Below are 121,896 nucleotides of genomic sequence, written 5' to 3' on the forward strand. Positions count from 1 at the left end.
TTATACTAAGGTATCCTAAGAGTCGTCCGTTTACGGATACGGAGTCCGGAGTTCTCATAATAAAAATATTTACTTACGTAATAGTTGTTTAACGTCCGCGTGGTTATGGAGTTATCAAAAGGCGTCCCTTGTGATGTCCAACGGTTGGTCCGCGTCGAGAAAGTAAACACACACAAAGTAATATGCAAATACTTTTATTGAAACACTTTAAAGTAATACACACGGTATGACTCCAAGTGAAGAACTGATTTTGGTGTCTGAAAGACACCTCTATTTATACTAAAGTGTACGTGAGAAATAATTAGGCCGTATTGAGTCAGCTTTAATCCCTATTCTAAACTGGGCGTAAACCATTCACTTTTCTGTATAATATTTCAATACATTATTTTAACAGTGAAATACTAAGTAAAAATAACATAAAACTTTGCTAAAAAGTAGGTGCTTACTATTCACTTTTCTGTATAACATTTCAATGTATTTTAAGATTGAATATTATCTGAGAAAAGTTAAAAACAAACAAAATAATTTTTGTTAATAAAATTATAAATTAAATCAAAGTTAGTAGTAATACATGTTAGTATTAAACAAACCTTGGTTTGAAAATATAATTATTTAAATAAAAATAAAACAGCCTTGTGTTAAATTCTCTTTGAATCAAAAATCTTAGCTTTGAAATGGCACTGAGTACTTATAACACTTCCGCCCCTTCAAGTCTGCATCTGTCCTCAGATGCGTAATTAAGATATTACGTATGGTTCATAACTATCACTCATGTACACAATAGTTTACAACTAATTTTTATAAACTAATTATAAATTTCAAAATTTCATGCATTATATATCATAAATCTATAGACTACAAATTAACCATGCATTATATTAAATTTTAATTGCTGTCTGTATCATTAGTATAGTTATTAAATTCTATTCAATCCATTTGATTACCTTCTTCACCTATTTGACTATGAGTTGTAATAAAGTGTAGTCAATCCTTATTTCCTTTACATTGTCTAGCAATGTGTCCGTATTGACCGCATTTAAAGCATTTTATAGCATCCCATTCTACTCCAGTACCGCTTTCTTCGCCATTGAATCTATTAAAACCTTTTAAAATTAATCTTCTTATATCTTTCAAATTGTCGAAAATTCTTTGAATGTCTTTTGATTGCTTTATTACATATGTTTCCACGTTGTTGTCTACTTGTTTTATGTCAATTTTAGTGTAATTATCTTGATCTTTCTTCTTATTCATTTGTTGATATCGTTTAACGTCACAAATACGTTTTAAAAGATTTTTGAATTCATCAATAGTTGAACAGGGATTTGTAATTAATTTATCCATTACTTCATTTTTTAAATCACCCTCCATTCCTTCTAACATGTATGCAATCATGTCATTATCACTGGTATTGGGTTTAGTCAATTTTATCAATCCGAATTTTTCTTCAAAGTATTCATTAAAATCTTTTGATTGAGTTAAATCAAACATTGTTTTAGTAAAAAATAATTCGTTCAGTTTGTTAGAGAAATTCTCTTTCAAAAGTAATTTGAAATTTTCCCAATCAGTAACTGTTTTCATAAGAATTTGGTTTTGATACCAAATTCTGGCGGCGCCGTCGAGACAACCAATGACTCTTCTCAATTTTAAATCAGAATCCCATAGATTTGCATCCGCAATTATTTCGTAGTGATTCAACCAAATAACAGGATTAGTTTTACCATCATAAGGCTTTGGCTGTAACATGGGCATGTTAGGCTTAACGTTTATTCTTGCATTTTGAGTTTCATTCTTTTCATTGTCTCCGATGTTTTGTAATGCCGAAACCTCACGATTGTCATAGCTAATAGTTTCCAAATCGTCGTAAAGATGAGATGGCTCAGTTTGATGAAATTTTTCAGCAAATGATTTTTCAGCCATGTTTATTTGGGCAAAATGATATTCTAGTTTTTACAGATAGATTGTAATTATGCACAATTATACATTTTAATTGGCCAATTAACGATAATGTACAAATTAAACAATACTGTAATTTACGTTAAATTATTATTATACTTATATAATAATAGTTAATACATATATTCATGATTATATTTAAGCTTAATTTTATCTAGTCGACCCTATAGTTCTTTCTTTTGTGCAATTCGATGTCGCACAATAGATCATGATTTTAACTTAATTTACACATTAACTTTCGATATATATATCTCTCGATGCAACATTTAATCACATCACTGTATTGCCACCATCGGCGATCTATACTATTCAATGTACCGGAAAGGTAACATCACTATTGCCACCATCGGCGATCTATACTATTCAATGTACCGGAAAGGTAACATCACTATTGCCACCATCGGCGATCTATACTATTCAATGTACCGGAAAGGTAACATCACTATTGCCACCATCGGCGATCTATACTATTCAATGTACCGGAAAGGTAACATCACTATTGCCACCATCGGCGATCTATACTATTCAATGTACCGGAAAGGTAACATCACTATTGCCACCATCGGCGATCTATACTATTCAATGTACCGGAAAGGTAACATCACTATTGCCACCATCGGCGATCTATACTATTCAATGTACCGGAAAGGTAACATCACTATTGCCACCATCGGCGATCTATACTATTCAATGTACCGGAAAGGTAACATCACTATTGCCACCATCGGCGATCTATACTATTCAATGTACCGGAAAGGTAACATCACTATTGCCACCATCGGCGATCTATACTATTCAATGTACCGGAAAGGTAACTATTCAATGTACCGGAAAGGTAACATCACTATTGCCACCATCGGCGATCTATACTATTCAATGTACCGGAAAGGTAACATCACTATTGCCACCATCGGCGATCTATACTATTCAATGTACCGGAAAGGTAACATCACTATTGCCACCATCGGCGATCTATACTATTCAATGTACCGGAAAGGTAACATCACTATTGCCACCATCGGCGATCTATACTATTCAATGTACCGGAAAGGTAACATCACTATTGCCACCATCGGCGATCTATACTATTCAATGTACCGGAAAGGTAACATCACTATTGCCTATCCAAACAAACCTARCATTCGCAGATTAATGTTACAACTATATAAAATCCCRAAATTAACTTGTTTAAATTTTAAAACTAATTTCGGCCGCCATTTTGAACATGTTCCCGATGACATAGGATATTTTTTAGTRTWATCAATTATAGTTAATTTTTAATATTTAACCGAATCTCAAATCAAAATTTCAAGATTTTCAAAAAACATTTGCCAGACATTTACATTTAGAATTCGATTAACTATTTAATAAGTTTATCTTAAAAATTATTTTTGACGTGACATGTATATGTTTTGTAGTATTCAGGTTTAACAGAACATCGACCTAATTAATGTTATTTTTTGCATAAAAATATTTTAGTAAAAATATATTGTGTAATACATACACAACAATGATAACTATACAACAGGTTATATGTTCAAATGCTTATCCAAATTATTAGCATTTCTTTTTAATTTTTAAATTTATTACAAAAAATGCCATAAATTTTGAACAGTAAAACTAGTACTTCATTAAATAAACATTTTATTTGTTGTATTTATTAAGAAAATAAAACATATATTCAAAGGGAAAATATATGTTTGCAAAAGAAAAAATCAAAATAATTTTAATATATGAAAGTATACTTTTTTTAAGACAAGTCATTATAACAAGTTTTTATTAAGGTTTTGTTAACTCAAGGTTTAATACAACTCATTGCTTTAAAAATTTTGTTAGGAAAAGTGCTATAACCTTGAATAGCCTTGAGCTATACACAAGTATTATAGTAAATATAAATTAGTTTTGCTTTATCTAATATGTATAAAAATTTATTTTAATTATTATTTTTAATATTATTTCAACAATTAAAATATATATTTGTTAAATATTAAAAATATAATAACAATATTTTTTTTAATTGAAACATGCAGATATTTATTCGAAACTCTATTTATACATGAAAAATATTTTATTTTATAGTTATTCAATTTCATACAATAAATTTTGCAAAAAATTATTTTTATTACTTTTTACATACTTGTATAAACCAGTTTATTATATAAAACTTTTTTACAACATTATAATACAGTATTACAGAAACACAAGTTATTATATAGGGTCTAACTTTACTTCAATAACTAAATTATTATTTTTTACATAACTAGCAATCCAATCTCTCAAAAATATAAAACAGTTGCTGTTTTTCATAATACTATCGATATTATCATTGACATTATTTACTTTACATTTATATGCAAAACCTTTATTTAAAATTAGGTTATTTATACAGAGCATAACTTTATATTTTTTAGTAGTCTCCCAATGATGTAAACATTTAACATATACAGCATATAATACAGTATTGCTGTAAATAAATTTGTGTACATTTAGCAAAAATTTGGTGTTGTATACTTCAATTATAATGGGCCACATATTTTTGTCATCGTTAAACAATTCTGTGACTTCATATTTAAGGTATGAGCTATGATGAGTCGGCAAGAAGCCATGTGCATCATTTATGTGTAGAATCGCGGTGTTAAGATCACCATTAAATTGACAATTATCTCCAACAAGCGGGCAATTAATTGTTGTGTAAGTACAGCTGTTTTCATGTATTAATTTTTTTTCAATAGACAATAAAGCACTACACCCTTGATCAGCATAAGTACAAGGAAATCTATGATCTTCGAGTACATTTTCTAATGCCAAATTTCGTGATTTGGTATCCAAACTTTCGCGACAGACAGGACAATTATTATTATGCAATTTCGGCAAACAATTGTTACATGTAATGTGCCCATTGCGACACTGATATAATGGTGGGCAACATAACTCGTCACAAACTTTACACAAAAGTATGTTAACTAACTTTGAATGTGCTATCATTTTTACTGTAGCTTTTAGGTTAACCTCTCTATTTATTTAAATGTTTTTATTTATTTTTTATTAAATATTTGCTAATAAATTTTTTCCTACTTAAGGTGTAACACTATTAAAAATTATGTTAAGGACATCTTTAAATTAGTATATATATACGAGTTACAAAGTTATAAACGTATACAATGGATAGTTTCTCCGACTGTTTTCAAAGGTATAATCAAATGTATTAATTTTGTATATTAATACTAATTAATTGTATAGCCCAGACTGGCCAGTTGTTCGTGTCTCGGGTATATCAGTACTCGAGAACAGTAACATCAATATCTCAGTAAACCCAGAGATAGTGAGTTTATTGGATGATGTGTCCGACATTGAAGACAACACTACAGTAAATATTATAAACCGTATGTTTTCAGAATTTGAAGAATTACGAATTTACTTCTCATATACCGGACCTCTAAGGTAATTATAAATTTAATTTTAATTTTTGATACTGATCAAGATTATTAGACGATCATTTTATAGTAATGGGAGACGTAGAGTTATATCATCCCGTCATAACCTTGTATGTCTGTGGAGAAATTTTTTAGATATTGTACCAACAAATCCCGACTATACTATTACAACTAATTTATTGGTTCACACTTTTCGAAATATTTCAAACGGTTTGGATTTTTTAAACAATATTGTTGGAAACACATTTGGAAACATGGACCAGTATTACTATTTCTCAAATTTCATACAAGCAACTACTCAAATAAATTTAATATCGCGTAATTCAGGAATCATAAACCTATTGATAAACACTGATACTACAACTGGAATTGACCCATTGTTGTTAATTATTAAAAATAACGGTTTTATTTTTAATTTATGATTATAATTGAAATGCTTTAAATTAATTTAAGTATCTTATCTCTCAGTTGTTTATGTTTTTGATCCAATACAAAGAGCAAGACGTAGACGCTATTTACCTTACACATTACAGAGACTTATACGAGTATGTACTAATGTATTAACTATTAGGCGTCTTTACTTTTCTCAATTGGAAGACATTGAAGTTTTTCAATCCTGTTTGTTATTCATTGGGTATTTGTTAGATGGCTACGACATAACTAATTTTCATTATTATCAATTTAATTTGCGTGTAACTTTTTGAATAAAATTTATTTTAAAATTATTTATTTAATTAAATATTTTTTAACAAGATATTTTGTATTATCAAGTAAGTTGTGTTTAAAAATAATTAACGTTTTATAATATTTGATACGTTGATTATTTTTATCTCAAATAATTATTTGAGTCTTAAATAATCAATTATTAAACTTAAATTATTATTAAATTATTTTTTATTATTTATTAGACAATCTTTTCGGTTTCCCAGATATTGGTGATTAGAATTTTTTCTGACTTCACAAATAAATTGTGTGATGGCGAGTGTCATATCAGTAGACAGCATGAGTCTATTATATTCTATTCGACTTACGTCTGCTAATAAGTATTTATTTGATGGTGGTATGACTACCACACTGCGAAGTTTAGTTTTTTGATTCACCGCCGGTAGTTTACTTTTTCCAAAGTCAGGTATATTATATGGTCTACACTTTGGTAAAGTATATCTTATTCTTAATCTTTTAAACCGAGTCTGTGAATCCCGAGACATGTAGTGTACTTGTAGGAAACTTGTCAAAGGTGTTTTAAAAAATTGATAATTTAAATAGTAGTTTTCGCTGTATTTATGTCGTACATTGTTATGCCGATATCCTTTAAAGATTTTTCGTTTCCTACGCTGTAACAAGTTTATTGACTTCATGTTTATTAACTCATGTAAATAAACTTGCAATTATAAAAATTTAATTCATAATCAATAATATATTTATATAGTTTGGCTACGTCTAAAGCTGTTTATCTTAGACTAAGCGCCGATCAAAATAGATTCATTTAATCCCGGAAGCTGCACACCAAATGTAGGGGAAGTGGGTATATTACGGGTATCTAATCTTGTCTAACCTTACTTATGTAAACCAAACACTCGACAATACACCACTTACCTTACGGTTTTGACTCTTGTAGTGATAACCTATAGTAATACGTGGCTAAGGAACGAGCGGCTTTCCTATGTTAACTCTGAGTATTCTATTTTTCTATCTTTTAAGTAATGCTAAGAGCTACACGTACAGTATTACAGACTCGTTAAATGTTTATTAAGGGCAAGGCACCCATCTGGGATCATGGACCCATCCTGGGACAGGCACCCATCTGAGGTCTGGTACCCATCCTGGTTCTGGTACCCATCCTGGGTCTGGCACCCATCCAGGGTCTGGCACCCATCTAGGGTCTGGCACCCGTCAAGGGTTTCAGACTCGTCAAGGGTTTCAGACCCGTCAAGGGTTTCAGACCCGTCAAGGGTTACAGACCCGTCAAGGGTTTCAGACCCGTCAAGGGTTACAGACCCGTCAAGGGACACAGTCCCGTCGAGTCGCAGGCCCGTCAAGGGACACAGTCCCGTCAAGGGACACAGTCCCGTCAAGGGACACAGTCCCGTCAAGGGTTACAGGACATAAGGTTATAAATTATGGTTTACTTAATAAAGATTACTCAATAACGGTTATACTAAGGTATCCTAAGAGTCGTCCGTTTACGGATACGGAGTCCGGAGTTCTCATAATAAAAATATTTACTTACGTAATAGTTGTTTAACGTCCGCGTGGTTATGGAGTTATCAAAAGGCGTCCCTTGTGATGTCCAACGGTTGGTCCGCGTCGAGAAAGTAAACACACACAAAGTAATATGCAAATACTTTTATTGAAACACTTTAAAGTAATACACACGGTATGACTCCAAGTGAAGAACTGATTTTGGTGTCTGAAAGACACCTCTATTTATACTAAAGTGTACGTGAGAAATAATTAGGCCGTATTGAGTCAGCTTTAATCCCTATTCTAAACTGGGCGTAAACCATTCACTTTTCTGTATAATATTTCAATACATTATTTTAACAGTGAAATACTAAGTAAAAATAACATAAAACTTTGCTAAAAAGTAGGTGCTTACTATTCACTTTTCTGTATAACATTTCAATGTATTTTAAGATTGAATATTATCTGAGAAAAGTTAAAAACAAACAAAATAATTTTTGTTAATAAAATTATAAATTAAATCAAAGTTAGTAGTAATACATGTTAGTATTAAACAAACCTTGGTTTGAAAATATAATTATTTAAATAAAAATAAAACAGCCTTGTGTTAAATTCTCTTTGAATCAAAAATCTTAGCTTTGAAATGGCACTGAGTACTTATAACAATATTAATAACATTAATAATTACTAAAAAAATTAATTAATTAAATAAATAAATGTTTAAAATTTGTTTTATAAATTTTAATATATACAAATAAATAATTATAATAATAATAATTACATTTAAAATATTTATATCTAAAATATAAGTTACTTTGTATTATTTAATTAATTTTATATAAGTAATAAATAATGAGCTCAAAAAAATTTATTAACATATAATATGAAATATATTTTAAAAATAATATACATTTAAAAAAAATCAGTCTTTAGAGGATTTTATTATAAATAAATAAATTAATTAATTAAATATATTTATCATATAATTAAAATTTGTTAACATTAATATACTAGCTAAATAATTATTTAATAATATTGTATTGTATATTTTGGATATTATTAAATAATAGATAATATTTACCTAAAATTTTAATAATAATATTCTATATATATATATTAATACATTATAAATTATTTTTTATATTTATTAAAAAAATTATTTATCACTTTTTTAAATAAAAAAACAAAAATATTTATGTTTTTTTAAATATGGTATATTTAAATATAATGTAAATATATTATACAGTATATTGGAGTAAAGGTATAGTACTTTTTAAAAAAAATTATTTAAATAAAAAACAAAACATTATTATATTTGTAAAATAATAAAATATTTGAATAAAAATATCTATTATTTTTTATATAAATAAACAAAATTATTTTTTTTTTTGAAGAAATATATTGTTAAGTCTCATGAGAGTTGACTTTAAGTTTATTTTTCAGTTATAATATGTGCGTCAATATTACCGCAATGTTTGGTAAATATATAAATATATATTAATTTGTTTGTATTTAAGTTAATATAATGAGAAGTTAACTATGAGTTGCATAGAGAGAAGAGAGAGAGAGAGAGAGAGAGAGAGAGAGAGAGARAGAAAGARAGAGAGARAGAGAGAGAGAGAGAGACAGACAGAGAGATTAAATTGGTTTCAATTTATAAAATAAATACCAAAAAAATATATATATTTATATATTAAGTGGAAGGCATTGATTGAGAAAAATTGTTTACACCGTTACTAAAAATAAACTAAAATACACATAAAATAACTTTTTTTTGTAATAATAAAGTATATATACTGTACTAGTCTTATCATTTAATTTATAAAAATTATAAATTGGGTTTATTTTATAAATAATATATATTAATAGACACACACATAGAAAAAATTCGTACTTAAGTGTGTGTATGTGTGGTATATATATACTTATGTGTCGTACGTAAGTAAAAAAAATTAATAATAGATTTTAATCTTAATCTTATTATTACACTATTATTAACACCGGTATCATAGAGAGACACGATATTCACACCTACTCACACACACACACATACACACACACATACACACACATACACACACATACACACACATACACACACATACACACACATACACACACATACACACACATACACACACATACACACACATACACACACATACACACACATACACACACATACACACACATACACACACATACACACACATACACACACATACACACACATACACACACATACACACACATACACACACATACACACACATACACACACATACACACACATACACACACATACACACACATACACACACATACACACACATACACACACATACACACACATACACACACATACACACACATACACACACATACACGCACATACACACACATACACACACATACACACACATACACACACATACACACACATACACACACATACACACACCTATGTATATACACGTCATATATAAGCTTTATATGAGAAGTTGATGACTGATTTTGTTGGTCGGTCTCTCTTTGTCTCATTTGACCCGATCGACTGGCGTACGAGTCCTCGACAACTGTCCACTACCGCCGCCACCGTTGCCATTGGTGTCCTGAACCCGACGGGATTTTTTTAACTGTTCCCTTGACTTCCATTGGGCCAAACGTTTCTTTAATAAGTCGCCCAAATATTCATTCCAATTTGACGGTAATAGGACTACCAAAAAGCCCAACAAAATCAATATAATACCGGCCAGTTTCATATTACGAAACAATGAATGATATACTAATGAGTCGATTACTATTTTAAAGATAAAAATAATTTAATTAATTAATTAAAAAATTTAATTAAAAATTGATATTAAGTTTTTTTAGTTGTATACTATTTTATTAGTTATAATAATAATATATTCTATATAAAGTTTATATTTTTTATTGTTTAAAATTATACGCTTATTAAAATTATTATTCATTTTTTTAAAAAAATAGCTTATAATTAACAATTAAGTTACTATTATAATAACTACAACAACAACAATAACAACAACAAAAAGTTTATTTAAGTATATACTGTAATTAATTAATGCATAACTTATAATATAATTTATTTTTATACATATCTAAAAAAAATTTTAATAAGATTTTTGCTGTTATTGAAAAAATAATAATAAATACTTACGACAACAAAATGGTATCGAAAAAAATAAGCCAAACGTTAGAAATATATCGTACGTCCAAATGGTACCGAAATTACCGAAAATATTGGCCATTAGTAGCAATATTGCCGAACCGGTCAGTGTTGGCCACGGTATTTGTGACCAGACAATGGTTTCGGCACCAAACAAATACAATAGCAGTATAAAAGGCCACATAAAAAATGCATTAACCAAACCGATTAATGTAAAAAATAGCGACATTTGCGCAAAACTAGTATAGCCAATCAATCGTTTATAAAACACCTAGGTGATTAGATTTTAATTAAAATTTAAAAAATTAATTAATATAAATATATAATAATAATAATATCTATTACCTAATCTAATAATATCGATAATTATATCGACTATATTATCTTATAAATAATATATATATATATATTAATTATCTGCCAATATTTAATATACAATAAATTAATTTTTAAGTAAATTATAATAAACTTTTTAAAAAATAATTAATAATAATAATAATATAAAAATAAATAAATTTATTGGATTTATATAATTTATTTTATTTAGTAGTTGTTATTCAGGAAAACATATATACAATATACTGTATATATAATAATAAAAAATTATGATAAATGATGACAAATCAAGCAATAAAAAAAATAAAAAAAAAATATATATATATATATATATACATACAATAATAATCTATTGTATAATAATAATATATAAAAATTTAAATTTTCTAAAAAAAATAAATAAAACACAAAATTAATTTTAAATTATAATTAATAATTACTTTGAAAATAGCGGATCCAATACATGATCCATAGGCTACCAGAACCGCACCGAGAGTTCTGTAGTGTTGGACGCCATCCATGTATACTAATAGTGTCATTCCGGTGACACATATTATCACAGCCACTATCTATTACGGGACGGGTAGGTGTGGAGAGGGGTGTGGGGGTTGAAAAATATTAAAATAGATAAAACTATTTCTAGTTTAAATAACTTACTCTAATGCCTACAAACTGATGGTGAAGGACTACCCACGATAGCAGATATATGATAGACACCGAACAGGAATAGACGGCCATAACTACCGTAATGTCCAATACCCGGAGCGAATAGATTAGCATATAGTTGGATATAATCCAGATTACACTGAAAAACCCGCACCGCGTCAGAAATTGCATTAGACTGATGTCCTGATCCATAAATCCCTGTATACTTTCACTTTAAATAATAATAATATGATTGATATGAATGATAACACCGAAAAAAAATTTTAAATACAAAAAAAAACTTTAAAAATAAAATTATTATTTTAAATTCTATTTAAATTCTATTTAGTAATAAAAACATTTTTGTTGCTGTAATTTTTTACAAATATATATATATATATTATATATAGTATATGTATAATAAATATATTTTATAATAATAATAATAATAATAATAATAACAATAATAATAATAATACTACTACTAATAATAAAACTAAAAATAATAATACTACTAATAATAATACTATTACTAATAATAGTAATAATAATAGTAATAATAATAATAATAATAGTAATAATAATAATAGTAATAATAATAATAGTAATAATAATACTAATAATAATAATAATAATAATACCGTAAGAACTTACAAAAATGCCCGTTTAAATGAATCGGTTTCTTGATTATAGCTAATTATATGTATAATCGAATAGATGGGTAAAACTAATATATTCCATAGCGAACAAAACCAAGTGGCCAATAATGGACCGTCAAATACGACCACATAATCTTCTATTGTATAACGCTGTCATGGTATTTTGGTATATATTAATAATAATAATAATAATAATAATATTTTAAAGTTTATTACAGTAATAATAATATTATTCAATATATAGTATTAGTCTAAATACTGTTTAATAAATTAATTTTTAAGTAAATTATAATAAACTTTAAAAACTAATAATTAATAAAAAAAATTTAAAACAACTAATTAATAATAATAATAATAAAATAATATAAAATAAAATATAATATAATAATAATATAAAAAATAAATAAATTTATTGGATTTATATAATTTATTTTATTTAGTAGTTGTTATTCAGGAAAACATATAGGAATACAATATACTGTATATATATAATAATAAAAAATTATGATAAATGATGACAAATCAAGCAATAACAAAAATAAAAACATTTATATATATATATATACAATAATAATAATACTAATAATGCACGCAAAAAAATATAATTCTGAAAAAAACAATGTACTGTAAAAATAATAATAATAATAATATTTTATTTAGTTATAACATCTATGCTAAATATTTAATGTCAAGTTAAAAATAAGTTATTATCCTATATATCTATTTGATTATACCGATGGGCGCAAATATTACAGTCGTTTTATAAATAATAAAAAAGTAACTATGTTTTTGAATGACCCCAAGTGTTATTTACAAATCGTTTTGTTGACATTTTGATACATACATTACTAGTCATTATTTGTGTTATTAAAGATTTGTGATATATCTTAATATGGATCAGTTACACGGATTGACATCACACGACCTCCGAGTAAGATATGCCATGGAATATGAATATCGTCGTAGAACAAACGCAACGATGGCCGCCGAAAAAATTAATGAGGTATATCCTGAAGCCGTAAGTGTGAGGACTTGTCAGAAGTGGTGGAAAAGATGGTCAGAAGAAGGGGTGGATGTGGAAGACAAAGAAAGGTCAGGAAAACCGACAAAAGTAAACGACGAAGAATTGAAAGAATTAGTTGAGCAAAATCCAAAGTTTTCATGTAAAGAGATGGCAGAAATGTTGGACGTTAGTGCCTCAACTATAAGAAATCATTTGATCGCAATTGGCAAAAGATATGTGACATCAAAATGGGTACCACATAATCTCACTCCACAACAAAAAGCTAATCGCGTGAAGACATGTACAGAATTGCTTTCTCGTCAGAATTCTGATGGATTTATTAGATGGATGGTAACCGGAGATGAAAAGTTGATATACTATGTCAATGCTAATAAAAGATCTGAATGGAGAAGCAGTGGATAACGACCGGTTGGGACTCCAAGACCAGATTTTCGGCAACAAAAAGTGATGTTATCAGTTTGGTGGGATAAAGACGGAATTATTCACTGGGAATTGTTAGAGATTGGTGCCACTATATCAGCGGAAGTTTATTGTCAACAATTGACAAGACTTCGGGAAAAACTCAAAGAGAAACGCAAATCTATGGTTGGACATTGGGGTGTAAAGTTCCACCAGGACAACGCCCCATCACACACCGCAAAACTGACCAAAGATTTGCTGAAGGAGTTTGGATGGGATATCATTGATCACCCGCCATATTCACCAGATATTGCTCCCTCGGATTACTATTTGTTTAGATCGATGCAACACTTTCTTGATGGTAAAAAATTTGAAAATCGGGAAGAGGTCAAAATGGCAGTCGAAGAGTTTTTCGCCTCAAAACCAAAAGAGTGGTTCGCCAAAGGAATTGGTGATTTGCCGGACAAATGGAGAGAAGTCATAGAATTGAATGGCGATTATATAATTGATTAAATAAAATTAACTTTTTCGTAAAATGAAATCAAAATTTTGTTATAAATACGTCATTAATATTTGCGAGGACTAGTATATATATATTAACATGGGTTACTGTTTTATATGTTATACTGTATTATACTATCTTATACTATACTAAAACCAAAAAAAAACTAAAATAATATAATAATATATAATAGCTAATGAGGTAATTAATAATTTAAAACAACAAACAAAATTTAAAAAAAAAAACGATAATTATTATTAATAAATCAAATAAAATTACTTGTTTTTTTAAATAAAATTAATATGTACAATATATATATATATATATATATATATATATATAGTATAATAGTAATTGTAGAGTTAAAATTATTATTATATATTAAATACATATAAAAATTTTATTAATATTAATTAATGTTTGCTTAAGTAAATGTCAAAAAACAAAGTTATACTGATATTTGAAATTTAGCTTAAAAACTATATATACAATAAATTATTAATAAATAATGAAATTTTTTAGTAATATATGAAAAATTTATGTTAATTTTGATTTTATAAAAATTATTTTATTACTTCTACTATTACTTAAACTGAGTCAATATATATATTACAGTATATAATATATAAAAATTTTTAAATTAAATTTAATATTTATGTATTAATATATTTTTTGGTGCCCTGTAGCAAATTTTAAAAAAATAAAAAATTAGCAATAATATAATTATATAAATTAAATACAGTATATATAATAAATGTATATTTGAAATATTTTTAAAAAATACATACTATATAAAAAATTATTGATTTTTTTCACTAGTTAAAATTAAATTATATAAATATACAAGTAATTTAATTTTTTAGAAAATTTTCCAAAATTAACAAAAATAAAATTATATATATATATATTTATACCAATAAAACATTACATTAGTGACATAAATGATTATCTAAGCGCTTATAATTGTCAAAAGATTAATTGTTAATAATAATAATAATACTTAAAAAACTAAAATAAAACTAAAATAAAACTAAATAAATAATTTGCTTAAATCAATACAAACTAAATTACAGTACAAACTAATTAATGGCATTAGAGGAGAACAAACAAAAAAGTTTAGTTAATTTATTTTTGTTTTTGTTATTATTGTTTCCAAAAAAAAACTAAATTGATGTCTAATCCAGTAATTACAGTGTAATCATCTAAAAAAACTGTTATCACGTAATATATACTAAATTAGATATATATATATATATACAGTATATATATATATAATCTATTAATTAACTATCTATCTATTGGTGTAGAATTTATTTTTTTTTAAATAAATAAAAAATAGGTATATAATTATAGACATTTATATTTATATTTAAAATTAATTAATTAATAAAAAATTATTAATAATTATTATTAAAATACCTGTTGAGAAATTGTTGGCGACTCAGGTGTAGCTATAGTTTGTAGATCTGTACCGTTATTATTATTATTATTATTATTATTATTAATTTTTAAATTATTATTATTATTATTTAAAATATTATTATTAATAATTTGTATATTATCAAGGGAAATTAATACTTTTTCATTTTCAAAACTTAATTTCAATAGATATAGTGTTCCCACCCATAGTGATGATATCAATAGCATTAAGGTTATACCCCTTAATATTTTTGCCGATTTATCCGTACATTTGCCGCCATCATTGTCGGCACCACCGTCGGTATCAGATTGGTCATGAATGGCCAGCGGGTCACCTAAAAATGTGTGTGTGTGTGTGTGTGAGGAGGGTGTTAAGGGGGGGGGTGGTAATTGGATAAAAAAATATTTATTTTTTTTAAATAAAAAACCATAGTTTCAAAAAAAATACAATACATATAATTTAATACTAACGTTGTTTATAAGCGATTATAACTTATTTTTTATTTTAATTAATAATTTACTGAATAATTATTATAAATATGGATTATATACGTATATATATAGCGTATAATAATAATAATAAAATTATTATCAAATATATTAAGATATATAATAGAGTTATTATTATATTATATAAAAAAATATGTTAATCCATGAATTAGTAATACTACCAAAAAAAAAATTTGATTTTATGATATTAGGTCACGTAATATATAATTAAGCCAGCTAATAATAATAATGATGATGATAATCATTAAAAAATAATCTAGTAGAAACAATATTATAAATATTAAATATATTAATATAATAATAATTATTAATAATTATTTTTTTAATAAAATACAAATAAATATTAAAATCAAAAAATAGAAATTATTTATATATTTTTAATAAATTATACTTTTAATTGTAATTAAAAAAAAATAATTTTTGTTTTATTTAATTTTATTTACCCGACGAATGAATACCATAGATATGATGACCAGTTTGCGAATCGACTGACGGTCGACCCGATGCTGTACCCGAATAGGCAAAAACATCGCCATAGGATGACCGGCCGGCCGACGGATATCTGGCGCCGCCGCCACTCATAATCATACCGTTGCCCATATCGATACCGGCCGACGGATTAATGGCCAGATTATAATGGGAAGTATGGCCGACACCGCCGCTAATGCCGCCGCCGGTCGACTCCATGTCGTTGTCCTTCATGGCCGGCATTGTCGACGTAAACAATCGCTGTTTGGTCATGGCCAGTACACCCGATATGGACGATATTCGGGGCCGAAAATAGCTCCGTTGGCTGGGAGTGGCATCCGATTCGGTTTCATTGCCGAAACCGCGCCACATATTTGGTCACAATTTTTATATATATATTTTTTTTAATTATTTATTATTAACAAAATTATTATTATTATTATTAATTATATATTTTCATCATAAATATAATTATAAATAATAATTATTTAAAAAAAATGTTTTTCCGATAAACAAAAATTATTATTTATTTTTTTTTTTTTAAATAAATATTATTTAAATTTTATATAATTATTTTATTAATAAAAATTTATTATTATTATTATTGGTTATATTATTAATTAATTAATTAATATATATATATATACTTATTGGTATATTTATTAATTATAAATAGTAATATATAATTTTTTATTCAATGAAAATATAATATAAAAAAATTATTATTAGTATTAATATTGTTGTTGTTTATAAATAAAGTAACTTTTCTTTTGATTTAAACATTACATTAAATTTTTATGATAGAAAATATTTGTAATTTTTATTTCGTATAAAATAAATATTTATAATAATAAGTAATAAGTAATACAAATATATTTGGAGAGATTTTCACTGTGTGTTTGTATGTGTTATCCTAAATAGTTCACAGAATATAATGATAATAATGACCACAAAAAAATATATACAGAATTTTTATACACAAAATGTTATTTTTTATGATACAGAATATATATATATATATATAGTTATATACAGTGTGTGTATATATATACACACACACTCATGTCATTCCTATATATAAAAATACATTGTTATGTGTTAACCCATTATACACACATACACATACACATACACATACACATACACATACACATACACATACACATACACATACACATACACATACACATACACATACACATACACATACACATACACATACACATACACATACACATACACATACACATACACATACACATACACATACATACACATACATACACATACATACACACACACAYACACACACACACACACACACACACACACACATGACAGTACTACTGCAGAGAGCACCTACACATAAAAATAGGGTATATAAGCTTGGGTTGTCATGGTGAATGGGTTGACACTGGTTTATAAAGTATTGCTACAGTACTACTACTACTACTACCAGTGCCCATATATACTAATACAGTAATAATAATAATAATAATAACGTGACATGCTTACATAAAAAGTTACCATATATTATATTATGTACATATAATATATGTCTATTAACCATTTAATGTTAATTTTTTTGTTTTATTTGTTTTATTTAAATAATTATCATCATTATTTATTATTTTTGCATGCAGTAACCAATGGCTACCCATTTGGGCATTTAATTACTAAATTTATATACAGTATTAAATGCTATTATAATAACACACACACACATACACACACACATGATAGTATACACAGTGTACACTGTATCTTATATATACAGTATACAAGTGTATACTACATTTATTGATGATGATGACTAGTATTTAAATGGCTATACTGTACATGTTATCAACTAATTAAACTATAGTTGACATACAGGCTGTACCTAAAAATAAATAAAAATAAAATAGTGTTTATATGCTATGCTATGCAATGCTATGTTTGTAAATATACAGTGATATCACACACAACACATCAACAAAAAAATAAAATAATTATTTATTAGTAAAATATTTATTAATATTATTATTATTAAGTTATAAATAGTTTATTATTAATAGTTATATTATTGTTAAAAACAAAATGATTATTATTACTAATTAATTAATTAGTTAATTAACTAATTATTTAATCAATTAGTTATTATATATCTGTTATATCTTCCGCAATGTTAACCATTATATTATACCGGATATGAAAATTGCGGTCAATATTACCGATTGATTGATTGATATCCGCGGCCATCAATTGTGCGGCGGTTGACGACCATTCAGATGCAGTCGTCGTCCTCTTCGTCATCAATATCTTCGCCACTGTTACCGCAGCCGCAGTCGCCGCCGATTGTCCGATCGCTGACCGATGCCATGAGTGCACTGTCTTTGCGGCACAAAATTGTTTTAACAATATTGGTCTCACTGTCCGTCTATACGATCGTTACATCGCAGACCATATCGGCGCTGATCGGCTACAGGCATACACTGTTGGCCGCACTGAGACAATCATCGTCGGACAATGGCGGTGGTGGCCAACTGTGGCCCAATCGTGGCCGACGTACTGTTGACAGTAGTGGCCAATTGCTGTACTATCATTTGGCCAACGCTACTGTCGACCATATGATGTACTACTATGACATCGATGGCGATAGTGGCGGTAATGGTGGCCATAATCGTGTTGTGTGCCATAAACTGGGAACCGATTGGAACCGTACGCTTGGAAACACCCGCAACAACAGTTGCCAATGTATGGACCACTACTATACTGGCCTGGATTGTGGTCTACCGCTTGCAATCGCCGACCGACTGCCAGCGGAGGACAGCAGTCGTCTGCAAAAGCGATTGCGTCGGGTGTCGAAAGCCAGACGTGTTATACTATCGTTAATCTTATATACAATGGTTGGCAACAACAACATCGACAGCGACAACAATACCAATAATTCAAGAACTCGACAACAATTGGTTAATCAGATGAACCAAACCATTTACAAACTAATGGATTTAACTGATCTATTGGTGATAACAGAGATCCAATTGACTAGTAGTAGTAGTAGTAGTAGTAGTGGTGATCGCAATAGAAAATGTTTGAAAATCAATAACACAATCGACAACAACAACAACTGTGGTAACAACAGTGATGTCAACAACGATCTACTGATGCAAATGGTGACCAACAAACTGAACAAATACTCTGATATTGTAATCTATAACCGATTGAACATTACATCGAAACAATGGTCAGCAATCGGTCCTCAGGGACTATATCTCTATACAATGTCGAAAGTATGGCAAACATGTTTGCATCGGGTAACCGATTACCGACCGGACGATCTATTAGTATTCATGTCCGCTAATGCATTCCCCCAGAGATCTGTACTAATGTTTTTCAAACACTATACGGGTTATCCCGAACCTATTAAACTACTACTTACTGGCCATTATCCACTGCAACAGTACAAACACAACAACATTGGCGACAAGTTGGCCAAACGATTGACCGAACCCGCGATTGTCAACCATTGTAAACTGGTCAACACTATCGTAACATTTGAATATCTGACACTATTATGCAGATACGACTTTCAATTATTTAAGACAAATCAGTGTCTAAATAGTAGTAATAAGAAATTTTTGCATAAATTCAATCAAACCTATTGGCCAGTTAGGTATTGGTCATTGAGTGCCAATAGTAATAATAATAATAATAGTAATTCAAGCAATTTCTTAACCATTTTGTGATGTTTTTTGTTGTTGTTGTTAATAATTTTATAATAATTATTATTATTAGTTTATGTTGTCATAACTATGCGCCAAATTATTGAATGATTTTATAGTTTTTTTTTAAAAAATTAGTTTAACTAAAAAAAAAAGTTTAAGACAGTATACAAATATATATATATATATGAATATATAAATACATTGTTTAAGATTTGTTTGTTACCCATAAGTGTTTTGTTGTTGTTGTTTTTTTTAAATTAATTTTAAAATCTCTAAAATTAATGTTTAATATATAATATATGATAGTATTGTTTATGTTAGTTAGTTAAGGATGTGTTTTAAGGATATTTGAAAAAAAAATTTACTGATTTGTTTGTTTGTAAAAAAAAACTGGCTGCAATAATACAGTATGTGTGATAAATAAATATATAATTTAGGGTATATACTGTACTATATATATTATATCAGTATTTTTTATGAATTTTAATTATTAAAAAAAAAATATTTAATAATATTTTATTATTAACAAAAATATTTTTTTCAGATTAAGTATCGAATTTTTGAATTAAAAACTATTGTTTTTGTTTAAAAATTATTAATTTACATGACATTATCAGTAATTATACTTTTTTTTAAAAAAAATAAAATAATTAAATACTGTATTAATTTATAAGTTATATAAATAATTGTATTTTTTAAAAATAATTTATAACTAAATACTGTACTGTTAATTATTATATTACAAAATTTTAACGCATAACATGAAAGGTTTATTATTATTATTATTATAAAATATGTATTATTTATTGTATAAATAATATAATTGTTTTTAATAATAATAATATTGTTATTACCATTTATGTAATCTCATTACATTTTTATTATTATCATAATAAGTATTATTATTATAATAAGTATTATTAAATTGATTTACAAAAAAAATTGTATTATAATTACCTGTAATTTATACTTACTATTACTACTAAAAAAAAATTGTTGAAAACTAGTCAATTTGATGCCAGTTTATAATATATATTAATTGATGTATTATAAAATGAGAAAATAAATTTATAATAAATTTTTTTTAATTATATATATATATTTTTTGCAATTAAATTAATAATTAAATAAATAAATAAATAGTAAATAATAATAATAATAATAATAAATACACAATACACACATTGTATTTAAGAAATTTTTTGTTAACAACAAATATTAATAATATTAATAATAATAATAATAATTTTATTATTATTATTTAGTTTAACTAACTAACTAACTTACAGTATAATACAATTTATTATTATTTTATTTTATTATTAATCGGTTTCATTGTTTTTATATAATAATAATAATAATAATTGTTTTAATAATTTAATTAAGAAAAAAAAATTTTAAAAATCAATAATAATTATAATAATAATATAATTTTTTTTGTTTTGTTTTTTTTTGAAATTACTATCTGTATTCAGACATACAATTACCATCGCAAACGGTATACAATTTTTGTTTTGTTTTTTTTGTTGAATTATATAATCATAGATAATATATATATATATATATAATACTTATATATATATATATATTTATGTGTTAATCAATTTTTAAGTAAAAATGTGTCTAGAATTTACAATTGAATGTATAATAAAAATTTTACAATTATTTATTTATTAATTATTTTTTTTTGTTGAAAATTTTCTCAAAAAAAATTCTTAATAAATAATTTGTTTTTTTTCTTATAATTTTAATAATAATAATAATAATAATAATAATAATTAAAAGATTTATTTATATATCATATAATAATAATAATAAGTTAAGTTTCAGAGAAGTATTTTTTTCAAAAAAGTTTGTTTGTTTTGTTTTCATTATATACTGTATATAATATATGTTTGATTTATATATCGATATTTTATTGATGAAAATTGTTTTGTTTTGTTTGTTTAAATTGTTTGTATATTTATAAGTGAATATTATTATCAATATTTATAATAATATAATAACATAAAACACTAAATAAATTAATATAATAATATTATTCAATACTGTATACATATTTAATATAATATAATAATAATTTATCATATACTGTATATATATTATATATTATTATTATTATTATTAATTTTTTACATATTTTTTTGTTAGTTATAAATAAATTATTTCACAGTTATATATATAGATAATATTATATATATATATTTATATACTGTATATTGTTTTGAGTCTTTTCAATCAAAAAAAAATTTGTTTGTTTTTAATTTATTTCATATATATTTATATTTATATATATATATTATAATATTTAACTGATTATGAAAGGACTAGTATCTCAAATACAGGGGCTCTTTGCAAATGAAACACTAATCAATTCATTTAACATTTTAATTATTAATTAATTATTAATTAATTAGTTATGTTTTTTAAATAAATAAATACAGTTATTTAGTTTTTGACGCTACGCTTAATATATATATGTATATATATTTTGCTTCAATATATATATATATATATATATATTTAAATACTGTTTGTTATATAATTTGTTTGTTGTTTTATATTACAAATTTGTTTTCATCAAATTAATTAATTAAATATAATGATAAATGATTGATATTTTTTTAAAAAGCGTTTTTTAAAACTTTTCACTTTTTAGCGTCAAATTATTAGTATTATTATTAAATTATATATTTATATATAGTATTTTCAATCAATCAATCAATTTTTATCATCAATCAAGTATATACTGTATATATATATGATCGGTAAACTGTTTTACATTTAAGCATAGATTTTTAAAAAATAATTAAAATAATAATAATAATATAATTTTTTGTTGTTGTTTATAAACTCAAATAAATTTTATGCAAAATTTAATATACCTTTATAATGTGTATATACTGTATATATATACCTATATAAAGTCAATCATAATGATATATTTTTTTGTTTAATATCTTTATGAATATATATATATTTATATATAAATTTAAGTTATTTTAAATTTTGTTTGTGAATAATTGTAACAATTTCACAATTAATTATTATTTTTATACATATAATAATAATTAGTATATAATTTGTTTTGTTTTTGAATTTAACATATGAACTGAAAATATTCAGTCAAAATAAATAAATAAATAAATATATAATAAAATTAAATTATTTTTTTATATATGTATGTGTAGTGTGAGTGTAGAAAACGTTTTTCAAATTCAACAAAATCAATGACTTTACACTTTACTTATGTTTATATATATATATATGTATATAAATTTACATATATTAATGTAATGTTTAAATTAAATTATAACACTTAATAATAATAATATTTAAATAATTGGCATTTTATGTTTAATATATATATTAAACCATAATAATAATTTTTTTTAACAATAATACAATATAAATGTTAATTAGGTAATTAATAATTTTTTTATGTTTTTAATTTTGGCAAACATTAGATATATTTTCTTTTTATATCATATATTCAATATATTTAATTAAAAATCTCAATAATAATAATAATAATAAATAACATCTAATATTTAAAAAAAAAATTGCCATCACTTTCATCTATAATTATTTTTAGTTTGTTTTAGACACTTATTTTATATTTTATTTTTAATTAATTATCAGTCTATGATATACATGTATAAAATATCTCAAGTGTCTTATATATATTATATATAAAAATTGTTAATTGTTAACAATTTTTTTTGGTTGTTTTTAATTTTTTAATTATAATTTTTTTTTTAAAGTAATGATATCTTTTTCTTTCTAATAAATATTTTTAATATTTTATATAACAAATAATAATAATAATAATAATAATTAAGAGTAAAATTTTTTAGTTTGGAAATATGTTTTGACAATCAATGGGACGACTCTTTTGTTTTTAGAAAGAAAACAAATTATAATAATAATAATATCATATATTTTTATATATATTATATATAAAAAAAAACAATAACTATTTGGTAGTAAAAAGATAGTTATGTTTTTTCTCATCTCTAATATAATAATAACATAACATAACAATTAGTAATAAATACTAATACACTAAATAATTAGTATTATTACACAACAAATAAATAATTAAAAATATTAATCTAATAATAAATTAGTTGTTTTTTTTGTTTAAATAAATTTTTAAATTTAAATTTTTTTCATTCGTCAGACTTTTCAGTTATAGATGTCTTATCTGTTTGTATTATCTCTGACTTTGATTTTTCCGATGATGTCAGCGATGGCTCAGTGTTTCGTCTTTTCATTTTAGACTTCCTGAGCATTGTTGCCTAAAAAATGACAATTAATTAAAAATTAATTAATTAAAATTAGTTAATAATTTTAGTTTTTTAAAAAAAAATTAATTTAATTTAATTTAACTAAAAAACCCATACTTTAAGTGCTGATTTCAAAATGACAACTTCGCCGGGAGTCTGGATCCATGGCTCGCCGTCCACTTGCACCGGCATATCGGTGTTCAATCTGATTCTGATCTGTTATTTTTTTAATTATTTTTTTTACAAAAAAAACAATACCAAACATATACAGTATCAACAATTTATATAATATTATTTTTAAAAATATAAGTATATATTTTTTTGTATTTAATATTTTTAAATAAATTTAAACACTTTTAAAAAAAGTTTATATATTTAGTATAGAATACATGATTTAATTAAATAAAATTTTTCTAATAATAACAATTTTTAATTAAATTTAGTTATATTTAGTTAATTAATTTTTAAAAATAATTTAAGTTTTAATTTAAATTTATTGTAAAACTAACAAACAGTAATATATATATATTAATAATTATTTCTCAATTTGTATACAAGAGATAATGTTTTTGATACACTTATTATATTTAAATTTATAATTAAAAAATTAATTTATATTAAAATTATATTTAACTTAATTTAAATAACAAATAATAAGTACTAAATAATTTAACAAACAAAAAAAAAGACTATGGTAATTTTATTAATACTAAAAATATTATATATATTGAATATATATATTGATAAAATTATTAAATGATATATTAATAATTGATAAAATTATTAAATGATATATTAATAATAATAATACTGTATTATCTCTCAATTAGTAAAACAATAGTATTTTAATTAAAACATAAAACAAAAATATTATTATTAAAAATATAAATAAATAACTAAATAAATAAAATTTAAGAAAAAAAAACTATACTTACATGACCTCCCTGTGCAATCCGGATGGCCGTCCTGATGCCGCTTTGTATTTGGCCCATATGGACAACACCATTGACGCCGACCACTTCGAGCATACCGTCGTAATGGTTGGGCCGTGAAAATTGGTCGTCCTTTTCGACGCCCCACGGATTGGCACCGGAACCCCAACTGTTCATTGATTGATTGATTGGTTGGTTATATAATTAATTATATAATTAATTAAATTATAACAACCAAATCAATTCAAATACCTTAATATATTTAATATAATAATGCCCTCAACAGGCGGTAACTGAACATATTTGCCGTCGACTTCCAATCGGATCTCTTTATGCAAGTCTTTCCACATCTTCCGGCTGACCATCTTCTTCAGCGCCGTCTTAACGTAAACGCCTTTGTTATGCAATCTATGGGTTTTTTGTTTTGTTTTTGGTTGGTTGAAGAAGTAATAAAAAACAAACAAAACTAATTAGCAAAACAAACAAACAGATGACTTGAAGAGACACGACTGTCCCCCATCCGACCGTCCGTCGCATACATACCTGCTATTAAACTTATCGGGATTTTCTTCGCGCGCATTATGAAAGCTAAGGCATAGATCGGCATCTATTCCCAGTCCGAAGTAGTTGTTCATAACAAAGATGGCCGTATTGTCTTCGGATGTCGAACCGGAACTGTTGGCCGGCAAACCTGGCTTCTCTTCTGTCTGTTTAGTTGCTTCGTCCGAATGAAACACGACTGTCCACCGGTCGAGTATAATTTCGTCGGCGTCGATGATATCTTTGAGCACTGTTATCGGATCCTCTTGGCCAGTATAGCCGGGTCCCCAACGTAGTACCCGGGCCAGATCGTTGCCGGTGCCCAATGGAACAATGGCACAGGGAGGCGACTGGCACTCCGAGTCCTGGCCAACATTGTCCAGACATTGTAGGACCTGTGTTAATGTGTGGGTGTGGGTGTGGGTGTGACGTTGTTTGAATTAATACATTTATATATATATAGATAGATATTTTTGTTTAGAGTGGGACGTGTGTTTGGGGGGGGGTATGGGTAAGGTATGTACAATATGTATTTATGATACACTTACCCAACCAACTGTTCCGTCTCCGCCACAAACAAGTATTTTATAGTCTTTTATATGTCGACAAACATATAAACTAAATAATTTATGATAAGAAAAATTATTAATAAAAATTTTTTTATTAAATAATAATAATAATAATACCCTGGAAGTGGTCCACCATTTTCTAGGTCATAGACCTGATAAGGATTCAATAGTTTACGGAATGATGAGATAAGTTCGAGACCCTGACAGCCACCACTTTTGACGTTTACAAACACTAATAATGGCTATTAAAGTGAGAGAGAGAGAGAGAGAGAGAGAGAGAGAGAGAGAGAGAGAGAGAGAGAGAGAGAGAGAGAGTTAATATAAAAAAACGTTATTTTATCCAAAAAAAATCAAATAAATAAATTATCTAACAATTTATCCCTACATATAATATACAGTTATATGGAAGGGGGGAAAGGGATGATAATGGATAGTGGTATTGGCAATAATCTACTATTTATTAATAGACTATAACTCGAATTAGGCAATAGATTATTTTTTGATTAGGGTTTATGATTATATCAATATATTGTATATATAAAATTTATATATCTATTAAAATTATTGACATCTAATATATGAATACAATAGTATAGAGAGTGGAGGGGGAGAGGGAAGTAATGTATGCTGTGTTGTTAGATATGGGCAGACAGGTGTATTAGGGGACAGGTATAGGTACAGAAATCAGGGACAGGTATAGGGAAAGGGATAGCGACAGTTATAGGGACAACCTGTCCAACAGGTATAGATACAGGGATAGGAACACATGGATAGGGATACAGGGATAGGGACACATGGATAGGGACACAGGGATAGGGACACAGGGATAGGGACACAGGGATAGGGACACAGGGATAGGGACACAGAGATAATGGACAGTAGACATACCCTAACGCCTGGAGGAATCATATGAGCCATAATATTTGGCAACAGAAGAACCAGGAGATTCTTGTCGTCATAACTCGACTCCCGGAGCATATAATAGGCTTTGACGGCAATGTCTGCATTATCGTAGGTCACTATCAGCGACCCGTATTCATAATATATTGGACCGATTTGCCGATATTTGTACGCTATTTAAATTGTCAAACAAACAACAAATTGTAAAACAAATCAATAAATAATTATTAATAACTATATATATATATATATATATATATATATATATATATACAGTAATAATAATAGTAATATTTTTCAAATATGATAATATTATATTATATTAATAATAAAAATAATTATTATTTATTTTCGTATAATTTCTATTATTCTCTAAATATATATATAAGTTGCTGTAGTTATTGAATTATTATTATTATTATTATTATTATGATTACATGAATTGGCTATTAATTATTAATATATCAAAACACAATTATTATTAGTGTACTGTATATATACAGTATATACTAATATTTTTGCTAAACTTTAACATATAAATAAATATATATTTAAATAAATAAATAAAAATAATCTTATTAATTGATATCTATGTAATAGATTATATATATATATATATATATTATAATAATAATAAGATTATTTAATAATTTATTTATTAAGCTAGTATTACTAACCTATATAAAAGAGAAAGTTTAAAAAAACTAAATAAATAAAAACCCTAACTTCACTCATTAATATTATATTATTAATATAATTTATATATATATAAATATAGTAAACATTTTAGTAACTAAAATTTATATAAATAATATTATTGTACTAATAATATAATACACAAAATTATTTGTCTATTATTATTATTAGTATTATAAATCTATTGGATATTATTATAAACTTTATATATAAATATAAATTGAAAAAAAATTATAATTATTATTACTACTACTACTAATAATAATTAGAAAAATTAGCATGCATAAATTTATATATATATATACAGTATATTTAGTATATATATATATATATATATATATATAATATAATATATATAAATAAATAAAATATAATTACGTTTTCCTAATAAATCGACTAAAATTCTTTCATATTGTCGTTGAGAAAGATTCGTGGGTAAATTTCCTACAAAAATGGCTACATTAGAGCAGTAAACTTCATCGACTTGTTGCAAATAGAAGCGGGTATTTTCTTTTTGTCGAATTGATTCCTATGGGAGGTGTGGGGTGGGGTTAGGGGTAACAAAATTTATTTTTGTTTGAAAAAAATAAAAATAATTAATTAGAAATATATATATAAATATTTTCAATACAATATTATTTAATTTGTTGTTATTGACTCATTGTATATAATATCATAAATTATTTGTGATTGATTTGGTATAATTAATAAATATATAATTTATTTGGTGCTAAATATAAAGTATATGATTTTTTTTTAAATAAAGGTTATTATGTATGTGTATGTGTGTGTATGTGTGTGTGTGTGTGTGTATGTGTGTGTATGTGTGTGTATGTTTGTGTATGTGTGTGTATGTGTGTGTGTGTGTGTGTGTGTGTGTGTGTGTGTGTGTGTATGTGTGTGTATGTGTGTGTATGTTTGTGTATGTGTGTGTATGTGTGTGTATGTGTGTGTGTGTGTGTGTGTATGTGTGTATGTGTGTATATGTGTATGTATGTGTATGTATGTGTGTGAGTGCGTAAGTGAGTGAGTGTGTGTGTGTGTGTGTGTGTGTGTGTGTGTGTGTGTGTGTGTGTGTGTTTGACACCTACCCGTGCTAATCCTTTGATGATAGCCCAGGGACTCTCATTATTATCCATTGTCCTCTCGTGAACCGCTAAAAGTTTTTTTTTAAAAAAATAAATAAATAAAATATTAATTATTTATACATTTAATATTTAAAAAAAAAAGTTTTTCTATCTAATAACTAGTAATAGTAAATATTTTTAAAAATTATATTAATATAAAAATCTAATAAAAAAAATAAATTAGACAATAATTGTTTTTTTTTTCTTAAATAAATATTTTTTGAATGTTATCCTTTATATCTATAAGTATCCAAAAAAAATAAAAACAAATAATTTCTACATAAATACCCAATTGGTGTTAATATAAACTATAAATATGATTATTATGATTTTTATAAAATAAATAATTATTAGTGAAATTTAAAGTTTAAAGTTTTGAACAAATTAGAAATAAAAGACACATCATCAATTTTTATTTACATAATTAAATTAAAAATTAATGCTAGAATTAACATAATTTTTATTACTCTCTCTCTCTCTCTCTCTTTCTCTCTCATCACAAAAATTATTACCTATAAAATAATAATAATAATAATAAAATATAATCAATAATTACAATTTAGTAATCATGTAAGTCATGTAAGTCACTAAATAAATATATAATAAATTTGAGATTTATTTTTTTAAGGATTCACAGCATTTATTATTAGATATATTATATACTAAAGTACTGTAAATATATATATATATATCTCAAACATTAATCTCAACCTAACTTTCCCATCTATCTAACTAACCTTTCACACACACACACACACACACACACACACACACACACACACACACACAACACACACACACACACACACACACACACACACACACAAACACATAGTTTAAAAAATAAATAAAAATTATTAATAATTGACAATAATATATAAACATGTTTATCACCTTTTCAATAGTTTTTTAAAATAAATAAATAAAATAAAATTGTTAATAAACTATATTATTGAATATATATATATTGACGCACTGGTAGGTGACATATAACTGCATATACTGTATGATATATATATATATATATATATATATACACCTAAAAAAGCCTTATAACTGTTTTAGCACCTGTATTAAAAGAAAAAGTAGACAGCCCCCACCCCACTCCCACATATATATAATTGAAAAATAATTTTATATATATCTATAGTACACACAATATATATATATATATTGTGTACTATCGATATATATATAAAATTATTTTTCAATAAATATAATCTCTCTAAATAATACTGTAAATGATTTTCTTAAAAATAAAAAATAAAATTATTTTTGCATTAATTCAAATTCACTAGCATTTGATATTACAGTATAGAAAATAATACTTCAATTTAATACCAAATTTAATAATAATAATAATAATAATAATAAATATTGTTAAATACGTAAAATCACCTACGTAAAATTATTTCAATTTTTTTTAAAGTAAAACATTACCGGTAAAAGGCAGTCAATTACAGTTAAAAAAATAATTGCTAAAATAAACAAAAAATTATTATTAAAAAATAAAATAATAATTTTGTTGCCAAATATATATATATATATATATAATAATAATAATAATAATAAGTAATTTATCAATTTTAAAAAATAAATATATATATATATATATACAGGTATATAACACTCGGGGGGGGGAGTGACAAACATTTATATAGTGTATAAGTTATAAATTATATAACAATAGACACATAACAACAACAACAAAAAGTTTGTATTTTATATTTATCAATATATATATAAATTTTATAAAAAAATTTATTTATTTTTTTTGTTGATAATAAATCAATAATAATAATAATAATAATAATCTGATGATAGCTTACATCCTTTTTCCAATGAAACCTCAACCAATCGATATCTATTCAGATCACTAGAGTCTAATCCAAACTGATCCAATGCGGCAATCATTACCTCCTCGACACTGGTATCTATTGTCACAGTTACCAATCGATAGGTATCGGTGACACTGGATATATATATATATGATATGATTAGATAGTCAACAACAAAAAAATCAATCAATCAATTGTTTGAATCTTATTGTTTGTTTGTATAATTTTAAAAAAAAAACTTACTTTAACTTTCCCGGATATACCCGAATGGTGCCCTCGTCGGGATTGGGAGGCCGGTACCTAAAGAATAGGCCGCACCGTTTGCCTTCCACTCTAATGAGACTCTGGACGGGCATAAATTCAGAGAGCTCTTTCTCATTGGCATCTAATTAGGTGGTAGTGGGTGGTGATGGTGATGGTGGTGGTGGTGGTGGTGGGGATGGGGAATGGGATGTAAGTTTGGGTAGTAGTAGTAATAATAATAATAATAACAATTAATATCATAAGTTTATTATAACATCTAATTACTAAATATAAGTATACTATTTAGTAAATCCTATTATATATATATAATTATTTAATATATGTATATAATTTTCGACATTAATTTTTTGTTTTGAATTAAAAATTTTTGAACATTATTTTATTATTATTATTATTGTAATAATAATAATAATTAAAAAAAATAATGTCGAAACCAACCAGCAACAATAATAATAATAGTATATATTTATAATATCGAAATAATGTCGAAAATTATTGTTTATGTTTTTTTAAAAAAATAAATATTTGGTTATAAGTAATTGAGAAAAAACAACAATAGATTATTTTGTTGGAGGATATATAGTTAGGGTGTGATATATCGGGCACAGGTATGTTATAATTAACTAACTAACTAACTAACCATAAGCTTCGGTAATAATATAATGGCGGGGATCGTCGTGTATATGGAATGCTCGAAGACAGGCGGCAATTATCTGGTCTTTTGTGGCGCTTCTGGATATAGTGATTGTCCTAAAAGTTTTCCGTTTCATCGATCCGTTTCCGTCGTAGACTTTGATTGTTTCTTCATCCTTGTCCTTGTCCTTTGGCGACGGATAATCGTCGGCCTCTTTGTTCCTCTGGTCCGAACCGGACGAGTATTCTTCGGATGCGCTCCGAGCTGTTGATGCCGATGATGACGATGACACCATCAAAACAAACAAACAGTTTATATTAATATATATATATATATAAATGTTTTTTTAATCAAAAAATAAAATTTGTTGTTTAGGATAATAAATATTATTAAATAAATCAATTGTTATATATATTTGTTATACTATTATATTCAATATATATGAATATACTGTCTATGAATCTAATGAGATATTTATTTATTTATTCTTGTTTGTTGTTTCAAAAAAAAAATATATGAAAAAAATAGTAAAATTTATTTTTTAAATAATTTATATAACTCTCTCTCTCTCTCTTTTACTCACTCACTCACTCACTCACTCGCTCACTCTAAAAAATTTTTTTTTACTAAATTAGTATCTATTGATATGTAATAATTAATAGTTAGGATAGATAGATGAAAGTATGTGTGTGTATGAAAGGGATTGGTAGCTCCCATAAACCGAAACACCAATACATACATGAATTGGTATCCCTTTTCCTATTGGTGACCCCAATAATGGTCTCTAAAGGAACATCAGTTCGGGGAATGCTTACGCAAAACGGCGGTAACATTATTGACTGCAACCAACCAAAGTTGCATTCAGTCGTTAGATTTCTGTAGCAAATGGCGTGCGCCTGAAGATTATAAGACAGATGAATGTCTGGATCAGTTATCACTGATGATGATGATGATGATGGGGGGAAAGGGATGGATGAATAGGTTGGGGCGCGGGGGGGGTATACCGTACCGTTGAGCCGCACCATTCGCATCGCATGCCGGCCAGACACTCGGTCGACCAGCAAGTTTTCTTACAGTAATGACACTTAGAGTTGGCCGGAAGGTTGCCTTCCCTCCAATGATGTCTTTGCACTACTTGTACCTTAAATTTACAAAAAAAATAAACAAACCAAATATGTGTTAGTAGTAGTAGTAGTAGTGTGGGATGTCGGGTGTTAGGTACTTACCAGATCCTGGTCGGGAACATATGTGGCACATTCCTTACAGTCGGCTACCGAAAAGTCATGGCAGTCCAGATGAACACAGTATTCGCATATCTCGCACCTGACCGCCGACTGGTCTTCAATACGTTTGCGGCACAGATTGCAAAACTTTCGCTTCAAATGACCGCAATCTGACCAACAATGAGGTACCGGATTCTGTGTGTGTGTGTGTGAGAGAGAGAGAGAGAGAGAGAGAGAGAGAGAGGAATGGGATGGTTGGATGTGTGGGCAGTATAGGTGCCAATTGAAGATTAGATAATAGGTTTAAAAATAAATAAATAATTAGTTAATTATATGAATATATATATCATATATGGATTTTAAAATGATTGACATTTTTAAATAATTAATTTATTGGTGGGTGGGTGTGTGTGTGTGTGTGGGTGGGTGTTAAACATATTGATTTTGTTTGTTTTTTTTACAATAAAAATTAATTAATTAATTAATTAACTAAACTATAAACTAACCTTGATGACATTGGAGGCAACTGTTGAACAGGGTGATACTACTGTTTTGATACATCTATCGTGGACCACGAAATTGCAAACTATATAAATTTTTTTGGGGGGTGGGGTGGGGGTGGAAAAAATTATTTAATTTAATTTAAAAATTTAATTAATAATAATAATAATTAGTATTTTTAAAAATAAATATATATATATATATACAAAATGTAGTATTCAATTGTTAAATTTACAACAACTAAAATAAAATTAATGATATCATTTGTTTGATAATAATAATAATAATAATAATAATAATAATAATAATAATAATAATAATAATAATAATAATAATAATAATAATAATAATAATAATAATAATAATAATAATACTTAAAGCACTACTGTTTTGTAATGTTTGTTGTCTCCCAAAAAAATAATTAATGGTATCAATTAATTTTAATTATTTTTTCTATATATATATATATATATATACATAAAATATTTGTCAATTTAATTGTATTTTTTTAAATAAAAAAAATATATATGTTATAATATACACACATATATATATAATATTGTATAAATATTATATATAATTTTTTTCAAACTATAATATATGTAACTCTAATATAAGGAAGCAAATAAAAAAAAGTAAATAAATATATTAAATAATAATAATAATAATTTTGTTGATTATGTTATTATTTTATTATAATAGTAATAATATCTATCAATCTAATATGTTATTATTAATATTTATTAATATTATTATTACAATTATTATTACTATTATATAATCTTAGATTATAATTTATAAAATATAAGCTAGTAAAGTTATCAATAATAAATTATAGCCCAACTATACAGAATCATTTAATCAAAATTATAATATACTGTATGTTATAATAATAATAATAATAATAATAAGTTATAAATTATACTATTTTGTAAACATAGATTTACAGAATATAACAGTATATATATACAGTACTGTATATACTGTACTGTATATACTGTTTACTGAATTTATAGATATAGATATACTGTATATATATATATATAATACTTGTTTATCTCAATCTATAAAAGCATATGAAAAATTAATTTTTAACATTATATAAATATTAAAACATATATATATATATATATAATATCTATCTTAATATCTAATTTACAACACACATACACATAGATATATATATATAATATATATATATATCCACAAAAAAACAACAACAAACATAATAATATGTCATAACCATAATAATAATAATATATATATATCTATACTGTATTCATATATATATATTATATATACCTTCACAGATATATCCCTGTCCGATCAGGCCCCACAACATATCGGTGCAATGGTGACAGTATGTAGGTTTGTGGAAGGTTTTTTTAGTAAAATAATGTCCATGACCAAATTGGTCATATTCGGTAACACTACCACCACCACCACCGCCACCACCACCACCAGCACCACCACTACCTACACCACCACCACCAACAACACACTGTTCCGTAGTAGGGCTAGGATTTTCAATAGTCCTGGCCGAACCGAAATTTGGTCGACTATGGCCAACAACAGTGGCCGCTGCCGATGACGACGACGATGATGATCCCGTGGCGGTAGTAGTAGAGCCGCTGCTGGCGGCCATCATCAACAACAAGGCTATCGTCGGCTCTGTATTATTATTATTATTATTATTAATAGTAGTAGTAGTAATTGTTGTGATTGTTGTGGTTGTTGTTGTTGTTGTTGATGTCGATGCCGTTGATGTTGGTGTTGGTGTTGTTGTTGTTCCTCCACTACTTTCACAAACACACAACCATTTCCACGCATTGCCCATAAAATCTGACGCTATCACACATCCCTAACCACCACACAACCTAACCATCACCACTACTATTGCGCCCCAATATAGCCATTCCCCTAGTATTATATTATTATTATTATTATTATTATATGGCATATGAATATATGTTGACTAACTATGACTTTCAAGAATCTGTATATATATATATATATATATATATATATATATATATATATATATATATATATATATATATATATGTATATTACTTATATTTTTAATTTTATATAGATATTTAGGATGTCCCCCTCCCCTCCTAAAAATAATATTGATTAAATTTGTTTAATGTTTTTTAAATATAATATCAATAAACTGTATTTAAAAAATAATTATATTGTTACACTTGTTTACATTATTTCTATATTAAATATATACAGTACTATCAATAGATAGAATTTGAATTATTATTATATATAAAAATTATAAATATATATCTTTTTAGTTAATATGAGAAAAAAATGTTAAATTTTTTATTATTATTATTATTCATTATTATTATACAGTACTTTATATATATAATTTGATTTCAATACTACTAATAATAATAAACTATTTGTGTTCAGTCAGTCAGTCAGTCTATGTCAACCTATTGCTCAAACTATATAATACAGCACTGGTAGGTATACTGTACTGTTGTATAATATTCTAACCAAAAAGCAGTCATATTCTGGTTGTATGTATTAATACAAAGTGTATGGATATTCAAGTCATATATATATATATATATATATATATATATATATATATTCAATGCCTTTAGCATTGGGATTCACTTCGCGGATATCAATATATTATATATTTATATACAGTAAGAGAGAGAGAGAGAGAGAGAGAGAGAGAGAGAGAGAGAGAGAGAGAGAGAGAGGAGAAAGAGGTATATACTGTTGTATGTTTAGTGATATACAGTATATTTATATATAATATACTTTGTATATAACAGTTTGTTTGTATATATATATAATAAGTATATACTGTATATAACAGTATATATTTGTATACACATACATACATATTAGTAAAAAATATTTACACAAATTTTGTATTTATATATATATATATTGAAAATAAATAATTTTTTTACCAATATATATATATACAAAATATTGTTATTATTTTTTGTAGATAACATAAAAAAAATATTTTTATTGAACATACGGTACGATTTTTGTGTTGTTGTTATTTAGTAAATGTTATGCATATTTATTTTCATTTAGTTATTTTATATATAAAAATCTAATTGTTTAGTTTATTTTTTAAATATATATATATAATACTAATAATTAATATATTTTTAAAAAAAATAATTAGCTATAAATTTTGTATAAAAATTGTTACAAAAAATATGTTATTATTATTATTATGATTATTATTATTGAACAATTTATATACATGTTTATATTATATATATATATACTATATTTGATTTTAATATAACTTATATGTTTATTATTATTTTTCAAAAATCAAATTAAAACCTAGTATCTATTGTATTAAACTATATTATCAATTGTATATAGTTTTTTGTGTATAACTGTCTAGACTTTGTATTTATTACTTTTTTTTATAGAAAATTAATTTTTTGGATTTTAGATTGAATTTATATACAAATTATATTTCGGTGACATTAAAAAAAAGTAGTAATAATATTTTTAATAAAAAGTTGATTATTGAATTTAATTAAATTTTAATTAAGCTAATTTAAAAACATGATACATATACTAAATGTTGTTATAAATAGATAAAATTATTTTAATTTTTATAATATTTAGCACTGATTTTCAAATTAGATAAATATTTTCTAAATGAGTTGTAATTAATTTATTTATTTGAATTTTAAACACATTTATTAATTAATTGATTAAAAAAACTGATAATTAAAAAGTTTATATATATATATAATATGTTTGATCTCTAAATTACTAGAAAAAACTATATATATATATATTTAAACAGTTTTTAAACACCTAAAGCTAAAAAAATGTATTTAAAAAATATATACATAACTTTTAATATCAGTAATAATATTACAATTTTTTTTAGATAAATAGGTAAAACCCTTAAGTTAAATATAATCTCATCGAAAAAAAAATAAATAAACATTTTTTAACTACTAATAGCAATTTAATTGTTTTTAAATATAAATAAATAAATTTATAAAAACAAATGTTTGTTTTAAATCAAAAAAATATATATTATATACTATACAAAACAAGTATTTGTCAATTATTATTATTATTATTATTATTATTATTTTATAATAGACATTACAGTATAACCTAAATATAAATATTTATTTGTTATATTAATATTTGAAGTTCATTATAATAGAAAAAAATATTTTATTATTATTATTCATGAATTAATATACAATATTTATTACCACAGTATATATTAACATATGTAAAAAATTATTGTTTTTTATATATATATAACATTGTTGTTAATATATTCAACATTATTATTAATATCATTTATCCTGGTTTTATCATATAATCTAAAAATAATTGTATTATTATTATTATCATTAAAAATTGTAACTCAATTATTCATATATATATATATATATATATATACTATATATAAAAAATCCAATTAAAAAATTTATTTATTTTTTTATTCAATATCTATTATCAAAAAATAAAATTTAATATATACAGTACAGTAAAGTATTTATTATTAATAATTGTGTCTTAATTATTATCTATATATATATATATATATATAAATTTTGCTAAATATCTAATATATCAAAATTTATTTATTATACAATTATAAAAATTTAATATTATATATATAAAAAAAATCAAAACACTAGTTTTGATGCAATAATTTAGATATATATATATATATCTATTTATATAATATATAATAAACAATTAAACATTTCAATATTAATAAAAAATTCTATATATTAATATATGATTAAACTATTTACTACTAATATATATATTGACATTTTTCAAAAAATAAAAAACAACAATTTTATATATTGATATCAAATACAACAACAAAAATCTATTGGTATTAAAAAATATAGGATAATAACAAACAAACAAACAAATTGTATATTTAAAAAAACAATTTACTGTTGTTTTCAAACACAACAATTAAAATCCTATAAAAAAATCCTCTCAATCATTGTTGTATAGTATTCAACACCGATATGCCCTCTTTGACGACCCGTCGGTAAAGTGCTATATATTTGGCCGCATTCTTAGTCCGCGGGACTATAAAGTCTTTGCAAAACTGGGTTTTACTGTTTAACGATGGCTTCAGATCTTTGACATCAAGCATACTGTTTGGTGGTTTGGTTTTCGGTATATAATATCAAAACACAACAAAAAAATATTAAAAATCAAAATTAATTATTTTTTTATAAAATTACTACTACTACTACTACTAATAATAATAATTTCAAAATTAAGTTATTAGTTTAGTGATACAGAAAAAAAATCAATCACAACAATAGTGTAAAATTGTTTTTAATAAGTTGATATAATATATAGATATAAATATATATCAATAATATTTAAAATCAATTTATCTAACATAATAATTTAGTAATTAATTTAACTATAATTTTATCTAAACACCCCCCCCCCATTTCCTCCTACCCCATCCCAAACATATAATATTGATTTATATTGATTTAATATTATTATTATTATTATTACATATTATAATAGTCTACTACTAAACCCTTTTTCCCGTACCGTAAAAATGTTATAACAAACGAATAGCAATTGTTTTGGTGCTCTGAATACTGGTTGGGTAGCCATCGGTCCAATTGTGCGGTTATATGTATAATATAATCCCAATACTCTTTCCATAGGTTGTCCATATTGGTAACAATCGGTACACTAAGACACTGGTTCCACAACGCCGACGATGATGACACTGTCGATGTCGATGATGTCGATGAGCTTCTGGCGGCAGTCATTTGTAGGCCGTTTTTATCAAACTCGTAGACATTGCCTTTCGAGTCGGTTAGTCCTATGTGTAGGTCAGCGGCGTTTTGATAGTGACTGATATAATCAACAACAAAAAAATGTCATAAAAAATTAAACGGATGGATAAGCTTATCCATCTATACATCCCCAATACATCAATTCAAATCCACTTACTGTAAAAAGTCACCATCAGTTGGTCGGATGACAAGCGAACATTGGGTACGTTTGGCACTAGTGAACGGATAGGGTACACAAAACGGTGGTATTTTCAATTCAACACTGCTCAGGGATGCTGAACACAACGGGCAATGATCGGGTAGTTCAAGACAAAATACTTTGCACCGGGAGTTACAATGTTGAAAGCATAGAATACCCGGATCGATACCCGACATATCTCTGGGTGAGGGCGGATGACTCGGACTAATGGACAGTTAGTTTGTTTGAAACACTCCACTCACTCGCTCTATTAGCTTATGTATCCCCAAAAAAATGTATGAATGGCTTATCTATTATATTAGTGGAAAGTAGAAAAAATTAAATATAAATATATATATATATATATATATCATATACTAAATGTCATATTTAATTAATTTTGTTTCAATTCAATAGTGGAAAGTCATAACAAAACTACTAAACTAATCAAAACATTTCAAATAATAAAAAGTCAGACATATTCATACACACACACACACACACACAGTCAAGTCAAGTCAAGTCAGTTAGCATACCTGAGCTGCACAACAACAACAACATATATATATTACAAGTAAGTTAGTAGTGGTTATCTTTAGTATACTGTACTTTACACTACTGTACATATGGTAGGATAGGGTAGGTATTACTCTATTGTAAATGTAATTTTTAAAAGTAAACGCACAGGTATTATATTTAGGAGAGTTGTTAGTAGTAGTAGTATTAGTAGTCGTCACCCAACTAACCCAACTTTGGGGGGCTCTCTGTGCGACTAAGTTTACCCTAAAAAATGACACCAAACTTTTTTTTAGTTTAGTAATAATAATAATAATTTTTTGTTGTTATGTTTTTTAAATGACTGTTTTTTTCAAAAGAGAGAGAGAGAGAGAGAGAGAGAGAGAGARAGAAAGAAGAGAGAGAGAGAGAGAGAGAGAGAGAGAGAGAGAGAGAAAGAGAGAGAGAGAAATAAAAATAACTATTAAACTGTTTTTCTTACACACATTAGGCTAACCAAACTAACTATAAGATGACAAAAATATTTTATATATTTATTTATTTTTAAATAATATGTTAATTTAGTTTCATTTGTGACCTCAATATACAGGTATTATAAACTATTATATTATATTATATCTCCTCTTAATTTTTATGTGTCACACACTTGAGGGCTGACCTGTCAATTGAAATATATATAATATAATATAATGTGATTCACAGTATGATTGTTAATAACTAGTATATTAGGGATAAATATAAATAATAATAATAATCTTTTTTAAAGCTAAAATTACATTTATTTAATTGCATAATAAAACTTAATGTAAATAAATATTTATATTTAATTTGTTGTGAGACGTGTGTGTCTGTGTGTGTCTGTGTGTGTATGTGTGTGTATGTGTGTGTATGTGTGTGTATGTGTGTGTATGTGTGTGTATGTGTGTGTATGTGTGTGTATGTGTGTGTATGTGTGTGTGTGTGTGTGTATGTGTGTATGTGTGTGTATGTGTGTATGTGTCAAAAGTTTAGGGTTAGGTATCAAACAAATAAACACTGACACACACACACACACACATACACACATATATACACACATACGCACACATAGATACACACACATATACACACACACACACACCTCCTTAATAGTTATGAATAGTTATTGTTTATTATTAAATATAATATATATAATTTTAAAAATTAAACAAAAAAAAAATTATAACACCTTTTAGTCAAAAAAAAAATAATTGAGAAAATAAAAAACTAGTTTCTTTTATCATAGTTTTGACAAAATATTTCAATATAATTTTAATTGTCTTAATGCAAAAACTTTTTATTTAATTATTTAAAATATATATATATAATAGTTATTTGATTTTGTAGTTAATTTAATTATTACACTCTTTAATTGAATTTTTGTTGTTGTAATAAAATTTGTTGTAATAAATTAATTACATTTAGTAGCACTTAATATATATATATATATTTAGTAAAATTCAATAAATTAATTTACCTTGAAAAATATATTTTTCACAAAAATTGTTAATAAAATAAAGGCATAAAATAATTAACAATATCTTAATTTATAAATATATATATAAATTTATATATATATTTGAAGTATACCTATTGCTATACTATAACAAAATACTGTATATTATATAATCAAAACTTCATAACAATAACTTTATAAGTGTAGCACTTATTAAGTACATTAACTGACATTTTTTAAAGTATATGTAGTTTTCAACAAAAAATAATAATTTCATAAATTATTATAACAGTAAAGCAGATGAAAATAAGTAATAATTTTTTTATATCTCTTTATAATATATAATAAATAAATAATTATTTTATAAAATACAAAAATATATATGTACTTACAATTTACAAGATGATCATCATAAAATATATATATAACTAAAAATTTAAAATAAATATTTTTTTTAAAATTTAATACTTAATAATAATAATTAAATCCAATAAATCTATATATTTGTTGAAATAACAATATATTTACACTTTATAGATATATTCAAACAATAATAATAATATGATTATAACTTTATACACAATGCAATTACAACAACAACACAAAAAAATAGAAATTATTTATATATTTATATAATAAAAAATAAAATTATTTTAGAAAATAAAAACCAATATGTCTAGTATTTTTATTATTATTATTATTTCTATACAAATTTTTATTTTGGTTATCAATAGATATCTTAAAAAAGGGGGCAATGATTTTTATTATTATTATTTTTTTAAAAATGTTTATAATAATGATGATAATAATTTTTGATTTTAAAAATAATAATAATAATAATGATATACAGTATATATAGTCGGCAATGGTTTTGGTCAGTGGGTCACTAGATATATAGGACTTGCTCTCTCTCTCTCTCTCTCTCTCTCTCTCTCTCTCTCTCTCTGTAAAAAAAATCTGGTTCCCAATCCATTCAATATATATGGCGCTTAAAGCTATAACTTATATAACTTTATATATATATATATATACCTCATATACCTGTAATATTACTTTTTTTATACATAATTATTTAAAATTCAACAAAACTTATACCTGATTTATCTTTTAATAATAATAATAATAATATGAATAAATATAATATATTTAGTATGCTATCTATTAGTCCTCCATATATTAATATATATATATATATATATAAGCTAATCATCTCATTATACATAATATGTATTACATATATAGTGATTGTTATATCATATAAGTATATCTATAACTATTGTTTTTAAACTGCTAATAATAATCATTATTATTTATGATTTTATTTTACAAAAAAAAACAAACTATTGTGTGTATGTTTATAAATATAGGTATTATATGCTAATAATTATACTAATAATACTAAATAATTATTTGTATGTGTTTTTTGTTGTTGTATTTTAAAAGGCAAAATAAAAGATTTATTACTAATTTAATTTTATTTTTTGTTTATTTATAAATTGAATATTTATATATTTTGAATTTTGAAGTTCATTACATGTAAATAATAATAATAATAATTTTTTAAATACAAAATATATTTAAGGCTTAATTAATTTTTATTATAATATAATATTAATACAAAAATAATTACTAATGTATTATAGCTTAAATATTATTTTGATAACTGTATGACATATATATATATATATTTAATTATTCAATTTAATTATTGATGATTTTATTAATATAATATTTTTTTTTGTTTTGTAAAATCATTTATAATCAATTGATTGTAACATTAATTTATTTTTTTGATGACATTGATTTTAGTTTTGATTTTTTTTGTTTGTTGGTTATTGTATCTAATTATTTGCAAAAAAAAAATATTTAAGAGTAATTAGGAACACATAAATTTGCAAATAATAAAAAAATAAAAATATTATATATATATAATATTATAACAATACTTACAAATAATTTTTATAAAATTTTTTAAAATAATTATATCCTAATTAATAAATTTAGTTAACACTAATAATAATAACATCAATCGCATGCATTTATTAATTATATTTTGTCTAAATATCTAAATTATTAAAAAAATAATATTTTTATTTTATTTATTTAATACTTTTAATTATTTTTAAAAAATCAAAAATGTTAGGTAAAAATTAATTAATTAATTAAAAAAATATGTAATAATATTAATAAATAATAGTACTTAGAGATAAATATCTTTATTATTTTTATGATTAATTAATTTTATTAAGTATTGAAATAACATTTGCTTTTAATTAGTTATGTTATGCTATGTACTGATTAATAGGTAAATTATATAACATAATAAATTTTTTTTAATAAAAACTAAGATAATGGTACTAGGTACTATATATATATAATATATTAAAAATTATATAAAAGCAATAAACACATGTTTAAATCATTAACACATGTTTCAATTGTTAACATTGAATATAATTGTTAATTTATTCAAATAGCAATTATTTCTATATATAAAAAAAAATATTAGTGTTTTTAATTTTATGTAAACTTAATTAAAAATAAATAAAAATAAATAAGTATTTCTAATGCAATGGATTTAATAAATAATAATAATAATAATAGTAATGTTAACAATAGTAATAAAAATAATATAAATAAAGATTTTTTAAATAATAAAAATCATTTAAATATCAATGATAATAATATTGATAATAATAATAATGAAAATAATGGAAATTCAAATAAAAAAAAGTTTTTAAATTTTTTATATATATTTAGTGGCAAAGATTTATTGCTAATATTGTTGTTATGTTACGGAAATTTTTGTGTCGGAAGTGCCTATTCATTGTTAGCACCGTTTTTCCCAATTGAGGTATAATTTTATTTAAAAAAATAAAAATTTTATTATTAGTTTTTTTAAATCATATATATATATATATATATAATTAAATTAATAACAAACAAAATAATAATAATATTATATAATGTAAAAATTTATTTGTTGTTGAAAAATAACAAGTATTTTTTATAATATATAAATAGTTACCGAAAAACTAATTAGTAGATATTTATTTAAAAAATATTACTAATAATATATTGTAATTTTAATTGTATTTATATAAAAATATTTAAATCAGTATAAAAAACAAACAAAATATAAATTAATTATATTAAAAAATTTAATTGTATTCATATATTAATAAAAAAAATAAGTTTTACTAGTAGTTTAGTTTAACTCTAATTTAATTTGTTTTGTTTTCACCATAAAATATTTAACACAAATAATAATAATTATTAATTTTTTTTTGATTAAACTTTATAATAAAGTTATAGTTAACTAATAAAAAATAAATAAATAATTCTAATTAATTAAATTAATAAAAAAAATTCGCCAATTATTTTAATATTGTATTTATTAAATAGTTTAATTGTATATTTTATATATATATTGATTTTTAATTAATTGTTAATATTTAGGCTAAACTAAAGGATGCAAATGAGACATGGATTGGCATAATAATAGCCGAGTATCAAATTGCCTTATTTTTTGGTGCAGCAATTTTTGGCAAATTTGTATATAAAACATAATCATATTATTATATGATTATTTAATAAATTAATTAAATATATTTAATAAAAAAAATTTAAACTATAATTAATTATATTATTATCATTATTTTGACTCTAAATAGATACCACCGATAACACCAAAGTTTATGATAACTACCGGCCTATTGGTGGCCGGTATTTGTAGCGCTATATTTGGGTTTGTATTTTTTTAATATATAATATCCATTGACTGTCTATAATATTTATAATAATAAATATATTATTATTATTATTATAATTTGGCTTAAATAGTGTACTTCAATGGATACCATCGGGAACACCATTCATAGCCATAGCAATGGCCAGTCGTACTATTGAAGGGTTAGGTGCGGCCGCTTTTTTTGTCAGCTGTTGGACAACTATTTGTATGAAATTTCCTAAACATATATCAAAATTATTTGTATGTAATATTTTTTGTTTAATTAAAATTATAATTTTTTAAAAAAATATTATTATTATTTTTATTACTATTAAACTAAAGGCCACAACAGAGATGTGTTACGGTGTGGGTATGATATTTGGTCCGGCAATCGGTGGTCTACTTAATCAAGTAATCAAATAATATTGAAAATATTATTATTATTTTTTTAAATAACAAAAATTATTTATTTATAACTCTATATTATAATAATTAATTTGATTGATTGAATAGTTGGGTGCAGACAGTGGTATAGCTTTTTGTTTGCCATTTTTCGTTATGGGATCACTTATACTAATGGGTGCACTATTGATGATAATATTTTTTCCAAACACAAGTAATTAAATTTATTTTTATGTAAAATTTACAGTATAACAAAACAACAAAACTATTTTAATTTATATTACTATTATTTTTCATATATATATATATATAAATAGCTGATGAAAATGTATCGCTAGAGAGGACCAGTGTTTTCAGTGTTTTAAGCAATTTTAATATAACACTAAATGTCTTAATAAGTGTCAACTGTTTTCTATTGATTGGTTTCAATGAGGCAACACTTGAACTACATTTAGAAACGGTATTTGAAAATTATTTTTGTTTTAAAACACAATTTATATAACCATTGATATATCCAACAATTTAAAAACAAACAGATACAGGAGCTATCATCGGTAACTACTGGCGGCATATTTGTCATATCGGGTGCATTGTATGCACTGTTCAATCAAGTTTGGGCTTATTTTGCCGAAAAAATGCCAAACTGTCACCCGTTATGCCTAATAGGCTGTACCTCATCGTTGATAGCCTTCCTAATTGTCGGTCCGATGCCTTTCTTTCCCATTGAATCGTAAGTTAAACACAAATAAAAATATTTATGAATTTTTGTTGCAATTATTAATTAATAATTTAGATTAAAAAAAATTATACTAAAAATGCTTATAAAATTTTATTATACATTAATTTAATTATATATATTTATTATAGACAACTGTGGCTAACAATACTCGGACAGGTATTCCTAGGCCTGGGAATGGGCGGTCAGTTTGTCGGCAGTTTTATACAGGGATTACGGGAAACATTGTACGGATATTATTTAAATATAATTATTTGTTTTGTTTTTTAAAAAATTTAAATTTTATTGGTTTTTATAAATATTATTAATAACAATTTTTTTTGCTAAAAATTATTTTGTTTTTTTTTGTATTAATTTTATTAGTAAATCTGGTTTTCCCGATAATGTTTCCACATATGCAGTGGTTTCCGGTATATTTTCATCATCATTTGCAATGGGGTATTGTTATTAATATTAATTAAATATTATATTATAAATTTTAGCTAGCTAATTTTTTTAAAATTAATTTTCAATTGCAATATATATATATTTATACTATATATACGGTATGTCATTGTTATTTATCATAACTAATGTAAATATTTTATACAATAATAAATAGATCGGCAATCGGTCCGGGAATTGGCGGTTATATGTTGGGACAAATGGGCTATCGATGGGCAACCGTACCCATAGCTGGCCTACAATTGTTTATGGTTAGACAGATAGAGAGACAAACAATTTGATAATTTATTATTAATATAATTATTTGTTTGTTTTGTAGATTACATTAATCATTTCATACGATTTGTGGGCAAAATATGGGAAAAAATAAAATATAATGTTTTTCTAATATATTATTTATACATATATATATTAATATAATAATAATTATAATACGTATATTTGTTATATAATTTGTAAATATATTTTTATCAAATATAATTATAATGTTTTTTGATTTGTTCATTACTATGTTATAAAATAATAATAATTTATAATTATCTATTTTTTTTATAAATAAAATTATAATTTGACTTTAAGTTCATCAAATGTAAATATTATTTATTTTTTAAAATAAATTTTTAAGGTTTAATTAATTTCTATTAAAATATAATATCTATAATATCAATATATATTTTAATAATATTATTAAAGTAAATACAAAAAATAATTGTTTAATATTATTTGAAACTGTATGACATATATATATATTTAATACATTAAAAAATATAATTATTGATGATTTTATTAATATATACAATATTATGTTTTTTTAATAAATGTTTATATAATTATAATTTAAATTTTGTTGTTGTTGTTGTAGTAGTTGTATCATTAATTTAGATTACATTTTAGTTTTTTTTAATTGCAACTAACTATTGATAAATATTTTTTGAGAAAATAATAGCAACACATAAATAGCACCAAAAAAAATATTATACAATACATAAACATAATTTTTTTTGTATTCAAATTTCATAATTATCTTTAATAGTAATAATTTATAAATTTAGTTAACCCTAATAATAATAATAATAACATTAATCAGTATGGATGTTAATTATTTTATTTAATATATATATATAAATTTATAATTAAATTGTACTCAAAATATAAACAAAATATACACAAAAAAATATATACAAAATATTTAAAAAAAATATACACAAACATAAACAAATAGATAAAAAAGTGTTAAGGTCTAAAAATTAAATAAAAAATTAAATAAATTTTTATTGAAAATTCATTAAATAGTTTTTTTTTAATATATATATTGGTAACACTTTTATTTTATCTAAATAGTTTGTTTTTGTATATATATATATATATGTTTATTATTATTATTATTATTAAATTAATTGATTAATTAATTAACTCAAATCTATATATCAATCAATACATGACTAACTATTTAAGTTTGTTATGCTATGTACTGATTACACTATATAAAAGTCAATTACTAATAATAATAATAATAAATAAAAAGTGTTTATAACTTAATGAAAAAATAATGATAAGTAATTGGTTTGTATATAAATTTATATAAAAACAATAAACACATGTTTGAATATTATTTTAATTTTTTTTATAAATTAATAATAATTATTTCGACAAAAAAAATAATTAATACATTTTTTAAAAATTAAAAAAAGTATTAATGGTTTTTAAATTTATGTAAAATTATTTATATCATAATTCAAATTAAATGCTAACAAAAATGGATTCAATAAATATTAATAATAAAAATAAAATTAATTACAATAGTATTACAAATAGTGTTAATAATGATAATAATATTATTGTTGTTAATAATGAAAATTTTAATAATAATAATAATAATAAGTGTCCAAAAAATCATAAAAAATCATTTTTAAATTTTTTATATATATTCAATGGCAGAGACCTATCGATAATATTGTTGTTATGTTACGGAAATTTTTGTATCGGAAGTGCCTATTCATTGTTAGCACCGTTTTTCCCAATTGAGGTATAATTTTATTTAAATAAAAAAAAATTTTGATTAAATTATTTATATACTATTTATAAATCAGTAAACAATCAAAAAATTATCAAAAAAAAATATTTAAATCAGTATAAAAAACAAACAAACAAAATATAATTTAATTATATAAAAAAATTTAATTGTATTCATATATTAATAAAAAATAAGTTTTACTAGTATTTTATTTTAACTCTAATTTAATTTGTTTTGTTTTCACCATAAAATATTTAACACAAATGATAATAATTATTAATTTATTTTTTTGATTAAACTTTATAATAAAGTTATAAATAACTAATAAATAAATAAATAAATAATTTTTATTAATTAAATTAATAAAAAAAATTCTCCAATTATTATATTATTTATTATATTATAATATTGTATTTATTAAATATTTTAATTGTATTTTTTCTATATATATTGATTTTTAATTAATTGCTAATTTTTAGGCCAAACTAAAGGATGCAAATGAGACATGGATTGGCATAATAATAGCCGAGTATCAAATTGCCTTATTTTTTGGTGCAGCAATTTTTGGCAAATTTGTATGTAAAACATAATAATAATATTATTTATTAATTAATTAATTATTAATTAAATATATTAATTAATTAACTTAACTATAACTTAATATCTATTATCATTATCTGACTCTAAATAGATACCACCGCTAACACCAAAGTTTATGATAACTACCGGCCTATTAATGTCCGGTATTTGTAGCGCTTTATTTGGGTTTGTATTTTGTAATATATAATATCCATTGACTGTTTTATAATAGTAATAAATATATTATTATTATTATTATTATTAATTTACTTATAAATAGTGTACTCCAATGGATACCATCGGGAACACCATTCATAGTCATAGGTATGGCCAGTCGTACTATCGATGGGTTAGGTGCGGCCGCTTTTTTTATCAGCAGTTATACTACTATTTGTATGAAATTTCCTAAACATATATCAAAATTATTTGTATGTAGTTTTCTTTAATTATATAAAAAAAAATTATTTTTGAATTTTAATTATTATTATATTATTTTTATTACTATTAAACTAAAGGCCACAACAGAGATGTGTTACGGTGTGGGTATGATATTTGGTCCGGCAATCGGTGGTCTACTTAATCAAGTAATTAAATAAATTTTAAATAAAAAAAATATTTTTTTATATACATGTAATTATATAATTGAGTTGAATAGTTGGGTGCAAACAGTGGTATAGCATTTTGTTTGCCATTTTTCGTTATGGGATCACTTATACTAATGGGTGGACTATTGATGATAATATTATTTCCAAACACAAGTAATTATTTTATATATATAATATATTAGCAATATATTTTAATTTATATTATTATTATTTTTCATATATAAATAGCAGATGAAAAATCATCGCTAGAGAGGACCAGTGTTTTCAGTGTTTTAAGCAATTTTAATATAACACTAAATGTCTTAATAAGCGTCAACTGTTTTATACTGATTGGCTTTAATGAGGCAACACTTGAACTACATTTAGAAACGGTATTTGAAAATTGTTTTTGTTTTAAAATACAATTTTTTATAACCATTGATATATCCAAAAACAGATACAGGAGCTATCATCGGTAACTACTGGCGGCATATTTGTCATATCGGGTGCATTGTATGCACTCTTCAATCAAGTTTGGGCTCATTTTGCCGATAAAATGCCAAACTGTCACCCGTTATGTCTAATAGGCTTAACCTCATCGTTGATATCCTTTATGATTATCGGTCCGATGCCTTTCATTCCCATTGAATCGTTAGTTATACGCAAATAAAAATATTTTTTTTGATAATTATTAATTTATATATATATATAATGTAGACAACTGTGGCTTACAATACTCGCACAGGTATTCCTAGGCCTGGGAATGGGCGGTCAGTTTGTCGGCAGTTTTATACAGGGATTACGAGAAACATTGTAAACATATTATAGATATTATTAAATTTATGTTTTTTTGCTGGTTTTGTTTAATTTATATTTAAATATTTTTTTCTTACTGTTAATTATTTTTTTTGTGTTAATATCTATTTTATTAGTAAATCTGGTTTTCCCGATAATGTTTCCACATATGCAGTAATTTCCGGTATATTTTCATCATCATTTGCAATGGGGTATTGTTTATATAATTATTATTGTTATTATATTACATTAAATTAACTAGCTAATTTTAATAAAAATTAAAAAAATATATATATAGTATTTTATGTTGATTATGTAATTGTTATTATTATTAATTATTTTTTTAAAAAAAATATGTTAAATAGATCGGCAATCGGTCCGGGAATTGGCGGTTATATGATGGGACAAATGGGCTATCGATGGGCAACCGTACCCATAGTTGGCCTACAATTGTTTATGGTTAGACAGAGAGAGAGTGCAAACAATTTGATTAATTTTATTTGAAATTATTATTTTTGTAATTATTGTATTTATTATTATTTTTTATAGATTACATTAATTATATCATACGATTTGTGGGCAAAATATCTCAAAAAATAAATAATCATATTTTAACTAAAATATTATTTATATATTGATATATTATATATATATATATAAACCAATTTCCAAAACAATCCTATTGTGTTAATATCACGACAATAATAACAAACAAATTAATTCAAATGTGTCTAAAAAATATAGATATAATTAATTAGAAATTTTATGCTAAAATTTTCAAATAATTATTGTCTTATAGTTAAGAAATTATATATATAATAACTATCATTAAATTGTAAATTGGTATATATATATATATATATATATATATATATATATACTGTATAATTATGTATATTTTATTATTTAATTTGTAAATATAATTTTATATATATTTATATATTTTGTTTGTTTGTGTGTTTAAATATATAAAAAAGTTTATTCATTTTTTAAAAAAAAATTAATGTTTTTAATTTGTTTATTAGTAGTACTGATTTAGTACTCTATTAAATGAATAAATAAAATAAAATAAACATTATATATCTTTACTTATGTATAATTGCAATATAATCATTATAAGCATTATATTGTATTAATAAATTTAGCTATAATGTTAACTTGTGTAATTATGATTTATAACTTTATTTTTTTAGTTAATAATAATAATTAATTTTATTAATAAAAATATATTAATTTTTTTTATCAAAGGTTGATAAGTTTATATTACTTAATAAAAATTATAAAACTGAATTAAATCACAAATTTTATTATAGAGTATAAGAAAAATTAAATATTTATAAATTATTTTTTTCCATTTAGTTATAATATGATTTATTTAAAATATAATAAATTTATATATATATATATTGTTAATTATTAATAATCAATTAGTAAATTACGTATATTATGTTAAATAGAAAAAATGACTTGATAAGTTTTATAGTGATAATAATAATAATTAAAATAAAAAATAATAATAAAATACTAATCATAATTATAATATAAACAATAAAAAAATAATTTTTTGTTGAATAATTAATTTAATATTATAATTAGTTATATAGTTAAGCAAGATTTTTTATGCATGTGGGGGAGAGGGGGGGGGGTTTAATAGAATTAATGTAGAAAAAATGTATATGCTAAAATAAATAAAAATTGAAACTAGCTCAAAACTAAATTCAATCAACAACAAAAAATACTATTTAAATATTTTTTTTTGTTGTTGATATTTTTAGTGTATAAGTTAATAAATACTATATAATTTTTATTAATTAAAATATATAACAATAAAATTTATTAATAATTTTTACAAAAAAAATGTATTTAGAGTATAATTTTTGTGTGTTGTAAATAACATTTTAATTGTAAGATAATTTAATTTACATTTTTAATTTTAATTATTATAAATAATAATTTAATTTAACTAGGTAACATAAACATATATATATAATAAACTAAAAAAATAAGGGGGCAAAATCATTATACCCATTATAACCCTCCTCTATGCTAAAGTCATAGTTAAAAATCTATGATATAAAACTGCTGTATATTATGAAACTTTTTTATTTATTAAGTAATTTTTACTTGCTTACTTGTAACTATTAACTAAATATTAAGTTTAATATATAAAATTTTTATCAACAATGGCAAACAAAACGGTATACAAAATAAGTATTATAATTATAAATAAATATTTATTTATAATAATAATAATATAATTAAAGTGAAAAAAATTATTTACTAAATATATTAATTTGTTTAATAATCTCAAAAAAAAACTAAATAGATTTTAGATTTTATCAAAACTAATATCGATCTAAACAATAGTCAATTGGCTTATAGTATACTAAATGTCGACGATTTGGTCCTAAAATATCGACAATGGTTTCGACTAATGCCTAAAATTAGTCCCTATTATGCCGTCAAAGCTAATCCCAATCAACAATTGCTTAAAGTGCTTATTGAACTGGGAGTTGGATTTGATTGTGCCAGTCAGGTATAGTTAGTTGTTTATATGGTTTATTATAAATTTATTATATTTTTAAATCTATATTAAATTTTATTATTTTATTAAATTTAAATTTAAATCATAATTTGTTTGTTATTATTATTAAGTATGAAATGCAACGCTTAATAGGATTGGGTGCCAAACCCGAGTCAATCATATTTGCCAATACATGCAAAACCCGTGAATCGCTTAAGTATTCACACGATTGCGGTATTAGACTAATGACTGTCGACTGTTTGGACGATTTGTATGATATTCAGTGTATGCATCCCGGTGCCAAACTACTGGTGCGTATTAAAGTTGATGACACGGATTCAATAGTCAAACTGAATGATAAGTTTGGCCTCCAATTGGACGGTGTGTACGACCTGTTGACGGCAGCTAAAGACAAGGATCTCCAGGTAATAGGTGTAGCCTTTCATGTGGGTAGTGGTGCACAAAATGCCCAATTGTACGCCCAGGCTATTGCCAGTGCTCGACAAGTGTTTGATTTGGCCGCAGCTGTAGGCTATCATCAGATGACAGTACTGAACATTGGCGGCGGTTTTCCCGGTAGTACTACTAGTCATTATCAGTCGCCGGACAATAGCGGCGGTACTTATATTGAACAAATAGCTCGTGTAGTCAACCGGGCTATCGATGACTATTTTGGCGATTATGGCGATAGTCTATCGATTATGGCTGAACCGGGCACTTATTTTTGCGAGTCAGCCGTAACACTACTGACCAGAATATTATCGAAAAAGTTGGTAATCGATGGACAAAATAATATCGAAAAAATTATGTATTACTTGAATGACGGCGCTTACGGTTCGTTCAGAGATTCAATATATATACAGAAAAACTATAAACCCTTACCATTGCTGGCATCGGATGATAGTCTTAAGCGGAAAAGCTATAACAGTATACTATGGGGACCGACATGTTGTAGTCGGGACTGTATTCAAGATAACTGTTCAATGATCGAGATGTTTGCCGGCGAATGGCTATTATTTGATAATATGGGCGCCTATACTGAAAATTATGGAAACTATGGGTTCAATGGTATACCTAAACCATTATGTTTAGTATATCGTAATTATAGTTAACATTTTTTTTAATAGTAAAATAATTTACTCCTTTATCACTTTATAATATTATTATACAATATTTTATGCAAATTATTTGTAATAAATTTATTAAATAATAAAATAAATAAATTAATTGTTGTTAAAATATTTTTACCAAAATGATTGTACGATTAATTAATCAAATCGTTTAATTAAAGCAATAAAAAACTTATTTAATAAAATATTATATATATATATATAAATTTTAAACATTTAAAAAAATTATATCTTGTAGTATAAAAGTTTTTAGTATTTTTATTTTCATATATTTATATATATATATATATTATTCTAATTAAAAAAACAAACAAACACAAAATATTAAAAAATAATTATTTATTTATTATATGTTTAAAAATTAATACTTATGTAACAATAAGTTAGGTTATTATAAACATACTGTAGATTATTAATTAACAAATAAACATAATTAATTTATTAAAACACAAAATTATATATATGTATATATGTGTGTATGGGGGTGGGGGTGCCTGGGTGGCCGATAGGCTAAGTTGTCGGCATTTAGGCAAAAATAAATTATCGTTTTTCAATTTTCAAATACAACTTATCCGGACAATAGGTATAGTGTTCGACAATCGGATCGGTTTTCAGTACGGTTTGGCCATCGATTGCTACAAACTTGTATCTAATAAGCAAATGTGCCATGGTCAATTTGATGGCAATCAGTGCAAACCGAAACCCGGGACACATACGACGGCCCAAACCAAACGGCAGATACGCTGAGTCAACCAATCGGTGTTTGTTATGTTTGACGAACCGGTCGGGTATGAACTGGTCGGGCATTGGATAGTAATCGGGACATCGCTGTACTGCTGAACGTGAAAACTGGATTACCTGACCTTTTTTGATGGTCACACCTTTTTTATATTTTATTAAAAAATAATAAATTTTATTAATAAAAAATAATTGATTAATAATTATAAAGATATAATTTACCGGTTGTCTCATCCATATAGTCTTGTTTGGCTACCCGTCCGTCTCTATTGACAGCCGCGTGTAGTCTCAGTGCTTCCGATATACAGGCATTCAAATAGTCAAGTTTGACCACTTGTTCCCAATCAAACTGATCGGCAATTGTCGGGTTCGTAGAGTTGCTGTTATCCCGAAAACAGGTAACAATTTCATCGTAGACTCGTTGCTGACAATCAGGATTTACGGCCAACTCATAGATAATGAATGTCATGGATAGCGAGTGTCCGTCAAACGCTCCCTGAAATAGTGAGAACATATTGGCCACCACTTCCTCTTCGGTCATCATTTGATCTATAATTTTATTATTGTTTTTTTTGTGGACATTAGATATTAGTTAGTAAATAATATTTAATTATAATAATAATTATTATTATTATGAATTTACTATCAATTGAAGTCTCGTCGTCAGCTGTTTTGTCCAGTGATTTGCCGGTAAAATCTGGACACCGATTCAGAAGCGATTGAAAAAAGTCATCGTATGTATCGGTAGTATTGGCCAAACGTTTGCGTTTAGTTAACTCCTGTTTAGTTAGTTCAGCGAACTGGTCGAGCGCTTCGGCAGATATAATGTTAGACATGTTGAGCACCTGTAGCATGAATTTCGGTAGCACTAGTAGGCCTAGTATACGCCATTTAGATGGAAATAGTAGTCTATTGATTAGCTTGGTAAATTTATTATAAGGATCGTCATCATTGAATGTATTGTGTTGTTGTTGTTGTTGTTGTTGTTGTTTCCACGAAAACATGACTGACCCGAACAGGTCTATCGATTGATTGACAAACAATTGCCGAATATCGATGACATCAACAGCCGACTGACCCATCAATTTGTTGTCCAAAAAATTGGTTAAATTATGTAAATTAACTAAAATTTTATTGTCGACCATTGATCTAAGTTTCTGATCCGAAAACAATGTCCTAATAACCGCTCGCATACGTAACCAAATCTGGTCGCCGCTGTTGTCGACGACATACCTATAGATTGGATGATCGCTTGGTGTTAGCAATGCTGGCCTTGAATTGCGAAATATATTGAAATCTTTGATCAAAATATTTTTGATTAACTTTGGATCCGATGTCATCATAATTGGCTCATTTGATTCAAATACACTATTAATATGAAGTAAAATATTTTTTTTTTTAAATATTAATTATTTTTATATATCTATATATTAATCACCCATAAGTTGGTCCATATTTTTGACGCCTTTCTCTATCGATGAGAGAAATCGGACGAAACAACTGTTCGAATGTATTTCCAAACCATATCCAGGGTTTCGGTCCGTTTAGGCCTCTGTCCGACCAATAGTTAAAATTACGGTTTAAATAACTGTAAAATATTATCGGTTTAACAAAAAAATAAATTAAAATAATATTTTTGTTAACTGTATTTATAATTAAATATTAATTAACTATTAAACATTTAAATAAAATCTTTAATAAATAGTGATTTTTTATAAAAAAAAAATAAAAAGTCTACTAAATTAATTATTTATTTAATAACTATAAATTAATATATCATAAAATTTTAAAAAATAATATTATATATATATATATATATTACCGGTAAATTATAATTGTAGTGATAAAAAATATTATTATTAATAATAATAATAACATTATCAACTTTATTGCTATTATAAATTTTTTTTAAATCGTCTAAAGTTAAACTACTAAAAATTATATTAATATATATATATTATATATATTTATATAAGAAAAATTTAAAATACCAAATATTATTATTTTTATATACACTGTATGACAAATAAGTGTCTATAAATATTTATAAATAATAACGAATTAATTTGTTTTATTATAATTAAATAAAAATCTTATAATTAATTTATTTTTAAAATTATAATTTTTTTATTTATTAATTGTTTTGTTAAGATTTTTTCTATGTTTTTTTTATTAATAAAAATATAAAACTAAATTTAAGTACCATGACAAATAAAAATTAATTTTATATACAATTTGTATATATGTCTATATGATATTTATTAGCATAATTATTATTACTACACAATCTATTAAAAATCAATTAATTATTAAATATTAGTTTAGAATACACATACACATACACATACACATACACATACACATACACATACACATACACATACACATACACATACACATACACATACACATACACATACACATACACATACACATACACATACACATACACATACACATACACATACACATACACATACACATACACATACACATACACATACACATACACATACACATACACATACACATACACATACACATACACATACACATACACATACACATACACATACACATACACATACACATACACATACACATACACATACACATACACATACACATACACATACACATACACATACACATACACATACACATACACATACACATACACATACACATACACATACACATACACATACACATACACATACACATACACATACACATACACATACACATACACATACACATACACATACACATACACATACACATACACATACACATACACATACACATACACATACACATACACATACACATACACATACACATACACATACACATACACATACACATACACATACACATACACATACACATACACATACACATACACATACACATACACATACACATTATAATAATCAACTAATAATATTAATTAAAATAATATATTTAATGACTAGCAGCAAAAAAAATATTATACTTGAAAATATATAAAATATGTAATAAAATAAATAATTTTATCATAGATAAGTGAATAATTAATTTATAGTCATTATAGTTAATGTTATTTTTTAAACACATAAAATAAATTTTGAATAACAGAAAAATATAAAATATTTTTATCGTATTAATAGTTAAAGCGATTCACGGGTTTTTTCATGTATTGGCAAAAATGATTGACTCCGGGTTTGGCACCCAATCCTATCAAGTGTTGCATTTCATACTTTTTAATCGATAGCAAACAAACAAACAAAAAATTTTGATTAAAAATACATAGATAATAATAAACCATATATATATATATATATATATATATATATATATATATACTGGCACAATCAAATCCAACTCCCAGTTCAATAAGCACTTTAAGCAATTGTTGACTGGGATTAGCTTTGACGGCATAATAGGGACTAATTTTAGGCATTAGTCGAAACCATTGACTATATATTTATAACCAAATTGTCGACATTTAGTATACTATAAGCCAATTGACTATTGTCTAGTAAATCGATATTAGTTTTGATAAAATCTAAAATCTTAATAAAATTAAAAAAAATATTAATTATTATTTAATATTATTTATTTTTTAAAAAAAACTACTATTTTTTAGTACCCGCTTTGTTTTCTATTGTAGAAAAAAAAATTATTATTTAGTAGTAAATATTATATAAATATTATAATAAAAAAAACAATAAATTTTTTACTATTACATGTTTTACCTAAAAAAATATTAACTCAATATAAACTCAAATTATTTATTTTTAATACATGTTTTTTTTTAAAAAAAAAAAGATAAATATTTAGTATTCCTATATAAAAAAAATATTAATACATAGACTTATTATAAGAAGTATTATTGAAAGTTGAATTGAATTCAATTATAACTACTATAATATTGCATTATCATTATGTATTGAAAATACATATATAAATCAGTTGTGACCATCAAAAAGGATCAGATGATACAGTTTTCACGTTCAGCAGTACAGCTTTGTCCCGATTACTACCGAATGCCCGACCAGTTCATACCCGACCGGTTCCTCAAACAAAACAAACACCAATTGATTGACTAAACGTATCTGCCGTTTGGTTTGGGCCGTCGTATGTGTCCCGCCTATATATACGCTCAGATGGCCTTAAAATTGAACACGGCACATTTGCTGGCCAGGTACCGATTTTTACCGATCGATGGCCAAACCGTATTCAAAACCGATCCGATTTTTGAACACTACGCCTATTGTCCAGAAAAATTAGTATTGAAAATTGAAAAACGAAAAGTTTAATTCATCAAAACATCTATTAATAATATTTATCTTAAATATTAAAAAAAAAAAAAATTATTTTAATACGTATACAAAATTTCATTTAAAAAACAATTATTAGTTTATATCTATAATTTAATTTAAATTTAATATAACTTCTAATTCAATAATTAATATTAATGTAGTTATAATCTATAATTTATAAATGTTTAAATCTTTACAACATTAAAAAAAATAATTTAATGTTTTTTTTACAAATAGATAAATTTATTATATGTTTTTTTTTAAAGTAACCAAATTAATTTTATTTAAAAAACTTTGATAATTACTTTTTGAATGATTTACAAGTTTAAAATAGTTATTAATAATAATAATTATTATTATAAATAAATTTTTTGTTAAAAAAAATTCTATAAATTCAATTAATATATATTCAAATATATAATAATAATAATAACTATAAACATATTAAAAAAAATCTCATGTTTTTAAATTTTTACATATTTATAGTATATACACTCAAAATCTATACTATGTTATATAATACTTAGTTATATATTTTTTTATAAACAATTTAATATTATATATATAAATAAATAGCTTAATTATACAGAATAAATTAAATTAATTTTAATAATTTTTGATTTTTTTCTATTTAATTAAAAAAAATACTAATTATTATTTTTTATTATTAAAACAAACTTATCGTATGATTACCGGTGCTCTCAGGTATCCGATATGTTATGTGATAGCCATCACCTAATTAGTAGTTTATTATACATGTAATAAATTTTATTTTTAATTTAATTGAAATTTTTATAATAAATTTTATTAAATTTAAATGATTATTAAGTAAGTTATTTTTAAGTAAAATTTTTCTTTGTTTAACAAATTATGATAATGCATAATTTATAAATATTTAGTTTTAAAATTAATAATTAAATATAAACTAAATGATATAAATAAAATCTTAAGTCTGTATTTTAAGTATTTTATTAAAATTATTATTTTTTTAAAATTTATATAATTCATTGGAATTATTTCTAAATCATTTACTTATAGACTTAATATTATAGGAAAATTTAAGTATAGATTTTAGAGGTGCAAACAAATTTTTTTTTTTTTTTTAAATATATTACAACATTTAATAATAATTTTTTTTAAATCTGTTAAATAAATTTGATTTAACAACTATTATACCGTTAGTTACACTCTATTAAGCTTTAATTTTAATTTGATTTTAATGTTAAATAATTAATATGTTTTTTAAAAAACAGAAAATTATTATTATTATTTTTTGCTTTTAATTTTACTAATCATTTTTATGATTATTTTAATTACTAAAAAATTATGTTTTTAATCATAAATAATAAATTGCGTACAAAGTTTACGTAAATATGATTATGCATTTTTATTTTATAACTTATAATAATTGTTATAAATTAATAATTTATTAATTAATTAAAACTATTCCTAATTAATAATCCTAAATAGTGTTTGTATAGTAAATTTTATATTAGATTAATAAATTTATGTATTAATTATTTAGTTTTTTTTTGAAAATAAATATTTTACTTAATATTTTATATTATTATTAAAAACATAAGAAAAACTATTAAACATAAACAACAACAAAATGTTACTTTTTATGAGTTTTATTACTATTATTATTATTATATTAATATTGTTTTACTGGTAAGAATATAACATTATTATTATTATTATTATTTTTTGTTAATATTTAAAAATATTTTATTAAAATTATATTATATTCACTTTTTTCAATATATATATATATATATATGTATTAAATAAGTAATTGAATTTATTAATAATAATAATAATCCATTATCATTATGTATTGAAAATACATATATAAAAAATATTTAATCAAATAAATAATTTTATTGATATATACATATATATATATATATAAGTGAATAATTAATTAATAGTACAGTCATTGCAGTAAAATTTAATTAAAATACAAATAATAAATTTTGAAATAAGGTTAAGTAAAGGAGGTGGGAATGTGGGGGGGGGGTCAAGGCAAATGACTCCCCCTCTAAAATTAATAATGGCCTAAATTTTTTTCATAGTTTATAAAAATTTTTATTTTAGTCGATATTTTATTAAGTGTTATTATGTTTTTATTAATTTATTTAAAAAAAACAATTTAATTTATTGGAAATATTTAGCTATTTTACTGGGAATTTATAGATGAAAATATTCGGGGGACTCTTTCCTTCCCCCCCGCCACTGTCCTTATTGATTTTGGCGCTTAAAATACATAAAAAAAAGTCTAGATTTTTTTAGTGATTTATATAACTTGCACCTCCCTAGAGCCCCCCTCCCTAAAATCAAAAAGATTCATAATAGATGTGAAAAACTTAATTGTTTTGTATAGCTTTAAGCAAAATATTGATGCAAATAATAATTTTTTTTTTAATTAAATTATGAAAAAAATAATAGTAAACGTATAGATGTTTATGAAAATATGATTAAATATATAAATGTCGAAATTAAATGATATATCAATTTTTTTTGCAATTGAATGCATTATTGAAATAATAATTAAATTCAATAATAATAATTATTAAAAAAAATGATATATATATATATGACATATAGTATATAAGTATAATAAGTATTTTTATTTAAGTTTTATTTTCTAAAAAATGTTTTAATCAATATTTTCATTATTATTATTATTATTATTAAAACAAACTATTGTTTAGTAAAAATGTTACTTTTATTAAGTAGTAGTATAAGTATTATTATATTAATATTATTTTATTGGTAAGACTATAATATTATATGTTTTGTTTTATAAATTAAAAGAAAAACTTTAAAAATATATTTTATCAAATTAATAACTATATATACAGTATATATATATATATATATATATTATTTAAATAAATATAATTTTAAGTTTGAAAAAAATAATAATAATATATAAATATACGGAACTTTTTATTTGTTTGTTTAATAGTTATCTGAAACGCAATTTTAACTATTGGTCGGACAGAGGCCTAAACGGACCGAAACCCTGGATATGGTTTGGAAATACATTCGAGGAGTTGTTTCGGTCGATTTCGGTCATCGATAGAGAGAGGCGTCAAAAATATGGACCAACTTATGGGTAATTTTTAAAAAAAAATTAGTATTAAAAATATAGACCAAACTATGGGGTGAAATAGATATATATAAATAATAATTGAATTATTTTTTATATACATATTTTTAATATTTATTTTCTATATTAATAGTGTGTTTGAATCAAATGAACCAATTATGATGACATCGGATCCCCAGTTAATCAAAAATATTTTGATCAAAGATATCAAATCGTTTGGTCACCTAATGCCCCCATACATACCAGAGCCCGATCATCCAGTCTATAGGCATGTCCTTGATATAGCTGACGACGATAACAATCAACGTATGCGTGCAGTCTTCAGGACACTGTTTACCGATAAGAAACTTAGATTAATGGCCAAAAAAATTGATAAAACCTTAATACGATTGACAAATGCTTTGGACAATGAATTGTTTGGCCAGTCGTCGGCGTCGGCATCGGTATCTGTTGTCGACATTAAGCAGATGTTCATCAATCAGTCGATAGATTTGATTGGAAATGTTATGTTTTCGTTGAAACAACAATATAATACATTCAATGATAATCCTAATCCTAATAATACTAATTATAATAAAATTACCCAGCTAATCAAACGTTTGTTTATACGATCAAAATACCATATATTAGCCCAACTAGTTCTACCAAAATTCATGCTCCGTGTGCTTAATATGACTTCCCTTATATCTGCCGATGATCTGAATAAATTTACTGATCTAACAGTTAGTGAGTTAACTAAACGCTTGAACATCAAAACTATAAGCACCGATACGTACGACGATTTTCTACAGTGGCTGCTAAATAGGTGTCCAGAATTTATGGACAAATCGGTGGACAAACCGGTGGACAAATCGGTGGACAAATCGGTGGACAATGAAACTGATGAGACATTATCGTCATTATCGGGTAAGTTATCCTACTATTGGCTATAATGTAAAATTAATTGGTTATCATTTATATATTAAATTATATTATTAATTATTATTAATTATTATTATTATTATTATTATTATTAATTATTATTATTATTATTAATTATTTTTATTATTATTAATTATTATTATTATTATTAATTATTTTTATTATTATTAATTATTATTATTATTATTATTATTATTATTAATTATTATTATTATTATTAATTATTATTATTATTATTAATTATTATTATTATTATTAATTATTATTATTATTAATTATTATTATTATTATTAATTATTATTATTATTAATTATTATTATTATTAATTATTATTATTATTATTATTTATTATTATTATTTATTATTATTTATTATTATTATTATTAATTATTATTATTATTATTAATTATTATTATTATTAATTATTATTATTATTATTAATTATTATTATTATTAATTATTATTATTATTATTATTTATTATTATTATTTATTATTATTTATTATTATTATTATTAATTATTATTATTATTATTTATTATTATTTATTTTTTAAAAAAACTTACAGATATGTCAAAAACAATGAGCAAACAGGAAGTGGTGGCCAATATGTTTTCGCTATTTTCGGCATCGTATGACAGCTACTACCTAACCATGACATTCATTATCTACGAGTTGGCCATAAATCCTGATTGTCAGCAACGAGTTTACGATGAAATTATTACTTGTTTTCGGGATAATAATACCGATAGTCAATCGACAACAATCGATGGCCAGTTGTTTGATTGGGAAACGTTAGGCAAACTTGAGTATCTGGAGGCCTGTATATCGGAAACATTGAGATTACATTCAATTCTCAATAGAGAAGTTAGGATTGCCAGACATGACTATACAGATGAGACAACTGGTATACTATTATATTATTACTATTATTATTATAGGTTTTATTAATACAACTAATAAATAGTTACATTTAAATATATCAATAATAATAATATAATTATCGTATTTTTTATATACTGTTTATAATAATTATAAAGTGAGTAATATTTTTAATAATAAATAGTTTATATAAATAGAGTATTACATTATTTTATATAAATTTTATATAAAATATATATATATATATAATATAAATATAATATCTTTATAATTAGTATTTATATTTATATTCAAATTTTTTAATAACATTATTAAAATTATAAATAGAGTATAGCTTTAATTATTATTAAAAATTTTTTATTTATAAATAAAAAAAAGGTGTGACCATCAAAAAGGATCAGATGATACAGTTTTCACGTTCAGCAGTACAGCTTTGTCCCGATTACTACCGAATGCCCGACCAGTTCATACCCGACCGGTTCCTCAAACAAAACAAACACCAATTGATTGACTCAACGTATCTGCCGTTTGGTTTGGGCCGTCGTATGTGTCCCGCCTATAAGTTTGCTCCGATGGCCTTAAAATTGAACACGGCACATTTGCTGGCCAGGTACCGATTTTTACCGATCGATGGCCAAACCGTATTCAAAACCGATCCGATTTTTGAACACTACGCCTATTGTCCAGAAAAATTAGTATTGAAAATTGAAAAACGAAAAGTTTAATTAAAAAACATCTATTAATAATTATATTTATCCTAAATATTTAAAAAAAAATTATTTTAATCTGTATCCAAAATTTTATTTATTTTTTTTTTAAATTGTAATTATTGTATTTTTTTGTTGCTGGTTTTTATATCTATAATTTAATATAACTTACTAATTCAATAATTAATATTATTGTAGTTATAAATGTTTAAATCTTTATAACATTTTTTAAACAAAATTTTTACAAATAGATAAATTTATTATATGTTTATTTAAGTAAAAAATCAGAAATTAATTTTATTTTTAAAAAAAACTTTGATAATTAATTTTAGAATGATTTACAAGTTTGAAATAGTTATTAATATATATTATTATTATTATTATAAATAAATTTTTAGTTATTTTTTTTTATAAATTCTAGTAATATATATTGTAATATAATAATAATAATAATAATTATAAACATATTAAAAAAAATCTCAAATGTTTTTAAATTAGAAAATATTTTATTTGTTAATAAATTTCAGTTTTAATTTTTCAATTACTAATATCTATGAATTAAAATCAATTTGAAACTTATGGTCTGATTCCCGGTTGATAGGCCAGTGCCGACTGTCCATTGCATTTGGTCTGACAATTGCCCGAAAGCTGCCAACGTTCGAACAATGGCCGCGAACTGGTCATCGGTTTGTCCACACACTGACCCGGCGTTTGGGGCAAAAATATAGCCCAACCCTTGAGTTGAGTACCGGCACAGGGACCCGATGTTATGACACCCACCTCATGATAATAGATATCTCCTGTTTTTTTTGTTTGATTAAAAATAATAATGTTTTGATATAATAACTAAAATATATATATATATATATATTAATAGTTAACTATTACCGTCAATAATAGTAATGATAATATGTTTTTGTTTCAATGTAATAGCTATGGTCTGTCCATTACCCAGTAGGGCATCAAACACTAGATCATCGTATTGTTCAACAATCATACCATTACAGGTCATCTCAACGTTCAACGATTCGGTAAACATTATCTCCTGTATGTCTAGACTACTGTCCTCATGACTGACACATTCAAACAGATTCAAAAACGTGCCGTTAATATACTTCATCGGTGTTATAGCTGTTAATGAAAAATAAATAAATAAATTTTTGTTTAACAAATAAAAAAAATATTTTTACCTAAATTTTCAAATTTGTGGTGATTTCCTATTAATCAAAAAATAAAACAAATATATATTAGAATTATTTTTTTATAAATTTAAAAAAAAAATAATAACGAATTTAATTAGTTTTTTAGAATATTCATAATAAAAATTAACAAATATATATAAATTTTATATAATTTATTATTTTTTTTAAAAATTCATACCAGGAATTACTGATTCTAGTGATTGGGAATAAACAACAATTGTTTTAATATTTAATACTAAAACTAGTATTAATATTAAACTTATTGAACGCATTGTTAGTTTCTTTATTATTATTAATAATAATTGTTATACAGGTATATATATAATATTGAAATAAAACTTTTATACTTATAAGATATTATTATAACTACTGTATAAAATAGATAAAATACGGTATATATATATATGTGTAGTTAATTATGTAGAAATATATGTCAATTCATACTTTTAATTACTAACAAAAATTTCATAATAATTTTTATTAAAAAAAAAAGATTATTATTATTTTATTGAAATTATTAGTAAATTTTACTTAATTAATTGTACAATCATTGTTAGAAAAAATATTTAATTACTTATTAAATCTTTTATCTAATAGTTATTCAATATTTGTATAAATAAATATTATTTATTTAAATATTTAATAAATAATATAAATATATATGTAAATAAATTACTGATTGAAATTGATTTTTTGATAATCAGTAAAAAAATTTTGTTGTTAAGTAATTAAAATCGTTATTAAATTTAAAAATAAAAAATCAAAATAATTTAAACGTTATATTAAAATGAAAAATCATTTGTTTTTATTTCATTAACTAAATTATTTAGTAACCAATTAATTGTAGACTCATTGTACAAATATTTTCTAAACTATTAATATTTAATTTATATATTATTTAGTTATTTATAATTTGATTATTGAATTTCAAAATTTTTTTTTTGTATCATCAAATAAATATAATCAAATGAATATATTTAGTAAAAAATCAAAACCCTATTATATTAATAAAACAAATGATAGTAATATTAACAAATTATTTAATTGTTTCAATGATTTTTTTAATAATAAAAAACATTTATTAGTAATTGTATTGTTATGTTATGCAAACTTATGCGAAGGTCTTATTATTTCACTATCGGCGCCATTGTTTCCAATTGAGGTAAAAAAAATAAAATAAAAGTTTTAGAAATATTTTAGAAATAATTTAGAAATTTTTGTTTGTTTGGAATATTAAATAATTTTCTGGGAATTTTTAGGCAGAATTTTTAAAGAATTTTCTATAGATTTTGGACTATTATTTTTTGAAAAATAAAATATAAAAGTCTAGACACACCCTATACCACTAAAGTTGCCTACTAGCCCACCCCACCTAAAATCCAAAATCTTGCATAACCCTAATATACAGTATATATATATAGGTATCAATTAAACAAAATTTATTAATTAAACGCAATGACTGTATTATACGGTATAATACAAAAAGTTGTGTTTAATAAATAATTTTTTTGATTTAAATTTAATTTAAAAATTAAAAACAAAAATAATAATACTATTAATACTAATAAATCTATTTAAAAATAATAATAAAAATAAAATTATCTAGGCTAAAAACAAAAATATTAGTTTAACATGGATCGGTATTATCATGGCCATTTCAGAAATTGGCATAATTATTGGTTCGCCAATAGTTAGCAAATTGGTTTGTTTAAAATTTTTAAAAAATAAATATTATTAATAATAATTAATAATAATTAGTAAAATTTAATAATTATTGTTTTTTCAATTTTTTGTTGTTAATTAAATTAATAAAACAAAAAAAAAGATGCCGCCATTTAATCCTAAATTAATGCTAATTTTTGGTGCATTTATATTTGGTCTAAATTGTATTGGGTTTGGGTTTGTTATCTATTTATTATTATATTATATTATTGTATTAATAATAGGTTTGTTTTAAATTTGTTAATTAATTTTTTTTTGAAAATGTTTTTTTTTATACACACAATGTTAGTGCACTTCAATGGGTATATTTAAAAACACCATTTCTAGTGATGGCTATAATTTTGAAAGCAATTGAAGGTTCAAGTAATTCAATAATTATTGTTAGCATTTGGACTATAATAAGCTTAGAGTATCCAGATAAGTTTACTAAATTATTAGTAAGTTTACTATTACTATTACTATTACTATTACTATTACTATTACTATTACTATTACTATTACTATTACTATTACTATTACTATTACTATTACTATTACTATTACTATTACTATTACTATTACTATTACTATTACTATTACTATTACTATTACTATTACTATTACTATTACTATTACTATTACTATTACTATTACTATTACTATTACTATTACTATTACTATTACTATTACTATTACTATTACTATTACTATTAGCCAACTATTGAGTTATGTCAGAGTATCGGTCAAATCTGTGGTCCGTCTATTGGAGGGATATTAAGTCAAGTAAACTAAAATCACATTTAATTAATGATAATAATATATATATGAGAATACTTTAAATAAATAAATTTGTTTTTTTTTGTTTTTAATTTTAGCTAGGTGAAAACTATAATATAGGATTTAGTTTACCATTTTTTATAATGGGTATAATGCAAATTGTTTGCTCAATATTATTAACGATTTTCTTAATTAAGAAAAGTAAGTTTATTATTATTTTTATTTTCTAATTTTTAAAATAAAAAATTATATATTATTTATTTGTAATATAATATAATTTATTTTTTTATTTAATTATAGAATCAGATAATACATCAATAGATGTTATGAATAAAAAAACTACTGTTTTCAAGATTTTAAACAATTTTAATGTTACAATCAATACAATAATATGTATGAATTGTTTTGTAATATTAGGTTTTAATCAAACAACACTTCGACTGTATTTAGATTCAGTAAAAATAATTATCTATTATTACTATTATTTTTATTTTTAAAAAAAACAAACAAAAGTTTAAATATATATAATTAATTAATTAATTAATAATAATATTTCATTAACTAACTAATAGATCCAAACATTATCTTCGGCCACAATTGGGGCCATATTTATGATTACTGGCCTATTATATGGATTATCCAGTTATTTGTTTGGCTATATTACTGACAAAATTATATTAAACAAAAATCATTGGTTAGATTTGAATCCGATTTGTCTAATCGGTTGTATATTCTATACGATAGCCTACATAATGGCCGGTCCGATGCCATTCATACCGATGCCATTTGAATCGTTAGTTAAGTTTTTAAATGTTATTGTTTTAAAAATTTTGAAAAAAATTGTTTAATAATTACTAAATTACTATATATATATATATAATATTAAATTATTATTATTATTATATAGTAAATTATTATGGCCACCAATAGTTGCCCAGTTATTTATTGGATTAGGTATGGGCGCCCAGTTTATAGGCTCTTTTCTACAGGTTATGCACCAAACAATGTACTTATTATTAATATCATATAATTATTTCTTATTGATATTTGTTAATAATATTATTATTTGTTAATATTATTGATATTTCTTAATAATATTATTATTTGTTAATAATATTATTATTTGTTAATAATATTATTATTTGTTAATAATATTATTATTTGTTAATATTATTATTATTTGTTAATATTATTATTATTTGTTAATATTATTATTATTTGTTAATATTATTATTATTTGTTAATATTATTATTATTTGTTAATATTATTATTATTTGTTAATATTATTATTATTTATTAATATTATTGATATTTATTAATATTATTTCTAATAATAATTATTAGTAAATCTGGTTTTCCCGACAATGTGTCCACATATTCATCAATTTCCGGTATATTTTCATCAGCAATGGCAATGGGGTTAATATTATTTATTTTTTAAAAATAAATAAAAATTATTACTTAAAATATCTATTATAAATATTATATATAAATATATATATTTATTTAATTTGTATTAAAGAGTTTTAATTGGATCGTCAATTGGCGGCTACATGACTGACCAAATTGGCTACCGATGGTCAACCGTACCGATTGTTGGCTTACAATTAGTTATGGTATGCAATTTTTAAAAAAATAAACAATTTAAATTAACTTAATAACTATAAATATTTATTATTAATTTAGATTGCATTGATCATTTTAAATTATTTATGGACAAAATATTGTAATAAAAAATAAACTAATATATATATTTATTATTGATATGAACCAGTATATAACAGTTATATATTCAAAAAAAACTTGAAAAGTTTTGTTTACTGAAATCTATAATGGCTTTTTGAGTCTGTCTGTCTGTCTGTGTGTGTGTCGCATATTTTTTTGCGAATTTTGAAATTCTGACTTCAGATTCGGTTAGAGGACTACTAATAATGTATTGAAAAGTTTCATTAAAATTTTGATATCTCTTCGGGAACATAGAGAAAATGGCGGCCAAAGTAAAAAAATTTAGGTAAAAATTTTAACGTTTAGAATTGTATAGAGCATCAAAAATAAGATATTATAGATCAAAATTATCAATTTTTAAAAAGTATGATTATAGTTGTTTATTTTGTTATACTGAGTCACTTGATATCCTGCATGACTAATGTTAAGTATATTATGTCATACTTAGTCATTTGATATCAATATTTAATTTATGTATATTTGACGTTTTTTAAATTTTTAAATGTTACTCTATAGCCGCTATAATTATATAAACGTATGGTTTTCAACGCTATTCAAGTTTTTTTCTGAAAATGCTTTCTAGCATTCTTAACTGGTTTTTATCTGAAAATATTTTTTTTATTAATAAAATATTAAAAACTACTAAAATTTAATTATTAAAAAATATTATATAAGTATAAGTATTTTAGTTCAATGACTGATTGGTTGATTGAAAAAATATTTTAATTTTTTTAAATGATTCATACATTTAAAACTTTCTATAAACTATTATAAACTATTTATAAACTATTTATAAACTATTTATAAACTATTTATAAACTATTTATAAACTATTTATAAACTATTTATAAACTATTTATTATAAACTATTATAAACTATTAAATTTAGTTTTTTCTAATTTAACTAAATAAATGTCTTAACAATAAGTTTAGTTATTGTCAACAATAACAACAACAATAAAAAAAATTTATGGTTTCAATCCATCTTTAAATGCAAAAAACGACTGTCCACTGCACTTAGCCCGACAAGTGCCCGACAGCTGCCAACGCTCAAACAGCGGCTTCAAACTGGTCAACGGTTTGTCCACACACTGGCCGGGCGATGGCGGCAAAAATATAGACCAACCCTGGATTCGGGTACCGGCACAGAGACCCGATCGGACAATACCAGCTTCACGTAGATATTGATCGCCTGAAAAACAAAACAATACAAAAAAAATTATATAGTTTTGAAAAAAATGTTTGTAATCATTGCAGGTGTTGTTAATGTTTGTTTTTTGGGTTGGGTGTGGGTGTGGGTTTGTTTTTTGTGTGGGGTGTTGGGGTGTGTTTATTTGTTTTTTGGGTGGGTTTTTTTTGGATGGGGTGTGGGAGTAGGTTTGTTTGTTTTTTTTGGGTGGGGTGTGGGAGTAGGTTTGTTTGTTTTTTTTGGGTGGGGTGTGGGAGTAGGTTTGTTTGTTTTTTTGGGTGGGGTGTGGGAGTAGGTTTGTTTGTTTTTTTTGGGTGGGGTGTGGGAGTAGGTTTGTTTGTTTTTTTTGGGTGGGGTGTGGGAGTAGGTTTGTTTGTTTTTTTGGGTGGGGTGTGGGAGTAGGTTTGTTTGTTTTTTTGGGTGGGGTGTGGGAGTAGGTTTGTTTGTTTTTTTTGGGTGGGGTGTGGGAGTAGGTTTGTTTGTTTTTTTTGGGTGGGGTGTGGGAGTAGGTTTGTTTGTTTTTTTGGGTGGGGTGTGGGAGTAGGTTTGTTTGTTTTTTTGGGTGGGGTGTGGGAGTAGGTTTGTTTGTTTTTTTGGGTGGGGTGTGGGAGTAGGTTTGTTTGTTTTTTTTGGGTGGGGTGTGGGAGTAGGTTTGTTTGTTTTTTTGGGTGGGGTGTGGGAGTGGGTTTGTTTTTTTGGGTGGAGTGTGGGTGTGGGTTTGTTTTTTGTGTGGGGTGTTGGGGTGTGTTTATTTGTTTTTTGGGTAGGGTGGGTTTTTTTTGGATGGGGTGTGGGAGTAGGTTTGTTTGTTTTTTTGGGTGGGGTGTGGGAGTAGGTTTGTTTGTTTTTTGGGTGGGTTGTGGGAGTAGGTTTGTTTTTTTTTGGGTGGGATGTGGGGGGGTGTTTATTTGTTTTTTGAGTGGGGTGTGGGACTAGATTTAAGTTTGTACATATATACCATCAATAGTAACGCTGATAACATTTTTATGATCAACTAGTAGTGTATCGATATCGCCATTGCCCAGCACTAGTAGATAATCTAAGTTTCTATAGTTTTCCACAACAACACCATTGCAGGTCATATTGAGGCCAAAGTTAACAGCCATTAATAGCTTAGCAATGTCTAGCCTACTGCCCGGTTCGCTAATACAATTGAATTGATCAAAAAAAAATCCATCAATATATTGTAATGGTGTTATAGCTATAGTTATTGAAAAAAATATATAATTAATAAATAAATATATAATTAATAAATATATAATTAATAAATATATAATTAATAAATAAATATATAATTAATAAATAAATATATAATTAATAAATAAATATATAATTAATAAATAAATATATAATTAATCAATAAATATATGATATATTGATATATATATATATTTAAATAAATAAAAATCTATATTTTTATAAATATAAAATTTATAAATTAAACTTTTATTTTAGTTGTCTATTTTTTTAGCAAAAAACAATTTTAAACAAATTTAATTTATATGTATATATTTTTTAATTTAATTATATATTCATGTATTATTCAAACTTACTTAAATTTTTAAAGTTATTGTAGTTTCCTTTAAAAAACAAAACAAAAAAATTAATTATAATTATAATATCATTATAATAATAATAATACTAAACCAGGTATTAGTTGTTCAATAGTTTCTGAATAAACAACTATTAATTTAATACTAAAAACAATTAATAGGAAAATATTTGAAAACATTTTTTTGTTGTAAAAACAGTAGTTTTAAACAATTACTTAAAAAATGAAAATATATAATAAAATTAAAAAAATTTTGTGATTATTTTTAATCAATATTATATTCAGATATTAAATTGAAATATTTGCAAATTATATCTATTAATTGTAATAAATTTTGTCTAATAATCATATAACGTAATAATGTTTTTTTTAAATAGTTTAATATATTTCTAAATGATTAGTTTGGAAACATGAAAACAATAATAGTATAATCATTAGTTTTTATTACAAAAATAATAATAATTAATATTAAATATTATTAATTAGTATTATTATTATTATACTATTTACTACTAGTATATACTAGTATGTACTAGTATTATTACTAATATTACTATAATACTTTTACAATTACAATTAATAGTAATTAAAAAAAATAAAATTTTTATAATATATTTGATGAATTTTTTTTAATTAATTGCTATTTAAATGAAATTTTAATTTAATAGTTTAAAAAAAATATTTACTATCAATTATCCTATATTTTACTTTTAAAAAACTATATAAAAATATTGAATTAAATACTCGTTAATTAATCTATAAATATAATTAATAAAATTACATTTTTTATAGTTAAATTATAGTAATAAAAAACTTGTTAAATAATTTAAATTTAATTTAATAACAATCATATTATTAATTAATAATTATTAAACATGTTTTTTTATATTGTTAATTTAAGCAATTATATTTATTAATTGTAAAAAATTTTGTCTAATAATCATATAACGTAATAATGTTTTTTGAATAGTTTAATATATTTCTAAATGATTAGTTAAAAACATGAAAACAATCAAATTGATATTTTTTATTACAAAAATAATAATAATTAATATTAAATATTTAATTAAATAATTAATAGTATAATCATTATTTTTTATTATAAAAATAATAATGATTAATATTAAATATTTACTTAAATAATTAATAGTATAATCATTTTACTAGTTAGAAATATTTATTTTTATTAAACTCTATAAGTATGACAACAACTAAAACAAAATATCACAATATTAATAGTAATTAAAAAAAATTAAAAATTTTTATAATATATTTGATGAAAATTTTTTTAAAAATTAATTGCTATTTGTATGAAATTTTTATTTATTAGTTTAAAAAAATATTTACTATCAATTATCCTATATTTTACTTTAAAAAAAACTATATAAAAATATTGAATTAAATACTCGTTAATTAATCTATAAATATAATTAATAAAATTAAATTTTTTATATTTAAATTATAGTAATAAAAAACTTGTTAAATAATTTAAACTTAATTTAATAACAATCATATTATTAATTAATAATTAATAAACAAGTTCGTTTATATTGTTAATTTAAGCAATTATTTAATAATTGTTTGTTAATTTAGTTAAAACTATTTTAAGTATTTTAAATACAAACAAAACAAAATTAAAAAATACAAAATTAGTTTTTAAACACGTTTTTCAATTTTCACAAACAATTTTTCCGGACATTGAATATAGTTATCGACAATCGGATCGGTTTTCAGTACAGTTTGGCCATCGATTGCTACAAACTTGTATCTGATCAGCAAATGTGCCATGGTCAATTTGATGGCCATTAGGGCAAACTTATAGCCGGGACACATACGACGGCCCAAACCAAACGGCAGATACGCTGAATCAATCAATAGGTGTTTGTTATGTTTGAGGAACCGGTCGGGTATGAACTGGTCGGGCATTCGGTAGTAATCGGGACACTGTTGTAGTGCTGACAGTGAATACTGAATCTCCTGACCTTTTTTGATGGTCACACCTTTTGTTTTATATTTATAAATAAAAAATTTTATAAAAAAAAATAATTAAAGTTATACTGTAGTTAAATAATTTTATTAATTTAATTTTAAAAATATGAATATAAATAATAATTATAAAGATATTTGTTTATAAAAATAAATAAATATTATAATTACATTATATTTATATTATATATATATTTTATATCATATAAATATTGATATAAAATTTATATAAAAAAATAATGTAATACTCTATTAATAAAAACTATTTATTATTAAAAAAAATATTACTCAGTTTATAATTATTTATATATACATTATATAAAAAATACGAAAAATAATTATTATATTTAATAATATTCATATAATATATATGATACTAACCGGTTGTCTCCTCAATATAGTCCTGATTGGCTACCCGTCCGTCTCTATTGACAGCCGGGTGTAGTCTCAATGTTTCCGATATACAGGCATTCAAATAGTCAAGTTTGTCGACTGTTTCCCAATCAAACAATAACTGGCCGTTTATACGACTGTCCCAACAGTTAGTAGCAATTAACTCGTCGTAACATTTTTGCTGGCAATCAGTATTGATGGCTAACTCATAGATAATGTATGTCATTGTAACCGAATGGCCGACATATATGCCCTGCGATAGCGACAACATATTACCCATCACTTCCTCTTTACTTAATATTTGATCCATAGTTTGTGAATAAATTTCTATTAAATTAATTTAAGAAAAACACTGTTTTAGATAATTAGCACAAATTATATTATTTATTTTTGTTGGCTCTCTCTCTCTCTCAGTCTCTCTCAGTCTCTCTCAGTCTCTCTCAGTCTCTCTCAGTCTCTCTCAGTCTCTCTCAGTCTCTCTCAGTCTCTCTCAGTCTCTCTCTCTTTTCTCTCTCTCTTTTCTCTCTCTCTTTTCTCTCTCTCTCTTTTCTCTCTCAGTCTCTCTCTGTCTCTCTCAGTCTCTCTCAGTCTCTCTCAGTCTCTCTCAGTCTCTCTCAGTCTCTCTCAGTCTCTCTCAGTCTCTCTCAGTCTCTCTCAGTCTCTCTCAGTCTCTCTCAGTCTCTCTCAGTCTCTCTCTCTCTCTTTTTTCTCTCTCTCTTTTCTCTCTCTCTTTTCTCTCTCTCTTTTCTCTCTCTTTTTTCTCTCTCTTTTCTCTCTCTTTTCTCTCTTTTTTCTCTCTCTTTTCTCTCTCTTTTCTTTCTCTTTTCTCTCTCTTTTCTCTCTCTTTTCTCTCTTCTCTCTCTCTTTTCTCTCTCTCTTTTCTCTCTCTTTTCTCTCTCTCTCTCTTCTCTCTCTCTCTTCTCTCTCTCTCTCTTCTCTCTCTCTTTTCTCTCTCTCTTTTTTCTCTCTTTTTTCTCTCTCTCTTTTCTCTCTCTCTTTTCTCTCTCTCTTTTCTCTCTTTCTCTTTCAGCTACACTTACCATCAATTGATTTTTTATTATTAACTTCATCATCAATATTATCATCAATAGCTGATACCTTATTATTGACAATTGTTAGCGATTTGTTAAAATCTGGACATCTATTCAGTAGCTGTTGGTAAAAGTCATCGCAAATATTATTAGTATTATTATTGGCCGATAAAATCAAACGTTTATCAAACTCGTCAATCATTAGCTCAGCAAACATATCGAGTGTTTTATTAGGCAATAGATTAGACATATCGAGCACCTGTAGTATGAATTTCGGTAATACCAGTAGACATAGTATACGCCATTTAGATGGAAATACTAGACTATTGATAATTTTGGACAACTTATCACTATTGGGATAATCATTGTATGTATTGTGTTGTTGTTGTTGTTTCCACGAAAACATGACTGACCCCAACAGGTCTATCGATTGATTGACAAACAATTGGCGAATATCGACAACAATACCGGTGTCTGGAGCCGACTTGTGGCCAACCATTTCATCCATAGATTTGATTAAATTACATAAATTTTTACCTAATTTGTTATCAGCTAATGATTTAAGATTTTTCACCGAAAACAATGTCCTAATAATACTGATCATCCGTTGCCAACACTGGTCGCCACTGTTGTCGATGACGTGCCGATAGATTGGATGATCGACTGGTGTTAATAATGTTAGACTTGAATTGCAAAATATATGAAAATTTTTGATCAAAATATTTTTGATTAACTTTGGATCCGATGTCATCATAATTGGCTCATTTGATTCAAACACACTATTAATATAAATTCATTTATTTTTAACTTAAAATAAATATTTAAATACTAAAATTTAATTATATTTAAAAAAAAAATTTTACCCATAAGTCAGTCCATATTTTTGACGCCTTTCTCTATCGATGAGAGAAATCGGACGAAACAACTCCTCAAATGTATTTCCAAACCATATCCAGGGTTTCGGTCCGTTTAGGCCTCTGTCCGACCAATAGTTAAAATTACGGCTTAAATGACTATTTAAAAAAAAATTATATATAATTTGTAAAAACAACAACAAAAAAAACTATTTAATATTTCTATATATTTAACTATTTTAGTAGAAAAAAAATTAATAATATATATTCTGTTATATATATATTTTTGTTTACCGATAGAGTAATAGTAGCGTAAAAATAATAATAATAATAATAATAACCAAAATTAACATTATTAACGATTATTATTATTATTATTATTATTATTATTTAAACCAGTCTATAGGTCTTTTCACTTTGAAAACCAAATTCAAACTATATTTCTCTCTCTCTCTCTCTCTCTCTCTCTCTCTCTCTGTTGTAAATAGGGTTCGAACAAATTTCATCCCATGTTTTATATTCAAAAAAGTTCCCTATTTTTCCTGCTTCCTGGGAATTCCTATGGAATCTATTTTTTATTGTGCTAACACAGCTATTAAACTCTAGACAATAATTTTTATTATTAAATATTATTAAACTGTATTCATGGTGTTATTTTGATATATATATATATATAATATTTAAGATTCACAAAAATTCATATCGAAATTAAATTTATTATAAATAAAAAAAATATATTCCAATGAAATTGTATGCAAGTTTTTGTATTATATTTATTATAAAAATACATAAAATGTATTTTCCTTTTTTAAAAAAAAACCTAAAAAGGGATTATATATTATTTTTCGGAAAAATTGGATGGATTTTATTAGGGAAATTCCCCCCCTTTGTAAAGTTGCCCCAACTCTACTTGTAATTTTACTAAACTTAAATGTTAAAAAAACAATGTTCATACACATACGTCACACACTAATAAAAAAAATTATTCATTATACAATTCATATTTAAACCAGTTGAGAATGCTAGAAAGCATTGCCAGAAACAAACTTTGACACTGAAAAAAGATATTCTGTTCGCTCATTATTATAAATTTATAATTAAAATCAGTTGAGAATGCTAGAATGTATTATCCAAAAAAAAATTATAATTGCATATATAAATAAACAACAAATTTTAATTGCTTAAATTACTTAGTTGTCATATAAACGAAATATTTATTTCTGATAGCCAATAGTCAATATGAGTCATATTGCTAAACTATTAATTGTCAATGTACACGACAATATATTTATGGTGATGCAATACTAATGCAAAATTGAATTTTCATAAAGATTTATCCATCATTTTATAATAAAATAATTGATTATTATAATCTACCGTTAAGTTGTGTTTTTATTCCCATATGGAAATGTCTGAGTCATGGGAAATAATGCGAGTTTTTCCCCATATGAAAAAATAGTTTTTTAACTTTTAAAAATAATTTCCCACCCCCTGATTTTAATACATTTTAAAATTTCCCACCCCTTATATTTGGATGTCTCAAAAAGTTTCAATCCTATTAATATGCCATCTATTGATCGATTTATGATTTTAACTGTATATGTTTTTATATTAATATAACTAACGGTAATAAAAAAACTGTAAATTATTTTATAAATGTTTTAAAAAACGTGTTTTTAATACAAATCAATATATCATTTATTTTTTAAAAGTTTTTAATTTATATACCCGTAAAAACCGTTAACTATCAAAGATATAATTACCGATAATTGTTTGTAATTAATGGCCACAAATCGGCGGCTATTAACCACAATCGGTACCAGTGATCAATAGCGCTGAACCTGATGACCGATGTTTGACACCAATGTCTGGTCATACAACACCGATATCAGTGATCAATGACATACAAACAGATTACCGATATTTGAATCCAATGTTTGATCAGTCAACACCGGTACCACTAATCAATGGCCATCAATCAGATTACCGATATCTGACACAAATGTCATCAGACAACACCGGTACCAGTGATCAACAGCGCTCAACGTAATAACCATAATTTGACACAAATGTCTTGCCCGACAACACCGGTACCAGTTCTCTATGGCCATCAATCAGATTACCGATATTTGACACAAATGTATTGCCCGACAACACCGGTACCAGTTCTCTATGGCCATCAATCAGATTACCGATATTTGACACAAATGTATTGCCCGACAACACCGGTACCAGTTCTCTATGGCCATCAATCAGATTACCGATATTTTACACAAATGTATTGCCCGACAACACAGGTACCAGTTCTCAATAGTCAACAACCAGATTACCGATTATTTACTCAACCGATAGTTATTTTTAAATAAAATATAAATGAATAGTTTTTATTGAATATTAGTTACCGGTAATACCTGTCATTACAGCTCCCTATTCCCCCAATTTTGCTTTTCCCTATAGACTCGTTTAATTTACCAGGGGTGGTAAAAAATACGAGTTTTTTCCCGTATGAAAAATTATTTTTTCATTTTTTTTAAATTCCTTATGGGAATAAAAACACGATTTTACGGTAATGTTGTAATTAACTACATTTAGAAGTTTAACAACTAAAAATCATTTTAAAAAAAAAAATTTATTCACCATTTTCATCATGAAATGATTTTTTATTGAAATCTTACTTTAAAATTTTTAACTAAAATTTTTTTATTATTATTTTGGCCGCCATTTTCTCTATGTTTCTGAATAGATATCAAAATTTTAATGCTAATCCTCTATATCTTATTTTTTCATATGTTATAGTTGAATCTGAAATCAGAATTTCAATATTGGCATAAAAACAATGCTACAGACACACTCAAAAAAATAACGCTCGTTTAGATTTCAGTAAACAAAACTTTTTCAAAGTTTGTTTGAAAATGTTTTAAAAATAAAAAAAAATGCAAATCATTATATAACTAACAATATATAGGTATTATAATAAATATAATAATAATAATAATAATTAAAAAAGAATAGAATTCTATATGTTTTTAGTTTTTATGATTAATAATAAAGATATTAAATATATTAATCTATTATTTTGAATACTAAAAAACAATATTTTTATTTAAATATACAATCACTTAGAAGTAAATTAATGTTAAAACATACTAAACTTGAAATAATAATAATATTAATTATTTTTTATATTTCGTATATAAGTACAATAAAAGTTGATATTTTTTACACACTATTTCAATTAATAAACTCTATATAATTAACTAATAATAATAATAATAATAATAATGTTAATTTTTATTATTTTTATTATTATACTATTACTATACTGGTAAAAAATATAACACATTATTTTTAAATAATAATACTATTATTATATTATAGATTATAAACTTTTAATTAGGTATAAAAACTGTATAATTATATATTTTTTATTTATTTTTGAAAAAATATTTATCAGTCATTTAAAACGCAATCATAACTATTGGTCGGACAGAGGCCTAAACGGACCGAAACCCTGGATATGGTTTGGAAATACATTTGAGGAGTTGTTTCGTCCGATTTCGGTCATCGATAGAGAGAGGCGTCAAAAATATGGACCAACTTATGGGTGAATATAACAATAATAAAAATAAATAATTAAAATTTTAAATAATTTTAAAAACCAATTCTATATTAATTAGTTTTTATTTATTTATTTTTTTTATAAATAAAAAATAACAGTGTGTTTGAATCAAATGAGCCAATTATGGTAACATCGGATCCCCAGTTAATTAAAAATATTTTAGTCAAACATATGAAACAATTTCCAATTTCCAGTCAATCGTCGATAACACCCAATAATCACCAAATCTATAGGTATACCATCAATAAAGTCGATTACCACAGTTGGCTACGTATGCGATCAGTTATTAGGCTATTATTTACGGACAGTTATCTCAGGATAGTTGTCGACAAAAAAATACAAAAAAATATAATTGATTTAACCCAAACATTGGATAGACTATTATTATTAGGACAGTCGACTGTAGTCGTCGACATTAAACAATTGTTTGTCAATCAATCGATAGACCTGTTGGGGTCAGTCATGTTTTCATGGAAACACCAACAACAAAATACCATCAATGGTGATGATCCTAATAATAAATTTACCAAGCTAATTAAATGTCTATTATTTCCATCAAAATGGCGTATACTAGCCCATCAAGTTTTACCTGAATTTTGTCTACAGGTGCTCAACATTACCAATATTATTGAAATCGCTGGACTCGACCAGTTTGCTGAACTAGTAGCCGAAGAGTTTACTAAACGACTAAAACCTACCGAAACCATAGCTTATGACGATTTTTTTCAGACACTACTCGATCGGTGCCCAGAATTCATCGATAAAACAAATGGTAAAACATTAGGTAAAACATCGGAAAAAATAATTATCAATAATATTATAATTAATTAATTAGATCAGCAATGGATGACCAAAGAGGAAGTGATGGCCAATATGTTCGCACTATTTGATGGAGGATTTGTCGGTCACTACACTTCGATGACATTTCTGATCTATGAGTTGGCCATCAATACTGATTGTCAGCAAAAATTATACGACGAGTTAATTAATAGTAACTGTTTTGTGGACAGTCGTCTGAACGGTCAGTTTGATTGGGAAACAGTCGGCAAACTTGACTATTTGAATGCCTGTCTATCGGAATCATTGAGACTACACTCGGCTATCAATAGAGACGGACGGTTAGCCAATCAGGACTATACAGATGAGACAACCGGTTAGTGTCAATCATTATATATATATATAATTATTTATCGTATTTTTTATACACTGTATATAATAATTATAAAGTAATAATAATTAATAGTATTTATGATATAAATAGAGTATTAAATTATTTTATATACAAACAACTGGTTTTACAATTATATGTTTATATTAATCCTATTTTTTTGTTTGTTTAGTAATATTAATATTAGTATAACTTTTTTTTAATAATTTTAATTTAATTTATTTTATTTATTTTTGTTGTTGAACAACTATAAAGGTTTGACTATCAAAAAAGGTCAGGAAATTCAGTTATCACATTCAGCAGTACAACAGTGTCCCGATTACTACCGAATGCCCGACCAGTTCATACCCGACCGGTTCGTCAAACATAACAAACACCAATTGGTTGACTCAGCGTATCTGCCGTTTGGTTTGGGCCGTCGTATGTGTCCCGGCTATAAGTTTGCCCTAATGGCCATCAAATTGACCATGGCACATTTGCTTATTAGATACAAGTTTGTAGCAATCGATGGCCAAACTGTACTGAAAATTGATCCAATTATGGAAAACTATGTCTATTGTCCGCAAAAATTATTGATAAAAATTGAAAAACGAGTTACAAATTAATAAAATGTTATTATTTTTTATTAATAAAAAAATAAATTAATAATATGATAGTTAGTTTGAAAAATTATAAATGAATAAATAATTTATATATTAATATATTATAATGTATAACAATTTTATTTTTAAAATTTTTAATTAACTATTTTTATTTAGTTTAATTTTAAATAATTAATTTAGTTATTATTATATTATGTTTAGTTTTTGATATATTAAATAAAAACATTTGTTGAATAATTTTTTAATTAAATATTTTTGGGACTAAAATACACACACACACACACATATATATATATATATATACAGTATATATATTCACTACAAACTAAATATAATTACATTTAATTATAATACCTAAACATTAAACTTCAAATTTAGTACTTAACTTTGCATAGTTTTAAATATAATTTAAAATATTAATATATTTAACAACATGTAAAATATAAATCAGTATTTATTATTTTAACTTACATATAATTAAAGATATATAATTAGTTTATGTATATATATATGCTATTAGTAGATCAAAATATAGTAAACAGTTATTAACTAAATATCAATTAACTATTTATATATTGCATATATTACTAAAAAATTAAACTGTTTAAAAAATTATTTAATTAAATATTAATCGTTTTTCAATTTTCAAATACAACTTTTCCGGACAATAGGTATAGTGTTCGACAATCGGATCGGTTTTCAGTACAGTTTGGCCATCGATTGCTACAAATTTGTATCTAATCAGCAAATGTGCCATGGTCAATTTGATGGCCATTAGGGCAAACTTATAGCCGGGACACATACGACGGCCCAAACCAAACGGCAGATACGCTGAATCAACCAATAGGTGTTTATTGTGTTTGAGAAACCGGTCGGGTATGAACTGGTCGGGCATTCGGTAGTAATCGGGACAGCGCTGTACTGCTGAACGTGAAAACTGGATTACCTGATCCTTTTTGATGGTAACACCTAAATAAAAAAAAAGTTGTAATTATTAGTAAAAAAAAACTATAACTATATATAAATTTAAATAATAATAGTTAACTCAAACCGGTTGTCTCATCTGTATAGTCTTGTTTGGCTATCCGTCCGTCTCTATTGACAGCCGCGTGTAGTCTCAGCGCTTCCGATATACAGGCATTCAAATAGTCAAGTTTGCTAAGTGTTTCCCAATCAAACTGATGGCCAATTGTTTGGTTGGTAGAGCTGTTGTTATCCTGAAAACAGGTAACAATTTCATCGTAGACTCGTTGCTGACAATCAGGATTTACGGCCAACTCATAGATAATGAATGTCATGGATAGTGAGTGTCCGTCAAACGCTCCCTGAAATAGTGAGAACATATTGGCCACCACTTCCTCTTCGGTCATCATTTGATCTATTGATGACATTTCTATCAAAAATTATTAGTATATATAATACATGTAAAAGTTATAAAACAGATAATCCATTCAAAAATAATTAACAATCATTTGGATGTCTGACCCGATATTTCATTAGTTTTACCCATAAATTCCGGACACCTATTGAGCAGCGATTGTAAAAAGTCTTCATAAGTATCGGTAGTCTTCTGGCGTTTAGTTAACTCCTGTTTAGTTAGTTCAGCGAACTGGTCGAGCGCTTCGGTAGATATAATGTTAGACATGTTGAGCACCTGTAGCATGAATTTTGGTAGCACTAGTTGGGCTAATATACTTGATTTAGAGGGAAAAAATAAACGTTTAATAAGTTGTGTTAGTTTATTAGTATTAGGATCGTTATCGTTGAATATATTATTTTGTTGTTTCCACGAAAACATAACACTTCCCATCAAATCTATAGACTGATTGACAAACAACTGCCTAATGTCGACTACTAGTGCTGACGACGATGACGACTGACCAACCAATTCATTGTCCAACTCATTGGTTAAGTCAACTAAATTGTTGTCAATTTTTTCGGCCAATGATCTGAGTTTCTGATCCGAAAACAATGTCCTAATGACGGCTCGCATCCGTAGCCAACACTCATCGCCGGTATTGTCGACGACATACCTATAGATTGGATGATCGCTTGGTGTTAGTAATGCTGGCCTTGAATTGCGAAATATATTGAAATCTTTGATCATTTAATGATCATTTGATTGATAACTGTGGATCCGATGTCATCATAATTGGCTCATTTGATTCAAAAACACTTTTATTATAAATTAAATATTTAAAAAAAATACTAATTATTTTTATATATCTATTTATGAATCACCCATAAGTTGGTCCATATTTTTGACGTCTTTCTCTATCGATGACAGAAATCGGACGAAACAACTCCTCAAATGTATTTCCAAACCATATCCAGGGTTTCGGTCCGTTTAGGCCTCTGTCCGACCAATAGTTAAAATTACGGTTTAAATAACTAAAAAATTATGTTTTTTTTAAATAAATATTATTAGTTTTAGTACATTTTAATTATACTTTATTTTATTTATTTATATAATTATTAATTTTGATATAATATATACAAAAATAAATTTTTAATTTAATATTATGTTATATTTTTACCAGTAAATAATTACTAATATTATAATCATTACAATCAATAAAAATAACATTTTGAAACAAATAGTTTTTTCTTTATGTTTTTTTAATAATTAAAATATTAGATTTAAAAAATATATAAATATTTAGTATTCTTATATACAATTGTTATTAAAAACACTTTTTAGGATTATTATATATATTGTATATAAAAATAAATTATTAAATTAATTTCGGAATTTTTTCGCTGAATTTAATTGATTTTTTTATTTTAAATTATTTATTATATTATTTATGTTTTATAGATAAAAATTCTTTCAATAATTTATTAGATATTTGACTTAATATTTAACAATTATATTGTTATACACTTATTGATTGTTAATTATACTTATTTTTCTGTACGTAATTTTTTAATTATTAATTAATAGACAGTATATATATATGATTTTACAGATTTTTTTTAGTAATTAACTGACAAATTATTTATCTATAAAAAAAAGTTTTCCATAATTAAAAATAATAATAAATTTTGTTTAATAACTTTTTTTTAGTTAAAAACTAAAGTATAAATATATATATATATACAGTATATTCAATATATATACAAATTTTTGTCTAAAATATATGAAGTACTTTTTTTTAATTATTATAGTATTAAACAATTTTAATTTAAAAAAAATAAATATTATTAAAAATCATTAGTTTAGATGAATTTATTTGATAGATTAAAATCAAATAATAATAATTGTTATGTTGTTAATCAAACTACTAGTACTACTACTACTACTACTACTACTACTACTACTACTAATAATAATAATAATAATAGATGTAGTAATTTAATAGTTAATAATAATTTTGTAAATACAGATAATAATAATACTAATAATACTAAAAATTGTTTAAATAATTTTATAACTAATAAAATTAAAAGCAAAGATTTTCAATTAATTATATTATTATGTTTTGTTAATCTGTTTGTTGGTATAATTGTTTCAATGATTGCACCGTTTTTTTCCATTGAGGTATTCAAATATAATATTGATTTTTAGTTAAATATATATATATATATAAATTAGTTAAAAAATATTAATCATTTTTTTTGTTGGTATTTGTAGGCTAAACATAAAAATATTAGTCAAACATGGATCGGTATAATAATGGCCATTAATCAATTGACCATATTTATTGTATCGCCAATAATTGGCAAATTGGTAGATATATATATATATATATATATATACAGTTTATGCCACTTAAAAGTTAAAATTTGAGTTTAAATATTATGTAATGCTTTAGCAAGGTACTTTATATAACTTACCTAAACTAAGGTAAGTGTATACTATGTTACCTTGCTTAGCGTAAAGTTAACTGTACACGATATTACTCAAATTTAAACTTTTAATTGGCATTATTTGTATGTATATATATATATATAATTATATAAAATAATTTATTTTTTTTGATATTGATATGTTTTAATCAGAGTTGCTAAGGGGTACTGGGCGGGGGTGTCAACTTTTATTTACTTTTTTTGATAATTTAATTTATATAAAAATTTTATATTAAAGAAATTTTAATTTTTTTAAAAACTTAATTTTAATCTAATAACTCACTAATGATTATAATTTATATATAAAAAAAAAATTTAAGATTAATTTCGAAAATTCTACTAATAAATTAATAAGATTTTTATTTAAACATATAGATAATTTTTTAAAAATTATATCTTATTAAGATCATTAAAAAAATAATATTATTATATTTAGATTGAGCATTATTTAAAAAAAATAATAATGAATTTTTATTTAATGCAAACAAATTTTTAAAAAATATTTTACAAAATTGATGTAAAATAAAAGTTAGTAAAAAAATTTAAAGTTAATTTAACAAATTAATTATTTTATATATTATAAATTCCCACTATTATAAATACCCTATACCCACCCCACCCCCCTTAATAAACCCCCAAAATATTACTTAACATTGATATATATATATATCTATATATTTATTTTAAACAACAACAAAATAGATACCACCATTTAAACCAAAATTATTGCTAATATTTGGTACATTGTTTTTCGGTATAACTTGCATTAGCATTGGGTATAATAATAATACAAATAAATTTGTTTGTTTTTTTTAATTAATATTATTTTTTCTATTAACTATTTTATTGTGTGTGTGTGTGTGTATGTGTATACCAACAATCAGTTTTCTCAAATGGTTAGCACCGGGCATACCGTTTCTGGTGACGGCAATCATATTGATTATAATTGCAGCCATAGCTGATGCAGCACTTACTACAAGCATATGGACTATAATTAGTCAACAATTTCCCGAAAAGTTTTCTAAATTAGCGGTAAATTTAATTAAATTTAATTATTGAAATTAATAATTATTATTTTTAATTATAGTCAACTATAGAGACGTGTTTGGGTATTGGTTTAGTAATTGGTCCGGCAATCGGTGGTTTATTAAGTCAAGTAATAATAATAATAATTAAATAAAATTAATTGCATTATTAAATTACTAAAAAATTAGATTTTTTAATTAGATTTTTTCCCTAAAAAAATATGCTTAATCTGTATAATAATAATATTGTTTTTAAATTTAATGTTTTGTATTTGTTTTTGTATTATTTGTAAAATAATAATTTAGCTTGGTGAAAAATCTAATCTATCATTTAGTTTGCCATTTTTTCTAATCGGTTCACTACTAGTAATTGGCTCAATATTAATGGTTATAGTGTTGGCAAAAATAAGTAAATTGTTTGTTTGTTTTGAAGTTTTATAAAAATTTTTATAAAAAAATATTTTTTTTTGCAAAACAAACAAACAAACAAAAATCAGACAATCAATTGACAACAGTTTTAACGGAAAAGTCAAGTGTTTTCAATGTTTTAATCAATTTTAATATAACCGTAAATATTATCAATTGTATAACCGTTCACGTGATTACCGGTTTCAATGATACAACACTTCGACTGTATTTAGATTCGGTATTTAATAATTAAAAATTTTAATTTTTTTTATCAATTATGTGTTATTTTTTAAATACATGTAAATTTTTTTTTGTTTTTTAAAAAAAATTAATTATTAGATTAATTATTATTATCATTAGTACATATAAACAAACATTTTATTTATTTATTTTTTTTTAAAAAAAAGATACAAAAGCTATCGTCGACATCAATCGGTGGCATATTTCTGATATTTGGCTTATTTTTTTCGTTATCCAGTTATATATTTACCTATTTTGTCGACAAACTGGTGGATAATTGTCATCCAATATCACTAATCGGTTGTATATCATCAGTGATAGGCCTTATAATTATAGGTCCCATGCCATTCATACCTATAGACTGGTAATTAAAAATATTAATATTAATATATATATATAATTGTATAATTTGTACTAGTATATGATTTTTAATCTAACTAAATTTATTATTATTATTATTATTATTAACTTTTATAATATTAGTCAACTATGGCCACCAATTGTTGCCCAGGTATTTATTGGTATAGGAGCGGGTGCACAGTTTATTAGTAGTTTTGTACAGCTATTTCGTGAAACATTGTAAATATTACATTTTTTTAAGTGTATTATAAATTACACACACATTACTACTACTACTACTACTTAATAAACAATTGCTATTTTATAATTATTTATAATTATACTTAATTTTAAGATTTTTATTTTTAACTATAGTATTATATATTTTTTATTTAAATTAATTTAATTATCAGTAAATCTGGTTTTCCCGATAATATTTCCACACATGCAGTAATTTCCGGTATATTTTCATCAGCAATGGCATTGGGGTATATATTTATTTATATATTTATTTATTTATAGTATATAACTTTATATATATATATATATAAATAATATAAAAAATACTAATACTTATCAATAGACTAGGAATCGGATCGTCAATTGGCGGTTATATGGCCGACCAAATTGGCTACCGATGGGCAACCGTACCGATTGCTGGCTTACAGTTATTTATGGTAAGTCATAATAAAATTAATTTATTTTAATTGATTTGATTTCATTAACTTTATATTATATAACTATTAAAATAAATATTTTTAATTAATATATTTATATTATTTATTTTTTTTAAAATAAAATAAAATCATATATAGATTGCAGTAATTATTTCATACGATTTGTGGGCAAAATATTGCAAAAAATAAGTAAAATTGTTATTTATTTAATATATTTTTTTATTCTCTAATCAATTTTCTAATAATAATAATACTGTAATATATATTATATATATATAATATCTTAATATATTTTATAACTATTGATTAATAATAATAAAAAATAATTTTTTATTGTTGTTGAGTATTTTATTTAATAAAACTGCTTAGTATTATAGGGCTATAAAACTAAAATGTTTATTTAATTAATTTTTTTAAATTAAACAAAATTGATTACTAATTTAATTATAATCTAAATCATATATATGCTAATGGTTATCAACAATAAATATTATTTTTAAAACAAACTATTTATTTATTGCTAAATTATAAATCAAACAATACATTAGTTATCCAATATATCCTAAATATATATATATTATTGATACTGTATATACTGTAGATATAATAAACTAGTATTAAATAAAATAAAAAATCATTTATTATTATCTATTATTATAACAATAAAAACTATAATAACAAAAAAATATTAAAGAAATAAATAAAAATCAAACAAACAATTTATAATCGTTTTTCAATTTTCAAATATAAATCATTGGGTGAATAGACATAGTGTTGAAAAATCGGATCGGATTTGAATTCAACAGTAGTCTGGCCATCAATTGGCGGTAAAAACTTGTAGCCGACCAGCAATTGGGCCAGGGTCAATTTCATGGCAATCAATGCAAACTTATAGGCCGGACACATACGTCGGCCGAAACCAAAGGCCAGATACGCTGCCGAGTCGACCAATTGGTGTCGATTTGATTTGAGAAACCGGTCGGGTATGAACTGGTCGGGTTGGCTGTAGTAGTCGGTAGACGTGTGCAATGCTGAACGTGAAAACAGTATCGACCGATCTTTTTCGATGGTCACACCTAAAAAAATGGTTACGGGTTATGGTTACGGTATTTAAGTAAAAAAAATTAATATAATACATATATAAAGTCAAATCAAACAAAATTAAAATAATTATTATTGTTTATGTTAGTGTAGGGTTCGGGCAAATTACATCCATAGTATTATTATTATTATTTAAAAAGTTTCCTAATTTTCTAATAATTCCTGGAAATTCCCAGAGAATCTATTATGTGTTATATATTCCTATATATATAACCATAAATAACTTATTATATATATTTATAATTATTTGTTATTTAAAATCTTGTATTATAAACTATTTGTAAAAATGCAAGTGTTATTATTTTTAGATAGTATCACTAAATTCATTGAAATTAAATTTATAATTATTTTTTTAACAAATTAAGTTTTTTAGTGTGTGTGTATATATATATATATATTGTATTTATTGTAGAAATATATTCAAATATATATTTTCCATCCCTAAAGCTATAGGGAGGGAACATATTTTTATTATTATTATTCCAGGAATTTTATTATTAGGAAACTTCCCTTCCTTTAAAAAAAATTGCCCAAACTTTAAATTATTAGTAAATAATTTTTTTTTAAAAAATCCTGAATATTAATAATTAAATCTTTCAGTTAAATAACTATAACTAACCGGTTGTCTCATCTGTATAGTCCTGATTGGCTACCCGTCCGTCTCTATCGAAATTCATATGCAATCTAAATGTTTCCGCTATACAGGCATCCAAATAGTCAAGTCTGGCCAATGATTGCCAATCAAACAACTGATCAGCAATTGTTGTCGTAGTGTTGTCGGTGTTGTCGGTGTTATCGGTATTGTCCCGAAAACAGGTCATAATTTCATCGTAGACTCGTTGCTGACAATCCATGTTTACGGCCAACTCATAGATAACGGCTGTCATAAATAGATAGTGTGTCTCAAAGCTCGCCTGTAATAATGTAAACGAATTGGCGATCACTTCCTGTTTGGTTAGTATTAATTGATCTAATTTTGATTGATCTGTAAAATAATGAATTAATATTTATTATTACAATTAAAATTATTATAAATGTAAATCAAATGTATATATTAGATATATAATATATATATATATATATAACAATTAGGGTTCAGGGAAAATTCCCATACTAGTTTTTTTTATTTTCCAAAAGTTCCTTATGTTAACTGCTACCTGGGAATTAGCAGGCAATCTATTGACATGCTATCACATATTTTTATGGTTCAGGTAAAATTCCCTACCTTGATTATTAATTTTCAAATGTTACCTATGTTCCCTGCTCCCTGGGAATTCCCAGGGAACTATTTGCCTTATGCTATCATATATTTAGGGTTCAGGGAAAATTCCCTACCTTGATTATTAATTTTCAAAAGTTACCTATGTTTCTTGCTCACTTTGAAATTTACAGGAAATCTATTTCCTATTTTCCTGGAAAATTAGAGGGATTTTTATTAGGAAACTTTCCTCCCTGGGCAAAGTTTCCCGGGCCTCTAATAACAATATATACTGTATATATAGATATAATTTCCAAAATTTTTGTTTTGTTTAATTACCAGTTTTTTTGCCGATAATAAAATCCGGGCAACGATTGAGCATCGATTGAAAATAGTCGTCGTCATCGTTATCATTGTCGTTGTCATCCCTAACGTAGGTATCGGTAGATAAAATCATTTGTCGATTACTAAACTCCTGAACGGTTAGGTCAGCAAACAGGTCGAGCTCTTTGCTAGATATAAGGTCGTTAATATCGAGCACTTGTAGTATAAAATTCGGTAGTACACGACTGGCCAATATACGCCATTTTGATGGAAAAAATAAACGTTTAACTAGCTTGGTAAATTTAGTAAAATTATTGTGATTATTATTATTATTATAAACAGTATCATTTTGTTTCATCAATGAAAACAATACATTTCCCGATAAATCAATTGATTGATTAATGAAAACTTGTTTCATATCGACAATACTCGATAACTCCGGACCAACCATTTTGTCCAACGATTTTGTCAGTTCAGCTAAATTGCCGGAAATTTTCTTAACATGCGATCTAAGTTTCCGATCGGTAAACAGTGTCCTAATGACGGCCCGCATCCGTAGCCAACTATCGCCGCTTGCATTGTCAATGGTATGACTGAAAACCGGATGAACTGTCGGCGAAAATAATGGTGTAATTGATTTGCCAAATGTTTGGAAATCTTTGATCAAAATATTTTTAATTAACTTTGGATCCGATGTAACCATAATTGGCTCATTTCCATCAAATACACTATTGATTTGTTTTATATATATATATATAATTTTAAAGATTTTTTTTTCAAAAAATAATAATAAATTAATTACAATTAAATTAAAAAATTAAAAAATTAAATTAATTTTCTAATACAGACAATAATTTATATATAGACTTAAAGTATATATTTTTCGTACCCATAGGTCGGTCCATATTTCTGACGTCTTTCTCTATCGATGACTGGAATCGGACGAAACAACTCCTCGAATGTATTTCCAAACCATATCCAGGGTTTCGGTCCGTTTAGGCCTCTGTCCGACCAATAGTTATAATTACGGTTTAGATAACTAAAAAATTTTGTTTTTATTTAATATAATTAATTATATTATCACTTAAATTATTATTTTTTTATTTTTAATATATAGTGATAAAATTTGATATATATTTTCAAAAGATTTAAAATAAAATAAAATTAAAATATTAAATTTTAAAAAATATTATGTTATAGTCTTACCAGTAAAAAATTATTAATATAATACTAATTATTAATAATAACATTTTTGTTATAATAGTTTGTCTCTATGTTTTTTTAAATGATATTATTGATTAAAATAGTATTTTTATTTAAAAAAAAATACAAATATTTATTATTCTTATATATTATACAATTGTCATTACAAACACTTATTTAGGATTATTACAAATACTAATAAAATAATTTTATTATTAATTTATGTAATTTTTTTATTGAATTTATTTATTAAATAATTTATTAGATATTTGACTTGAATTTACTGAATTTACTGAATTTAATTGATTTGAATTTTTTTTATTAAAAATAATTTATTAGATATTTGACTTGAATTTGACTGAATTTAATTGATTTGAATTTTTTCTATTAAAAATAATTTATTATCATATTTATAGAAAAATTCTTTAAATAATTTATTAGATATTTGTTGTGTATATTGTTTATACACTTATTGATTGTTAATTATAGTTATTTTTCTAGATAGAATTTTTTAATTATTAAATAATATAATATACAATATACATATATATGACTATATTTTTTAAATATTTACATCAATAGTTTTTATTAAAGTATATATACTTTAAAACAACTTTTTAAATATTTATAATTAATCTTTAATAAGCAAATCAATAGTATAAAAATAAAAATTTATAATAGATATACATTACTAGTATAAAGTTTAATAAAATTAATTACACAATTAAAATGTTTATTAAGTTAAAATATTTAATTATTATAATTTTTAAAAATCATGATAATTAAAATACCTTTAAATATACTACTTATTAAATGATAAATAAAATTATAGATATCGTCAAAAAAATTAATAATTGGTATTATTTTTAAAAAATTTTACATTATATATTCAAAAAATTTAAATATATTAAATTGAAAAAATAAATGTGTTTTTTTAAAATAAAGTTATTTAATTAACTACTAATCGTTTTTCAATTTTCAAATACAATTTTTCGGGACAATAGGTATAGTGATCGACAATCGGATTGGTTTTAAATACGGTTTGGCCATCAATCGGTACAAACTTATACCTAACCAGCAAATGTGCCATGGTCAATTTGATGGCCATCAGTCCAAATTTATAGCCGGGACACATACGTCTACCTAAACCAAACGGCATATATGCCGAGTCAACCAATAGGTGTTTGTTTTGTTTGACGAACCGATCGGGTCTGAACTGGTCGGGCATTGGATAGTAATCGGGACACATCTGTACGGCTGAACGCGATATCAGGATTAGCTGATCTTTTTTGATGGTAACACCTAATTATATATATATATATACATAGTATATATGATATATATATTGACAAAAAATAATAATAATAGATAAGTCAAACCGGTTGTCTCGTTTATAAAAAAATAAATATTATAATTACATTATATTTATATTATATATATATTTTATATCATATAAATATTGATATAAAATTTATATAAAAAATAATGTAATACTCTATTAATAAAAACTATTTATTATTAAAAAAATATTACTCAGTTTATAATTATTATATACATTATATAAAAAATAAGAAAAAATAATTATTATATTTAATAATATTCATATATATACCAGTATATGATACTAACTAACCGGTTGTCTCCTCCGTATAGTCTTGTTTGGCTATACGTCCGTCTCTATTGACAGCCGCGTGTAGTCTCAGTGCTTCCGATATACAGGCATTCAAATAGTCAAGTTTGACCACTTGTTCCCAATCAAACAACAACTGGCCGTTTGTCTGGTTGCTGTCATCACCACCGAAACAGTTGGCAATCAGTTCGTCGTAGACTCGTTGTTGACAATCGGGATTTATGGCCAACTCGTACATAATGAATATCATGGATAGATAGTGGCCGTCAAATGCACCGAAAACTAGCGTAAATATATTGGCCACAACTATATCTTTGTTTATCATCATTTGCTGATCCATTGATGCTATTTGATTACAGTATATAATACAGTAATAATTATTTTAAAAACTCATTTTAATTTTTTTCTTAATTTTAACAATCAATCATTTTTTGGATGTCTTACCCGATTGTGTTTTATTGCCGATAAATTCCGGACACCGATTGAGTAGCGATTGAAAAAAGTCATCGCAGATATGGGTACTTAAAAAATTAGGTTTTTTATTATTATTATTATTATTATTACGGCGTTTAGCTAACTCGCCAACTATTAGATCGGTAAAATCGTCGAGAGCTTCGGTAGATATAGTCGATGTCATATTAAGGGCTTGGAGTATAAATTTCGGTAATACTAGTTGGGCTAATATACGTGATTTTTTCGGGAAAAATAAACGTTTCATAATCTGATTGAATCTATTATTCGGATCATTGAATGTGTTTTGTTTCCACGAAAACATGACTAAACCTAACATATCTATTGTCTGATTGATAAACAGTTGTCTAATGTCGACCACCGCTGCCGCCGCCGACTGACCTACCAATTGATTGTCCAATTCATTGGTTAAATCAACTAAATTGTTGTCAATTTTTTTGGCCAACGATTCAACAGTGCGATCGGTAAACACTGTTTTCATGACCAGCCGTATACGTTGCCATAGTTTGTCGTCAGTGTTGTCGATAACATACCTATAGATTGGATGATCGTATGGCGTAACCACTGTCGGTCTTTGGCCAAACTTATGGAAATCTTTGATCAAAATATTTCTGATTAACTGCGGATCCGATGTCACCATAATTGGCTTATTTGATTCAAATACACTGGATTTGTATAATAATAATAATAATAATAATAAAAAATTGAAAAATTTTTAATTAATAAACTTATTTATAGTTTTTGTTTTGTTTTTTTCATATAATTACCCATAAGTTGGTCCATATTTTTGACGCCTCTCTCTATCGATGACCGAATTCGACCGAAACAACTCCTCGAATGTATTTCCAAACCATATCCAGGGTTTCGGTCCGTTTAGGCCTCTGTCCGACCAATAGTTATAATTACGGTTTAGATAACTAAAAAATTTTGTTTTTATTTAAAATCATTAATTATATTATCACTTAAATTATTATTATTTTTTATTTTTAATATATAGTTATAAATTTAATATATATTTTAAAAAGATTACAAATAAAACAAAATATAAATAATATTTTTCTCAAAATATTATGTTATAGTCTTACCAGTAAAAAATTATTAAAATTATAATAATTAATAATAATAATAACATTTTTGTTATAATAGTTTGTCTCTATGTTTTTTTTAAATGAGATTATTGAGTAAAATAAGTATTTTTATTAAAAAATATTTATTATTATATATACAATTGTCATTACAAACACTTGTTTAGGATTATTACAAATACCAATAAAATGATAATTTTAATTTATGATTTTTATTTATTGAATATATTAATTATATTTGACTTGAATTTTTTTAGATTTTTACTGAATTTTATTAATTTTATTTTATTTTAATTAAAATTAATTAATTATCATATTTATGTTTATTAGAAAAAATTCTTTCAATAATTTATTAGATATTTGACTTAAAATATAGCAATTATATTGTTATACACTTATTGATTGTTAATTATAATTATTTTTCTATTTTTCTGGAATTTTTTAATTATTAAATAATATTAATTACTATATTTTAGTAACTAACTAATTAACTAACAAACATTTTTTTATATTGATGATTAGACATATATTAAAAAAAAATATTTGCATCAAAAGTTTTTAGTAAATTTACACAAATTATATTATATATATATATATATATATATTGATATCTAAAATTTTAGTGTTTACTTTAAGTCTATAATTTGTGTAAATTTACTAATAATTATTAATGCAAATATATATATATTTATATTTATATACAGACTGTATAATACAGTATATAAAATCGCTGTAAAATCCCTTTAACAGGTTTTTTTTTTAAAAAAAAATTAAATTAATATAATACTAATAAATAAAAGTAACATATGAAACTTTTAAGTTATGTATTATATTTAATATACATTTATAATTAATTAATTCAAAATCAAATATATAGAATTTATTCTTCTAAAATAATAATAATAATAATAGAAAATTTAAATTAATTACTTAATAAAAATTATTTATAATAGTTTATAATACAATAATTATTATATTCTATAAAGTTATATATTATTTATTATTATTGTTTTTATTATTAATAAAAGAAATTTTTTACTATTAGAGAGTTAATTATGATTACTGTTATACACTAAACACAATGGCTTAGGTATACCATTGAACCCATAGTTTCCATAGTTGTCAGTATAGGCGCCCATATTATCAAACAATAGCCATTCACCGGCAAACATCTCGACCATTGAACAGCTATCTTGAATACAGTCCCGACTACAACATGTCGGTCCCCATAGTATACTGTTATAGTTTTTCCGTTTAAGACTATCATCCGATGCCAGCAATGGTATGGGTTTATAGGTTTTCTGGATATAAATTGAATCTCTGAACGAACCGTAAGCGCCGTCATTCAAGTAATACATAATTTTTTCGATATTATTTTGCCCATCGATTACCAACTTTTTCGATAATATTCTGGTCAGTAGTGTTACGGCTGACTCGCAAAAGTAAGTGCCCGGTTCAGCCATAATCGTTAGTCTATCGCCATAATCGCCAAAATAGTCATCGATAGCCCGGTTGACTACAAGAGCTATTTGTTCAATAGTAGTACCGCCGCTGCTATTGTCCGGCAAATTAGATATCAGCGACTGATGATGACTAGTACTACCGGGAAAACCGCCGCCAATGTTCAGTACTGTCATCTGATGATAGCCTATAGTTGCGGCCAAATCAAACACTTGTCGGGCACTGGCAATAGCCTGGTCGTACAAATGGGCATTTTGTGCACCACTACCCACATGAAAGGCTACACCTGTTACCTGAAGATCCTTATCTTTAGCTGCCATCATCAGGTCGTATACACCGTCCAATTGGAGGCCAAACTTATCATTCAGTTTAACTTTTGAATCCGTGTCATCAACTTTTATACGCACCAGTAGTTTGGCATCGGAATGCATAGACTGAATATCATATAAATCGTCCAAACAGTCGACAGTCATCAGTCTAATACCAGAATCGCGTGAATACTTAAGCGATTCACGGGTTTTGCATGTATTGGCAAATATGATTGACTCGGGTTTGGCACCCAATCCTATCAAGCGTTGCATTTCATACTTAATAATAATAACAAACAAACAAATTGTGATTAAATAATATAGATTTAAAAATAAAATTAATTTATAATAAACAATACAAACAACTAGCTATACCTGACTGGCACAATCAAATCCAACTCCCAGTTCAATAAGCACTTTAAGCAATTGTTGACTGGGATTAGCTTTGACGGCATAATAGGGACTAATTTTAGGCATTAGTCGAAACCATTGTCGATATTTTAGGACCAAATCGTCGACATTTAGTATACTATAAGCCAATTGACTTTTGTTTAGATCGATATTAGTTTTGATAAACTCTAAAATCTTTTAAATATAATTACTTTATAAATATTGTATCAATTATATTATTAATTAATTATTTAATAATAAATTTTCAAAAAATCTACTATTTTTTTTGGTTACTACCGCTTTGTTTTCCATTGTAAAAAAAATTATTATTGAGTATTTTTAAATATTATATTTATATGAATAAATTTAATAAATTAGTTATTATTAAATGTATTACTAAAATACTTATGAATGATAAAAAAAATACTTATTTTTAAAAATACATATATTTAGTATTTTTATATACAATCTGTGAATTAAAAAAAAATTATTAGGATTATTACATATATATATATCAATAAAATTATATTTTAATTTATAATTTTTATTGAAGTTAATTGAACTTATTTTAATTCAAATAATGCATTATCATATTTAGGTAATATAGACACACAAACACATACATACATACATACATACATACATACATACATACGTACACTAAAAAAATAAAATCTTTCAATAAGTTATTAGATATTTGATATTAATTTAGCATTTAAATTGTGATAGAAATTATTAATTTTTTTTGTTTGTTTTACTGATATTTAGTTTAACTTAATTACTGATATACTTAGGGTTGGCAAAAAAAAGAGAAAAATTTCTAAAATTATAGAGAAATTTCTAGAAAGTTTCTAAAAGAAATTTCTATCTATGGGATCCCCATGATTAATTTTCATATCTCGATATTTGCTATCATATAACAATACATTACAAATTATTATTATTAATATTTTAATTATTAATTAAAGTAAAAAAAATTAATTAATTAAACTATGATATATATAATAAAATTTTGCAAAACTGATTATTATTAAATAATTATAATTATTTTATATATATATATATATATATTGGTATCCCATTTTGTATAGTACTGTACTATACTGTATGATATATATACTGTAGTATTATATCTTATTAAAAATACTGGTATTACACAATAACTATAGATATGGGGATCCCATAGAATAACATTAAAGTTAAATTTCAATAGAAATTTATTCATGAGAAAGTTTCTGGAAACTTTCTATTTGTCCATCTCTAGATATACTATATAAATATAATATAATTAATATATTGAATATAAAAACTTTAAACTAATCTTTAAAAAAATGTTATTGCTTATATACTATATATATATATATATATATATATATATTAATTATTTAAGTTATTAAAAAAATTCACCTACAACAAATTAAATTATTTTCTCCACATGAAATGTAATTGAATTTAGTATTTTTATTGTTATAAACTATTTTGTATTTTATATTTTTTTTAAAAATACAAATATTTAGTATTGTTAATAGATAAATTTTATTTTAATTTCTAATTTTTTTTTAATAAAGTTAATTGAATTAATTTCAATTTAAATAATGAATTATCATATTTAGGTAATATAGTCACATACATACATATCCTTCAATAAGTTATTAGATATTTGACATTAAATTAGCATTTAAATTATGATTCAAATTATATATATTTTTTGTGTTAATTTACTGATATGTCTAATATAATCATTGATAATATAATTAATATATTTAATATAAACTGGAAAAATTTTGAAAAATGTTATTTCTTATATATATATATATATATATAAATTATTTAATTTATTAAAAAAATACACCTACAACAAACTAAATTATTGTCTCCACGTGTAATGTAATTCAATTAAGTATTTTTATTGTTATAAACTATTTTGTATTTTATTTTTTTTTTAAATACAAATATTTATTATTCTTATATACAATCTGTGAATTCAAAAAATTATAAAAATTATTACTTATATAATATCAATAAAATTTTATTTTAATTTCTATTTTTTTTTTATTGAAGTTAATTGAAATTATTTTAATTTAAATAATGCATTATTATATTTAGGTAATATAGTCATACACATACATACATACATATCTATCTATCTATCTATCTATCTATCTATCTATCTATCTATCTATCTATCTATCTATCTATCTATCTATCTATCTATCTATCTATCTATCTATCTATCTATCTATCTATCTATCTATCTATCTATCTATCTATCTATCTATCTATCTATCTATCTATCTATCTATCTATCTATCTATCTATCTATCTATTTGCATCAATTTTTTTGTAAAGTAAGCAAAATATAGACTAAAATTTATTCATATATTTATATATAATAGTAAATAAAAGTAATATTTTTTCTATAATTTTTTTTAATGAAATACTAATATATAATATATATTATATACAATTGTTACTACAAATAATTATTATTACAATTATTACTATTATATAAAATTTTAATTTAGAAATTAAATAACAAAACTTTAAAATAATTTTAAAAAATTATTTATTTTCATTTTTTAGAAATTAAGATACATATTTAAAATTTATAAAAATTAGTTACTAAAAGCTAAACAATTTTTTTTCATTAATAATTTTAATTAACGCAAAAAAATAACTAATTTAATAAAATAAATTTTTATTAAGCATAATTTGCATAACAAATTTATTAGATATTATAATAATAATTTTGAAAATTAATATAATATATATATATAAAGCAAAATAATCTAATAATATAAACTAAAGTATATATATATAAAAAATCTAAAAATTTTATTATTGTACTTTATTTAAAATAATTGGCAATAATTTATTAACTATTAATACTATATTAACTAAAATCATATATGATATACAACAATTTAAAACATTTAATTGTTAATCTAAATTAATCTAATCATTTAGTTTGGACACCGTTTGGATAGATAAAAGTCGACTGTCCCGTGCATATGGCCTTACAGGTGCCGCTAAACTCCCAGTGTTCGAACAATGGCCGCGAAATGGTCATCGGTTTGTCCACACACTGGCCTTTTGGCGGCAAAAATATGGACCAACCATGAAGTTTGGTGCCGGCACAGGGACCCGATCCTATCATACCAACTTCACGTAGATATTGTTCACCTAATAATTTATATAAAAAAAAAATTAAATTAAAATTTTAAAAAAAACTAAATAAATATATTAAACAAATTTTACTTATTTTTGCATGATCAATTAGTATAACGTTAATTATTTTGTTGTTGTTAATTTAATTATAAAAATTAATAATAAATATCTTGATCTTAGAGTATTATTGAGTCTCACCCCTACCCTACCCATTGCTCTACTCTACTATACCCTAATATACATATATTATATATATATATATATACACTGTATATAACTTATTAATTGATATTTGATATGGGACAGTGTTATACTAAAATTATCTATAATTTTTTTTAGGTTAAAAATATATATTTTTATAAAATTAATAAAATAGCCTTGTTAAAAAATATTACCATCAATAATCGTAATGATTTCATTTTTGCTAATCAATACGGTTTCAATGTTTCCATTACCCATAACAACCATATACTCCATGTCCTCATAATTTTCAACAATAATACCATTGCATGTCATATTGATATTGTAATCAAGTGTACGGAAAATGTTTTTAAAATCTAGTTTACTGTTAGGTTTACTAATACAACTAAACTGTTCAAAAAAGTTGCCATCAATTGTTGCTTTTGTTGTTATGGCTATGAAAACAATATTATTAATAATAATTAGTAAATTTTTATTTAAAAAAAAAAATACTTAATAATAGATAACAAGTTTCTATAAAACATTAGAGACTAACTATAATCTGTAATTATAGTCTATAACTATTAACTAATATAATCTAATTATTTTCAATAAAATATTACTTAAATATTGATAAATAATTTTATTAATTATATATATTTATATATATGATAGTTTAGTTTTACATAAATTGTTTTTTATAAATTTTTTTTAAATTATTAAAATTTGTTTGTTTGTTTCTACATACTCAGATTATTGAATTTGTTGTAGTTTCCTAAATTGTTAAATTAAAAAATATAAAAATAATTAACAATATTAACAATAATATTATATTATTAATAACAATGATATTTTTAAAGTATTAATACTTAACCATTTATACCAAGATCAATATTATCTGCAAAACAAACAATTATTTCAATACTAATTAAGACTATAGATATTAGAATTTTTGAAAACATTTTTTTAATTTTTTTTTGGTTTTTTAAAATTCTTAAATTAATAATATTAAATGTTTTTTTTTTGTAACAAATAGTTTATTATATATTTATACTTTTTTTTTAAAAAAAAATTATTTGAATACTATGGTTACAATGCAATAAAATATTATTAATTTATGATTTTCATTGAATATATAATAATCTATTGAAATGTTTATGTAATAAAAATTTTTTTAAAAATAATTTATTAGTTTTTTTGACTTGAATTTAGCATTTATATTGCTATAAAATATTTGTTTATTGATAATTTATTTTATTTTTGTAAGGAATTTTTACTATTAAGTAATATACATCTATATATATATTATATTTATTAACATTTTATTTAAATAGTAAATTTAAAAAAAAATTAATTATTATTTTAACCATTTTATTATATTATTAAATCAATAATTAAATTTAATTAAAACCAAAACTTTATTATTAATTAGATATATATATAATTAAATTTAAATTAACAAATTAAATATTCATAAAGTAATTCTTGTTGTTTAGTAATAATTTTAATTACTTTACAGTTTATTTATTTTAATTATAATTAAAAACATTTTAACTTAAAAAAAAATTTAATTAATTATTTAGATAAATAAAGATCTGTTATTTAATTTAATTTTTAATTTAATAAAATATAATAACAATGTATATTTTGTTTTTATTATAGAAATATTTTTCAACTATTGTATAAAATTTAGATTTATAAAACAAAAACATTTAAAATTATTTTTACAATTATATTAATAGTTATTTCTTTATATGTAATTATATTATAATTTATTTAATTATTTTCTAAACGTGTAATTGATCTTTACTACACATATTTTAAATTTTTTATTTATAATTTTTTATTATTGCAACATTTGTATAATATTAAGTATATGAATAAACATTTATTATTATTATTATTATTATCATCATAAATATGTCATAAAACGTGTGTGTGCTATGTATCACTAATTAATAATAAATTATAAATATCAACAATTTTTTATTATAATTACATAATAATTAAAAATTTGCAAATAATTTTATCCATATATTTAAAACATATGTGTATAGTAAAATATTTATTTTATTTATCGTAATTAATTAATTATTTACATTATTTACAACATTTTTGGCAAACCTATTAATTTTATAACTGAATTATTTTACTAAATGTATTAAATAGTATAGAAAGTTAAGTGTATTTATAATAATTAAGTGTATATATTATTTTTTACAATTAAAAAGTTTATAATAATATTAGATTAAATAGTATAGTTTTTTTTAAATATTTAACTATAATAATTTTTTTATATTAATAAATTTATATATATACAGTACTAATTAACAATTAATAAATACTATTTAATATTTAAAAATATATTTATTAAACATAATATTAATAATATATATATATATGTTTAAGGTTGAATAGTTTGTAATAAATAAAGAAAAAAATAGATTCCCTGAAAATTTTCAGGGAAAGTTGACAATTTTTATTATATAAAAAAATAAAACAAAAAGGGAATTTTCTGGAACTTTATATAAATTTAAGATCAAACGATATAAATCTAAAAATAATTTTTTTAAAGCACAAAATATTATTATATAAAATAATAGAAAATAATAATTTTGTAAATAATTTTTTTTTGTAATAAACATGTATCTAAATTAAATTATATATATATATATATATATAAATAATTAATCTAATTAATAAATAAATAATTATATATATATATACTGTATATCTAAAATTTTTATTATGCATTTAGAAACCACAATAACTACATGTATAATATAATTATTTTTTATTATCATAATCTCAATACAAAAAACTTATGGTTTGATTCCCGGTTGATAGGCCAGTGCCGACTGTCCATTGCATTTGGTCTGACAATTGCCCGAAAGCTGCCAACGTTCGAACAATGGCCGCGAACTGGTCATCGGTTTGTCCACACACTGACCCGGCGTTTGGGGCAAAAATATAGCCCAACCCTTGAGTTGAGTACCGGCACAGGGACCCGATGTTATGACACCCACCTCATGATAATAGATTTCACCTGTATTTTTGATTGATTAAAAAATAATAATGTTTTGATATAATAACTGAAATATATATATATATATATTAATTAATAGTTAACTATTACCGTCAATAATAGTAATGATAATATGTTTTTGTTTCAATGTAATAGCTATGGTCTGTCCATTACCCAGTAGGGCATCAAACACTAGATCATCGTATTGTTCAACAATCATACCATTACAGGTCATCTCAACGTTCAACGATTCCGTAAACATTATCTCCTGTATGTCTAGACTACTGTCCTCATGACTGACACATTCAAACAGATTCAAAAACGTGCCGTTAATGTCAATCATCGGTGTTATAGCTGTTAATCAAATAAATAAATAAATTAATTAATTAATTAATTTTTAAAACTATATATTTTTGTTCATAAAATTAAAAACTTTTTTATACCAAAATTCTCAAATTTGTTGTAATTTCCTATTAATCAAATAAAATAAGTTAATTAGAATTTGATTTTTATAAGTTATTAAATTAAATAATATATAATATAATATAATTATATGTATTATAATATATATATATATATATATATTAACAAACCAGGAATTATTGTTTCCAGTGATTGGGAATAAACAACAATTGTTTTAATATTTAATACTAAAACTAGTAATAATATTAAACTTATTGAACGCATTGTTAGTTTTTTTTTTAAATTTAATTATTATATACAGTAGGATATAATATAATATAACTAAATAAAACTAATGAAACTTTTATACTTTATGTGATATATATATATATATAAATCGATTTCAAAAGTGCTTGACTCGGTTTTTTTTGTTGACTATAACTATGAAAGTTAATTGTTTATATTAATAAAAATAATTATTGTTACTATGGAACGGTTGTCACATTTTAGTTATATTACAGCTCCGGGATTCGGGGACAGGGATGTATCATATACCTAAAAAAATAACTATAAGCTATATTGTAATTTTATTTATTTTTTTTTTAAAAAGCATACTATATTAGATACAAAAATTTATAATTAAAAAAAACCGTGCCAAGCACATTTGAAAATGATTTACTATTTTATATATATACATTATAATAAATTCTATATGTTAAATACGTGTATAAATTTATAGAAATATTTTATCGATAAATCATATAAATTTATCTAAAAAATATGTTAATTCATATATTTAATAACTAACAAAAATTTAATATATTTTTTTTATTTAAGTGATTATTACTTAATTAATAGTACAATCATTGCATACCAACAACAACAAAGTATCTTAATAATTATTTTAATTAATAATAGTTTTATTTAATTAGTAATTTTTAAACATTTATTTTTTAAAAAAAATAAATAATAACTTTCAAAAAGCACTGTTTAGACTAAACTTTAAATTAAATACATATAATAAACAACTAAAATATTAGTTTTATTTGTGAAATTTTTTCTGTAATCTAGTTTTTAATAGTTTTTAATAATTATTTTTTAATTAATAATAGTTTCATTTAATTATTAATCTTTAAACATTTAATCAGTTATTGCTAATAAGATGACGATGCTTAATTTTATATTGAATTGATTGATGTTTTGAATGATTATTATCATCCACATCATCATCATCAAGGTAAAAATGATAGCGATAAAACAAATTGGCCAGTATCAATCTGATAATAAGCCAGGAAAACGGTTGGCCAGCGCAGGCACGCGGACCGGTACCGAACGGTAAAAATGTGTACGGTTTAATTTTGTCCCTATTTTGTCCCATAAATCTATCGGGATCGAAACGGTCGGGTTCGGGGAAATAATCGGGATTCATATGAATCGGAGACATCGGAAACTCAATGAGTTGTCCGCGTCTAACAGTAATACCGGTGTCGGCCAACCGATAATCTTCGGCAGCAATACGACTATCGCGTAAGTCATTTGGCGTCAAACGCAGCGATTCATTGATAACGGCCTCCAAATACTTGACTTTGACGGACATGTCGTACGTAATGATATGTTGGTCACTGTCCGCCGCGACATTACTGCTACTACTCGACAGCGCGTATTGTTTGGCCAACTCGTCGTACAGTCGCCGCTGTGATTGTTGGTCGCGGGCCAGTTCATAGATGGCCTGACCAATGACTTCGACCATAATATTGTAGCCGTCTAGTAGTCCTCCGTATAGATTGCCGACCACTTCATCGTGTGTTAGAACTGTTTGTTGTCTATCCTCTGTCTCTAAGATTTTTTTTTAAATAAAAATAATAAGTTTTTTTCAACAAATATACAGTAATTGTGTTTTTGTTAACAAAAAATACTTTTGAATTCAGACATAAATGATAGTAAGTCTTCTAAAAAGTCGTTTTGTTGTTCAACACCTGCGGCCTCATCGGCGGCCAGTCGTCTGCCAATCAGTTCATCGATAATATTGACGTAACTATTGGCCAAACCGTTTGGTATCATAAACGATATGCCAAACAATCTTAACAAAAATTTCGGTAACAATACTCTCAATCTGGCCAACAATGTCGACGCATCGATAGCTTCCATAACATAACCGACCGATTTGTTTAGTGGTTTATCGCTGGGAAACCCGGTATCTTGTGATTGAAAACAATCGATCATCAAATACATGATAAATGATTTCATTGTTTTTCTGAGACCACCAAACGTTTCAGTTATGGTTCCACCGCTGTCTGACACCTGTTTGTCTAATACATTCATCAGCACCTGGTATGGGATGTAGAGATCGGGGGGTTGAGGTGGGGGTTGGTAGGGGAGGGTAGCAAATAATTAAAAGTTTTTTAATAAAAATTTCCATTGAGTTTCCAAAAGTTTCTAGAAAATTTCCCATGGAATATAAATTTCTATAAAAAAAAATTTTTTTTTTAATTTTATTGTTATACAATTTGGATACTACACCTCATATCTATAGATATTGTAATACTATATACGTAATAATAGTATACTAATACATGTACAAAACTACTATACAAAATGGGATACATATATATAATATATTTAATTTTTTTAAAATTTAATATTTAATTATTCATTGTCAAAACAATGCATACTTACATTGATAACAAAATTAAGATAGGGATCCCATAGATAGAAATTTCTTTTTTAGAAACTTACAAGAAATTTCTTTTAGAATGTTTCAAGAAATTTTTATTAGAAATTTCTTTTTTATAAACTTTTTTAAAATTTGATTTTTAGAAACTTTTTAAAAATTTCTTTTATAAGAAACTTTCTAGAAATTTCTTTTATAATGTTTCAAGAATTTTTTTAGAAATTTTATAGAAATTTCTTTTTTAGAAACTTTTTAGAAATTTTTAACTTTATTGTTATACAATAGTATCTCCATATCTATAGCTATTGTAATACTATACTGTACATATAATATTATACATGTACATGTACAAAAATTTCTTTTAGAAACTTTCTAGAAAGTTCTCTAATATTTTTATAAATTTCTCTTTTATTTTTTTATCCAACACTACCTGTATGTCATCCGTTACTTTCGTAGACATCCGTTTCATTCGCGATGAAGACATAAGCGTTTTATATATTTTTCTCGTTTGTTTCCAAGTATTATCGTCACTGACGGCAACATTTTGACACAAAACCGGGTGCTCTGAATATGACATAACCGGATCCCGTCCGCGGTTATTGAAGTAACGGAAATCGGTAACACAAACACGTTTGATGAGCTCCGGGTCAGTGATTGTCACCACTGGTGCGTTATATTTATATACACTGTTTATAATTAAATACTATATTGAATTATACTTATTTTAATTGTTATAAATTAAATTGTATTTATTAGCATAATAATTATTTATTAGTTATATAATATATATAGCATACTAAATACTATATACAGTATATTATATATATATATATATATACAGTATATTATATATATATATATATATACAGTATATTATATATATATATATACAGTATATTATATATATATACAGTATATTATATATATATACAGTATATTATATATATATACAGTATATATTGTTTTATACATAATTTAATCTATTACTATTAAACTAAATCTATTAAATAATGTATATTTTTAATGTAAAAAAATAATAATAAATAATAAACATATACCCAAATGCTTTGCCATATTTTTTAGACCATTGAAAATCAATTTTATTGACATTTTTGGATAACCGAAACAATATGTTTCCGTAACCGATGACCGGTTTGGGACCGTTTACACCCAGTTTAGACCAGTAATCAAAATTACGAGTTAAATAACTATTTTCATATAATAAAGGAGATATAAAAAAAATTAAAAATATAATTATTTCATTTAAATAAAAAATAAAAAATTTACCAGTAAATAGCTATAATAATAGCTATTATTGTTAAAATAATATAGTAAATAGCCATTATTTTATTTTATAATTTTCAAAAAAAAAATAATTCAACAGGGCCTGTTTTGCTACTGGGTTTATATCTTTATAAACAAGTTTCATCAAATTATAAAAGTAATCGAAAACATATGTAAAACAATTAATTAAAATAATTAAAATAATTTTTTAACAATAAATGACTATCACAAAATATAGGTAGAGTCTAAAAAAACTAATTTTTGGTCATAAAACTAAATCTCTGATATACTAAAAAACATTTAATTAAAATCACTTTTACAGTTTATTAATAAGTAAAATAAAATTTTAAATTAAACATAGTTCAGTATATTATACAATTTATAAAAATTTTAATAAATTATATTGATTAACATTTACAGAAATTAAAATATTATAATATAATTAAATTATAAACTGTAACAGCTAAAAATTATGTTATTTTATATATTCAGCGTTTTTTTTAGTCTTTACCCAAAATATATCATGTATATTCTATAATAAATCAATATTATAATTAAATATAATTAATTCATTTTTAATAATTGCATTATAATTTATTTTATTTATTAATTGTTTAGTTAAGATTTTTATGTATTTTTTATAAATAAAAATATAAAACTAAATTTAAGTACCATGATAAATAAAAATTAATTTTATATACAATTTGTATATATGTTTATATAATATTTATTAACAAAATTATTATTTTTACGCAATCTATTAAAAAGCAATTTATTATTAAACTTTAGTTTAGAATACACATACACATACACATACACATACACATACACATACACATACACATACACATACACATACACATACACATACACATACACATACACATACACATACACATACACATACACATACACATACACATACACATACACATACACATACACATACACATACACATACACATACACATACACATACACATACACATACACATACACATACACATACACATACACATACACATACACATACACATACACATACACATACACATACACATACACATACACATACACATACACATACACATACACATACACATACACATACACATACACATACACATACACATACACATACACATACACATACACATACACATACACATACACATACACATACACATACACATACACATACACATACACATACACATACACATACACATACACATACACATACACATACACATACACATACACATACACATACACATACACATACACATACACATACACATACACATACACATACACATACACATACACATACACATACACATACACATACACATACACATACACATACACATACACATACACATACACATACACATACACATACACATACACATACACATACACATACACATACACATACACATACACATACACTTGAAAATATATATAATATGTAATAAAATAAATAATTTTATTACTGATAAGTGAATAATTAATGTATAGTACAGTCATTGTAGTTAATGTTTTTTATAAAAAAAAACAAATAATAAATTTTGATTCAGAAAAATATGAATATTTACATCATATGAATAGTTAAAGCGATTCACGGGTTTTGCATGTATTTGGCAAATATGATTGACTCCGGGTTTTGACACCCAATCCTATATTAAGCGTTGCATTTCATAATTTTTAATGGATAGCAAACAAACAAACAACAATTTTAATTAAAAATATATAGATTTAAATATAAAATAATAATAAACCATATATATATATATACTGGCACAATCAAATCCAACTCCCAGTTCAATAAGCACTTTAAGCAATTACTGATTGGGATTAACTTTGAGACGGCATAATAGGGACTAATTTTATACATTAGTCGAAACCAGTGTCAGTATAAGCCAATTGACTATTGTTTTTAGATCGATATTATTAATTTTGATAAACTTTAAAATCTTTTAAATATAATTATTTCAAAAATAGTACTATAAATTATATTATTAATTTATTATTATTTAATAATAAATTTTTAGAAAATTACTATATTTTTTTTGCTACAGCTCCCGGATTCGGGAACAGAGATGTATTATATATCTTTTTTAAAAAAAAAATTATAAGATATATTGTAATTTTATTTATTTTTAAAAAAGCATAATATACTAGATACAAAAAGTTATAGTCATAAAATATAGTTATAAAAAACAAATTATTTTAATTAAATTCTATTTGTTAAATACGTGTATAAATTAGTAGAAATATTTTATCGATAAATCATATAAATAATAGTTTTATTTAATAATAGTTTTATTTAATAATAGTTTTATTTAATAATAGTTTTATTTAATAATAGTTTTATTTAATAATAGTTTTATTTAATAATAGTTTTATTTAATAATAGTTTTATTTAATAATAGTTTTATTTAATAATAGTTTTATTTAATAATAATGAAAAAAATAAATAATAAGTTTCAAAAAGCGCTGTATAGACTAAACTTTACATATAATAAACAACTATACTAATAGTTTTATTTGTGAAATTTTTTCTGTAATTTAGTTTTTAATAATTATTTTTTAATTACTAATAGTTTCATTTAATTATTTAATTATTAATTTTTAAACATTTAATCAGTTATTGCTAATAAGATGACGATGCTTAATTTTATATTGAATTGATTGTTTTGAATGATTATTATTATTATTATCATCAACAAGGTAAATATGATAGCGATAAAACAAATTGGCCAGTATCAATTTGACAATAAGCCAGACAAACGGTTGGCCAGCGCAGGCACGCGGACCGGTACCGAACGGTAAAAATGTGTATGGTTTAATTTTGTCCCTATTTTGTCCCATAAATCTATCGGGATCGAAACGGTCGGGTTCGGGGAAATAATCGGGATTCAAATGAATCGGATACATTGGAAACTCAATTTGTTGGCCGCGTCTAACAGTAATACCGGTGTCGGCCAACCGATAATCTTCGGCCGCTATACGACTTTCGCGTAAGTCATTTGGCGTCAAACGCAACGATTCATTGATAACCGCTTCCAAGTACTTGACTTTGACGGACATGTCGTACGTAATGATATGTTGGTCACTGTCCGCTGCCGTCGCCGCGACATTACTGCTACTACTCGACAGCGCGTATTGTTTGGCCAACTCGTCGTACAGTCGCCGCTGTGATTGTTGGTCGCGGGCCAGTTCATAGATGGCCTGATCAATGATTTCGACCATAATATTGAAGCCGTCTAATAGTCCTCCGTATAGATTGCCGACCACTTCATCGTGTGTTAGAACTGTTTGTTGTCTATCCTCTGTCTCTAAGATTTTTTTTTTGAAATAAAAAATAATATATAAAATAATAAGTTTTTTAAAAAAAAAAACATACAGTAATTGTGTCTCTGATTTTTGTTAACAAAAAAAATAAAAAATAAATACTTTTGGATTCAGACATAAATGATAGTAAGTCTTGTAAAAAGTCGTTTTGTTGTTCAACACCTGCGGCGGCGTCGGTGGCCAGTCGTCTCTCAATGAGGTCGTCGATAACATTGATGTAACGTTTGGCCAAACCGTTTGGTGTGATAAACGATATGCCAAACAATCTTAACAAAAATTTCGGTAACAATATTCTCAATCTGGCCAACAATGGCGACGCATCGATAGCTTCCATAACATAACCGACCGATTTGTTTAGTGGTTTATCGCTGGGAAACCCGGTATCTTGTGATTGAAAACAATCGATCATCAAATACATGATAAATGATTTCATTGGTTTTCTGAGACCACCGGTTCCACCGTTTGATACGTGTTTGTCCAATACATTCATCAGCGCCTGTATGTGTAGAGTAATATAAAAGTTTCTAATAAATTTTCATTGAGTGAAAGTTTCTATAGAAATGTTGCTAATATTTTTTTCTAGAAATTTTCTAGAAATTTCTCTAATATTTTTTTTATCCAACACTACCTGTATGTCATCCATTACTTTCGTAGACATCCGTTTCATTCGCGATGAAGACATAAGCGTTTTATATATTTTTCTCGTTTGTTTCCAAGTATTATCACTACTGACGGCAACATTTTGACACAAAACCGGATGCTCTGAATATGACATAACCGGATCCCGTCCGCGGTTATAGAAGTAACGAAAATCGGTAACACAAACACGTTTGATGAGCTCCGGGTCGGTGATTGTCACCACTGGTGCGTTATATTTATATACACTGTTTATTAAGTAAAATATATTGAATTATTACTGTATTATTATAATTGTTAAAAAATTAAACTGCATTTATTAGTTATATATAGTATACTAAATAATATATACAGTATATTATATATATATATATATAAATCGGTCGCAAAATAGGTGAGACTGGTTTTTTGGCTATAACTTCATTAATAAAAGAAATTATAAGAATATTTTTTAATTGCAACTATGGTTTTCTGTCACCAATACAGTGAATTTATTACTTTTATTTTATATTGGCACCGGTATGCTAGCTCAGGGATGTATGATATCTCAGAAACTAAAAGAGATAATAAAAATCTGTTAATTTTAATTTATACATATTAAAATATAATTAGACACGTCTTTTAGCATTTTTAATTATATATAATAGTTTTTTAGTAAAATAAGCTTGATCATTAAAAAAGTGAAATTTCAATTTTAAATAACTTCTGAACCACACTGTATATCATAATGAAATTTTCAAAAAAAACGAAGTTTTGTTTTCTGAAATCTATACGAGCCTTTTTAGTGTGTGTGTGTGTGTAGCATTTCATTTTGCGAATTTTGAAATTCTGACTTCAGATTCGGTTAGAGGACTACTAATAATGTATTGAAAAGTTTAATTAAAATTTTGATATCTCTTCGGGAACATAGACAAAATGGCGGCCAAAGTAAAAAAAATTTAAGAAAAATTTTTTAAGTATAGATTTAAATAAAGCATCAAAAACAAGAATAAAAAATATTCATTAAAATTTTGATATATCTTCGGGAACATAAAGAAAATGGCGACCAAAGTAAAAAAATTAGGTAAAAATTTTAACGTTTAGAATTGTGAAGAGTATCAAAAATATGATATAATAAATCAGTATAAATTTTTTTAAATGGCGGCAAAAATATAAAAAAATTTTAAGAAATTTTTTTAAGGTATAGATTTGAATAAACCATCAAAAACAAGGATAAAAAATATGCATTAAAATTTTGATATTTACGGGAACAAAAAGAATAAGTATAAGCGGAAAAAGTATAATTATAGATGATTATTTTGTTATACTAAATCATTTGATACCACACATGAGTAGTTGATTATTTTGTCAAACCGAGTCATTTGATACCCCACATGACTATATTTGTTTATTTTGTCATACTGAATCATTTGATACCATACATGACAATATTTATATTATGTATATTTGACAAGTTTTTTAAATTTTTATATGTTATTATATAGCTGCTATAATTATACAAACTAATAGTTTTCAATGTTATTCAAGTTTTTTTTTCTGAAAATGCTTTCTAGCATTAACTGGTTTCTAATAAATTCTATAGTACATATAGAACATTTTATTAATTTAGGATAATTTGCTAAAATATGTAGTATTTTAGATATTTTCAAAAATATTATTCCCCATTATGATTATTATCAATTACTTTATTTCAATTAATAAATATTAAATATTTTTACTCAAATAATTATAATGGGGAATATTACTTTTATAAATATCTCAAAAACTATATGATCTAGCAAATTATCCTTAATTAATAAAATGTTCTATATGTACTATAGAATTTATTAGAAAAAATTTCATTATGATATACTTAGTATTAAGTTCAGAAGTTATTTAAAATTGAAATTTCACTTTTTTAATGATCAAGCTTATTTTACTAAAAAAAACTATTCTATATAATTAAAAATGCTAAAAGACGTGTCTAATTATATTTTTAATATGTATAAATTAGAATTAACAGATTTTTATTATCTCTTTTAGTTTCTGAGATATCATACATCCCTGAGCTAGCATACCGGTGCTCATATACAATAAAAGTAATAAAATCACTGTATTGGTGACAGAAAACCATAGTTGCAGTTAAAAAATATTTTTATTATTTCTTTAAATAAAGAAGTTATAAGCAAAAAACCAGTCTCACCTATTTTGCGACCGATTTTTATATATATAATGGTATATATAATATATATTGTTTTATACATAATTAATTTGTTTCAATTAACTAAATCTATTAAATAATGTATATTTTTAATGTAATAATAATAATAATAAATAAATAATAAACATATACCCAAATGCTTTGCCATATTTTTTAGACCATTGAATATCAATTTTATTGACATTTTTGGATAACCGAAACAATATGTTTCCGTAACCGATGACCGGTTTGGGACCGTTTATACCCAGTTTAGACCAGTAATTAAAATTACGAGTTAAATAACTATTTTCATATATATATATATATATATATATATATATGAATAAAGGCAACAACAAAAAAATCATTAAAAATTATAATTATTTATTTAAATTAATATAAAAATTAATTACCAGTACATAGCTATAATAATAACTATTATTGTTAAAATAATATAGTAAATAGCCATTATTTTTTTAAAAAAATATACAATAGACAACAATTTTCAAACAACAAAAATAATCAACTGAGCCTGGTTTGCTTGGGTTTATATCTCAACACAAAAACCAGTTGAGAATGCTAGAAAGCATTTCCATACGAACTTCTTATTCAAATTAAATTCTAATTTAATTAAGTAACTTTATAAGGTTGAAACTCAACCATAATCATGCGAGGTATCAAATAAATTCAGTTTAACAAAATAAACTCAACCATAGTCATGTAGGGTATAAAATGATTCAGTATGACAAAAACATTTTTTACACTTTTGCCTCTATTTTCTTTTTTTTGAAAAATGCTTATTTATTATATCTTATTTTTTATGCTCAATATAATTCCTAGCATTTTTTACCTAAATTTTTTTTACTTTGGTCACCATTTTTTCTATGTCACCGAGGAGATATCAAAATTTTAATGCTAATTTTTAATGACTGCTACTGATGCTTTATTCAAATTTATATTAAAAAAAATTTTGGACGCCATTTTCTCTATGTACCTGACAAAATAACAAAATTTCAATACTTATTTTTGATGCTTTATCCAAATCTGAAAACAAAATTTAAAAATTCGAATTTTTTTTTTTGGGACAGACATATAGACAGACATACAGAATTCATATACGTACTCATTTCAGGAGTTCGTGAAAATACGGTATAATCAAGTTTCATTAAATTATTAAATAGATCGAAAACGTCGAATAATAAGTAAAACAAAAAACAACAATCAATTAAAAAAAAATTAATTTTTTTTCAATAAATTACAATTAAAAAAAAAATACAATACATTAATGCAATTTATTCGTATTTATTCTATAAAACATATAATTTAAAGTTTTTTTTGTTTAATTATTTTTTTCTAATTTTAATAATAATTCTAAAAATAAAAAACAGATATTTTTTATAAAATTTGCTAGGGGGGATAAATAAAACCCGCAAATAGATCCAGTTGATTTTATAAATGTGTGTAACTTTATATATATATATATATAGATTATTAAGTAAATTATTTTTTTAAGTAATACACTATGTTGTTTTTTTATTAAACTTATATATTAAAAATTACTTACAAAACTTTTATTTGTTTAACTAAATTATGATAATGCATAATTTATATAAACAAAAATAAATTCAATATAATCTGTAATATACCGCTATAATAATACTGTAATAATATTAAAATTAATATTTATAATTTTTTAAAAAACAGATTTTAAATAAAAAATTTTATAATGTAATTTTAAAATTTACTGAAATATTTATGTTTAAATATTAGTATTATATTTATGTATTTTTATAATAGTTTTATTTAATAATAATGGAAAAAAATAAAAAAGAGCTGTATAAACTAAACTTTACATTTAAATACATATAATAAACAACTATACTATTAGTTTTATTTGTGAAATTATTTCTGTAATTTAGTTTTTAATTAATTAATTTTATTTATAATTCAATTAATAATTATTTTTAATCAAGTTTCATTAAATTATAAAATTGATCGAATAATAAGTAAAACAAAAACAATATAAAAATTTATTTTAATTATTTTTTATTAAACTTATATATTAGAAATTAATTACAAAACTTTTATTTGTTTAACTAAATTATGATAATCCATAATTTATAAAAATTAAATTCAATATAATCTGTAATATACATGTATAATAATACTGTAATAATATTTTAATCAAAATCATTGTATTTATAAAATTAAATTCAATATAAACTGTAATAAACAGCTATAATAATACTGTATTAATATTAAATTTAATATTTATAATTTAAAAAAAAAACAGATTTTAAATAAAAAATTTTATAATGTAATTTTTCAATTTACTAAAATATTTATGTTTAAATATTAGTATTATATTTATGTATTTTTATAATATTATAGTGACTTAAAAAATAAGCCATAAAATAGTTTAACACAACTAAACCTAATCTAACAAAACTAGTTTTTTATATACAAAAAAAACTAATTTCTCTATTAGTATCATATATTAGTTTTATTTGTGAATTTTTTTTTCGTAATTTAGTTTTTATAGTTTTTAATAATAATTATTTAATTAAAAAAATAATAGTTTCATTTAATTATTAATTTTTAAACATTTATTTTTAAAAAATAAATAATACATTTAATCAGTTTTTGCTAATAAGATGACGATGCTTAATTTTATATTGAATTGATTGATGTTTTGAATGATTATTATCATCCACATCATCATCATCAAGGTAAAAATGATAGCGATAAAACAAATTGGCCAGTATCAATTTGATAATAAGCCAGGAAAACGGTTGGCCAGCGCAGGCACGCGGACCGGTACCAAACGGTAAAAATGTGCAGGGTTGAATTTTGTCCCGATTTTGTCCCATAAATCTATCGGGATCGAAACGGTCGGGTTCGGGAAAATAATCGGGATTCATATGAATCGGATACATTGGAAACTCAATGAGTTGTCCGCGTCTAACAGTAATACCGGTGTCGGCCAACCGATAATCTTCGGCAGCTATACGACTGTCGCGTAAGTCATTAGTCATCAAACGCATCGATTCATTGATAATGGCCTCCAAGTACTTGACTTTGACGGACATGTCGTACGTAATGATATGTTGGTCACTATCCGAGACATTAGTACTACTACTCGACAGCGCGTATTGTTTGGCCAACTCGTCGTACAGTCGCCGCTGTGATTGTTGGTCGCGGACCAGTTCATCGATGGCCTGACCAATGACTTCAGTAATAATACTGTAGCCGTCTATCAGTGCTGCGTATAGATTGGCGACCACTTCATCGTGTGTTAGATAGCTATCTGTTTGTTGTCTGTCCTCTGTCTCTAAGTTTTGTTTTTGTTTTTTTTTTGAAATAAAAATAATAAGTTTTTTTCAACAAATATACAGTAATTGTGTTTTTGTTAACAAAAAATACTTTTGGATTCAGACATAAATGATAGTAAGTCTTCTAAAAAGTCGTTTTGTTGTTCAACACCTGCGGCCTCATCGGCGGCCAGTCGTCTGCCAATCAGTTCATCGATAATATTGACGTAACTATTGGCCAAACCGTTTGGTACCAGAAATGAAATGCCAAACAATCTTAACACAAATTTCGGTAACAATATTCTCAATCTGGCCAACAATGGCGACCCTTTGACAGCTGCCATAACATAACCGACCGATTTGTTTAGTGGTTTATCGCTGGGAAACCCGGTATCTTGCGATTGAAAACAATCGATCATCAAATACATGATAAATGAATCCATTGTTTTTCTGAGACCACCGGTTCCACCGTTTTCGGTGTTGTTGTTGTTATAAACCTGTTTGTCTAATACATTCATCAGCACCTGTATGTCATCCGTTACTTTCGTAGACATCCGTTTCATTCTCGATGACGACATTAGAGATGTAAATATTTTTCTCGTTTGTTTCCAAGTATTATCACTACTGACGGCAACATTTTGACACAAAACCGGATGCTCTGAATATGACATAACCGGATCCCGTCCGCGGTTATAGAAGTAACGGAAATCGGTAACACAAACACGTTTGATGAGCTCCGGGTCGGTGATTGTCACCACTGGTGCGTTATATTTATATACACTGTTTATAAGTAAATACTATATTGAATTATACTTATTTTAATTGTTATAAATTAAACTGTATTTGTTAGCATAATATTATAATTAGTTATTAGTTATATACAGTATACTAAATACTATATACAATATATATTATTATTATTATTATATATATATACAGTATATATAGTTTTATACATAATTAATTTGCTTCAAGTAACTAAATCTATTAAATAATGTATATTTAATATAATTTAATGTAAAAAATAATAATAAATAATAAACATATACCCAAATGCTTTGCCATATTTTTTAAACCATTGAAAATCAATTTGATTGACATTTTTCGATAACCGAAACAATATGTTTCCGTAACCGATGACCGGTTTGGGACCGTTTACACCCAGTTTAGACCAGTAATCAAAATTACGAGTTAAATAACTATTTTCATATATATATATATATATATATATATATATATATATATGAATAAAGGCAAAAACAAAAAAAATAATAATATTATTTATTTAAATAAAATAAGCAAATTTTTATTTTATTTATTGTGTAATTGCCATCAATATTTACCAGTAAATAGCTATAATAAAAACTATTATTGTTAAAATAATATAGTAAATAGCCATTATTTTTTAAACAATATTAAACAATAGACAACAATTTACAGCAACAACATCAACAATAACAACAAAAATCAACTGAGCCTGGTTTGCATGGGGTTTATATCTCAACACACAAAAAAACGGTATAACCAAGTTTTATTAAATTATAAAATTGATCGAAAACATTGAATAATAATAATAATAATAATATGTAAAACAAAAAACAACTTTTTCAATTTATTTAGTTTTTTAAATAAATGACTATCATAAAATACATCAAAGTAGTGTTGCATTATATATTTTTTGCAAGATCATTTAATTTAAAATTTTATTTTATATATATACTAATTTTGCAATTATTGAAAAATTAATAAAAAAAACAGATAATTAATTTTACTTGGTTTTATAAAAAAAAAAATTTTTGATGAAATTTGATCATATAGTTATTGAGATATAAACCCGCAAACTGGCCCAGTTGATTTTAGTAAATGTGTGTAAACTTTATATATATATATATATATATATATATATAGATTATTAAGTAAATTATTTTTTACGTAAAACAAAATGTTTTTTTTTATTATACTTATATATTAGAAATTAAGTACAAAACTTTTTATTTGTTTAACTAATTATGATAATGCATAATTTATAAAAATTTATAAATTCAATATAAACTGTAATATACAGCTATAATAATATTAAAATTAAAATCATTGTATAAATATTATTTTTATCATTTTATATTATCATAACATTTTAGTAACACTTTTAGTAAGTATTAATAAAAATTGTAAAATTAAATAATTTTTACTATATATAAAAACATTATAATTATTTTTTATTATAATAAAATAGGATTACAATTATATAATTATAATTATATATATATATAGATTATTAAGTAAATTATTTTTTAAGTAAAACAAAATGTTGTTTTTTAAGGTTTTTTTTATTATACTTAGATATTATAAAATTAATTACAAAACTTTTTATTTGTTTAACTAAATTGCATAATTTATAAAAATTAAATTCAATATAAACTGTAATATACAGCTATAATAATACTGTATTTAATTAAAATCATTGTTTTTCTAAAAATTAAATTCAATATAAACTGTAATATACAGCTATAATAATACTGTATTTAATTAAAATCATTGTTTTTCTAAAAATTAAATTCAATATAAACTGTAATATACAGCTATAATAATACTGTATTTAATTAAAATCATTGTTTTTCTAAAAAT

The 121,896-nt window shown here is 23.9% G+C and overlaps 18 protein-coding genes across 18 annotated transcripts; 4 read left to right on the forward strand and 14 right to left on the reverse strand.

Moving 5' to 3' along the window:
- Positions 1 to 10,001: 10,001 nt before the first annotated feature.
- Positions 10,002 to 10,878, reverse strand: LOC128955393 (putative thiamine transporter SLC35F3). The gene is made up of 2 exons (XM_054301061.1): positions 10,750 to 10,878; positions 10,002 to 10,371 (listed from the first exon to the last, which is right to left on the reverse strand). The coding sequence occupies exons 1-2, from the start codon at positions 10,838 to 10,840 to the stop codon at positions 10,109 to 10,111; spliced, it is 354 nt and encodes a 117-aa protein (XP_054157036.1). The 5' UTR covers positions 10,841 to 10,878; the 3' UTR covers positions 10,002 to 10,108.
- A 4,608-nt stretch (positions 10,879 to 15,486) lies between these two features.
- Positions 15,487 to 17,092, reverse strand: LOC128956098 (uncharacterized). The gene is made up of 3 exons (XM_054301781.1): positions 16,696 to 17,092; positions 15,902 to 16,077; positions 15,487 to 15,498 (listed from the first exon to the last, which is right to left on the reverse strand). Exons 1-3 carry the CDS (start codon positions 17,090 to 17,092, stop codon positions 15,487 to 15,489), a joined length of 585 nt encoding a protein of 194 aa, XP_054157756.1.
- A 1,788-nt stretch (positions 17,093 to 18,880) lies between these two features.
- Positions 18,881 to 20,448, forward strand: LOC128956099 (uncharacterized). Its single transcript, XM_054301782.1, has one exon. It carries the CDS (start codon positions 18,991 to 18,993, stop codon positions 20,446 to 20,448), a length of 1,458 nt encoding a protein of 485 aa, XP_054157757.1. The 5' UTR covers positions 18,881 to 18,990.
- Positions 20,449 to 24,599: 4,151 nt separating this feature from the next.
- On the reverse strand, positions 24,600 to 35,855 carry LOC128956101 (diacylglycerol kinase theta-like). Its single transcript, XM_054301783.1, has 18 exons — positions 35,243 to 35,855; positions 33,946 to 34,025; positions 33,443 to 33,634; positions 33,226 to 33,357; positions 32,956 to 33,112; positions 32,223 to 32,480; positions 31,562 to 31,703; positions 31,310 to 31,452; positions 29,445 to 29,509; positions 28,732 to 28,882; positions 27,646 to 27,830; positions 26,875 to 26,999; positions 26,737 to 26,806; positions 26,192 to 26,583; positions 25,901 to 26,056; positions 25,652 to 25,817; positions 24,834 to 24,932; positions 24,600 to 24,728 (listed from the first exon to the last, which is right to left on the reverse strand). Exons 1-18 carry the CDS (start codon positions 35,775 to 35,777, stop codon positions 24,600 to 24,602), a joined length of 3,177 nt encoding a protein of 1,058 aa, XP_054157758.1. The 5' UTR covers positions 35,778 to 35,855.
- A 3,082-nt stretch (positions 35,856 to 38,937) lies between these two features.
- LOC128955373 (MKRN2 opposite strand protein-like) lies at positions 38,938 to 40,353 on the reverse strand. Its single transcript, XM_054301039.1, has 4 exons — positions 40,328 to 40,353; positions 39,929 to 40,260; positions 39,518 to 39,829; positions 38,938 to 39,099 (listed from the first exon to the last, which is right to left on the reverse strand). The coding sequence occupies exons 2-4, from the start codon at positions 40,144 to 40,146 to the stop codon at positions 38,940 to 38,942; spliced, it is 690 nt and encodes a 229-aa protein (XP_054157014.1). The 5' UTR covers positions 40,147 to 40,260; positions 40,328 to 40,353; the 3' UTR covers positions 38,938 to 38,939.
- Positions 40,354 to 44,718: 4,365 nt separating this feature from the next.
- LOC128956102 (uncharacterized) lies at positions 44,719 to 54,859 on the forward strand (the record flags this gene model as incomplete). Its single annotated transcript, XM_054301784.1, has 23 exons — positions 44,719 to 44,793; positions 45,399 to 45,494; positions 45,614 to 45,687; positions 45,783 to 45,930; positions 46,012 to 46,080; positions 46,183 to 46,285; positions 46,389 to 46,531; positions 46,608 to 46,801; positions 46,939 to 47,034; positions 47,171 to 47,245; positions 47,409 to 47,502; positions 49,745 to 49,840; positions 49,957 to 50,030; positions 50,125 to 50,272; positions 50,360 to 50,428; positions 50,500 to 50,602; positions 50,678 to 50,820; positions 50,886 to 51,079; positions 51,146 to 51,241; positions 51,361 to 51,435; positions 51,589 to 51,682; positions 53,550 to 53,759; positions 53,879 to 54,859. Coding segments are annotated over 23 exons (3,450 nt in total), but the record flags the coding sequence as incomplete, so codon positions are not given.
- Positions 54,860 to 55,417: 558 nt separating this feature from the next.
- LOC128956103 (cytochrome P450 3A25-like) lies at positions 55,418 to 56,697 on the reverse strand. The gene is made up of 3 exons (XM_054301785.1): positions 56,259 to 56,697; positions 55,838 to 56,164; positions 55,418 to 55,758 (listed from the first exon to the last, which is right to left on the reverse strand). The coding sequence occupies exons 1-3, from the start codon at positions 56,695 to 56,697 to the stop codon at positions 55,418 to 55,420; spliced, it is 1,107 nt and encodes a 368-aa protein (XP_054157760.1).
- A 6,208-nt stretch (positions 56,698 to 62,905) lies between these two features.
- On the forward strand, positions 62,906 to 65,564 carry LOC128956104 (cytochrome P450 3A7-like). The gene is made up of 4 exons (XM_054301786.1): positions 62,906 to 63,043; positions 63,171 to 63,943; positions 64,526 to 64,864; positions 65,218 to 65,564. The coding sequence occupies exons 2-4, from the start codon at positions 63,196 to 63,198 to the stop codon at positions 65,562 to 65,564; spliced, it is 1,434 nt and encodes a 477-aa protein (XP_054157761.1). The 5' UTR covers positions 62,906 to 63,043; positions 63,171 to 63,195.
- A 558-nt stretch (positions 65,565 to 66,122) lies between these two features.
- On the reverse strand, positions 66,123 to 67,032 carry LOC128956105 (uncharacterized). Its single transcript, XM_054301787.1, has 4 exons — positions 66,927 to 67,032; positions 66,737 to 66,763; positions 66,435 to 66,677; positions 66,123 to 66,346 (listed from the first exon to the last, which is right to left on the reverse strand). The coding sequence occupies exons 1-4, from the start codon at positions 67,018 to 67,020 to the stop codon at positions 66,123 to 66,125; spliced, it is 588 nt and encodes a 195-aa protein (XP_054157762.1). The 5' UTR covers positions 67,021 to 67,032.
- A 4,888-nt stretch (positions 67,033 to 71,920) lies between these two features.
- Positions 71,921 to 73,889, reverse strand: LOC128956106 (uncharacterized). Its single transcript, XM_054301788.1, has 4 exons — positions 73,789 to 73,889; positions 73,695 to 73,721; positions 73,100 to 73,342; positions 71,921 to 72,144 (listed from the first exon to the last, which is right to left on the reverse strand). Exons 1-4 carry the CDS (start codon positions 73,871 to 73,873, stop codon positions 71,921 to 71,923), a joined length of 579 nt encoding a protein of 192 aa, XP_054157763.1. The 5' UTR covers positions 73,874 to 73,889.
- A 1,460-nt stretch (positions 73,890 to 75,349) lies between these two features.
- On the reverse strand, positions 75,350 to 78,280 carry LOC128956107 (cytochrome P450 3A6-like). The gene is made up of 5 exons (XM_054301789.1): positions 78,252 to 78,280; positions 77,967 to 78,116; positions 77,113 to 77,882; positions 76,061 to 76,399; positions 75,350 to 75,693 (listed from the first exon to the last, which is right to left on the reverse strand). The coding sequence occupies exons 3-5, from the start codon at positions 77,855 to 77,857 to the stop codon at positions 75,350 to 75,352; spliced, it is 1,428 nt and encodes a 475-aa protein (XP_054157764.1). The 5' UTR covers positions 77,858 to 77,882; positions 77,967 to 78,116; positions 78,252 to 78,280.
- A 3,758-nt stretch (positions 78,281 to 82,038) lies between these two features.
- LOC128956108 (cytochrome P450 3A19-like) lies at positions 82,039 to 83,731 on the forward strand. Its single transcript, XM_054301790.1, has 4 exons — positions 82,039 to 82,360; positions 82,412 to 82,729; positions 83,000 to 83,237; positions 83,725 to 83,731. Exons 1-4 carry the CDS (start codon positions 82,039 to 82,041, stop codon positions 83,729 to 83,731), a joined length of 885 nt encoding a protein of 294 aa, XP_054157765.1.
- Positions 83,732 to 83,962: 231 nt separating this feature from the next.
- On the reverse strand, positions 83,963 to 84,737 carry LOC128956109 (cytochrome P450 3A19-like). Its single transcript, XM_054301791.1, has 2 exons — positions 84,398 to 84,737; positions 83,963 to 84,315 (listed from the first exon to the last, which is right to left on the reverse strand). The coding sequence occupies exons 1-2, from the start codon at positions 84,735 to 84,737 to the stop codon at positions 83,963 to 83,965; spliced, it is 693 nt and encodes a 230-aa protein (XP_054157766.1).
- An 11,027-nt stretch (positions 84,738 to 95,764) lies between these two features.
- On the reverse strand, positions 95,765 to 96,451 carry LOC128956110 (cytochrome P450 6d1-like). Its single transcript, XM_054301792.1, has one exon. It carries the CDS (start codon positions 96,449 to 96,451, stop codon positions 95,765 to 95,767), a length of 687 nt encoding a protein of 228 aa, XP_054157767.1.
- Positions 96,452 to 97,945: 1,494 nt separating this feature from the next.
- Positions 97,946 to 99,367, reverse strand: LOC128956112 (ornithine decarboxylase-like). Its single transcript, XM_054301793.1, has 3 exons — positions 99,353 to 99,367; positions 99,041 to 99,250; positions 97,946 to 98,944 (listed from the first exon to the last, which is right to left on the reverse strand). Exons 1-3 carry the CDS (start codon positions 99,365 to 99,367, stop codon positions 97,946 to 97,948), a joined length of 1,224 nt encoding a protein of 407 aa, XP_054157768.1.
- A 2,647-nt stretch (positions 99,368 to 102,014) lies between these two features.
- LOC128956113 (uncharacterized) lies at positions 102,015 to 102,771 on the reverse strand. The gene is made up of 2 exons (XM_054301794.1): positions 102,619 to 102,771; positions 102,015 to 102,238 (listed from the first exon to the last, which is right to left on the reverse strand). The coding sequence occupies exons 1-2, from the start codon at positions 102,737 to 102,739 to the stop codon at positions 102,015 to 102,017; spliced, it is 345 nt and encodes a 114-aa protein (XP_054157769.1). The 5' UTR covers positions 102,740 to 102,771.
- A 2,454-nt stretch (positions 102,772 to 105,225) lies between these two features.
- Positions 105,226 to 116,136, reverse strand: LOC128956114 (uncharacterized). Its single transcript, XM_054301795.1, has 12 exons — positions 116,114 to 116,136; positions 113,774 to 114,029; positions 113,248 to 113,641; positions 112,519 to 113,129; positions 111,851 to 111,903; positions 109,560 to 109,709; positions 108,932 to 109,187; positions 107,747 to 108,158; positions 107,160 to 107,666; positions 105,872 to 105,898; positions 105,603 to 105,782; positions 105,226 to 105,449 (listed from the first exon to the last, which is right to left on the reverse strand). Exons 2-12 carry the CDS (start codon positions 113,918 to 113,920, stop codon positions 105,226 to 105,228), a joined length of 2,961 nt encoding a protein of 986 aa, XP_054157770.1. The 5' UTR covers positions 113,921 to 114,029; positions 116,114 to 116,136.
- A 2,432-nt stretch (positions 116,137 to 118,568) lies between these two features.
- LOC128955297 (cytochrome P450 3A24-like) lies at positions 118,569 to 120,771 on the reverse strand. Its single transcript, XM_054300958.1, has 4 exons — positions 120,615 to 120,771; positions 120,321 to 120,470; positions 119,384 to 120,051; positions 118,569 to 119,291 (listed from the first exon to the last, which is right to left on the reverse strand). Exons 1-4 carry the CDS (start codon positions 120,668 to 120,670, stop codon positions 118,597 to 118,599), a joined length of 1,569 nt encoding a protein of 522 aa, XP_054156933.1. The 5' UTR covers positions 120,671 to 120,771; the 3' UTR covers positions 118,569 to 118,596.
- Between the last annotated feature and the right edge of the window lie 1,125 nt (positions 120,772 to 121,896).

This window comes from Oppia nitens, unplaced genomic scaffold, assembly GCF_028296485.1.
Source record: "Oppia nitens isolate AA-2021 unplaced genomic scaffold, nextdenovo-longstitch-racon4-pilon3 scaffold2_pilon_pilon_pilon, whole genome shotgun sequence".
Lineage (NCBI taxonomy): Eukaryota > Metazoa > Arthropoda > Arachnida > Sarcoptiformes > Oppiidae > Oppia > Oppia nitens.

Bases quoted from the DNA above. Each gene is read 5' to 3' on its own strand.
- LOC128956113 (XM_054301794.1), bottom strand. From the start codon at position 102,739: ATGACATGCAATGGTATTATTGTTGAAAATTATGAGGACATGGAGTAT. The intron at 102,239-102,618 runs GTAATATTTTTT...ATAAATTATTAG, and splicing joins AATCATTACGATTATTGATG to GTGAACAATATCTACGTGAA.
- LOC128956101 (XM_054301783.1), bottom strand. From the start codon at position 35,777: ATGGGCAATGCGTGGAAATGGTTGTGTGTTTGTGAAAGTAGTGGAGGA. The intron at 27,000-27,645 runs GTATGTCTACTG...TCACTTTAATAG, and splicing joins TGATTCCTCCAGGCGTTAGG to CCATTATTAGTGTTTGTAAA. The intron at 26,584-26,736 runs GTAAGTGTATCA...ACATTAACACAG, and splicing joins GAGACGGAACAGTTGGTTGG to GTCCTACAATGTCTGGACAA.
- LOC128956108 (XM_054301790.1), top strand. From the start codon at position 82,039: ATGTTTTCATGGAAACACCAACAACAAAATACCATCAATGGTGATGAT. The intron at 82,361-82,411 runs GTAAAACATCGG...TTAATTAATTAG, and splicing joins AACAAATGGTAAAACATTAG to ATCAGCAATGGATGACCAAA. The intron at 82,730-82,999 runs GTTAGTGTCAAT...ACAACTATAAAG, and splicing joins CTATACAGATGAGACAACCG to GTTTGACTATCAAAAAAGGT.
- LOC128956104 (XM_054301786.1), top strand. From the start codon at position 63,196: ATGATGACATCGGATCCCCAGTTAATCAAAAATATTTTGATCAAAGAT. The intron at 63,944-64,525 runs GTAAGTTATCCT...AAAAACTTACAG, and splicing joins GACATTATCGTCATTATCGG to ATATGTCAAAAACAATGAGC. The intron at 64,865-65,217 runs GTATACTATTAT...AATAAAAAAAAG, and splicing joins CTATACAGATGAGACAACTG to GTGTGACCATCAAAAAGGAT.
- LOC128956105 (XM_054301787.1), bottom strand. From the start codon at position 67,020: ATGCGTTCAATAAGTTTAATATTAATACTAGTTTTAGTATTAAATATT. The intron at 66,764-66,926 runs GTATGAATTTTT...TTTGATTAATAG, and splicing joins ACTAGAATCAGTAATTCCTG to GAAATCACCACAAATTTGAA. The intron at 66,678-66,736 runs GTAAAAATATTT...TTTCATTAACAG, and splicing joins CCACAAATTTGAAAATTTAG to CTATAACACCGATGAAGTAT.
- LOC128956112 (XM_054301793.1), bottom strand. The intron at 98,945-99,040 runs GTATAGCTAGTT...ATTATTATTAAG, and splicing joins GATTTGATTGTGCCAGTCAG to TATGAAATGCAACGCTTGAT.
- LOC128956110 (XM_054301792.1), bottom strand. From the start codon at position 96,451: ATGGTGACATCGGATCCGCAGTTAATCAGAAATATTTTGATCAAAGAT.
- LOC128955393 (XM_054301061.1), bottom strand. From the start codon at position 10,840: ATGGCCAATATTTTCGGTAATTTCGGTACCATTTGGACGTACGATATA. The intron at 10,372-10,749 runs GTAAGTATTTAT...TCTTTAAAATAG, and splicing joins TTCGATACCATTTTGTTGTC to TAATCGACTCATTAGTATAT.
- LOC128956098 (XM_054301781.1), bottom strand. From the start codon at position 17,092: ATGTGGCGCGGTTTCGGCAATGAAACCGAATCGGATGCCACTCCCAGC. The intron at 16,078-16,695 runs GTAAATAAAATT...ACACATTTTTAG, and splicing joins CTATGGTATTCATTCGTCGG to GTGACCCGCTGGCCATTCAT.
- LOC128956109 (XM_054301791.1), bottom strand. From the start codon at position 84,737: ATGTCATCAATAGATCAAATGATGACCGAAGAGGAAGTGGTGGCCAAT. The intron at 84,316-84,397 runs GTTTGAGTTAAC...TTTTTTATTTAG, and splicing joins CTATACAGATGAGACAACCG to GTGTTACCATCAAAAAGGAT.
- LOC128956106 (XM_054301788.1), bottom strand. From the start codon at position 73,873: ATGTTTTCAAATATTTTCCTATTAATTGTTTTTAGTATTAAATTAATA. The intron at 73,722-73,788 runs GTTTAGTATTAT...TGTTTTTTAAAG, and splicing joins TATTGAACAACTAATACCTG to GAAACTACAATAACTTTAAA. The intron at 72,145-73,099 runs GTATATATGTAC...TTTGTTTTTCAG, and splicing joins TATCAGCGTTACTATTGATG to GCGATCAATATCTACGTGAA.
- LOC128955297 (XM_054300958.1), bottom strand. From the start codon at position 120,670: ATGGCTATTTACTATATTATTTTAACAATAATAGTTTTTATTATAGCT. The intron at 120,052-120,320 runs GTATATGTTTAT...ACTTATAAACAG, and splicing joins AAATATGGCAAAGCATTTGG to TGTATATAAATATAACGCAC. The intron at 119,292-119,383 runs GTATTTTTTGTT...AACAAAACTTAG, and splicing joins ATTTATGTCTGAATCCAAAA to AGACAGAGGACAGACAACAA.
- LOC128956107 (XM_054301789.1), bottom strand. From the start codon at position 77,857: ATGATGACATCGGATCCAAAGTTAATCAAAAATATTTTGATCAAAAAT. The intron at 76,400-77,112 runs GTAAGTGTAGCT...TTAATTTAATAG, and splicing joins TAATAAAAAATCAATTGATG to AAATTTATTCACAAACTATG. The intron at 75,694-76,060 runs GTTAGTATCATA...ATAAAACAAAAG, and splicing joins CTATATTGAGGAGACAACCG to GTGTGACCATCAAAAAAGGT.
- LOC128955373 (XM_054301039.1), bottom strand. From the start codon at position 40,146: ATGTCGGGTATCGATCCGGGTATTCTATGCTTTCAACATTGTAACTCC. The intron at 39,830-39,928 runs GTAAGTGGATTT...TGATTATATCAG, and splicing joins ACTGATGGTGACTTTTTACA to TCACTATCAAAACGCCGCTG. The intron at 39,100-39,517 runs GTACGGGAAAAA...ACCACCAAACAG, and splicing joins TTTGTTATAACATTTTTACG to TATGCTTGATGTCAAAGATC.
- LOC128956099 (XM_054301782.1), top strand. From the start codon at position 18,991: ATGCAGTCGTCGTCCTCTTCGTCATCAATATCTTCGCCACTGTTACCG.
- LOC128956103 (XM_054301785.1), bottom strand. From the start codon at position 56,697: ATGGGTCAGTCGGCTGTTGATGTCATCGATATTCGGCAATTGTTTGTC. The intron at 56,165-56,258 runs GTAAATTCATAA...ATAAAATTATAG, and splicing joins CGACGAGACTTCAATTGATA to ATCAAATGATGACCGAAGAG. The intron at 55,759-55,837 runs GTAAATTATATC...AATATAAAAAAG, and splicing joins CTATATGGATGAGACAACCG to GTGTGACCATCAAAAAAGGT.
- LOC128956114 (XM_054301795.1), bottom strand. From the start codon at position 113,920: ATGTCATATTCAGAGCATCCGGTTTTGTGTCAAAATGTTGCCGTCAGT. The intron at 113,130-113,247 runs GTATTTATTTTT...AAAAAATCTTAG, and splicing joins ATTTATGTCTGAATCCAAAA to AGACAGAGGATAGACAACAA. The intron at 105,450-105,602 runs GTAATGGACAGA...TCAAAAATACAG, and splicing joins AGTGTTTGATGCCCTACTGG to GTGAAATCTATTATCATGAG.